Source organism: Lepisosteus oculatus, chromosome 13 (genome assembly GCF_040954835.1).
Source record: "Lepisosteus oculatus isolate fLepOcu1 chromosome 13, fLepOcu1.hap2, whole genome shotgun sequence".
NCBI classification, from domain to species: domain Eukaryota; kingdom Metazoa; phylum Chordata; class Actinopteri; order Semionotiformes; family Lepisosteidae; genus Lepisosteus; species Lepisosteus oculatus.
In genome coordinates this window covers 23,535,412-23,679,590 of record NC_090708.1, presented here as the reverse complement: position 1 = coordinate 23,679,590, position 144,179 = coordinate 23,535,412, and the positions used below count along the sequence as shown (strand labels likewise).

Sequence of the window (144,179 nt, the reverse complement as noted above, 5' to 3'; positions counted from 1 at the left end):
GTACTGAGCTATGAAGGAATACGTAACAGCTAATGTCCTTTTTTGAAAGCATTACTAATTCTAAAATGATGACAGAAAACAAATATATAAATCTTTATATTTATTTCTTGCTTGTTACTCTAAAGAAGCTTGATTAATTGTGTTGATGATGTTTTTTGTTGTTTTTGTTGTTACACAGCATTGTCTTCCGCTCCTGTCTGTTCTGACACTTTCTATTAGACTACAGATTCTGACTCACCTTTGGTTTAAATGGAGGCTCACCTGTCCATCAGGAGGAGCCAGGGCTGAGCTTAGGGTTTTTAACCAGGCACTAATGATGTAGAAGTCCACTCCAGCCTTGATCTTTGTGGTGAGTATATCCTTGTCTGTGTGCTGTAGCACACCTTGGTTTATGGTAGAGTAGATCGATATCTTGACTTTCCTATCCGTTAGTGGGAATTTTCCTGTGGAAACTGTAGTTTATTTTTGTTGGATGCTTTGTCTTTCTCTTTTGTAAACATTTTTTTTCCTTGCTCATGAGCTCCACATTAAAGGTCACTGTTCTTGCATTTTACTTTTGCATCCTGTGTGTTTTACTTGACTTCTGTGTTTTTCCCAGGTTGTATTACTACTATTACTTACTATTATTATAAATGATTTGGTCCATACTGGAGCTCTTTCCTGCCCCCTCAGGAATTACCTTTGGCGAACTGTCTGCAACCACGGGGACTCACTGTTTATTAAATAATGCTCAATAAAAATGTATTTGAGTCCTGAACTCCCATCTCCTTTTTTTCACGCAACACAACGACACAACAGATGTGATTTGAATTCTTTAATCCAACTTTCATTGCTTTTATTGTCTTCCCCACTGCTCGACTTAACACCTGCTTGGCAGTAATTTGTTTTCCTAATTTCTTCTAACAAAAAGGGCTTTCAGTGTCTTCCAGTCCCCGCTGAGACTAGCGAATCCAACACCTGCTTGTTTCTGAGCTACAGGAACTTTTTTTTTCTAAAATAGAAACCTACACAGTAGGCATGTTGGCTTCAATAAAACAGATGACCGTGTAGGTGGTCATTCGGGTATAAACTTTAATAAGTCTTCAAATTGCAAAAAAAAAAAGAGTGAGAAAAGCATCTGAATCTTGAGTCACATGGAGGTTCATTACAACTTAAGGCCCTGCATAAACACGCTATATCCTGTTTCTCAGAATGTGAGACGTTTTGGCACGAAAACCAATTTTGGATCTCCTGAATCACTGCATCAGAAATAAGTCAGATATTGTTGCAAGGTAAGTGTTTCAGTGTCTCTCCTTGTTGTTCAAGTGAGAGGTAACAGTTCCTCTCATCACCTAAAGTGACTCTGATCACACTGTTCTTGTAGACATATCAAAACATGATCACAGATAACTTGGCTGACACAGCAGTCTGTTTAGGAGCCACACTAACACATATGGCTGCATATAGAATATTCTAAATCAGATAATGCGTTCTCTGGGAGAACCTGTAATTCCATCTCATCCCATTGGCAGCATGTGCTGTTGAAATTACAGATATAGTCATCTTACAGCTTTTAAGCTAATACATTCAAAAGAGAGGTTAATCATAACATTTGTATGCGAGATATAAAATTCAAAATATTCCATTTGTCTTCTTAAGAGAAATAACAAACTATATTGTTTTTTTCCTCTTTAATGTATTTTGAGAATTTTAGAGCAGGTTATCTGATAAGGATTTTCAAACCGAATTTTAGTGGGATAAGTTCAGAATCACGTTAACATTAATTTTAACATTTAACAGTTATTAATTTTAACATACAAGTGTTCTTGTTTCTGTGTGGGTTTCGTCTGGATGTTCAAGTTTCCTCCCACAGTCCAAAGACATACTGGTTGGTTAATTGGCTTCTGGGAAAATTGGCTTTGGTGTGAGTGTATGTCAGTGTGTGCCCTGTGATGGACTTGCATCGATTGGAAGGACTTGCATTGATTTAAAACCGGAAAGCATGTGAACATCAAAATTCAATCTTCAGTTAAATGTGTTAAATGAGAGTCAATAAGAAAGACATCAGGATTTTCTGTCAGTGCATAAAAGCTGTAGTTTACAGCATGTGTTTATTTGGTCTTCTTGTAAAACAAGTTGCTAACCTACAAATTTGTGTCTAACATGTCTGGCAGCTTCTGCTCAGCAACCCTATAAACCTTAAAGTGCCAACAAAACCCCCCAAAATCTTAATATTACTTAAATTGTTCAAAGTCTTTTCTTTGGATTGAAGTGCTTCTCCTTCTGGAGAACACCTGCAAGTTCATAGACCTTAAAAATATGTTATCTGATGAAACTAGCTTCTATGGGATACATTATAAACACAAGACCAAACTTGTCCAGAAGAGTTTAACCATAATTCACAAAAGCATAAACTCAAGTTTTAGTAAGAATATAGCACCAGTTTGTGATGTGTAACACAAAGGTGAAAAATAAATCTGGAGATTTTATGCAGAGATCTTTAAGTATTAACATCCACTTATAAAGCCTGAATGAATCTTTGAATCAACAGCGCTGTGATGGGAACCAAATGGCTGTCGAATATTTTCTGACCAGTACATTTCTTAAACTTCTTTGCTAAAATCTTAATAACATTTGAATATTTTAGTAGCCTAATGTATTTTCTAACACACTGGGATACCAACTCAAGTGATACTACTAACATTTATTTTTGTGGTGCCATTCTTACAATAGTCATAATTTATGAGACTATAAAATATATATTTGTGTTCTCTTATCTACTTTTATTGTTCATTTTTATCAGAAAAGTCAAAATGAAAAAAAAATCACAAATCACAACAAACATTCTTTGACTATTTTCTGGATATCTCATTTTTCAGAATACAATGGAACACTATTTCATTGTAAACTGCAACCTGCTCGCTTTGTTACTGTGTCTCAGGAGGTACCATATGGCTAGAATGTTTTTGGGGGATTTATTTTCAGTGTAGGAACTATATTTGGACTTTAACATACTGTAGGTATTTATATGGTGTACAGATTATCCAAACAAAATCTGTAAGAAGCCGTTTAGCTAAGTGGGTAAGATGTGCGTGTTTTATTACTCATATTAATATTCTGAATTTGAATATTATATCTCCACATTTTCAAGCTTTTCATGAACAAAGTATTTTTAGTGTGCATCACATGAGAGTTTTCTCTGTATTATCCATTCCGTTTTCCTTGACAGTATTTCATTTTTTAGCCTTTGTGTTTGGGTTCTCACGCGGTGTGAATTTATCACATTTAAATGTGTGGCTTTGTCTCACCTCACCTGGCATCTGGTCCCTGTTAGTTTCAACACATGCAGGTTGTAATCAACCCAGCATGTTGCTGCATTCTTTAGAAGCAATGCCATAGATCAAAAGACGACTATCTCTGATGGAAATGTCATAAAAGAGTTTTCTTCAAAACTGTGTTAAATAAGGAACAACATAACTATCATTAGCAACTGTTTCACATTACTATTTCCCAGGTGTATTCTGCTTTGCAGGTTAAGATTCTGTTGCAGAACATATGATGAATACAAAGATGGTTTGTTTTGGAAATTATCAGAGAATATACAAATACATACTTATTTTTAGTTTGCTATACCTGTATCTCAAGTTAAAAAAATCCAAAACATTTGACTCAGAGTCCTGAAAGCTTAGGACCTGTCAATTTACTAGTTTGAAAGGGAATTGGTAGAGCTTAGAAGTTTGCCTCCCAAATGATATTTTCACTGTCCTTTTGTGAAATGAACTGTTTTTATACTCTCTCTTAACTGTACTCAATATTTTTGCTGTTTAATTCATTATATATGTGCATTTCTTGTTTCTTTTCTGGATTGGTTAATTGTAAAGTTCTGTGACATAATGGGTTGTAAAAGTTCTACTGATCGATTTCAAACATAACCTTATATATATCCCTTATATATCAACATAACCAATGTTCCCAGAGTGGACATTTTGTCATCATTAGTTAAAGATAGAATGAGACAAAAAAAGAGGATTTTAATAATGGTAGATTAAATTGTGATGTTTTATGTATTGCTTCAAGGGATGTTTTTATTTATCTTTTGTTGAGGCATGCAGTTGTTAAAAAGCTTAAAGACTGTAGCAAAAAAATGTAAAAGTTCTTAAGTCATTCTTTACATTGACTTACATTTACAGTATATCTATGCCTTGATGTAAGTCAAGAATGTTACCATTGAATAATTATTACAGCATTAACATCTGCTTTGGGTGCACTTAGATGCATGTCCAACTACATGACATGATAGAAGCTGGACTAAACTTGATATGACGCTAGGTAATGGAAAGCAGGCATCTGTTTAATCTTTTTATTGACTACATCATCCTGCAACCAGAAACACATTTATGTTTAGAGATACAGTATTGTGAAGTTTTAGAAGCATTTTAAAAACAAACAAAAACAAAAGGTATACTGTAGAATGTATAATCAAAAACTTTATACGTGTTTAGATACAATTCTGTACTAAGTATATATTCTTTCAATCCAGAATGATGCTTTACATTTTAAGTTATCTGAATCAAGTCTTTGCCATATACTTGATTTTGACAACAATGTGAGCCACTGACATTATGTTTGTACCAGATTTATCTGAATTTAGCTTAGTTAATTCAGATCAACTTACAAAAATTATTAACAGCTGTAAAACAACTGTTTGTTGCCTAGATCCTATCTCTATTTCTTTACTGAAAGCATGCCTAATGGACAGCCCTTTAACTGTCAATATTATCAACAGTTCCCTTCCTTGGGTGTGGCCCCCTATGCTTTAAAGACCGCATCAATCACTCTAATATTAAAGAAACCTGGTTTGAATTCTGGTTTGGATGATGATCTACAGACCAATTTCTAAATGACCATTTCTATCAAAGGTTTTAGAATTTGTGGTTGCACATCAATTACAGGTTCACATGATAGGTAATAATTTGTTCAAACCATTCCAGTCGGGTTTTCCCTCTAATCATAGCACTGAGACTGTCACGGTTGTGAATGATTTACTTATTATGCCTGTCTTGGAGGCTTTAAGTATTCTTATGCTCCATGATCCTAGTGCAGCTTTGATACAATAAATCGTTCAGTGTTGCTCAAACACTTGAGAAACATTCATGTCTATCAATTGTACTGATTTTAACTGGTTCCGCTCATATCAGACCAGCATGCAGTGTTTCGATTCCCTTGGTCCTCACAAATCTCCCATGATCCCAGTCAATGGTGTGCTGCAGGGTTCAGTCTTAGACCAATTGCTTTTTATTATTTGTCCTGTAGGCTTCCTCTTAGATTATACACAAACATGGTCTTCAGTTTCACTGATATGTAGATGATACTTAGATTTACTTTAAAACTTCTTCCCCCTCTGATCTCCCAACCCCCGTCACTTAACTCTTGTCTGTGTGACATCAAGCTCAGGGTGATGTCAAATTTCTTGGAGCTAAAGAGTGACAAAACAGAAATTTTACTGATTGGCAGCAAATGTCAGCTGGAAAAGCTGGAGAGCTTCACAGTAATTGTGGATGGCTTCCTCATTCACACATCAGCCATAGTCAGAAATCTTGGATCCCCTCCTGTATTTTGAGCCGCACACGAACAATTTGATTAAGACGTCTTTTTCCACTTTAGAAATACAGTATTGCCCAAATTAGGCTATTTCTATCAATATCCGATGGCGAGTGTTTGATACATGCACTTATCAAGGCTTGATGTTATGCAGATTTTTCATCTATGGGCTCCCTAAAAGTCTTCTCTGTATGATGCAATATGTCCAAAACTCTGCATCTAGAGAATTCTAACTCTCTGGCAGTGTATCTTTCCTACACTTACTTCTCTACATTGGTTGCCTTTAAAATCATATATTCAATATAAAAATGTGTTTGTGACTGTAAAGGCTGTAAATAATCTGGCTCCATCAAACATCTCTGAACTCCTTCATGTGTTAACTCCCTCCCATAGGCTCCATTCATTTGAGGCTGGTCCTTTGCTCACTTGTACCTAGGACTAAATCTTCTTTTAGTGATTGTGCTTTTTCTGTTGCCACTCCATTGTTATGGAATGGCAACTCTGACTCTTTGAGGAACAAATTCTTTAACTCTCTTAACATCTAAACTTAAAACTTGCTTTTTTAGTAGAGCCTATATCTGATTGCCTTAGAGTTTATCCTGTATGTTCTTGTTTGATTTTTTATTTTACTTTGTATTATAGTTTTTGTCTTTTTTTATTCATATGTACAGCGTCTTTGGATTTGGAAAGGCAATTTATAAATAAATGTTGTTCTGATTATTATTATATCATGCTTTTCAAACACAATACTGTGTTTGAATATGTTGACAGTATTTGCATCCCTAAATAAATTAGTTGAGTTTTAATAGGAAATAACTATTTTCTTTTGAGACATATATTTTGCAAGAGTGATAAACTTAATCTCTATCATTGTCCTCAATAAATCTGATCCTGTAAGCAGTAATTTAACAGATGCTTGTGACCTCAACCGAGACAAAAGATACACCAGTTTGTATCTTACAGTAACTTATTTGACAGTAACTTGACATGCCTTCTTACAGTAAATCTTAGTGACTTACATTAACCTGAGATAACATTTGGGTACAAACTGAGTGTGGAGATTGTGAGTATTGTAAAGTGGAGCAGAATCACGGTTTTCAGCTTGAAAGCCTGTATTCTAAATAAACTAATATTAACATAGTCATAATACAAAATTAATATTCCATAACAGGTGAAACATTTGAACCTTTTGAAGAGAAAGTTTCTTTTTATATGGAAGGTTTACCGTAAAAAAAATTCTGTCCATCTAATCTCTGTCTTCCTGCATTGTGAAAATTTATTGGACAATGTTGGCACATTCATTAACATGAATTAATTAACATTATCAACATGTTCACTATTACAACAAAATGCTTCCACGATCTGCTGAGAGTCAAAATGTTTGATTCTTAGATTGCAAGTTACCTGTAAGGATCTAGTCACAACTAATGTGTGAGTCTGTGCTATTTAATCGTGTGACTTTATGATTTGTCTTACAGACATGCAGTAAGCCGACCATATGGCTGAGTCATATTAAGAACCTGCAAGAGACTGACAGACAGTTCATCTGCAAACTTGAGATGACAACATTTAAAAGAATAGAGGGAACTTGTTTTCCATGTGAATTTGCATACAGCTCCATGAACCAGAAGATCAATATTTTCTGATCAAATAGTGGAAGGTAGTTAAAGGAACAATAAAACACAGCTGAAACTATAACGGACCACACAGAGAGACGAATGGCCTGAGCTATTTTCAGACTTCTGTAATCCTCTGTACAGCATGGAACAAGATGCATTTGGGGGGAAATATTAATTAACACCGATCTCTGCTGTGCAGAAAAAAAGGAAGGGATGAATTTCATGCTGCCAGACTTTTTGTTTCACTCACAAAAACTTCAGGGCTCCTATTCCCTGTGGTTGCTAGGGTTTCGATTCCCAAACATTAGGAAGGTTGATAAGGGAGTCCTGACAGATCCCGGCTGGGAGGAGCACCAGCCTGTGTCTTGTTACGGGGATAAGGATTAGTTTTTCAGTTTATGACATGGTTAATTCAGGAAGCCAGACAAACAAATAATAATAAAAAATGTGCTACTAGTAATCTCAGTGATTATGATTATATACATTTTCTAAACACCAGGAACTGATTCTTTGTGAAGCAGGTAAATGAGATGGAATTCAATGTATGATAGTATAGAAAAGTGAGGAATAAATCTCATGATTCTAATTAAAAAAAATTAAAAATAGCTGCTTAATTTTTCCCTAGTACAAGGTGAACTTATTTAGTTTTAACTGAACTGTAATGATAGAATGGAAGTTAAGGTATAGATCAGTGTTATGAGACAATGAAATGGTTCTTTCCGACCAAATTTCCATGTGCTACTGTAACCAGACAGTTTGTCATATAAACTTTTAATGCATAGCTAGTTTCAACCACCCACAACTTCATGTTATTAAATTAGGACAAATGTTGGATTAGAGGTAATGAGGCCATACTTGAAGTATCAAGAAAATTAAGTAACCATCATTGGAAACATTGATTCAAACGTTACTCAAGCAATAAAGGCTTCAAAAACAACTGTTCAGTTATGTTTCAAATCATTCTCACCCTCCTCTTTTCCCAGTAACGTGCAGGTCTGAGACAGGAACTCATATTTCCATGGGCCCAAGGATTAGAAACAGATGCCTTTCATTGGTTTAATTCATTACATCTAGCATTAGTCAAATCCAGCAGCCAGTAAAATGTGTAATTATTATAAAAAAGGCACAGTAGCATATACTGTACACTTATATCTACTCACATGTTTTCAGTTTCACAAAATTTGTGTCTGTCTCACTATTTCATATTCTTTCAGTGTGTTGTTCACTGAACGTTCAGAGGACCTTAATACTTAACTTTAAGTTATTGGGAGGTAAATCCACCTACTTCATTGCTAGAATTCATAGCCTACTATCACGTCCAGTTTTCTTGACTACTGTAGTCATCATTTAATGGATATTGTTTAATTGAATATGCAAGCCTCTTTGGGTTCTGTAGCAGTGGTATTTCTGTGTTGACTGGCAGTATAACTTTCAAGAACCCTTTTAAATTTAGTGCATAGGATTAATTTACCTCTTTAAAAGTTAAACACCCTAAGCTCCAGTCCAGCTGTTCTTCATGGTCAGGTGATCCTCCATTTAAACCACACACAAAATGGTGGAACAGACAGGAGCTGAAAACAAACATTGAGGATCTTGTGGAGGTACTGTACCACAAATACAATAATAAGCAATAATAGCTAATACATAAATCAGAATAACTACAGTATATGGATAACAACAACACCGAACTGAATGGAAGTGAAAAAAAATATATGAAAAAGGAAATCAAAAATAGCGGAAGATGTTGAATTAAGTCAATGTTATTGACTTCAACATCAGTACCTCATGTTTAAGAGAAGTACCAAATCGAGATTTCTTCCATACTGAAAAGCAACCTTACATCATGGAATTAAACTCCATGTGTTCCTCACTCTAACAATATAAAAGGTTAAAATAAATAAAGATTTAATTTCAGGCTTAAAACAAAAAAGGAGAAGAGAAACAGAGTCTCAAAGAGAGAATTTTTTTAAATGATGTTAGGGAAATTGTTACTACTGTATACGAAATGGATAATCCACTCAGGCATTTACAGATGAATTAACAGCCAACAGAAATGAAACCTGCCTTATGCAGGTTTTACAGTTACGACAGTACTAAACTATAAAAGGCAGAAGTGTTGCAGGTATTTAGAAGCACATACAATACAGTAAACCTCTATAGCCTGAATGTATTCAACCTGTTATACTCAAGGAAACAAATGATTTTATTTACACTATAGACCATAAACAAATTTAATTCTTGATTTGAGATTCAACACTGAATTGTGAACCCTGAGGACTTGAAACTAAGGGGAAGTACATTTAAAATGGAGAACGGGCGGCACCCTTTTATACAGAAGGTTGTGGGAGTCTGGAACAAGCTACCCAGCTATGTCCAGGAAGCTGATCTCCTGGCTTGTTCCAAAGTTGACTGGTTGAAACTCTCAGATTAGATGGCTGCTAGCAACAAGATGAACTCGATAAGATGAATGTCCGGAGCTCGTTCACAGCTTCTCATGTGTTGTGGTGAAGGACATCCATCCATTCAGATGTATCCAGCTGAAGAGGAAGCTGGACTTTACGTGGGTTTGTTAGTGTGTTACCAGGGAAATGATCATAGCCAGGACAGTTGCTGTTATTTCCCAATGTGCACTTATGGGTGTTAACTGCAGTCATATGTGGCAATTACTTCACAGTTGAAACAGCTTAGGGAGAGAAACTCAACAGCAAGGACATAAAGAGATGAATATGAAGTAAAATCTAGGTCATTCTTGATGCTGGCAATCTGCCGTTCAATACTGATGAATTGAGGAAACTGTACTGCTACACCACAGTATAATAAAGTGTTATAATTCAAAACTTCATCTTGATAGAGCACAAGAAAACAGCCTTTGATAAATTACTGACACTACGGCATACAGGAGTGGGCCTTCTAGATTGGTGATCAGTGGCAGATTTATGAATATTATCTTGGCTTCCCTGCGTGGCAAGTTCCCTATAGCAGGACAAATGTCTCACTTCTTGAAGGTTGTCAACATGAGAACGTTAAATTAATAGGGGTATCTGAAAATCTTTCCAGTCAGTCCTACCACAGCCTATTCATCACTGCCTTGAACACAGACCAAGGGCTCATTTGTAAAGCAATGCAATTTTGTTCCCGTTTGAGCACTCCTACTGTAGATATGAATCACAACTGATAAAGCATGGAACTGCAAGTTTGCTTTCTCGTTCAGACATCTTAATGTTCATTCTAAGCAGAAGAAAATGATTGGACTTTCACTCATAGACTCAAGTCTTCTTAAAAAAAACAATTTTTCAATTGCTTTTTTGCATATTTTTCTTTAGTATGAGTAGTTACACTTCAGGGTTCTATAATCTATTTTTACAATACAAGAATAATAAGATGATGAAAATGTCCATATACAGTACCTATATTATATAGTTCACTACTACTTTTAACCAAAATAGTACAAATACTGCAACAATTCATACTAAATTGATAGGTGACAGTGCAGAACTGAGTTCAGATATGAAGAGTTATCAGTTCACTTGCAAATGTTCATCAATAGGTAACCCACACAATCGTTACTGCCACAAAGCCCTTATTGTTTCAGTTTTCCGACATTTTCCAGACTCTTTGGTATTTGTATTTGTTAATTTGCAGCATATTCTAAAGGGACAGGCTTAAAGTTAGGTGATGCTGTTTAAATATTTTAGTCCTTGGAGGCTTCACTTCTGAGAAACAAAGGCAAAGGAGGTAAGTTGAAGCACACTTTGAGTCATAACATTTGAATCTGGGCTATATCCTCATCTGACAGTAAAGTGAAATTCCCAAATGGGAACTGGCTGGGCTTGTCAGCTGAAGTATCCTCAGCTTGCATGCAATGGTGACCCATGTGAGGTGGTGCTCTTTTATGTTGACTGTTCTATGGGCATCTAGTGACATGCTGAGCTTGCAGTGGAGTCAATGAGGACTGCATGACTCCTGCAATCAGTGTTAACTGTCCTGCAGGTTTCTGCCATGAAACAGGTTAGTAACAGATGCCCAGATGAAATACAATAATTTCATTTCATAAAGTAACATATTTTGAATACAGTGCTAAAGTTTCTTTTTAAAAGATTATCCCCTGAGGGTAAATAAGTGAAAGGATTTGATACTTCTCATTAAGTTAAAATAAATTGAGTTGATCAATATTACATTACTAGTGATGTGATCTTTCCACAATTGTTTCCTTTGTAGATATTTATTACATGATATAATGTTTCTACAATATTTTAGAAAATACATTGTACATTACAATTAACCAATGTAAAAAGTATCACATGATACAATGCCATTTAAAACCACATTAATGCACACAATTACTGTACATTTTATACATGATAATTGTATTGCATTTTAGTTGTAAAGCATACTATTTTTGTAAGTTGCTGTGCTGCACTGGCATAAAAGGCTATTTAGAAACAATATTTCTGTGTATAATATTGGCTTTTACCTTTAAAATTATATTATACTTTATGGCATTTTGTTGAACTCACCATGAAAATCTTTCATTTTAAGTGCCTGCAATTGTATTTTTGTATAAATTACAGCATAGTTATTGAATAATGAAGACTTTCAAATACAGTAATATTTTTGTTAAACCAGTTTTTTAAAAGAAAAATAATATACCTTATATAGACAATGCAAATCTTTCCTAAAACTACCATTTTTATACAAAAGTTTAACTTAAATATAAAAATAAAAGAGGATAATGTCCAAAAAACTGCAGAAAAAGTGATCACTTCGGAAATTCAGGAGTCACTTTCAAGGTTTTAGATGAGATATAATGTGATTTCTTTTAAATTTTCAAAGTTTCTAAGGTTTACATTAAGGTATAGCTTGGTAAACCATGATTAACAATATCCCTAGACTTCCTTATCTAAATTAACATTAGTTATTCTAGGATTGCAGATAATTTGGGTCTTTGAATCCACTAAAAAGGTATTACTTATCACATTTATTTTAGATACTCTTTGGCTATTACATGATTTCTCTCATTCTTCCTAACTTAACTGTTAGCAAATGAGGTACAGTATTATTTGCTGTGAATTATGCCATTACATGCAGACTGACACACCTCATTTGCTGGAAATTGTCTTTAAATCCTCCCTCACTAATGTCCTACATTTGCTTTTGTGACAGTAGTTCAGGAAAAGATTTGTGGTGGCCTTCTTCCAAGATACAATGCATGACGCTAAGCAAGGGCTGCAGATGCTTAGAGCATCTTACAATAACTGTAGCTGATTTTGGTGAGCTAATGGGGGATTTCTGTTTCAATCCAGATGTTTCCTCAATTAGGAAGAATATAATATAACTACGTAATGATCCCCAGCACCCCCAATTTTTTGTGAGCTTCACTGTAGACAGTGCTGGTTTTGCTTTAAGTTTGGCTTGGTACCCAGCTCAACCTATTCTCAGTCCCCTGGCGATCATCATACCTTATGGGTTTGTCATTTGGACTCCATACAGCTAATAAATAAAAAGGACAGTATCCTGCATTCAGCCATTGCAAGCAACCATTTAATATTGGCCTCATTTTCCATTATCAGGTTTATGATTTCATATTAAGTGTTTTTAGATACCGCTATTCAATCTTATGAGTGTTATTATTGTTATGTCTATTACATATTCAGCTGCTGCTGTCCAAAACATAACAGTAATGCTATGTTTGTTCATAATTGGCATTTTTTTATTTAGGCTTTTCTAGTCTGCAGCAGATACAGACTCCAACTGTCTTGACTATGACTATGAATTCTGCTGTATCTATCAAGATTTATCACTGTTTTTTAACACTACCTGTTTGTATTGTTTGTATAATCCCAAAGGGAATCATGTGGGGGCACTGATTTAGAAATTCTGGTCCAGAAGGAAGAGTACCATCTATAGGTCCACCAACACTACCTTCCAGGACTGACCTACAGTATCTTAATCTATCGTATCTCCTGAGACCCCATGATATCTGTTCCTCTCAATGAAGGCAGGACAAAATTCATACAGTAAAAAAATGTGTAACCCATACAGTTTCCAGTTCAGTTAATAGCAGTTTCTTTAACTCTGGGGTGCCTCCTACTGTATGTCTGGACAATCATTACTGATATCAATAATTTAAATTGTTCTTTGGATAGAAAAACTGATTCATGAAGGTGAAAGTGAACCCAAGTAACTGCCTATAAAGAAAATACAAAGCTTTGGATCTGGAAATGTTTAAAGGCACATTTTCACTGCGTCCTTGTCTGTTGGGCTGGTCCCTGGATCACTGCAGTCCTGCACTGGGCTAAACTGAATATAGCATTGCGCTATGGAAACTGGATGGAGGAATGTGGGGTTTTTAAAAAGACATTTTGAAGTGTGGGGACATTTCACTGTCTCAAGACCAAAGCTATGGATTTCCTCTTATTGCTCAGTTCATACAATCTTCACTTCTGGTTCGAGTGTGATGCTTGTGAAAAATTCTATGTAATAACTATGGGGAAAGACCATTCCAATTTGGCCTCTATTGTAACAGCACGATGGCTGAAAAGTGATGTAAAACTGGACCCTGTGAGGTAGCAGGGTAAATATCAAGCACGGGGTTTGAGAGAGAGCTGGGTGTACTTAGCCAAATCATAGAATCTGGAACCATAGTCAAAGGGAAGCACGGGTCAGGAAGCTTGAGATTCAAGAGTAGGGCAACAATCAAGTAGATGTGAGGATATTAACTAGGAGCTCCACTGGAATACCCAATACTGAGCACCTTGGTGATGGTGAAAAGCCCTTAAGTATTCTGAGAACCGGGATGTGTGATGGTGATCGAGGGGTGTGATTGGATAATTCGTTTCTATGCCAGCATTTGTGGGAATTGGAAGGGGCTAGTTTCTCATTACGGGGAGGCCTAACATCCATTAGAGAAACAATAATTCTTTAATAATTATTTAATGTGTATTTTACATTCTCTTTATCCAATTGTTTGATAAGAGTTATCACAAAGTCATAAATCTACAAATAATTCTAAAGATACAGGGGTGGTAGGTGGCTCTGTGACTGGAAGGTTGCCGGTTCATATCCCGTGGCTGGCAGAGGAATCCTACTCTGTTGGGCCCCTGAGCAAGGCCCTTAACCCCAGCTGCTCCAGAGGTGCCGTGTAAATGGCTGACCCTGCACTCTGACCCCAAGCTTCTCTCCCTGTCTGTATGTCTCATGAAGAGCAAGTTGGGGTATACAAAAAGACAAACTCCTAATACAAGAAATTGCATATGGCCAATAAAGTGATCTTATATGTATCAGTTGAAATGAGGTCTGCACACTGAATTCTGAATCCAAATCTAATTAATGCTCTAACTAACCCAGGGCTTTAAATGTAGCAAACGTTTGAGTTCTTGATGCAGGTATGAGCAACTTAAGACTACATGTAGAGAAACTGTTACAATGCAATGAATGTTCTCTTGTTTCCATCATCTGTGATGTTTTGTTCCAATGTCCAACTTCTCGGCAATTTTCAATAATTTCAAATTGTCCATTTTTAAAGTATAATAGAACCCCAATATTTAAAAAACAGTATTTTTTGCATTAGATCTCAGATGGTCAATAATGGCATACTTTTGAACAAGGAAAGGCCTGAGGAGGAAGTCAAGGCCTAAGAAATACATTTTAATTTAACATGAAAATACGCAGTCACAATCTGGCCCTTTGAATTCAGCCTATTGTATTTTCTGGTCATTTTCTTCAATGCAAAAGTTGAATGACATTTTCCAGACACCACAATAACGAAGAACACATCTATAAATAAATATAACTGGACTTTCCATGAAACAATTCCACATTATATTCAGAGAGCACAGTAACATTGCTCAAGATAAAACTATAAGGTGCATAACTGCAGATAAAGTCAGAATTCCCTACCGGTTCTACAGTCTTGAGCATGGTTTCCTAACATTACCTTACTTTTTAAACTTTTAAAGTGTATTTCCAATTTAACCTAAATAAAATTGATATATACTTTCCTAATGTTATATTAGGAAATATATCTTATAACTGGAGGTCCACCTACAGAAAGGATTACAACTGCATTATTGTTACAGTGGAACAAGTAATAGATTTATTCCATGCTGAAAAGAGAAGAAAGAAAACACAACGTTTCAGCCGTGGAACTTTCTTCAGGTGTCAGGTGTCGGAAGACCTGAAGAAGGCTCCACGGCGGAAACGTTGTGTTTTCTTTCTTCTCTTTTCAGCATGGAGTAAACCCATTACTTGTTCCTTTGCAGCCTACACATGCTGACGCAGCTACCCACCTGAACTACTTATTGTTACGGTATCAGTTTTATTGGATGTTCACAGTTGTTTGTGGAAATGATGCTGGTAAACACGACTAAAAAAAAAACAGGTTACAGACAAGAGGCCATACATTCAAATAGGGACCATCTATCTCACTGGTCTGGTACGAGCTTAAGTTAAGGTTCTAAGAATTTTTTCTGTTTCTTTCTTAAAGGACCCCACAGAACCTCAACATGTACTGAAGGTTGTCTCCAGACAATTCCTGAATCAAGTCTTGATGGAATATTCTGTGTTCTGGGCTAAAATGATTCAGTTCCCTTAATTTTTCTAAACCACACACAATCCTTTCAGGGCAGGAATAAATCTGGTTGCACTCTTTTGCCCTGCCACTACAATAACAATATTGTTTATGTAATATGGTGATAAAAACTGAAAACAAAATTCGAAGTGAGGTCTAGCTGGTGCATTGTATAATCTGCAGCCAACAGGCTAGTAGTTCAGTAACATAAGAATAAGATACTGTTTGTTAGTTATAAAGCTGTACTCAGAGACTTGGTGGCTGCAAATGTAATGGATTCTTACCAAGATGAAAACCACGTCTGTGGAGTCACTGAAGAAAACACTGCATAGAAAAAAGGATGTTGAGAATTTAAATCAGTAGTGTCCAATATATGCCAGTGGAATTCAGTACTGAGAGAATTAAGTTCATTTGTATAATCTCTCTTTTATTGTTGCTCTTTTGTTCAAGTTTTGTCAAGAAGCAGCATGCTTTGCATTATTTTAAATATACGTTATACAGTATTTGATCATTTCTAGCAATAGTCTCAAACAGCTCCCTGCCTTGTCGTGACTCATGACTCATCAACCTTTTTATCTTTCTAAGAGGGTAAGTTTGAGTAGAGATTACAGTTCTCCCGCACACAATAGGTGGACTAGTGGGAAATTCACATTGGGACTGCCTGGAATGGAGTGACTGTCAAGACAAGACACCGTAGTTGAAAAACCCATGTGTTTATTAACTAGGAATTAAGAGTAGGAGTATTGTAATATAAAACAGCTTAGAATTGCCCCAAGGAATGGATTTCCATGCTTATGGCACCTTTTGGGTGCACTTTAATCCAACAGATAAAATCCATTTAATATTCTTACCCACTAACTGTGAAGAAAAGCTTCACAAAAGCTCAACCAAACCATTGCTTGAATGAAAACACTGATGAAAAATATGATCCCACATCCTGGTACTGTAACAACCTCACAGGAGTCTCAGTCATTTAGGTCAATCAGTCTGTGGTTCGCCATAGGCACTTTCTGTCTTCAGTGGCCTCTTGCAGCTGTTCTCAACTAAAAGATGGTAATTTATGTCTTTATATTCCCACATCTGTGGATTTCACAGTAACTGCATGGCTCTCAAGTGTCAATTATTTATTTCAGTTTATCACACCAGGAGTATTTACTTCAGTTCGAACAGCTGGTTTTCCTGATTGTCCTGTGGGATAATAAGACTGAAGAAAATCAATTTATCAACATCAAAATTTTTGGTGTGTTGGCGATCCTGTGCCAGATAGTGACACTTTTGGGACACAGCTTCATTATTGTATATACTCTCTTTCACCCTCACTTTGAAACACTGCCACTACTGTTAGAGAGCCCATGCTTGACATCTTTATAAAAAAGTACAATATATTCAGGGCTTTATTTTTGCTTTAATTGCATATATTTCATGTTTTAAAAAATTGAAACTTTAAAGCATTTGTAACTGAGCCCTTTTGTCTTTGTTTTCTTTTTCTGGTTTCATGTCAATAATGTTTAAAACTTGTCCTGAAAACCACCTAGCACCAGGTCGCCCCACGTCCCCTACCTGAGGGCATTAGTTTCTATATGGCATTCCCTGAACAGCTGAGCCCGGGCTAAACCCTGTCTCGCCGCTACGCATAGGGTCTTTCGCTCTCCTGTCATTCCACGGTTCGTCCCTTCTGACATCTGTGACAGAATGGTGAGCCATTTTTTGACCCCGCGAGCGGCGCCTTTTTTTCCGCAGCTTTTTTCTTTTTCTCTGGGCTTCTATTCTAATTGCTGGATATCACTATGATCACCCGTGTCTGTAAGCAGGTCCTGTACCTGGCTTTTCTCGGGTAAAATCTCTCCAATATCAATGATTGAATGTTGAGCTGGCTTCTTCTTCTTTGCATTTTCCCAGTTATGTGGGGTCTGCTTGTTTGCACCAATTTTTCCACTTCGTACAGTCTGCGGCATCTTGGCCGGTGACTTTTGCGAGGCACATGTCGTCTTTCAGCCGATTCAGCCAGCGCGTAAATGGTCGTCCACGGAGCCGGCGGCCTTCCACATTCAATTCGAGGGCGGTCTTTGCCCTTGAAGTGTCATTGCTGCAGAGCACGTGTCCATACCATCGCAGGCGCGATTCCCTCATTTTCTCAGTGATCGGGGCGACTCTGAGTGTTTTTCGCACTCCTTCATTCATGACATGGTCTAGTCTTGTCAAGCTGAGGGTCCATCGCAGCATCTTCATTTCCATCGTATGAAGTGCCTGTTCATGTTTCTTTGTCGTTGGCCAGCATTCAGTTCCGTATAGGGCCACTAGTCTGACCACTGAGCGGTAGACTTTGGATTTTAGGCGTAAAGGGATCTTGTCGCACAGTACTCTAGTGACCTGCCGCCATTTCATCCAAGCGGCGCTGACTCGCGTCTTGGAGTCTTGGAGGGTAGTGCAGTCGGAGTTGACACATGAGCCTAGGTACTTGAACTGTGTCACTTTGTTCAGTTGGACCCCACCAGCTGTGATTGTGCCATCAGTTTGATCACCGCATTCCAGGTACTGTCGTGTTTCACTTGCTATCATAACATCGTCAGCATACAATATCGTCCATGGATGCCTCGTTTGGATATCTTTGGTGACTGTATCCATGCAAAGTATGAATAGCAGAGGAGACAAGGCTGAGCCTTGGTGGACGCCAACATTGTTGGGGAAGGTGTCTGAGTTTCCCGCTGCGCAACGTACTGAGCTAGTGGCCTTTTGGTACAGGAGCTTTGTCCAGCTGACATAGGCTTCGGGGACGTGGTGCTGTCGCAGCGCCAGCCAGATGAGATCGTGTGGTACCCTGTCAAATGCCTTTTCCAGGTTGAGAAATGCCATGTGGATTGTTTTCCTCTTCTCATGGTGCCTTTCCATCAGTAGGCGGGCTGTGTGTATGGCGTCTGTGGTTCCGTTTTCACAAAGCCGCATTGGTTTGGCAAGATATCGACGATGGCTCTTAGTCGTGCGTCCAGCACACGCTCGAAAATCTTCATTGTATCGCACAGCAGCTGGATTGGCCTGTAATTGGAGCGGTCATTAACATCGCCTTTACGTTTGCAAATTGGCACTGTGATGCTGGTTTGCCACGTTTCCGGGGGTGCCTTTTCCTCAGTGATCTTATTGAAGAGGTCCGCAAGCCATGCTGCTCCTTGTGTTCCAAGGAGCTTCCATACTTGGGCTGGGATGTCGTCTGGGCCACTTGCTTTGCCACTTTTCATCTTGTTGATGGCGGTGGTTACTTCTGCAATTGTGGTGGTGGGTACTGGGCCGGAGATGGCATCGGCTGCTGGTAGTGGAAGATGCGGAAATTCCTTGTTGCATATTTTCTCGAAGTAGTCCTTCCAGCGCTGGAGGATGTCTTTTGGCTTCTGCAACATCTGTCCATTTTCACCTTTGATGTTGATAACGTGTCCTAGGTCTTGTGTGGCGCGGTCGCGTGCACGGGTGAGTTGGTAGATCTTGTTTGCCCCACCAGGCGTGTCCAGTTGATCATAAAGGTCCTGGTAGTGCGCCACCTTTGCAGTCCCCATGGTTCGCTTTGCGGTGGATTTCAGTGCACGGTATCGTACAAGATCTTCTGAGCATTTTGTCTGCCGCCAGGTCTTGTAGGCGTCCTTTTTTGCCTTGGTTGCCTGCTGGACATCGTTGTTCCACCACCAGGTCTGTTTGTCAATAAAGCGCCGGTTTGGTTTTGTGGTTCCCAGGGTGGTTGCGGTGCATGTCTTGACGTGTTCAGCCAGGTCGTTCCAATCTTCGCCGACTGTTGATCTTGAATTGGGCACCAATGGTCCTAGTGTCGCCTTCACGATAGCTCGATGTTCTGGTAATTTCCACCATTTGATGCGTTCAATCTTGGTGGTTGGTCGCACCGGGGTTTGGACTAGGCGGACTTTGGCATCCAACACCAATAGCCGATGTTGTGGGGCGATGCTGTTGTACGGGATTACTTTGGTGTCAGTGACCATTTTGAAGTCTCGTCGTCTCATCATCCAGTAGTCAATCTGAGATGTTCGACCGCCGCTGTAGTAGGTGATGAGGTTGAGCTGGCTTTCCCATCATAATTGCTAGATATCAACCAGTCATCCATGTCTGTGAACGGGTCCTGTGCCTGGCTTTCCTCGGGTTGTCCACTCTGATATCAGCGTTAGTTTGGTGAGCTTTCTGCCGTTCCTCCATTCTTTTAGCTGGATATCTCTCTGGGCATCCGTGTCTGTGAGCGGACTACGGCCTGGCTTTCCTTGGGTTGTCCACTCCGATATCAGCGTTAGAATGTAAACTTGCCTATTGCCCAGTCTGTGGTATTTTCCCCCAGGTTTTTTGTTTTTTAATCTTGTTTTTGCCTGTTTTGATTTTTCTCTTCCTGGTTTCCCCTCCTCTTGGTCCCCCCTGCTCCCTGTGTCTCGGAACTTTGGGTTCCTCCCTGTTTTTTGGTTCCTATCTGTTTTTTGTGGTTTGTCTCCCTGGTCTCCCAGGTTTATGTCTGTTGTGTTTGTGCTTGTGTACTTTTTGTGTTTTAAGTCTCCCGAGCTCTATTCGACCCCCCTTCCTCTACCCAATAAAGGCTTATACCCTGGAGGAGGGGGTAGCTCTCAGCTGTGGACTCTCTGAGGTTTCCTTTCAGTTAAATGAGGTTTTTCCTCCCCCCGGTGCTGTGCAGTTCATTTATTTGTATGGGCGTCAGGAGCCGCCCATTAAGGGGGGGGGGAAGGGTACTGTCACGCCCTCTGTAGCCAGAGGGCGCTCCTTCTCTGTCCTGTCTCTCATTTCCGGTTCTTTGCTGTGCTTCCGGTGTTTCTCTCTCTCTGGGGCTATATATTTCAGTCTGCCTTCGCTCAGCATTGACGTTCGGATGTCCTGAAACCCGCCTAGCACCAGGTCGCCCCACGTCCGCTACCTGAGGGCATAGGTTTCTATACAGCATTCCCTGAACAGCTGAGCCTGGGCTAACCCCCGTCTCGTCGCTACGCATAGGGTCTTTCGCTCTCCTGTCATTTCACGGCTCGTCCCTTCTGACATCCGCGACACTTGGATTGCTTATTTTATTGATCTGTTTACTTTTGTTACTTTTTGGCTTAGATGGATCTTTTTCAAGATCAATAATTTAATAGCAGGCTTGCTTCACATAAAAGAAAAAAATCCTCTAGCATTTCGGTAGAGGACTTGTTTTGACCAAGAAGTACGTATATTGTTTCTTATAGTCTGTTGCAAATCCCTTCAAAATACAAAAATTATGAATAGCTCACTATTAGCTCGCTATTTTCCACTGTTATGTAAAACTTCATCAGCACTGGTTTTCCATGAGTTATCGACTTTCTGTATAATTTTAGAATGCCTTCTTTTCATTTTCTCTTAATTTCTATGCCTCGTTCATTCTATATTTGCTTCTTTCACAGGCTTGATTTCTTGCTGTGTTTAAAATTTTCTTTGTGTCTTGAAATACTTTTTGTTGTTTCTCTAAATTGAGATGCCCTAACCAGGACCTTGAGATGTTTCATGCATTATACAGTAAATCAAGTACATCCATTTTCTCAGAGAGGAAACCAAACCATGCCACTTGGCTTTCAGGCCAAGCATGAACTGCACTGCTCACTGTGAAAACGCTAAAGGATCAGAAACAGTCCTGCAAAACTGTTGAGCAGATGCTGTTCAGACAGTCCAGTCCCAGTGGGACTGCATATGGCTTTAAATGCTTGTCAGCTGCATTATTTTGTCATGTAAACATGTAGACCAACATGAAGGTTTCACAACAGCCTCAAAGATACCTTGTGAAAATGGGTGTGATGCTCTTCAGTGAAGTCCAGATTTGTCTGGTCTTTACAAAAGTACTTTTTGCTGTGTCAAACAGTGGTTAAGATCTAGCTCATGTGCCATTTTTTTTACTATGTCTGAAAAGTTATTTTGCCATGATGAGAGTGTTTGTTTTGGGAGTTTCTGAAATCAAATTTAAATTTAATGATTTTCTTTTTCAATCACATAATCTGTTTTATTTCCTTAAACTTACTTTGGCCATTTCTATATCAAGTGACAGCTCCAACACCCTTATTTCTAATATCTAATTAATTTTCCATAATAGCTCAGGAATCATTCCAGTATGAATAACTGTCAATCTGCTTTTAAAGTAAAGTTCCAGTACTCCTTTTTATAGCACAAGTAAAGGGCATAAAGTGTACGGATAGCAAAAGAAACAACAGTAAAAACAGAGTCAGCAACAACTTTAAAATAGTTTTTGTCTTTATTTAAAAAATATTAGCTGTTCAATATACAGTATTGTAGAAGCTCAGAAACCCCAGAGCTGTCTCTTTATTACAAGATCGACTTACCTTGTTTTTAACCTCATAAACATAGCTATACACCAAAGTCTTTTAAAGACAAATAACTTAATAAGAGGAGAAAACAAACACAAGATTTTTTAATATGCTACAGGTTAATCATTCTAAATAGGAAAGAATTTTTGAAGCTTTGTTCTTTGTTTCAAACCTTCATATTCATAATGCTTGCCTGAAAAAATGTGAAATTGAAGAAGTCAACCCGCAACTCTTATACTAATGAATAAAATCTCTAAACTTTTACTTACTTGCAGTGTTAATTTTCTGTAGATTTATAGTTACAAATTTAGATTTCACAATATAGAAATGAGAAGATCCTTCTAAAAATTGACTACTCTGATCGTAATGGTATGTTTACTTCTGTTTTCATGGCTTACATTTTCCTTATTGAAACTCATTTTAGAATATAACCTAGATTGTTGAATATTGTGCAATAGAAGATCTTAATTCAGTCCCTTAAGAAGGTTGCAATTCTTCAATCGCAAATGTTCTTTTCAATACAGTTGAACTGAGATTTACAGATTGTAACATTTATCCCATATCAGAAAGCAATTTACTCCCAGAGCTCATCCATTCATTTGATGCAAAGTGGGACTGGAGTCTGGACAGGACACCAGTCCATCTGAGGAGTCTCCAACATGAAACACAAAATGCATTTGCATTTACCATGACTTTTGACTTTGCCTGTCATTGTCAGATTTAAAAATAAGCTAAATTAAGTAATAATAAGGTTAGTAACATCATTTGAAGCTACAATAGTAACTGCAGTGTATAAAATATTGGAGTAGTCTTTTTGGCTCAACTGAACTAATATACTAGTATTTTAAAAAAATACATTTTCTCAGCATATTTACTTTATGTTTTTTTTTTCAGATTATGGTACAATACAGTACAAGGCTTTGAATCCTTTTGTGCTTTTCCTCTGATTGATTTTGTGTTTACACTGATCTTGAACCTTGTGAATATAGTTATTAAATTTCTGATAAAGCTTTTAAGGTTTCAGTATTCTCTGCACTTATCATGGCAGTTTCTCGGGCATATGTTAACAATGTACTCAAAAATCAAAACACATGTACAAATGTTGCTTTTGAATCGGTACCGATGACATTTTTTGCAGTGCACTTGTAAAACCCAGTGTCTCTGGTGGAAGGGTTCTGAATGATTAAGGAACCCTGAGGATGCAGATACTTGTTTCCAAACAGCCGCGCTTGACCAGTTGCAGTAAGACGTGTTTTATCTGGCATTTCCCACATTACCTCGGCCTTGGGAATGCCAATGGCCAAACAGTTCAATTGGATTGCAACTCCGGTTCTAGCGTATATCACTGGTGCAGGGCCACTGGTGATTCTGGGGGGATATGCTATAACGATTACTGGAACATTCAACGCTGCTGTCCCATATTCATTGACTGACCTACAAGAATATGTTCCTCGGTCATACACGGAGGTTTGCTGAACTGTGAGTGTGCCGTTTGGCCATACTGCGTAGCGACCTGTTCTTTGAGGGCTGGTTAGAATCATGCCGCTGGGAAGTGTCCAGAACAACCTGGGTTGTGGGTTCCCCTCAGACATACAGTGAAGCTGCAGATTTTCTCCATTAATGATACTCACCAAGGAACTGTGTTTGTTAGTGATGTCTGGCTTTTTCCCTATTTCTAGTACAACTATTCTTTCAACCTGTCCTGCTGGATTTCTCGCTGAGCAACGATAAGTACCCACTTCAGAGAGGGAAGGATTGCTAATATAAAGGGCTCCATCTGGTTTGTGATAGAATTTTGATAACTGTTTGCCACTAGAAAGGCGGGAACCATTGGGAAGGATCCAAGTGGTTTCTGGAGCTGGTTTGCCCTCAACAGAGCAGTTTATCCTTATCGTGTTGCCAATAGTTAGTGGCAGAGTCTCAGTTTTGGGGCTCTTCAGCTCCGGTTTCTCCAGGCTGTCAGTTACATCAAGGTGTACTGTCAGCCTAGCCTCCCCACCTTCATTGCGTGCAATACAGACCAGCTGGATTGAATCTGCTTTTTTTAGGGACCTTATGTCAAGGGTACCATTGAGATGAACCGTAATGCTGCTTCCATAGTAGGGAGCAGGAAGGACAACATTTTCTGGCAAAACCCACATCACACGAGGTACCGGGATCCCCTCAGCCTTGCAGTCTAAGAATTTGCGCTTCTCTTTGATGGCTTGTTCTTTGATTGTGTTCATCACTCCACTTACCCCATTGATGGAAGGTGGAGAGACCAGGACTTCTACTCTTGTAACCTTCTTGTCCTGCCCTACAGTGTTTATGGCAGTGCAGGTATAGTTACCATTGTCAAACCTTTGGACCTTCTGTATGAAAAGTGTACCATCATTGTGCACCTGGTACTTATCCGATGAAGATGGAATGATGCGGTTTGTTGGAGAGAGCCATGTTATGACAGGTGTTGGCTCCCCTTTTGCATCGCACTTCAATGAAACTGCATCTCCATATGGCACTTGAACAGTGGAGAAAGTTTTATTCCTAATGGCAGGAGAATCTGCCACCACCTTCACATGCACTTTCATTTCATCCTTTCCTATTTGGTTTTCTGCATAACATGTGTAATCCCCTTCCTCTTTCATCCCAACTTCATTGAAATAGAGAGTTCCATTGTTGAACACAACGTACCTTTTTGTACGTATTCCACTATCATCGGATTGCATGACACTGTTGACTGTTGTACCATCAGGTAGACCCCATTTAATTTCAGGGTTGGGAAGGCCTGATGCTATGCAGTCCACCTTCAAGTTTCCGCCATACATCACCTTGTGTTGTTGCTTTGCCTGTTGCTTGTGTTCAATCTTTGCTGGTTTCATCATCACGCTAACTTTAAGCACCACGTAATCATCTCCCATCTTGTTTCTTGCCACACACAAGTAATCTCCCTCATCCTTCTCCGTGACCTTCTGGACAACCAAGGTACCATTGCTGTGGACTTTTATTCTTGGATCAAAACTAAAACATGGAAAAACAAATTGTTAGACCAGTGAACATACAGCAGGAAGATTCCTGCTCTAATAGATTCAAATAAGATGTTAGGATATATAATTATAATTTAGAATATTAACCATGGATTGCTGCATTAAAAGTGAATTGCAAATTACAATGCATGAGTAAGATCTCAATTTATGTAGAGTTTGGGAGTCAACCACCTTACTTGGATACCTTCTCCAGATACAGTATTTACAATACTTTGTATTTTATGTTCTCTGCCTTAAATTCTTTTTTTTCTAGTTTCGAGAATGATTCCACAATATTTTTTACTCCGGAGTTTAACATATTTAACCTCGGGGCTAAATATGGGACTTAATTCACTTTTATGCAGAGAATCAAATCTCCTCTCAATCTCCTTTGCTGTAAACTGAAGACATTTGGCCTCTTGATCCAGTCCGCATATGACAATCTCCTACGACAAACATAAAATGCTTGTTGGGCAAGCATACTGGGCAAGGGGAACAAAAATAATGCTTGTTGTTCCCCTCATTCTAAGATTGTAATATCCTTTCTTTGGTGACCAGAAATAAATATTCTAAAAGGTGCTTATTCAAGGCTTTTGTTGGTCTTTTTATAGCTTTACCATATGGTATTGATGACAACATAGCAGAATCTACATAAGCACCTACAGTATATTCCTTTCATGCATAACAACATGCAGCTCTAAATTACTCATGTGGTGTAATGTATACTCTTAATTTCTGCATGGATCATGGATCACTTTTCACTTATCAATGTTCCATTTAATTTTCCAAGTCCCCGACCACTTCATGATTGTGTCTTTTTCTAATTCCCTTCTTATTGCTTCTGCTTTTGCCCCCATCTCTTAGTTTTGTATCACATTTTGACAAACGTTTTACAAATTTAATTTGCTATGCCTATCACAATCTTTGACACAGTTTAGGAAAAGCAAAGGACCTAAAACAGATGCCTGCTGCACACCATTTCTTATATTTGCCCAGTTAGATGCTATCCCCCTTATGACTAGTTGCTTCCTGTTAAACAGTTCCTGATCCATGTACATGCATTACCTTGGATTCCTGTGTCTTTTAGTTTGAGAATTAACTGTTTTTTATGTTGGTCTTCTACAAAACCTTTCTTTATATTGAAATGCATAATGTTGTATAATTTAGTTTTATCTTTCCTTTCTAAATCCATGATGACTGTCTCTTAAGTATTATTCTAGTTTGTCTCTATAGTTTCCACAGGTTTACACTTTACTGTTGTAGGACTAATTTGTCAATGTTTTTCTTCAATTTTGTCCTTACATTTGCTTCCTTCATTTCCTTACTGTAAGTACAACAGGAGAAATACCATTAGCATCCAATAATTTATTAACTTTAAGATAAAAAACAATTATTGGGCTTAAGGGATGTCCTACACTTACAATTTAAGTCTTGAACAGAGAGCAGGGATTTGATTTAAGAACTTAAACTCCTCAAAGGCATCTTCAGATTACACAAAGGACATGTTCAGAATCAATACTTCAAACCAGAAAAAAAAGCAGAAACTAAGGGAAGTGCCTTTTAGACAGATAAAAGGAAGCTCTTTACCCAAAGTTACCAAACCAAAGGAAGTTACCAAACTACATTCCTAAAGCCGATACTTTGGCTTCCTTCAAGAAGTGAGTGAAAACCTTAAATCAATCACCTACTAACACCTACTAACATCCAAACAAACTAGATGGACTAATGTCTTCTAGCATTTAATAGCTTTTATTATTCACATTCATTGCCCCGTCTGGAGGTTTTACTAGTGCCATGCACAAAAGTCTAAGCATTGACCTGAAAGATGTATGTGGCTCTCCAGTTGTAAAAAATGTTATCTTTGTAAGCCTGGAAGCAGACTAAGTGTTTAATTTGTTTTTGTTCTTGTACAGTACGTACATGCCTGAGGGGAGGGAAAAGTTTGACACCTAAAATGCTTTGCATGCTCTGTCAAAAAAGCGACACTTCTTCCAGGTGAAACTATATATCTAGGACAAAATATAATCTGTCATTGACAGGTCTGTGCAAGAACTGACTGTGAAAACATAGCCTACGAATATTCTGTATTTAGAATACAAAGAAGTTCTTAAAGATGTCTAGAAATATAAAGTATATTGAAGAATGTATCCTTTACTTTTTATGTTTTGCAATTGTGCTATTTCAGTGCACATTTTGTGGTAATATCGCCTCAATGTTTGCAATAGATTATGTACACACTTTTGAGAATTAATGAATATTAAAATAATTGATATGGACAGAATGTTGTTAATTATGCAATATAATATTCTCTGCATCATCTTTAAAATGTCTTTGCTATCTTTTCTCTATAACTTATTGTACATCAAGACAGATTCAGATTATGAGAAAATAGATATGCCTTCTGATTTATTTAACAAATGATAGGCTCTCTTTATTATTGATTGACTCAAACCAACATTACATGTAAAACTGCCCAAAATATTCTCCAGCAAATTTACAGTATTTATTGAAATGGCACAGTTAGCCTTTTATCGCATCTCTATCAGTAACTTCATGAAAAGCATTTCTGTGTGCTTTAAGTTTTCAGTAAAAATGCATCTGCAAAGAAAATAACTGTGCTCTGTGTAGGTGCACAAATTTAGCAGACATACTATTTAGGCAAGGTATAACATAGTACATATTTGTAACCGGTAACATTATAACAGGAGAATGAAGAACCACTCTTTCTATTGTGACCAGATATTACAGCCAGTTTCTAACCTCTTCTTCTAATTTAGGGGGAGCCACAGCCTATCTCAGCAAGCAGCAGGCACAAGACAGGATGCACCCTGAATGGGATGCTAGTCCATCCCAAGGCAGACAGTTGCGTACACACACTGACACCTAGGACCAATTTTCCCAGAAGCCAGTTTACCTACCAGTATAGTATGTTTTTGGACTGTGGGATGAAACCCACACAAGCAGTGGGGAGACCATACAAACTCCACACAGGTAGCTTCCCATATCTATCTGAAATTGCAATTGAACCCGGGGTCGCAGTGCCGCAAAGCAGCAATGCTAACCCCTGAGCCACCGTGACCACTTTTTCTCATAAGCAAAATGTTTCAAAGCAAAATAAAGTCAGTGAAAAACTATTTTATAATTCAAAAGTGTCTTTTTCTGATAAAAAAATGTGTACCTGTAATGCGCATCCACCAGCTTTTTAGAAGGGACTCTCCATATTATTCTTGGACCCGGGTCCCCAGAGGCAGAGCAGTCCAGGCGCAGCTGACCTCCATAGGAGACGTCTGTTCTGGTAGGAGAAGACAAGGTGATTTTGGCAGTGGAGGAGCTCTTCTTCACCACTAAGCTTATGGTTCTCCTTGATGCCCCAACGGTGTTGCTTGCCACACACTCATAATGCCCACTGTCTCTGGGCAGTAGGTTTCGTATGTAAAGGGTTCCATTGGGAAAAACAAAGAGGTTGCCATTTACGAACTGGGAGGGCCGAACCTGTGTCCCATCAAAGATGATCCAGCGAATGCTAGGCTGAGGGGCGGCTTTAGCTGTGCAGTGAATGTACACGGTCTGACCCTCCGAGACACTAATGTTCTCATGCCTGTGCTGTTGAATCATAGGCGGCAAGGCAGCAATATGAAGCCTGACGGACAGAGTTTCGGCTCCGGCAGCATTGCTTGCAATGCATTTGTAAGTTCCTCTGTCTGGGAAGTTGATGTATTTAATCCTCAGAGTTCCATTCCCTAGGAGCATTAATCGCTCCTCAGTATTGCTGGCAACACGTAGCACTGTCCTGTCCGGAAGTACCCATGATATATGAGGAGTTGGCAATCCATGTGCCTTGCAGTCCAGGTCCACACTGCTTCCAAGATAAGCAGTAACATCCTGGTGGCGGGGCTGCAGAATTCCGGGCTGCTGAGCCTGGACATTGAGTGTGACCACCATTTTATCCACACCGTGCTGGTTTTGTGCTGTGCAAAGGTACTGTCCACGGTCCTGAAGCTGGGCGTTTTTAATGACTAAAGTCCCATTCTTCAGAACTTCGAATCGCTGTATCTTTGTATTCAGTGCCATCACAGCTCCTGCAAAAATTCACACATTTTAAATGTACCTTTGCATATAATACTACAACAGGAGAAAGTGGTCTAGACCTTTACATTAATGTGCAAAACACAATGTGTCCTCTATCATCAGTGTCAGAAAAGACCATCAAATAATTTCTGTAATTTTACTCCATATTTTCTAGCAAATGATATTTAGACATTGTAAACCATTCCGTAAATCAGTGAATTAAGTCTTTGCCAAGTGCACAACACAACACTTTTATTTAATTTAACTTAATTATGCATTGTAACTTACTGTGCACATACAATAAGATGCGTAAAGATAAAAAAGCCGAAATAACATTTGGGAGAATATTATAGACATCTGTGGTTAGAAGAAACAAGAATCATGTGAAAAGTATTTCAAAATATGGTTTTAATTATTTGTTATTCTTAAGACTTTAAGTACTGTATTTGAATTTTCGACAGGAAAAATGACAGGAATTTACGACAGAACAGACTCCTTATATATATGCAGTGTATATATACCTGTATATAAAATTTACAAACTACAAATTCTAGCAGTAATATACTCAAATTTGCTTCTGCAGTTCCACTGACACATCCTGTTGTAGTGATCACTTCCTTTCACACTACAATTTCAAAATAGAAAGAGCAAAGCTCGATTTCAATGAGAGAAAGTCTGCAGCTCTATTCAGTACTTTCATAATACTTAAGGGTGCCTGGCCACAGATAGTAGTGATGTTATGGGGCTAGCCAGCAATCTCTATGAGAATTGTTTATTTAGTTCACCGCTAGGGGCTCCAATCGTTGACTTCCATGAATGTACACCAGGGGCTAAGAGGTGGGATAGATAAACATGTATGGACACTTCAGCGAAAGCAGACAGAAGTGTTAGGAAATGCCTATACTTACCAGTGGAAACTTTAGTCCAAGTAAGAAATGGTTTAGGTTCCCCAACAGTATCACAGGGCAATTCAGCATCCTTTTCAGCATGCACTGATACTGTCTGAAGATTATGTGTGGTGATTCTAGGTTTCATTTGGCGGATTTGTACTTTAGGAGGCCGTTGAGGCTTGGTGGATACTTTCTGAGTGGTACTTTCAGATTTTTGGACAAAAGGAGTGGATAGGGGCCTTTGTTTATGCCAGGCAGCAGTTGTCTGCAGTGATGTAGTTATTATTGTTGTGCTGGTAGGAGTATTGACAGTTGTTCTTCTTGGTGTTGTCTCATACATTGGCATTTCTGTCTTAGAAGCAGTAGGTTTAGAAGTAACAAGTGAGCTGGGCCTTGATTCTTTGGGAAGGGTTGCAGGGGTAGTTAGGGGTGGTTTGGTCCGAGCTGGTGTTTTTAAGGGATCTGGTCTGTGCACTATAAAAGGATATCTATTATTCCAGGAATAGGGGTACCTTTGGTTTATGCTGGGGACTCTTAAATCTTGTCCTTGTCTTTCAGGAATGTTATTTGACGCAGAGCTTCTTGAACCAGCTGCTGGCCCAGTTTGTACCCTGTTGGAATGAGCATCTGGGACACGTGCAGTCGGTTTAAGTCTTGGAGGAGCAGTGGTTGTCACGACATAAGAGACATCGTTTCTCCTTGGTGGTGGAACCGTTTTTGCTGTTAACATTGCCTCTGGCCTGCTGGTGACAGAAGTGTTATTTTTAGGGTATTGTTTAAAGCCTGGGGTGGATACATCTAGAGGCCTTGTTGTTAGTTCTATGATTCTAGTCAGAATAGATCCTTCATTGGAATTGTACCTCAGATTAGGTTTATTTGTTGGAATTTGAAGGGTTACTTTGTTCTTCTTTTCCTCTCCTTTTTCAGAAGAATTAATTTTTTTATGGATTTTTAGGGATGGGGCTTCTTGTGGTCTTCTGACCTTATTTTGGGTTTTTGTAGGGCTGTCACTTGTAGGTCGAGTTGAAGGTTGGTCTGGCAATTTTTGTGTACGTTTTCTGGTGATGGATGTTTCTCTGGAATGAGTGGATTCCTGCTTGATATTGGGCTTTATGAGATCCTTTTCCACTACCAGATCTAGCTCTATGTAAGACGTCTGTGGGAAATCTCCAGGACTGGCTGTAGTACTAATATTTTTAGCAGTATTTTTATTGCTGCTCACATCAGACATATTTACTGTTGTAAGAGCAGTGTCTATAAACTTCTGGTGATGGATCACAGTGGTAACAGTAGGAGTAGGAATTATTTCAGTAGCATCTGTTGTTTTATTTTCTTTTTCTACAACAGCTGAAAATTTTGAAACCACTGTAGATACCGATTTGGATTCTAGGGTGTCTGATGTAGTAGCTGCATGTTTTTTATTATATAATTCATGGTTTCTAGATATTGTCATTTCTGTCTGATAGTGACTGTCCATTGTTATTGGATGAACTATAAAAGGAGCAGAGGTGGTGGGTCTCTGATTGTCAACATTAGTTACTGTAGTCTTGGCCACTGCATAGATTTGTAGTTTGGGAGTTACAGTGGTGAGACCAAGAGCTGGTGAAAGGGATCTTTCAGTTGTAGGGAATAAACTGAGCCGTGTCTTTGCTGAGGGAACACGTAGAGGTGGTCCAATATTGTTGGGCCTGGTTCTTATTTTGTTGGGTCTTCTTCTGCCACCAAACCTCCTCCGTGTATATACTGGGTGTCTAGACCGTGGGTAAGTAGGAGTCGTGTGAGTTTTCACAGTAGCAGTACTGGAGGCTATTGTATAACTGATAGTTGGTGAGGCCATTGCAGCAACTGTGGTAAATGTAGTATGATGTGAGCTGACACGCTGTTGTTCATTAATATCTTCATGTTTGCTTCCATCAACTGAGTTTGTTTTAAGTTTGGATTGTTCATGAACTTTTACAGTACTATCTCTGACTTTTACAGTCGGCACTGTTGGTCCAACACTGGGTGAATTTGCTGTGTTTTGAATTGCCTCTTCACTTAGTTTTGAGCTTATGGGAGGATTGGTTTTATTATTTGTTTCAGAATAGTACATACTTGCAGAGCTTAATGGGAAATTTGAAGCGGTGTAAGCAGATTTGTTTTCCAAAGAGTCATTCTGACTTTCTTGTAAATCTATATTATATAATGTGTTTGTCCTTAAAATATTTAGATCATTCTCACTGTGGTCTTTAAAATCAGTTATAACATACTTTGTTTCCTCAGGACCAGATGTTGTCTTTAAAATATGAGTATTTGGTGTCACAACATTTAACAAGTCAGTGTTAGTGGTGGATGCAGGGATTTGGTAGATGCGATTGGTGTGGTCCTTTGTAACAGTGGGCTCTGTCCCCACAGTTTCTTGAGGATGTTTTACATGACTTTTGGGTGTAGTGATCAAAAACAAGCCTTCCTCTTGAAGATGTGTGTCATCGATAGAAGATCCTTCAGTGTTGTCTGAAGATTCAAACCGCATATTTCCAGATGCTGTTTTTCTTGTTGTTACAGTGCTGTGTACTGAGGGTGATGGTGTGGTTTTTAGAACCGTTTTTTCACGAACCTTTGCCAGAATGTCTGCCCACTGTTGTGGATCAATTTTCTTATTTGACATGGTAACTCTTCTCCGTGTTTCAAATGAAAGTTGACCTTTTTCTGCCTCGGAACCTTTTGACTGTCCTAATCTATTCTTAGTTTTTAACTTTCTTTTATAATTTATGAGCGGTTGCCCACGTATTTTGTTTTTGTGGCCTCTTCTTGTACCATGTGAATTTATACTGCTAGATTCTTTTTTAGGGAGCTCTTGAAAATTGGTATCACCAGAAGACTCTTCATCATCTCTTAATAAGGCTTTAATTTTGGTGGGACCACCAGCTGCAGGTTGTGGCCTTAATGGGAACTTTCTAAATGGCTGTGACATTTTCATTCTTGTAAGAATTACATTGGTAGCAAATGAATCAACACCATGTTTGTTTATAGCTACACACTTGTAGTGTCCATTATCTGTTAACTGGGTCTGCGGTATGAATAACGTTCCATTCTCCAACACGTATGCCCGGCTGGAATTTGATCTGATATTCAATATACTGCTGCTGGGAAGAATCCAGTTGATTTCAGCTTCTGGTATAGCGGAGGCAGCACAAGGCAAGATGATGGGCTCACCTACTGATTTAGTTACAGAGCCCTCTTCTTTTCCTAGAATTGGGCCTGGTACTTCTTCTACAGAAATGCGATAGGCCATCATATCAATGTCACCCTTCACTTGTGCAATACAATGGTAAACCCCTGAATCAGAGTGATCTACTGCTTTGATAATCAACCTTCCACTGCTAGTGACAGCAATCCTGCTGTCTCCACTGTTAAATGGTGCTGCTACTTTAGATCCGTCTGGTAGCATCCACTGTATCAGTGGATCTCCAGAACTCAGGACTTTACAATCCAGTTGGCACAAGTTCCCTTTGACAACACTCATCACAGTTCTGCTGTCATTTTTAGACTCAATCATGACCCACCTACTTTTTTGTCTTCTTATAATCTCTGTGTCTAGAGTTTGTGAAAACTGAGTGGTGAAAATTAGCTTTACATTCTTTGCAGTTGACTGCAGTCTGTTTAGCTGTATGTTGACAAATGTTTGCATTAGCCACGATGGCTGTGATAATATGCTAGCTTTCACACCTGTGAAATAATAGGCATCTTTTTGAATATCTTGCCTATACCTGTAACTTAAATTGGGTTCTTTGCTCAGCATTATCTCTTTCTGCAGATGAACAGGGACTTCACTGTAATAAGCAATTAGCTTCCATAATTTTTCATATTGTGCACGATCCATTGGGCATTCAACATCCAGTGACAGGGTCATATTGATAGCAATCTGCTGAGAATTGATATGATTCCAATTAATTTTTGTTGACTCTTGTGGCTCAGCAATGTGACATTTCAAATCTACTTTGTTTCCATGCTCATCTGTCATATTCAGTGTTATATTTCCAAAGGGCTCTTGGTGTTGTTCTATAGGAAGACCTTCAAACTCACTGTCATCCCTCCTCATGTCAATATGGTCCTTTAATGGTGAACTAATTACTGGGCTGGTGCAGAAAACATTATCCAGTTGTAATATGTCCTTTTTATTTACATTTTTTGGTGTAGAACACACAGGACACAGCTGTTCTCTGTCATATGCTTTATCTTTTTTACATTTTATGACACCTGCAAAGACACAAGTTTGAGCTATGTTAGAAAACGAAGCTGAAGAAACAGAAAAGTGAATGCATATGTATATATACAGTATGCATACAGTATATATTCATATAAGTATGTAATGGATACTTTTAAGGGTATTATAACAAATTAGGTGCTAGTGATAATGTAGCACATTGTTCACCTTTTAAAATGTTGTTTAATGCAATGTGCTGTGACTAAACCACCTGGCAGTAAGCCAGATAACTAATAAAATTATATAGGCCAGACAAAGGATAGTAAAAAGGTGTCCATTTACTGAAAGTGCTCTGTTGCAAGAAAAAAAAAATATTTACAAAAGGAAAAAGATGAAATATTCAGCAAAAATAATAAATTGCAGTTGCTATTATGCCCTTTTCTGCTTGCAGTTTTTAAAAAAAACAACCGGCCTACAATCACCCAGGCTGTGTAATGACACATAAATAAGAGTACATTTGTACACCGGAGTACACCGGAAGGCCAGGTTAAAAACCCTAAGCTGTACCCCTGGCTCCTCGTGATGGACAGGTGAGCCTATATTTATACAAGGGGTGAGCCAGGGTCTGTAACCCCCCCACACACAATGGTAGAATAAAGAAAGACAAGAGAAAAGACAACTACAGTCAATACATAGATGAAATTAACAATAGTTATTTACCATAACCAAAGTATAAATGCACAGATGTATAGAGCATTATATCCCCGTATACTGTGTATGATATAATTATATAATAAAGAATTATATAATATAGGATTAATATATAATATTATATATGTCATGTAATTTGCCAAACCGCTTTATAACATACAGTGTCACGGGAAGCCGGAGCCTACCTGACAAGCAACGAGCGCAAGGCTGTGTACACCCTGGACGCAAGTCCATCGCAGGGCAAGTGCAAGCCAATCATACATGGGGGCAATTTGGAGGCCACGGTAAATGCTGAGGGGGGGGGGAATTTGGCCCAGACACCGGGATAATACTCTACTCAGCCCTGCTTAGCTTCAGTGGGTAGACAGTTGAGAGCTGCAGGGTGATATGGCTGCTGGCTAATATTATATATATTTCATATATAATTGCCAGAGTGAAAAGATGTTTTTGATAAGCAAATAATGAGAGTCTTTGAAAAACTTGAACAGAAATCAGAGATCAAGTTAATTGAAAGCATATTATGACCATTGATTTAAAGAAAGGAAAATAAATGTTAAAACTCGGAAGAGGTTGCTACCATTCAAATAACACCATCAGAAGATATAGGAAATCAGCTAAACCTGGCAAAAATGACTTACCTTCAGACTGCTTATTCCAGTCCAGAAGCCATTTTAATTTGCAGTCACATGTCCACGGGTTTCCATGTAAATACAGGCTTTCCAGCTGGGGCATTGTTTTAAACATCCGTCTGGACAGCGAAGTGAGGCTGTTTTCAGACAAATACAGGTGCTTCAGTGTGGAGATTTTGAAATGCTGCAAGAATGAGAAAGTCACGAAGGTGCTGGGGTGGAGCTGCTGAAGGAGGTTCCCCTCAAGATGGAGCAGGCGCAGTGCCGTCAGCCCATTGAAAGCATCCGGGTGAATGAACCCAATCCTGTTGTGGTCTAAGTGCAGTCGGAGCAAACTGGACAGGCCCTGAAAGGCCTGTCCCGTAATCACATTTACTTTGTTGTAACTCATTTTCAGCACCTAAAGAAAAAGGGATAGACCACTGATATTATAAATGGAGACAGATGTAAACCTGTGACTTGGCTAGACTAGAGTCTTTTGGCTGGAGCATGATTGTGCATCAATAACTATGGATAAGAAAAGTGTGAGTGAGACTCGCCTAAGTCGTATCATGAAAGTCAACATATGTTTGATAAGACTAGATTTTTTAGCTGCACATGAGATAAACTATTCAACATGCATTGACATTTAAATTACTTTGAGGAAAATAGGCCAAATCACTAAGTAGCTGTGAGCACAGTTTATTGAAGCCTACATGATCAATTTAAAACTTTTTCACCATTTATGCCCTTAGAATATATCATTGTCTTCTCTCATTCTGGAGTGGGTGAAAGACTTTGATCTGGCCTGTAATATAGTATGGCTCTGTACCAGTCATACTACATAATGTTTCAAAATTATCATTTTACACTCATTATGCTGCTGTAAACTATAGTAAATGTAACAGAGATGAAGATACAGTAGAAGATCTTGCCTGCAGTGATATTAAGTCTCTGAAGACTCCATTGGGGATAGATTGGATGTCATTCCCATGCATCATAAGAAGTTCCAGTTTCCTTAATCCAGCCAGAGACTTTTCTGTGAGTTTATTAATGGTGTTAAACCTTCAATAAGGAAACATTTTTTACTATTAACAATATAAAATAAGGCATTTAAGTACACTAAAATAGATGCTGTAAGTACACTAATGTTCACTGTACTACAGTTTTAAAATGCATAATGTATACAGTTCTGAATGATTAAATTCAATATAGGACAAATGTTACATAAAAAAAAAACAAATCTATATGACATGCTAATGTGGATACCCTAAAATGAAACTTTAAAGAAAGTCTAAATCTCTTCAACGAGTCTAGAGGTGACTAGTGCTGTTTCCAATAAAAGATCAGATTTACCATGGCTACACCAAAGAGATTTATTACTGTAAATTTACAAGACTGTGTTCACTCTGCCACCCATCCCTTTTATAACGAAAACTTTCTGTAATACGGATAAAACATCAATTAGAAAAAGTGAGAAATTAAACTACCAACCCTAAATTGATTCGTTCCACATGCTTAGGAAGTCCAGCAGGCACAGATAATAAAGACCGGAAAGTGCAGTGCACCTCTGTGGACAGGTAGCAAGCACAGGGGTGCGGACAGGAGACACCTGTGTGTGCTTGTGCCATCACTGTGATCAGCACCAAGGACAGAGTGCCAGGACATCCCATCGTCAACAGAATGTTGAGGACACGTCTTTCTTCCAGGAGTCCTTTTCACTGCATCACAAAAAATAATTTCGTCCAGAATTTAATGACATTAAAATAGAAGCCTGACGATGATTTTTTAAAAATCAGATTAAACATACACATGAGGCCAAAATAATGTGCTGGCTGAAGATTCCCATTCTAGATTGTTTCTCTACTGAAAAATAAATACATTGCAGATATGAGTCTTTTGAAATGCTAAACATTCTTTAGTTGTAGAAACCTAAGATGTTTTATGATCGTTTAGTAACATAAGTTACTAAAATTTAATAATGTTTGATTTTTTAGGATGAATTTACGCTTCGATGTTTGACTAGTAAGGGGGAAATTTGCAGTGAGAGCACTTACAGCTAATCTCAAAACATTTTGTCTTTGTTTCCATTGGATTAATGCTTCTAATTTCAAAATAGCGATTATTGAAGGTTACCCTATAGTGATCCCGTCTTTTCTTTTCCTGGAATTGTGAAAGGTGAAGTTATCTTGATTTAAGAAATTAATCTGTACTGAATTTTGTTTTGGTGCACCTGTGGATTTTCTTCCCTATAACATTTCATTAAATATACACATAGAGCTAAACATTTAGGATCTACTTTAGGAATTCAATAAATCAAACATTTCTATTCTCTAATAGAAAATGCATCATATAACCTTTAGAACAGTTTACTGTAGATAATAATTTAAAAAATTGCAAGAATTCCTTAAAATATGAAGCACAATGAAAAAGCACAGTGTCATATTCCATAAAGGGGTGGGCAGGTGATGAAAAAGCCAACAAAAGTTTGGGTTTTGTTTTACCCCTAGAAGGGGTGATTTAATATAATTGCACTAGGCAATGAAAAGCCATGCAGAGGTCGGTCAAGTTGAGCCCATCCTTTGTAGATTAGATTTATAAAATGAAAAAAACACTAAACATATCTAGGCAGTCTTTACAATACAATAGATTGAAAATCATGCTCCATTGCTGCTGCACCAACACTACAAAATATCACTGTATTAAACATTTGTGCTGAGCTAGGTTGTTTTCATTTCTTTACTCTCAAACCCTTTATAAAACTTCTACAGATGGTTTAAGGAAGTTCAAGAACCATAACAGTTCACAGAAACTTCCTCCACTTATCAAGATCAAGGAAACTGCACGGTTAAATGGTCCCAGACAGGAAAAAAAAAATAGAGCTCCAAAGATTTGTCAGGGGGGACAGAATCACTTCTAGATTACAACAACAAGACATATGCACTTGGGAAGAAAGTTATATATACAGTACATGTACCTTCAGCATGTATTATTAAGTCTAAAAAAACTAAAACTGGTAATTTGAAACTACCATTGGTACTGACAGCATTTTATCCAAATGTAATACACACGACAGTTTAACTCTGAAGCAGGTACAGTACCTGAATGAGTGACAGTGAAAGTGAACAGAAACCACTTTAGACTCTGACACTTCAAACTGTCCTTTTTGTGTGATACCATTGCCTTTTTAATATTGTTTTTGGCCTTCTTATAGACCCAGGAAACAATTGGCTAGAGTAATAACTAGAGAATGACGCAAAAACTCTAGTTGAAAATAAGAGTTCCAAAAGATACAAGGCTGCTCTCTCAACGCGCTTAGACATATTTTATTCCTAACATGGTCTCAAGTAGGACAGAACAGTACCAAACGTGACCGTTTCCAAATGAAAAAAAAAAAACAACACATTAAATGATATTCAGTATATTGCCATTTTCTATAGTGACTAATGATGTGGTATTTTTTTATAAGCCCAATTTTCAGCGTCACCAAGTCACGAAAATAATCAAACAAAAACTGCCCCACCAGTAATGCCTAGAGCTCGCGATTCGGGATATTTCAAATGCAGTTTGAGCGACAGTGCGTCTGATGACTTAAGCAGACAAAGATCTATTGCTCTAAACTATCAACAATTGTGTCTTTATTTTTTTAATGGAATTTGCAATAAAAATGACCCACCACCAATGAAGTTTATTTGATTGTATTTTATTATAGTGCGACATACAGCTTGTGTTATTTAATAGGTCTTTTAAAAGGTGATGCATTGCAATTTGGCAATGCACGTCTGATTTACAGGATAACATTTAGCAATTTATCGATTTAAAAGTCATTATAGCTACGAAAAAAAGGTTACGATTTATTTACAGTACTCTTAAATGTATTAATACTGTCGTTTATTATTATTTTAACTATCCATTGGTATTTTCATTTAAACAACTTGTTGCTACAGTACTGTACTACAGTAACTGCTACAGTTACTTATAAACATACCCCTCTTTTAGAAGTTTTAGTTTTTTTAATGAAAAAAAATGTGAATAACTCTAGCAATTAACACCCTTCTAAAACACTAAATAAATGCACAGGATTAAATAAAACGAAAAGTTACCTTGAAATCGAGAAGCCGGAGAAAGACAGTATGAAAGTTTATCATTTTTCCTATTGCTTAAATGTCCATTTCAATCCAGTATTCCTTTTCCGAAACCACTGTGTGCAGACGAAACGTTCAGAGACATCCAATCATCAAGACCGCACCAATGTCCGAGGATACCACACGTTGTCTATTGAATAAAAATAATGCGCTCTCCAGATCATCAGAATACTATGTGCTTTGCGTGTTACTTTTTGCAAATACAGAGAATCGCATTAAGCAAAAGCATTAAAACTGTTTTAGCGTTTTGTTATATATTGAAACCAAACAGTGTAACTTCCAGTAGAATACTAATAACGACAATTCTTCCGGAAAATAATTATTAAAAAAAAATCCCACTCCACGTTCAGTGCCGCAAGAAGTTTTCTAGCTGGTCAGAAGTACAGCTGAGGTGTTGACTTTGAGGAAGGGAATGTACACTCCAGCGTTTGGGGACACGTCTGTTCTCAGCCACTGTTAGCAGGTCTAGCAAGTGAGACTGAGGTTTAGCCTCTAAGATGAGATGATTTGTCCTGGAGAGGAGGGGCCACATTAGCTGTGAAAGGCATATATCACCCCTAAGATGTGGTCAGTCAATTTTCCCCTTCATTATAGAGTACATCTTTTTCATTTTCTGTTTGAATAACTGTAAATACATGTAAAAAAAACCTGAAGCTATACCATACCTTTATATACAACTAAAGGTTGTATAAACATACAACTGAAAAGGTAATTTTTTAATACATTTTTAATAAAGCTTGTGTAAACTTTGCATCACAACTATCAATAAGAGTTTAATCACAGGCACATATTTAAATTGGAGGATTTGGTTTCTTGGGCTGCAACAGGTTGGTTAATTCATGAGTATTGCTTTTTGTAATGAAAACTGTTCAGATCATGTAATCTAATAAACATGACAGAAACTGCACACACAATTAGCTAATTGATTTGTATGAATAGCTTTGGAAAATAACACTCCTAATCTTAAATAAGGACCATGTCTCATCCAAACAATGAACATCACCTGTATACTGTGGGCATGATTGAAGGCAGCCAGTCTATGAAAGATGTTGCTTAGAAATCCTGGTTTGACTGTGTGTACTGTAGAGTAGTCCAGAGCCACCAGAACACCAGCTCTGTGAGAGACAGGCCATGTCCTGTAAAGCAAAGAGTTTCCACAATAGCGTGAGACTGTCACATTAATGCAATCCCTGTACAATGTTAAATGGCAGAGATTACAGCAAAAAGGTTATTTCAAGAAGAAATATCCTGTTCACCAAATGAATGACTGCTGCCCGTCATCAGCATGAAACTGATCAACATGCCTGGAGGATATTCAGAGAACATGAGGTAGCAGCAGAGAGTAGTCAAGTTTTAACCTCTTCTTGAACACAGATTTGCATCTGTGAGACCTTTCTAGAGGATGTGTGTGTGAAGATATCATGTTAAGCATTGGAGGTTGTTGCAAGCCAACAATCATACTGCTCAGTAATACAAACACACAGTCTAAAAGGCAGCAGGTTCATGTTCATCCAAAACAGTCTGGAAGTGTCAATTTTCTAGCACGTAAAGCGATATAGTGTAGCACTAGGATTTCAATGGCATGACTTCAGGAAACAATATCAAAGTCTTGCTGTGTCTGGCTTTCTCTACTAAATCAGTTCAAGTAACAGTGGAATATATTTGGAAATGCTATTAACAGCCGCCTGCCTTCTCCATCCAGGTGCAGTTTCACAGGAAGAGTGACAGAACATTCCTCAGCAGTCTATCCAGAGTGATTATCAGGGAGGTCTTGCTCAATGCTAACATTGTTTCAATTTGACAGCATCTTACATTTAATAGTGAAAACATTTAACAATTTCTTTATTTGTGTTTTTGTTCACATTCCTACCTTTATGGGTATTATTTTATACCTTCATTTCTTTTTACACTTCATTTTATTTTCTTTTTGTTTCAGCATTTTATGCCAGACATTTCCATTTCAGAAATTCGGAAGAGATTGTGTGTAATCGTGAAACTGTAAAACTATTTTTTTTTTACTTTTTAAAATGCTGGTACTAGGTTCTGAAGTGTTTATGCGTACACTCTAACCTGACCTCTACAAATGACTGAATTGCCAAAGAAGGCATCACAAGGGACACCTCCCTTGTTGTTGATAAGAAGGGAGGAGGTGACAGGATTTATGTCGTAAACACATGTGGGCAGGGCTTTGCTCTTGTCTTTGGTGAGTTTGGCTGACTGGCAGGCAACAGTGGGTTCTTTTTCAAGCATGCAAGGCCCTGGCAGCTTGATTCTGCAGGATTACTCAAATTGAAAAGGCAAGCTCAATAGGACACATATACCAGTAGATGTATTTCACAACCCAAACTACCCCGGTACTAGCCCGGTTTTTGCACACAACAGATTAACAATGCCAGGGTCCCCCCTAAATGGCATTAGCATTTTAAAATTTAAAATATTAAAAAATGTGCTAGATTGTATCTGAGCACCTCACATAAGAAAGAATAGATGAGATAATAACCTAGCTGCAGTTAATTTTTCCTGTAGTTTTACTGTGACCTATTCCTTTGCCTTGGAGGAAATTCTGATGTGATGGTACTGTATTTTTATTAAGATTATTTATTATATTAATATTGCAGCCTATTAATATGTATTTTTAAGGGTGGGTTGGTAGTTATTCATTAGCCTAGCAAACTCCTGCAATTTAAGTTCATGTAGCACTTTAAGATCAAGACCTGTTTTAAGCATATTATATTCTCACAAATGTATTGAGGACCAGAAACTAGTATTTAGTGTTGGCTTGATGTTACATGATTGCCAAATGTGCCAAATGGCCTCTTCTTGATTGTAACCTTTCATATGTCTCTGTGTGTCAGTGCTATGCAGGGTCAGTGTGGGCTTTTGTTTATTTGTCTGGAAGTTAATTACATCTTTAGTTCAGTGTGTCTGGTAGCTGTAGGGCTGTCTTTCAGTGTGTTGATGGGCATGTAGGGTTTGTACCTACTGATTGTATTGACAGCTTTTACAAGAAATGTCGTAAATATGATCACAGCTGTTGTTTCATTATAGGGTCTTTCCAGCTTAATGGATGTTAGCCTCATTTCCAAAGCTAATAATTTTCCAGCAAGCTGTGCCCCATTCAAAGTTCCAGGCACAAGGCAGATCAGCATCCCATGCTTCCTTACAGGTTATCACAGGGCTGACCTTTGACAAGACCTACAGCTGTGGGTAAGTGCTCAAACTGGCACAAGTACTGCTGAGCACAACAGGAGCCCATTAAACTGGAATGTTAAGTAAAGGGTATACAGTTTCAAAGAAGCTCAGAAAGTGTAAAAACCACAGTGCAGATTTGTGGCCATTTCTGTCAATTTGGTAAAGGAGACAGAAAGAGGAATGGGTGATCCTTTCTGTCCAGGCATTATGAGTTCTTGTATCATGGAAATATTAAGAATTGATCCCCTATACACCAAAATACAGATGTATCTATTAAGGATCTATGGCTTATCCATAATGAGGATTTTTAAAAAATTGACTAAGAACTGGCTTTCAGAATCTCCACATGTACTTTTCACATTCCTCCAATATATATTCAACATGTGCAGAGGTCTACAAGGCAAGATAAGAGAGATATCAGTTTGTATTGTAATACTGGAAGGGTGCAAAGACTTTCAGGTTAAGCTCTTGTCAGATTAATTTAAAATCTTAGAGAATGATTGAATGATCTAAAGCAAGCAATTTGATTGACTATAAAATTTTACTGCCTTTAACGGCAGCCAAAGGACAAACATTTGACCTACCTCTAACTATTTTTTAGAACTGTTTTAACATTTGGGTTGAGTTTTGGGGTTTTATTCTGAACTTTTCCAAGATGATAACAACTTAAGTTACGGCTTAATAATATTTTATGCTTTCAAAAATATTGACATGATTCCAACTGAGACCATATGGGATCGTCCAGATTTGGAGAAAGATAGGAGGACTCCGGAGAACTTGATGAATGTTTTATGAGATGTGTAGTATGAATGTCTTGCACGTGGACTCTAATTATACACAGCGTAAATGTACAGAAGCAAAAAATAAAAATGCAAAGTGTGGAAATCCAAAATATTAAGCCATCATAACTTATTGCACTTTATTTTAGAACATATTAACAGTTGAAAACTTCAAAACAATTATATTGTTGTAATATTTTTTCTTTAAAATGAAAAAAAGTGTTACCAGCTCTGTATTTGTTTTTCACTTATGCATATTGTAAAGGAGATATTCACTTTCAATTCATTTATATTTCCTGCCCAAAACTGTCTAATAAAGATACCACACTGCCTTTGTGGAGCTGTGTCCAGTCCATGATATGTAATCCTTAGAAAGCGAAAGAGGTCAGTGAACATCTGCAGTTCTGCTAGGCCTTCAGTCTGCCCTCTCCAAGATCCAAGAAAAAAAAATCAATGTGACAAATGGTCACCAGGTAGTAACATACCTCTGTCAGAGCACAAATCCATTATGTACATTAACAAGCAGAAATGAGGAACCATTTACTGGAGACAGCAAAGCATGATTTAGAGGCTATTGTACATGCAGAAAAAAGTAAGCAGTTAAAAGCAGTACTCTTACTTTAATTCATAAAATAACTTTCACCAATATTACTCATTTAATTATTCACGAGAAATGTAATAATTGACAAAAAACCTTGTCAAACCTGCTGTATGTAGTAGATGGATACTGCTATCTCCCAACTTATCCATTGCTGAAATCAGTACTGATGATAATTGAATCCATTGAATCCATTACATTTTTAAAAGAAAAGTTCCTAAGAGGAGATATGTGATTCTGAGCTTTATACTTGATATGTTAAAATTATTTCCCTAAAATTAAAAGATGTGCAGGAGGCTAATGTGGAGTGTGTTATTATTTTTTATTGTTGTGTTTTTTTTGTAAAATGCAATAAAATAAAAAAATACAGTAGATATACATTATGTATTTAAGTCTACAAAATCACCTACATTGTACATACATAAAAAAATGATTATTAAACACATCAGATTTTTTTTAAAAGCATGTCTGAATTAGACGATATTGAATTGTGCTGTATTTTAAGAACTGGGTTTTTTATTGCTTTCAGTACAGCATGAAGAGAGAAGCTAGGGCTGACGTCCTTTGTGAATGTGACACATTGAAACTTAATGTGATCTGAGGACAGTTCACAGAAACCTTGCATAAATGAAACTTTCGTCTTGGGAATTTTCCAGCTTGGGAGTTGTATAAGAAAAATAAAGAACATGTCAGTGCAAAGAAACTTTGCCAGATTTAAACCGAGTTCATAACAGATATTACAGTGAGGTAATTGAGAAGTTGCACTGTTTTCTGAATAAAGGAGATTTCTTTACTATTGCTCTTTTGAACCATTACACAAGGACAGACAGTCTGTAGTCCTAAATGACACTATGGAGTACTGAGACTACACTGTTTCATGTTTAGCTGTCCAGACAGGTTAACAGATTAGATACTGTGTGCATGAAGAAAAATTATACTGTATGCAGGCTTGGGCGAAGCTTTTGATACTACTTGGAAAATGACAGGAATGTAAAATCATATTACAATGTCAATGTGCTTAAAATATGTTAGGGTTACTGAAAATGAGTATCATTTTGTTATTTGTGTCATTGACACCTGCACAGTATAATGTTACTTGACATGACACATTTTTTCATTTGTTTGACAAAAAGTATATAGCTTGCTGCTGTCCCCACCTTCTCCAAGTGGAGAAAAAACAATGGGCCAAACATCATTGGAGCTGGGTGGGCTTGACTTTTTGGGCTTGGAGTACCTAGAGCTCAAGACATTATCCCCAGGGCTTGCCGGTTGCCTGTGGGCTGGCAATGTCTTGGAATGAACTTGAGATCAGTGAGAGATACATCACTCCTAAAACTGGTGTCAGCACTCGACCAGAATGTGAAATGCTGAAGAACATGATGTAACGGACACGGACTGGAATCCGTGTCAGATATTGTAGAAGACCCTATGCGATGCGGTAAGAGCTGGAGAAAACAGGAGGCGTGGTAAAAAGGAACACACAGGGGTTTAATAGTGCACAAAATAATAGTGACAGTCCGTGAGACAGTGTACGGGGAAGACAAAACGGCATCCAAATCCAAACGGGTCCAAGGGCAGGCCAAAACACAGTCCGAAAGTCCATCAACTGGAAATCCATCCTGGAACGCGACAAAGTTAAAATCCCCGGGAGAGGGGAACACACAGACGAACGAAACATGGAGGTCCAAGGGTGACGGGGCGAGATCCTCCAGACCCCGGGCTCAGGAAGCGGGAGGTGTCGGGGATGAGGCCTATGCCCTCAGGAGACGGACGTAGGGTTTCCTGGTACTAGGCGGGCCTCACGACATCTTACCCTAATGATGAGCCCCGAGGACTGGAGGAGCTGGTCTTTAAATAATAACACTAAAAGGGTACACCTGGAGAGCTAAATCACACAAACAATAATGAGAGCAGTGGAGCGCCCTCTAGGGAGGGATGTCGGGCGTGACACATGACAGCGGGCCTCTCGGGTTAAATTGCTCACAGTCCTCCTTGCAGCTGCTTGTACAGACGTCGTAGGTGCCAGCCAAGTTGGTGATTTCAATATGGGAGGGTATAAAAAATATTGGTGCCTCCCAAATACTAGAAAGCTCTATCTACAGTGTTGCCTCTAAATTGAATTGGTTACAATTTGTAACAACGTGCTACTGCTGTCCTCATACTAGCACAAGGGTATGAGGACCATCAACTATATTGTTCCCACAGAGATATCCCACGTTTTTCATTCTCTTTATCCCTTGGTCCCATGGTGCTTACAGGGGATGTAGCATTGACATTTATAATCATTTACAATCCTGAACAATCACATGTCCCAGGCAAGGGAGTAGGGTTTTTTCTGCATAAATCAGCTGAGGCTACCTTGACTTCCTCAAGCCCACTCAAATTTGCACCATCACTTGTGTGGTGTCAGCTGATTGGGAGAATATTGATCACTGTTAATACAAAGACATACTGTACAGTATCCCATGAGCCAGCTCTGTTCAACTATATGGCTGAGGCTACACTCAGACTGAACCTTCTTACTGGTTGAGTGATGTGAAAGCCAGTATATTTGTATCACATATGTTATCATCGGACTTGTTGAACCTGTTAAAGCTTGCAGCTTCTTCAGAAGGTTTTCAAGAAGATAGAGATATATGAGAGGTAACAAATAAGAGAGGCCATTCAGCCTAAATGATTATAACTTGGTCCAAGGATCTCACACAGTCTTTTCTCATACAGCAAGGGTATCAGTTTTTACAGAACAGCTGGGTCACTTTTTCCACAAACTCTTTATGTAAACAACACCTGTGAATGATTTTGAATACTTTGTAAGTGCTATATTTTTCAACCATACAATAAATGACAATGTTTTTATAGATGTTTGGATAACAGTTAATCTTTAAACCTAAAACAGTTAAACTTCCACACTAGAAATGTATCAGATCAATGAGTTCTCTAAAAGTGTTCTCTAAAAGCTGAGCTGTTCATTTGAATTGTACTGCATGCTACAAGGTAATTTAACTAAATCAACAGGCCTAAATGTATCTATTAATGATTAATAAAATCTAATTATTTCCTTCTCAGGTTTTCCTTTAATTTCCTCTTGTGTTATGCAACCAATAAGAGTTAAAAAGAGATTTGCTTGTATAGAAAAAAGTAAATTAGTTACTAAATATTTTGTTAGTGTTAGTCTATGTTTTTCTAATGTATTTGTGCTTTTGCTAAAGGGATTCAGGCCCTTTGGTTTTGTGTAGATTTCCTAGAGCTGAGCTCACTGACAGCAGTTTGTTGATTTTAAGATGCCAAAGTTATAAAATAGTGTTTTGATTCACACATGTGATTTTACTAAGTCATAATAAAACATTCAGATTAGTGAATTTCCAGTCAACCAGCCCAACAGTATTCTACTCTGGTATGCAAATGAAGCAATCTACAGTATAACATTTTATACTGTTTGTCTTTTTTAAGACTTCACACAGTTCTGGTCCAAGAAACATGTAAAACCTTTTCAAAAGATTAGGTTTGTTGAATAGAAATGAATTCTAAGCTAACTTGATCTGAGAAAATGGTCTTTTTAAAGTAATCTATTCCTTCACCAGCACAAAAAAACTTACAGTAAGACCTTTCGGAATCAGTTTTTTTATCATGACATACTGTGCGTTTCTGTGTTTTGTGTCATATGCTATGCAAAATAATAAGAAAAAACAATAGCCATCTGTTGTTTTTGTAATTAACAGCAGAGACATACGTAATCACATCTGTGGAGAAAATCAAGGACTTTTGCTCTGCTGGAATTATTTATGTACACAAAAGGTTTGCTCTCAGGGAGTAAGCTGTATAACTGCAGCACCTCATTACTAATAATATCATACAGAACAGCAGGATATTGTTGAATGAACTATAACGATATTATAGCAAGCTAAATGAAGCAGATGATAATAAATTATTATTTTAAAAAGTAAGCACACTGAGTCTCTCAACTGCAGCATTGTTTTTTAAATTGGATAGTGTGAGTCTTGACTGCTACACCACTACAACTGGTATTTTCAATCAGTTTAGGTCAATAAAATATTTCTAATGGAAATGTGTGAGAATATGCATTTGTAAGAAGGCCATTTAAATGTATAACTTACTTGCTGTGGGAGACAATCTACAGTACATAAGCACAACCAGCATTCTTTACAAACTAATTACAATAGCCTGCAAACTATGTTCTGTACCTGTCAGCCCAAAGAGACTCCTGTTCTGAGGGGCTGATTGCTTTTGAGAAGAAAATCTTCACTGTATGGTTCAGAACCTATATTTTTTGTAGCAAATTCTGAATGGTACTAAACTAGGGATGCTCGATATTAAACACGTGATCGGTTTATTACACACATTTTTGAAAATAATACTGAATTGAGAAGCCAGTGTTCTACTGTATCACTTTAGGTAATTTTTCAAATCTATGAACAATAAATAATTTTGCATCTTAAATGTTTTACAACTTGAAGTATTGGACGAAAGGCCTACCTACTGTAAACTGTTCACTAGAACTCAGCTGTATTCCAGTAACTGAAAATTTTGGAAAGAATGAGAAATGCACAAGGGATCAGTCCCCAGAGCTGAGGTCACTGGTTCCAGAGCCTCCTTGAGTGGCAGACAAGGGAGTAGCAAGTTATGAAGCTATTTTGGGCTCAAATCATTTAGAACTGGCTGCCCATTTGAATTAACACTTTCCACCTACTGTGACTCAAAAGCAGTAAACCCATGCAAGCTTTAATTTGTATGTCTTTTCTTTGGTTCTTATATACATGCAAAGTAGACTGTCTCTTCTTTCCTTTTGGCATTTCCTTTGTTTAATGTTGGGGACACATCAAGATGGAGATACAGTATTAAATCGATTTTAAACAAATGGATTTTGCAGGACTCTTAAATAAGTTACTGTCTAATCACAGACAATAATGTTGACCCATTTTCATTTATTGTCTCTTTAAATTCAAATTCTTTAGTGTCTTCTTCTTTTAGCAGTGAAACCAGGACACAGAGGACTTGAGGTTAGGTTCTGGCTAACACAGCAACACATTTTTAAGTCTGTGCACATTGGAAATCAACATAAGTTAAATTAAAAGAAACAATCCAAACACCATAATAAGATCTTTGAAAGGAAATATTTCTTGAATTTGAAAACAGTATTCACTGCTCAAAAATGTTGAAATTAACAATTTCTGGATATACATGCAGGAAATAAAAAACATAATGGAGTCCCTGCACATTGCTTTTGGCAATCTTTTCCTTAAGGAAAAATGCAATATTTTACCTTATTTCTAAATTGTCACTTTAGTTCCATTAGTTTCAACAATGTAAATGTTCCAAAATTTTACTCAATATATTATTACTAAATGTCACTAACTGTATTATTTCAACTATGCCTATTAATTTTAATACCAAACTTGGCAACAAATTAAGTGCAATCACACATGTGAAGCATCCTTGATCTTGCATCTTAGTCTTCAGGAATTTTTCATATGCTACAGTAAGAAGTGATTTTATTGAGGACTTAAAAACACTGTTTATTGGCAGTACTGTACAGGATTTATTGTTAACTTGATCTAAGCTCACTCTCAGTACAAGGCTGTCATTTACTATAGTCTGGTTATTCAAATTGCCATCTTAGAAATTCTCACAGTAATACAGGACAACTGGGAAAAATGGCGTTAAGCATACAGAGCAAGACTCCCTTTCTTATGGTTTCTTCTTGCAGCAAACCCTGGGCTTTGTATTGTACTGCAGCAACTAAAATTATTACATAGCTTAAGGTACTGTATGAAAACAGCTACATAATGTATGGTTTTCTGTTTTGTTAGAATGTATGGACAGAATGAAGCCTTCAGCAGCCACATGACAGTATATTGGGTGAAATAATTGTCAGAGTTTATCAGATCATAGAAAATCATTCAAGGGTAAGATGTTTCTCTGGGTGAATTTTTTCAACCATTGAAAGAAAAGAATAAAGTCGCAAATTTAGGAGGAGTAAATAAAGATTGTTTTAAAGGAATTCCAAAATATTTAAAAAAGTGTCTTATTGCAGAAACAAGCACATACTGTAACTGAGATCTGGAGCAGCCTTACCTTCATAATTGTTCACATACTGTAGATAAGGTATACAACATTAGATGTCTAAGGATCACTCTATGAGAATCATACCACAAATATAAGCTGTTGCAAACTGGTTTGATTCAGCTTGTTTCAATTTGGGCCTCTGAAAATCTTCAAACTGAATGTTAGAACTTTTAATTACCTGGTAGGGTATACATTATCATAAGGTTTTATGTATCACCATCATATTTTCCATAACACCCATTTGTAGACAAAAAAGGGGGTACTGATGTTACCCTCATTCAAATTTTAAAGTACATCTTTATGTACTGTGAACCACACCTTGAAATTAAACTTATATGCAATCCATTCATCAATGAATACATCATAAGTAACAGCATTTCATTTCATCTTTGGGCAAATGCTGTGCAGGCCATTGACATATTGAATTATTCTTTCGCTTGAGACGGTGTATCACATATTCTACCACCCATCTGTATGTTCTAACTGTTTCATCCAATTTTCCCAGAAGCCAATTCATGTACCAGTATAAGTGAACACTGGAGCGCCCGGAGGAAATGCATGCAAAACATAAAGAGAACATACAAACTCCACGCAGGTAGCTCCCTAGTTGTGGAACTGAACCCAGAGCTCCGGGACTGCGAAGCAACAATGTTAACTTCTTTGCCACTTTGTCACTGTCAGTATATATACATATTTACAATGCAATCATATTGTCCCATGATTTGGATTTTGAGAATTTTTTAAGTTATTTTGATGGTATATAGACCTTCTAAAGGCATTCTATACTGCAAGTATTTTGTCGATTGTACAAACAGTGAGAGCCATGCAAAGAAATGATACCCAATATTTAAGGTTACGATCCAAACAGATGCTTGACCTGAACACACTACCTGCATTTGTAACATATGTGACTTGTCCAAAAAAAAAAGTTTTGAAATGAAATTCTTCAAAGGGACATAGAACATGCAGGAGCACTTTCCCTATAATGAGGTGTCTAACTTCCCTTTCCTAGTATGATAAATTAAAAAACAGCAGAGCCAAACGATTTGAGGCCTGTGACTTCAGGGGTCCCTCTAGCAGCCCCAACCTCACCCTAGAGGCAGGAAACGGATGGGAAGAAACTGTAAAAAAGTTCTATAAATAAGCTAACAGGCTCATTATGAAGTTAACCATGACAGCAGGAGAGATCGTGTAGGCGGATATCAGGGTGAATTAAGCCAATAGAAACAAAGAGACGAGTTAAACCAAAGGGTATCCTTTATGCAGTTAGATATTTATTTCAAATCATATAGCAGAGAAAAATAATTGCATTTTAAAAGCTGGAAAATGACTCACACTTAAGAGACATGAAAAGAAGAAGTCCGTTTACATTATTCCATTTAGCATATTCAAATGCAGAGACAAATGGTCTAATTTTGAAATCGGTCAATATAATTAATGTCCCATAAATGTTTCTAATGTATTTTTTTCGGTATTGTGTTATTCATTATTGCCCCTCCAATTGCACTCTTTGTGTTTTGTTTGAACTTAGAGACAGAGGGACAGGTACTGTAGCTCAGACCACCCGTACTCTGATAAAAACAGTTTGTACAGTATGACCCTTCCACATCATTCCTGTTGCTTCTCCCCTTCTCCCTTGTGAACCTGTTGCATATATCTTGGTCACCGCATATTATTTACAACCTCTATTAAAAGTCAAATTGTGTGCTTTCTTTAAAGTGGAGCTATAAGCACTATCTCCTCTCTTTTGGAGCTTTTGGAGTTTTTTTTGTCCAAAGCAGAGCAAGGCTGTTCAGCTATAATGGCTTACAAATATTCAGGCACAAACACTCCTAGGAGCCCACAGATTTCAAACTCTATTTCATTTATAGGAGGTTAATCCTCAGGACCATGGAGAGGCAGCATGAGAGGGCCTAAAAAACATAATTTCACTAAACATGGAGGCTTTATTCCTGTCACGATTGACTAGAGCACTGGTTTCAAATTGTAAAGGTGTAACACCTGAAAGCTTAAAAAGTTCTGGAGGACAAATCTAAGGGTGAATGTATCTTTTCTGCATCCAACCATGGAAAATGGGCTGTGATTGTGAATGTTCACCAGGGAATCTGGAACAACTAAATGTTATTGTGTGGTTTTTATCAGTATTGTGAAGAATAGCTGTTGCTTAGGTTACGTCAGGTGTGGCAGCTACCTTCTTGTTACTGCTTCCTTGTTCACCTTGCTGGGGAATAAGCAACAAAATACTAATTTAAAGGTTGAAATGGAACCACAAAAATAAGTAATTTCTATTGTAGCTGAGGAATTCATATGGCTTAAATGTCTGTACAGCTTCCCAAAAGTAAACCACATTAGCATTCTACAGCCAGTTTTATACACATATTTCTATGACATGAAGAAGAATGAACTGTATAACTATTAAACAAAAACGTTAAGGTGACTGCCAGTTGTTTTTATTTTGACAGCCTCACAGACACACAGTCAAAAGATTCAGCAACTAAGGTATAAACTGATTTCACAAAAGCATATACTTATATTTACTTCATATTCTATACCTTCATTATGATAAAAGCAGGCATAGTGTATTTCAGCAGTCTAAAACAATCCCAAGATTGAACCTAAAAAAATAAACTCTTGGAATGTAGTCCTTCAGTATCCAGATGGCCCATGTACAGTATGTGTGTTACACAGTCCTATTCATCCTGGCTACGGAACTGTGCTTTAAAATGTCAGTGGGTTTAAAAGGACAACCAAATTAGAAAAAAAGAAACACTGTTATTCTTCTCTATCATCTTTTCAGAAGCACCTTAAACATGAAAATATTTTTGTCACCACTGTTAATTTTTTCTTGTGTTCCTGGAACGTTTAAAAAGACAATTAAAGAAAAGAGTCAAATCAGAAACAGACACTTCTATAAATATCTATAAAAATGGCAAAATTAGGTGTTTTTACCAATGATCTGCAGTGCAATGTTTTATATTATAAGGTAAATGAACTGTAATCAATGCATAAAAGCAGGCCTTTATAGGAGACATACTGTATAACTACATATTAGGAACAAGTAATAGGTTTATTCCATGCTGAAAAAAAGAAGAAAGAGAACACAACGTTTCGGCCGTGGAGCCTTCTTCAGGTGTGAGAGAGACAGGGCAGTAGGCAAAGGTAAAGTAGCGGGAGAACAAAGGTTGGGAGGGAGGAGGAGTGAGAGGCGGGAGCAGGGGACAGAAAGAGAGGCCAATCAAGAGGTGTGAAGTCAGAATGGGTGCAGAGAGGTGTGAAATGAAACTTCCAATGAATGGAGAAAATTTAAAAGAACAGTAATCTGTCGTTAAGGGAAGGGAGAATGTGTGATCCTAACTGCAGAATAATTTTAGTTCCTTTGCAGCCTACGCATGCTGACGCAGCTACCCACCTTAACTACATATTAGTACATATTGTAATGTCAGGCAAGTTGGAATTCATATAAAGTTACTGTAAATACCCAGAACAAAGAAAAAATACAGACAGTGATCATTTCTGTTAGCTGGCTTTCAGTTTCAGTTTCAGTCAAATCAGTTTTCTCACTTACACCCCAGGGACTGAATTCCTGATTTTTTTAAAGTGATGATTTCTCCATTTACCTCAAATATTGTTATACTGTTATTCACATTCACTCAAGAATTCACTTAACAAAAATACTGTCCAATGATTCCATAACTAACACAGTTTATTTCCATTTTTTTTTCTGATTTGGTTTGCTCTTACCATTCTGTATCTGATACCGAAGGTGGTACACAGGCTGTTGTATAATTGGTTTGCTATTCTAGCCTCTTAACTTATTTCTTCAGAAGATGTGGTAAATACCGTACACAGAACAGGCCCAGAATGAAGCTGGAGTACCTAGAGTAGAAGACTGAAAACAGTGCTTCTGTTCTGGCTGCATTGCATTGGCTCCTACTGCTTATGGCTTGGTCCATTTCCAGTTTAAGGGCCAGTATTTTAGATCTCTACATTGTCTTTGCACCAGAGTTAGGCAAATTCCTTATTGAATTAACTTTCATATTCAATATAGAAGTATTAAAGAAACAGGTGAAGATATATGGGTAATCCATTCTTTTGAGAGCATTTAACAAATAATTGTTGCTCCTTTTGTTTTACTTATTAACATACAGTATAGTTTTTAAGGTGATATCCACATGATGTCTGCACTATCTTGAATTAAGTGAAAATATTTATTGCATGCGTGATTCCATAACTTTCTTAACAAATGCCACCAATTTCTTAACAATGAGGAAAAACAACAGCATTTTTTAACCCGTGTGGTTTAGGGCTGCTAAGCATTTGCTTCTGTAATGTAGCAAATACTTTCCAAGTTCAATAAATTGAAAATATGTCTTTTCTTTTAATGAGTGACACAAACTTATCAGCTTCTTATGATATGTGTTCAGCAGACTTCTTTTCCAGACAGGGTTACTGCACAGAGTCATTGAAAAATCCAACAAGTGACATTGTTTTCGACGGCTAACAGGAGAAACCCAAAACTTGTCAGATTCTGACTTGTTCAACATATGTGATTCATTTGTATCCCATGCTAAGCACCCCAATTATCTGGCATTTTAAGAGAGCAATTAAAGGGTTACCAAAAATAAAGTCATGGTAATCATGTTTTTTGAATTAGGATTTCCTTCCACATTTAGAGTGACTGGAAGCGAATGTGTCGTGCTTCATGACTGTGTAAAAATTGAAAGAGCTCTCCGTCAGCAGTTTATGGGAGGAAATGGTTTGATTTTTTTGCCATTCTGGAAACACTAGAAAGAAAAGGAAATTATTTATCGAAACATATGAGCTTTATTTGCTGAATATTGAACCACTACAACTCTTGTTTATTGCAATTTACAAAAATATATACTGTACATTTTTACATTTGCCTAGCCAATAATGAAAGTTTCGGCAGATTGTCTTATCTTTGTGAGTCCTCTTCTTGTTTGCTTTCTATGTTATCAGCTTTAGTTTTATAAAAACCCATATCTCTTTGCTGTTAAAACCCTGAATATAAACCTTGAAACGTTAACTGTTCTCTTAACGCTTGGTAGACAAACGATGAATGTGTCCATTCATTTTAGATATAACTCTAGACTGTGACTTAGTTTCTCCTGTGCTGTGGTTTCAGCTTCAATTCTTAGTTATACAGTAGTTTCCTTCTCTGGATCCCTTTCTGGATAAATAAAAGAGACTGGGCCAATTTGACTGACAGAGGAGAAGAGTAACCTGTAGGATGTTTTTTGAAGAGCTGATAACATGTAACTTTTTATTGTTAACATGATCCACACATGCTGATTTTAATTAAACTGATGATAACTATTTGCACTAAGATTAAGAATTTGTTTTGAATTCTACTTCAGGCCCTTTTAGGACTCTTTGGAAAAAATTATATCAAGCTTGGTTCTGATAAAAATAGTGTTTTTGATTTCCACTAACCAAAGATCTTGACTTGTAGAACATCTGTACTTTTGCTGTGACCTGCTGTCCAGTTTGTCTGTTTTACAGGAAATGTACTCAAGTTTTTGGTCAGAACAACAGGGAACAACTTTTCTAAACTTATATAAGAAGCTGCTTTGTGTTTTGGACCCCCAAATTCTCTCTTCACTCCTTGAGGCACTTGGACTAAATTGATTTCTACAGTCCGCATTTCCATGGTCTTGGTTTAAGTCGTTTCTGAGCTTAAGGGGAGAAGATCTTATGATACCTCCACCAGGAATATAAAATCATGCATTTGTAAATCCTAAATGGTTCTGATGGGCTTTTCCCTCCACGTCATAGTTTCTAACTATAAAAACAAACAAGCATATACATTTTCATAGATGATGTAAAGATTGATTAAATTTTCTTCTCCTAAAGCTGAATATTGTTTTTTTTTTCTGTTGCTCTTTCAACAGGATTTCTTTTCCAGAAAATGATCTACAGCTGTGAACTTGAGCTGGCTTATTCTACCTCCCAGAAATGCACCATCTAATCTGATCTCAGCATCTGTTTTCTCATTGTAAGGTCAGGACACAGTAGAGAGGCATGAACCTGAGCTTGAAGGTTCTTGGTATGTACAGCTGATCGACTGTCAATCATAGCAGAGCGCACAGACAAGGAAGCCTTGTCCCTAATGTTTTTCTTTATCACATTATTTTAAACTTATTTTATTATTGCTAGATATTTGTAAAAGAAAATGATATTCCTGTGTATTTTTAGAATATGATCATGTACAATTTTTTTGGAAATGGAAGTATAGAATGAAATAATATCACCATTAATTAAACATTATCAGGAAGTAAACATGATCTTTATGTCACCAATGTTTTTTGTTGTGATATTTTTCAACTAAATTTTTCAGTGAAATGGTTAAATTAGCAAAATGAATGTGATCTCTTGAGGTTCAATACTAATTGGTTTCATGATTGTTTGTGATGCACAGTGGGCAAAATGCACTTTGCTCATCAGCTTGCTAATGTCTCTTATATGACAATACAGGAATATTTCTGATGAAACAGAGATTTCACACAGCTATTAAAATATGTTTGCTACTATTTGTATTACTACAGTGAGCATTTAATCACCCACAATCTAGAAGTACAAAATATTAAATATTTTTAATTAAATATATTACATATATTTAAGTGCAAATATGAACATTTTGGGCATTATGAATAGAAAAACCTTGTTTTATAAAAAGAAACAAGAAACAGAACAGGAAAAATAGATTTTTAGATTTTTTAGAATTTCCCGTTAAAATATTTTAAAACTAAATATATATAAATGTGTAGAGTGTTTGCCAAAGTATGGTGCTTGTAACATACCTCGATTGCTGATAGTTCTGAGTTGACTGTTATACCATCTAAGCTGTTATTTTACCAGAAATTGAGAATAGTTTACTTTGCACAGATTTTATCCATATGTAATGAAATGTAGGAACTTAAATAGCACCCTGGAGTTTAATTAATCATTCAAAATCATAATATCTGAATACCTAAAGATACATAAGGAACTTATTATGGTTGTCAAACCTTCAGTAAATAACCTTTTCACTTGGACCTACTAAGTCTATGGAGAATGTTAATTTGAGGCTTGGCCAGTCTATAAGGACTTATAACCTGTAAAGTGTTAGCATTATGATATCTTAGGTTATGGAAATATTCCTTAATGGGTAACTCATAGGATGAAGCATTGCCCTTGATTTCAGAAATTAAGGAGGAACAGACTGACTAAATCAGCTCTGGCCCAAGTTCTCATTGTCTGGTTAGTGTGGAAACATCTTCAGTTGAGCCATGACCTACAGTATATGGGATATAAGTCCCAATAAATTGACACACATGTAAATAACAAGAATAAGATGAACTGGATTTGTTCCCCATTGTTTGTTTGATTGCTTATTGTTATTATTATGTCAGAAGTACACATTCCCAAGAGCCCCTGTGAACTCTAAGTGTTATGAATGACAACTGACTATTTAACCTCAGACGACAGTTTTTTTATTTTTGCAAATAAAGAAAGGGCTTACAGAAGGCAATACTACCTTTAGTACTTCATACTTGAAGAATCCAAAGGAAGTTCTGGAGAAGCGATAGTTTATTTGCTGTCTGGCTGTAGGTGCTAATTTTAAACTGTCCTGCATAACATGTGTGCTGCCGGCTGTGAAATATAAATTGACAAAGATATTTGGCCCTTTGAGGATGAGTTGTGTTGAGAAGGGAATGAAAGAAGTATTCTTTCTGGTCATCAGTGCTACACACTAGATTTTATTCTTTTTCATAAAGCATCAGATACCTTTCCATTTATACTGCAGCATTTTCCTAAGGCCTTAATTCCCTTTTCTCCTTTATTGATTGGAAAACATCTAATTTCATAATAGCACAAATGTACAGTACCGTATATTGTAAGGTGTAAAATAGTTGTGTTTTTCTTATTGCATACATAACACAGATGTTAGCTGCAAATTTAACATTCTCTTTAATTGCATTCCCTTTAATAAATGGTTTAGAACTGTAATGGAAAGAATAAATGATTCAGTGAAAAATGGAAACAGTTACTGTAGTAGTACTGTACTCCTTTTTACATTAGAAAGACAAATGGGCTCTTTTCCAAAGCCATGAACTAATTTTGGAAATATAATTACTGTATGCACCACACAGCATAATGTTTAATGAAACAGTCACACATTTTTTTGTCTCACATTTGTGTGCAACAAAAATAAAACATCTGTCTTCAGTAAACCAAGTTTTACATCATTTCTTGCTGTGCTCTATATACTGTATTTTTCTCTTTACAGCTAACCATTTGATTACCTTCTTTATGTGCTCCAATAAAGAAGAGTTAACCTGCAGCTGTTCCAAGGCAAAACCTCAGGAAACATCGGATGCCATAAGGCCATATCTATTACAAAAAGAGGATGAGATGCTTTATTCTGTCAATTTGACAGGATACAGTATGCCATTCAGTCCTGTTCATATCTACCATATCCTAATACACTAGAATAGTAGTAAAGCAGGGCGGCACAATGGTTAGCATTGCTGCCTTACAGAGCTGAGGATCTGGGTCTAATTCCTGGGGGCTATCTGCATGGAGTTTGTATGTTCTTCCTGTGTTCACATGGGTTTCCTGCTAGTGCTTTTTCCTGCAGTCCAAAGACATACTTGCGTGTTGTGAGTTTGTTTGTTTGTGTCTGTCTGTGCCATTCAATGGATTGACTTACCATCCAGGGTGTATTCCATCATGTACCCTTTGCTTGCCAGGATAGGCACTGACTCCCCCGCAACCCTGAAATGGATGAAGTGGTTAGAAAACAGATGGATGTACGTAGCAAAACAAAGTTTGGAGGAAAAATGTGGCACATAAGTACAGTGAAATGTGTGATATAGTGTGGCAACTCTGTGCTGACATACTGATTTAAACTTTGTCATATTGACTTTGCCAATGTAACAACCTCTCGTGTGAGCTTGAATGTACTATATATATCCCTGCTATCCCAGCTGTTCCAGCATGCATTGGTATAATACAGTTTCCAGAAAGAAATCAATTCACAGAGGAAGATCTAAAAATTGCTGAGCTCTTTTATTGTAATAATAATGCATGGAAAGTTCAATGAAAACCTTTTGCCCAAGTTTCAACAGATAAATGATACTTGTAGACCTCATTAAAACAGAAAGAAAAGGCAACAATAATCAAAATGAAAAAAAAAAAACATTTCTCAACTGAGTAGAGTGGTAATGGAAGAAAGGGCTTCCACTGGGAGACCGTATCATTGAATAGTTTTTTTTATTGAAGGGAACTAATTCAAATGAAACACATGGCAATGAAGTAATAATGTTTAAAGATCTTGCTTTGAAGAAACTGAGCTCCTTTAGTAAGATTTATGTTCACATTTAACGATTGAACTAAATTTTGATAATCAACAAACATTTATAGGGAAATGTCTTTGTCTTTCTAAATAGCTCTCTAGCAGAAGGACTTCAATAAAAGAACTATGTTTATGCATTCTCCCTGAACGCTCATCAACAGCAGGTACTGTGACTCACTAATTATAAACACACCAGTATACTATCTGTGCAATTACAGTAAAAGCACAAAATCAAGCATTTCCCTTAGAACAAGAAAACTATGGGCACGGCTGATTAATAATGGCTCTTGAATACAGAGCTGCAAACCCTGTAAAAACCTTCCAGACACACTTGGCACCAGAATCAGTTAATTTGAACCCAATTTGAAGTACAGAATGTGTCATATGAAAGGATTTCCCCTCATCCAGTAACAACCACTTGGGATTTTTGCATTTTGTAGCTGATTATTGTAACATATTATTGCAACATTATTGTAAAATATTTAATGTATATTGAGTGTAAATATTAACAAATGATTATTAAGATCTAACAACAGCAAAATGAACAATAGTATTAAGCTGTATGTCATAGCGCTGGAAAGAGAATTCAAATATACCCTATATTCTACTGTATATCTTACAAAAACATGTTTCATGAGTTTGGTATATTTTTAAGAGTGAGCAGACACTATGATTTATGGTAAAAAGTATTTCATTTTGACCATTTCAAAAGGTAGAACCATCTAAATTGACTTCTAAATCAACTGTTGCATATATAATGTCAGTGTTGTGAATTTTGAAAGCTAATATTCCCTGACATTTATGTTTAGCCTAATATTATGAAATACAACCTAACCACCAATAACGTCTGATTTTGAGAAATATTTGTCATCAATAATTTTAAAACATGATACTGTAAACACAAGAGACAGACCTTTTCTATACAAGCAGTTGGTGTATTTTTAGGAATATTAGTAACTTTTAATATCAGAAAGGATCACTTAAGACTGATTAATTCTTCGGTTCTGGTTACTTTTTTACTACCCAGGAAACTGCTGTATCCTTAACCAAAATGGGAACTTATTTTAATTCATTAAATAATAGTAGGTTAATACTACAATAGTACCTAACAATAAAAATGGTAGAATGTCTTCAATATCATGTGGGTACCCAAGGGAAAATGAAACAATAACTTTAGCCAAATAGACAGATATCTGACACAACACAGTTTTTTTTATAACATCCTATAGATTCTGCTGTGATGATCTTTTGTATGCAGTATAAAACAACATTTATATTCTTAGTCAGTCTTAAATTTCTGCATCCCCTTGTCTGATTTACAGCTGCAATGACTTCATAGCATTGGATGTTTTGCTTAAATGGTCACTAGTCTTGTTTGGAGCAGCTGTGAACCTGTTGAAACACACAACCGGGCAGCCAGGTTTTGTCATGGTAATGTGGCAGCTACCTGGGGTAGAAAAGCCTGCAAACAGTGCCATGCTGACTCCGGCAAAACCATGCCCATTAAAGTGTAAATGCTTGTTTCCCTTCCATGGCAATAACAGTTTAATGTAGTTTGAACATTAGGCCTTTATGTCAGAAAAAGGTGGATATAAATCTACTTGCCAGGAGCTGGGTGTGAATGCATTTTATTGTCCCTGGAAAATGAAGACTTCCCCATTACTTATCCAGTTCTAAGAGTACAAAAGACATAAACCATCTTATGCTGAAAACAGTGTGCTTTTCAGGGAATACCATGAAAGGAAGGGCTTTGAGAAATATAAAAAACTAATACTTTCTAATGGTAATTGATGATAAAAAAATACCTGGAAGAGTTTGACACCATCCAGCAGTTAATGTTCTGCCTTAAGGCATGTAATTATTCTGTACAGAGCAACAGGAATCAAGAAGCAGTCACTTTGACCGTGACAAACACTCTGGATTAAGTCATTGTCCCTGTTTAGAGTTTTCATTTAATGAAGCCATCAAGGGATTGTGTAGTTTCTGTTTACAGAAAACAAAGAACTGGTATAAACTTGCTCTCACAAGACACGATTTCCCATCAGTCTTTCTGTGCCTTGACACGTGTGGCACTGAAAAAGACTAACATCCAACTAGACAGAACTTCTTTCTAGGATACCTTTACTCTCTTTTCCGCCAATTTTATATGAAATGGAATATGGAGAGAAAAGGGCACAGGAAAGGAAAAGACAGCAAAGAATTAAAACTACAAAATAACGACTTTTTTTTTCATGGTTTTAAAGTTAAAAGTTAAAAAGATTTTTTTTATTCAGTGTACTGAGTCATGTACATAAAATATAATGCGTATAAAGAGCTTTCAGCACATTTTGCACAATAGCTTTAAGATTATGCAATCCTTTTTACAAAAAAGGATTGCCTCTTTTAAAAATATATTTTTCTTTTCTGAGGTCATCCCGGCATGCTGCCATTCAATAAACATTTTTCATTTAAAAGTGTCTTAAGAGCTTCATAATTAAGGGCCTTTTGTTATGGCTGGAGGCTTTGGTGATGAGATGCAACAGGACATACACTGTATGAGACAATTTAGAGTTGAGCCACAGCACTTATCAAGATGTATTTTATTATTTACTGTCATGTCATTTACTGTCATGTGGCCGAAAAAAGACCTCCTGAGATTTCCTGATTTTTAATGTACAAGTTGATGTGCATCTGGATGCGTGCTCTTTTCTCACATGCTCTAATAGCCTACCTGTGCTGACAAGCCACAAAAACTTCCAGAAAAGATTGAATGTCCTGTTTCCTCCTACCCCAGAGAGCTCACTCGTGTCTGAAACACCTTGCTTAGAGGACTCATCACATCTAATACATTATTATTGTGTTTGGCTCACAGTTTTATTGAAATTGATGAATAACTGTACCCATTTGTACTGCAGAGCATTTGACTGCATAATTTTGAATGACATACCTTGCTCAAAGATACAACACTTGGGCTATAAACTTACAGCTGTTCAATTACGAGGCCAGAGCCCTGTGCACTATTCCACACTGTGAGGTAGGACCCAGAAACTGGCCAATGGTGAATTAAATCAAGCAGTTGATCTTGGAACAAAGTTCCATGGGCTTCCAGAAGGCAATTCCAGCCAAGTTGACTACTGTCACGCATTTTGATTTACAGCCTATAGAGCTGTTAAACACTTAAGATCCTTTAAAACCAGTCACAGCAAAAATCACCTAAAATCACAATTCACAGATTAAATGACAGTTATTAACCACGAAAGCTATTTACATGTTTTCTGAAAGATCATCCTTGACTCTAGTAAAAACATCGGCAAATTAAGTAGCACAACATTTTTCACATTTCAAGAACAAAACAATCACAAGAAGCCAATCAGTGTGTTCTATCTAGCTATGCAGTTTTTAAACAGTTTCCCCCTTACACAGAAGCAATCATTGACTTACTGCAATGCTCTTGAGCCTTAAATTCTCTTTCTTTAAGGGACAATTTTACTAGCAAAGCTGTTAATGGTATCACAGCTAGCAATTCAAAACCGCAATGAACTATTGAGATTTCTCAGTGACGTATAAGCATACATTGCATTTGTGAAGATACTATAGCTGTAATTTTTTGTTTTAATTTCAGCTCAGAGCACAGGGCAGATTAAACAAAAAACATCAACATCTGATATTATTTTCAAATACAGGAATATTGAAACACTACACTCTTTATTGGCCTATCATTACACTTAACTGAAGGGTGATTGATCATGATGGTGTTGCTTTTCATCTAAGGAATCAGCTGGGGATGTGAGTAATTCCTGCTGCAGACAAAAAGAGACGTCTGGCGCTAGTGTACCTGGTCACAGGCAACATCAAGAGGATTGGGTTGGAAGCTCTCCCTGGCCTGAAACAGCAGCAGATTGGCCATTAGATTGCAGCTTGCAAGGCAGACTCATAACTCGGGCAGTTCTCTCCATTGTACTGGTTCTGCAGTTGTGGGAGTGGTTGGGTTTTGACACTCTCCTCAGGTGTTTTCCACCACCTGACCTCCCTCAGGGTCATGAGGCTCAGCCCTACAAATTTCTAAGGTCCTCTTGTTGCTGTTGTGCAACTCCAGAATGCCAGCTGGTTTTCACAGAAGCATGTCAATGCAAAGTCTAGGCCTCCTGTGAATCTCAGAAATCCTTCCCAAAATTCAGTACGGCAGCAGATGTCAAATATCATTTTGAAACTTTTGTCGTGCTTTACAGCGTCATTAAAAGGCGGTGAACAAAACAAAAAGCTTTCAAAAGATAAGTGAAAATAAGATTACTGATTTTGAAACAGATGATCTCTCTTTCTGCTAATGCAGCATTCTTAGCAATCGATAGTCAATTTAAAAATGGTCCTGTTATAATCTTAACATTGCTGTTAAGAACAACACTGTCAAAACATTTACAGGACGACGGAACAAATAACACTTACACTGTGTAAAGTTCTTACAATTTCGAATAATTTTAATTTATTTTATAAAAGGTTTAGTTTATTAGAAATTGAAACCCACACAGTGCTGTCTACAGTTTCTGAGCAGGCTGCATTATACAAATACACTAAGCGAGATTTGAATTTGTTCTTATGCCTAATGAACTGTTGAAGCCTGTGTTGGTAGGAAATATACTTTGGAAAAATAATAAAATATAATGAGGACCATCTGTGGGAAGGCATTTTAATAAATGCATTTCATTCCTGATTTCATGAATTTAAAAGGAGTAAAAAGCTGAACCTCATTAATTACAGTTAAAATAAAAGGGAAATGATACCGTGGTTATGCATTTCTTATTTAAAAAATGTAGGTCAGAAAGCAAAGCTATGATCTATGAACAAATGACAAATGACATTTAAGAAAAAGATAAGGATTTTCATTTAGAAAAGTTCACGAACTTTGAAATGGTTAACCAGAGGATGCTGTTGAGGTAAAAATAGTGGGCTTTTCTTGGGGCAGATTAGATGCTGCCATGCACAATATATAACTCTCTCAGATATCAGTTAAAACTTCAACTTGCTTGTCTGGTAGGAAGGTGATCTGTCTAGCCACGGAATCTCAGAGATTTACTCTTCTGAATGTTTTGACACGTCTGGCTAACATAAAAATGAACTGTGAGAGAAGGTATTTTCCCCTTCTTATTTTTCTCATATTCTCATGTTTTTAATTATGTACTGAATATTTGTACTAAAATATGCAGTACCTATTTAAAGACATATCAAGTAAAATAAAATGATATTTATCGTTTTGTGTTTTTAAGAAACAGCAATGATCAATATCTTTCTTTTTACATTCAAAGTTTTGAATAATGCTAATTATGTGTTTTCATTTTTAAAGCAATGAATGGGTGAATTAATAAATATACAGACCTTTATAGCACTTTGATAGTGTTTTATACATAAGTAGGTGGTGGACACACTGTTTTATCCACCAGATGACTGCAGCATCCACCTGAGTGACGTACAGCAAAAGCCCTATTACACAGCAGATCAGCTAGAGTAGGGAGTAAAAGGAGACGTGCTATAAGATTTCTCTCTGCACAGCACAGCCTTGCTGATTGAGAATGTTTACATAAACTGCAGTACCTGACAATGGGTGCACGTTCTGGAAGTGAAACATATTTTCTGTTTACTGAACAGGCTGACATTTTCAATAACTAACTAACTAACCTTCAGGAATATAATTCTAATTATGTTAAACAAACCTGGAATACTGTATCTTGTTTTGTTTTTTTGTTGGGTGGGGTGGGCCATACAGTAGAACTTAATGGCAGCCAAAGCCCCAGATGGAGCCCATAAAAAAGATTGACACTAAACCATACCAATATCTCAAATAAGTTTAATTAAGCCATTTAGTGTTCAACTGTAAAAATAATTAAAGCCAAAATTCAACAATAATTTAATCCTTATTATTTTAATTTTCCTTCTTACACTGCGGGTTTTGAGGGCTTGACAATAACTTCAGGTCTGAGTTTTTGTTTCTAATGAGTAAGTTTCAATATGACACTCTTGTATTATGCACTCCTAGGGAAATAGAGTGACATATAGAACTATGTTTTGAGAACGTGATAGAGCAGCCTGTCTTTTTGTAATTCAGACGCCACAGAACTTTTTTTTTATTTTAGAAGACAGTTTCCTGTTCCCTTAACATATGGGTATGTATTAAAGAGTGTTTTAAGATGGCTGATTCTGCCACATTAGTAGAAACAACATGGCTGCTGACCTTAAGGTTAAAGGTTACTGAGAGGTTGTAATTAAAAGACATAGGATCTGCCATAACCTACTAATGTTTTCCAAATTAAAAATGCCTTATTTATTTTCTGAGAGCTGAGTAAACCAATATGATTCAGTATTGTTAATATATATTGGTAATGTTTCGTTGAGCTTTTTTCCCCTTTGTTGAGAAACACGAGAGACATTCCTAAGGAAGAATGACACAGCAAGAGAGGCTGTTGAAGGAACTTCTAAGACATGCTATTGTACACTATAAGACACATTATCATCTTGCTCTATTGTTTTTGTTAGTTTTTTTATCTGAAACAAATAATCTGTTTCTGCACCTTAGTTACTGGGACACTGTGCATTGTGTTAGCCTACAAAACCTCAGATCACTTGCCCTCTAAAGGATAGTCCTTTAAGAAGTGTGCAGATGTTCTTGCTGGTAGTAAACTATACTTTGCAAGATGATAAAAATTTGCAGGTAAATCCTTTGTGTTGACTGATCTTTTAGTTTGAAGACATTCAACATGCGAAGGCAGATAAGTGCTGGAGTTCCTCAATTTCTTATTCTGTTCTCATCATTCTTCTTAATTCTTCTTATTTTCCTACATTTTGAATAGTAAAATTATTACAGTGCTTTTGAAGGTTGACAGGGAGAAACAGAGAAACATAAAGAAACACAGTACTCAGATCTGTCCTTGGACAGTATACAATACAGTTATGTTCAAATAAATATTACTGATCTAAAACACAGATTCATTTTCCAAAATATAACAACAAATTGCAACGGCAATGACAAAAAAGAAGACAAAGTATTATCCCAGAATTATAGAAAGGAAATAAGGGGCAAATACTGTAAACACACTTTTTAAGATAAGATAATGTGTGAGTTGCCATGCTGTCAGTGTTTCCACACCAGAAAAATGTAGCCTTACCATTTTTCAGTGCATAAAACCACTTTCTGTGACCAAGCGAGATCTGAGGGTGTCTTAATCTCCCTCAAAATTGTTTTAGCTGCAGTTAGGACTGGTTGCAAAAGACATTGAGCCTGAAGGATGACAGGGGTCTGTTATTAATTTATTTGGCTGATGCTTTTATTCAGAATCATTTCACTGAAGCACTCTGAGCCAAGGGTCTTGCTGAGGTACAGGAGCAATGCCTCCATCCACAACCTTCCAGCTACAGGCCTAGATACCAGAGCAGGACTCTACATTGCTGCTAAACTGTTCATTTCCATTGTGGAGAAGCACGAAGGAGGCTCACCTGTCACATCTGAAGCACATTAGTCATATACTGTATTTCCAAAGGCATTCTGTTAAGGGAGATTTCAGAAAGTCAATGCCTGAGTCGACTGACTTGAACCTACACTCCTGTAAGTGTGCTTACAAGACAACGGACAACCTCATTGAGCTATCTGGACTTGCACTTGGTACTTGGTAGGTTCCAGACACGCCCACAGTGCATCTGTAATAGCAAGGACCAATAGCAAAATGTTCCTGGATGCACAGGTATGCCCAGGTACAGTACATGCGCAGGTGTATATGCAGGTATATTGTCTGCTGCTAGGGTACTTCTGCAAATAGTCTTTGTGCCTCAATTTCAGTGGATAAGTTGGTATGATAGATTTTGAAGGATGAGAAAGTATACTGTATGATAGTACATCAATAATGATGATTTTTGTGGTTCGGGATGATATACTGTGGGTTTTTTAGAGAATGCCTTAAAATCTCAGCTGGGTGTTATTCAGTATGCAAATTCATGGCTAAAGTTTTACATGCTGCATGTGCTCTTTTGAGGCAAATCCATCAATCCTGAATGGCCTTTGACACTTGCGCAAATATACACACAACACATCAGAGCCATGTCCAAAGAAACCCTTTTCTCTGATGTTTCCAGACAGGTGACATCAACAAAGAAATGTGCAGATGCACGCCTGCTCTGCTCACGGGCGGAACAGCTGCACGTGCCTCTCACTTTCAAATACGAATCACATCTGGATGGCGGTGTGTCAGAGGTGAACCAGATGGTAACATAAACTGAATTTTATTGCTTCGGTACACTCTTACAGTGACCAACATCAAAAGCCAGAATGAAACGACTATGCTGGGAGATTTTGTATGACAAAATAATAATCACGTAGAGCTACAGTACATCTACACATGGGATGTAGAATTTCCCATTTATGTACAGTATTGGAATGTGAATCTGGCAATTATTATTTAGCTTGAGTTTTCACAACAGTCTTAAACTCAATGTAGGGGAAAATAAACGCTTGGGGTTTACTGTACATTGTTAGGTCACCCATCTGTTTATAACAATGCAGATTTGGAATTTGCAAACAGTAAATCTGATATTTCAAATCTTACGGAAGACAAAAAACAGGTATCACTGATAGCAGTGATTGACAAAAGAGCCTATTTATAATAATAACCGATTATCCCAATTTTTATTGGTTGAACAAACAGGATTTGAACCTGTTTCCTTTGAGCATCGTGCATTCTGAAGAAAACCTTTGAAAAATGACTTTTTTCACTTAGTCTTAGTTTACTTATTGTAAATCAGTGCAAAAGTAGGTTGCTTCAGACAAAGGCATGACACAAATAAATTTGTAATAGTAGTAATGACAGTAATATTGGAAACTTAAACTAAAATTAAATTCCCATTATGTTTGACATAATATGTAACTTCATAGGTCGGTTGAAAGGAAAGACATAAAATAGCAATATACTTATATTTGGAGTTGTGAGAGTGTTACTTCAGCATAGACATTAAAAACCAAGTTGGAGGATAGACACTGTAATGTGGAAATCTAATAATGTTACTGTTACAGAGACTTCCAGGTCTTAAAGCAATCTGGGAAAACAGTAAAAACCTTTGTGAGCATCTGAAAAAAACACTCCACCAAATTAAATTTTCACTCGTATCAGCTTTCCTCTTCCTCCTGGAAACCACGAGAGAGCAATCTTAAAAGCTGAGGCCTTCATCCAGCAGTGGCGTCAAAAGCCAGGACAGCAGATAAATCTGAGGTAAGCAGACCGGTATGCAACTTTCCGCACTCCCACAACTGAGATGAAGGTGTTTCTCACCTCTAGTTTTTGGCAGTATTCACCTCAATTTGCGAATTCTGCTATAAAAATTCAAAAACTACAATTACATTACATTATATTACAATTCTACTGTATATACTGCTTCTGCTTCTTTTCATGTTCAATTTATATGTTTTCTCTTTGCACGTTCCAAAACATTGAGCTCACTAAGTGAGTAATCTGAGATTTTTTATTAACCTGGCCAAACAGTACTTTATCTTCGCTTGCATTTCATCAAGAACCAAAACCCAGTATGAATGTATGAAAATGGTGCAGATCTGCAAAAATCTCTTTCTAAAGATTTGTTTTTATCTTTTCTTTTTGTATGCTATTAGAAACATCAGGAAACAGAGCATGTTGGTTTTCAAGACAGTGGCTGTATTTCTTTCCCAGATAATCTGAAATTAACAGTGCAGTGCCAAATTGCCTGGCCCGTCATTGGGAACTGTATGCTGTCAAAGAAAAAAAAAAGGATTACAAAGCAGGCTCACCAATGATCTATCAGGTAACACAGGGGAACTGCAGTGTGGGATAAGCGGAGGTCTGTGAAAAGCAAATGGAAATTTAAATGCATCATTCTGTCATGAGGCAATGTCTGGTAGTTAGATCAGAGCTTCCTGTGCCCTGTAATGTTAATAGTAATGTTTCTAGATCCTGCCTGTCTAGTTTGAAGTAGAAAGCCTTCAATGTCACTGGGGGTAGTGTCAGGTATTCCATGTGTGACCTATCCATCACAAGACATCATGTGCCACTTCTCTGACTTCAAAGAAAACATTGAGATAGATGTGATATTTCTAGGGTAATTGTGCACACCACTGTAGGGTTAAAGTTCAAGACACTAATTTCTTAAACTGTCACATTTATAAAAGCCTTTAGTGTGTTTCTTCCAAGCCTATACTCAGCTGAAGAATACATCCAATTGACTTCTGTATTTACACTCATTCATTACCATAGAAATACTGTATTCGCTCCCCTCCAGGGAGTTTGATAGTCTCGCTTTTTCAAAGATGAATATCCTGAAAAGTGAAATATCTCCATCTCTCAGACAATCTAAATTTCCCAGAATATAGCCAATAGGAATGATTGGAAAGGTATAAAATGAGAGTCAGAATTATGGGGTAACCTGACTAATCTTATTAAAATTAATCACTGACCGATATAATTAACCTAAATTCAATATGTGTTTTGACACCTAATAAAACATCTCCCTTTTATTAGCATTTAAACTGACACATTTCTAATTCAAATTAAGCACTGTCAACACCAGAGCTCTGATTTTACAGCTACAATATACCTACTTTGCAGCCTTAGTTGAGCAGATTAGTCTTAGTCTGATTTAGGCACATTCTTATGTTGAATAACAAATCCTTCTCCTAACAAACGATTGTCAAGATAATATTAGATAGAATACACATTCTACCTTGCTGTACTGTATATCCTAAACACAAGCATTAAAAACACTATAATGTTTAATGTACAGTAGGTACTTTAATGAGGCAGCAAAGCAATTGGTTGTAAAATTGTTAAACTGAAACATTCTTTCCAAAACTTCCGTGTGCACAGCCATTGAAATAGTGCAGGAAGACCTTGACTGCAACATGCTGTAGAGTATATGTTGCTCTGGGAGATTATTATGACAGAATGAACAATATCAGGCAGAGAAATGACAAATGCCTTAAATATGTGCAGCTGTGAATGTCTGCAAAGGGAGTGGATTTTCATGAGAAAAGGTTGCAATAAAATTACAGTTAAATGTTTTTTGGTTTTTAGAAGGTCAATAAATTTCCACCTAAAACAGTAATTCCAATTATTTTGATTATTAAATTAGAATAAATAATGAATTCCTCAAAGATCTTACACTCATTTGCATTCCGGTTTTAAGTGCGGTTTCATTAGGCTGAGTTTTGATTGTCCGTTCCTTTGTATCGTGATTGCTCCATCTGAACTAAATACTACTAGAATTTATGATAGCTAGTATTAGAAAATCCTGTAAATAGCTATGTTGTATTATTTATGGAGTGGTGATATTGCCTGAATTTAAATGGAACAAATGTTTCCCTGAAGTTACTTTTATTGAGAACACCCTACCATTAAATGTAGTAATTGAACATTAATAAAAATCTTAAAGATCAGTTACCACAACAAGGTAATTCATCTGGACAAGACATCTGAGCTGAATCATGACCTTTGTGAAGTACAGATCTCAAAAGCAGAAAGAACAAGAACACTTGTCATCATATTAGCAGAAGTTTAAGTTGCAGTAATGTGCTGAGTGTGAAGAGTTCCTCATGGGAAAAACATACAGTAATACTTCAAGCTCAAAATGAACATGAGGGAGGTTTTCTTGTGAGATAGAATTTGAAGCCCAAAAAAGGTTTAAAAAATGAAGAAAAGATCAGATTGATCAGATGAAATCCATGATTAGAATGTTTCTCAATGTCAGTTCTATAGAGTTATAGAAAAGTTATTCAATTAATAATTTATATTGTTAGTTTCTTGTTAAAAGAGATTGTATTAACAAGAACATTCCTTATTAAATGGATGAAGAACCATTACAATAAGCATTGTAAGAACACCAAAGCCGATGCAATGATTCATAAGTTAGACAACAAGTTCAGTCTGAGGTGATGAGAACTAACACTGGGAGCACTTGTAGCCTTTGCTTTGAATGCATTCATTCAGCATTTCTCCATAATAGCTAATTTATAAAAAATATTTTATATAATTATTTTTTTCTTTTCAAAGTTAAGACAAAGGTCTGTTAAACATTTAAGAAATCTTTTTGCAACATGATTAAGATTAAATAATGTTAATTAACTTTTTAAAATCCATTTTTAACAGCTTTACAAAACTGACATACAGTATTAGTGCAAATTGTAATCAAATTGTAATCAAAGATGAAAACATGAGAAAACTGTTGTTCTAGAAATACACATCTTGTAAGGCCAAGAAGTTATAACACAGTTTTATTTCTGCATTATTAAACTCAAATTTACATTTGTAAAACGTACTGTTGGTCTTTTTTGTATTTTGCTTTCTATAGTGCAAGATACAGCTTTGTACAGTACATTTCTGCCATTATTTCTATTAAATCTCTTTTTAACGCTATAAAGCTCAAATGAAACGGAGCTACAGTACATACAGTAGATAAAGATGACCTTATTCATGCCATACTATTTGGAATATAAAAGTGATGTAGTTATAATGAGGATAATTTGGAGACAATTATTAAAGACAGTTGTGCTAGACATCTACATGCTCAATAACAGAACTTTTGGATTGAAATTAAGAAACCTCTGGGATTTACAACTGCATGCTTAATGTGTAAAATCTGAAAAGTAAAATTTCACATTCCATAAAATATAAGGTTAACCCAAATATGACCCAATGTGTTATTGATGAGCTGTTGTGTTTTGTATTTCAGAAAACTGACAACACGTTGTGATAAGAGTTTAAAGAATGGTATGGTCTTAAACATTTCAGTAGACTTGCCAAAATCATAAAGAAGCTCTGTCATATGCATTTTAAGCAATGTGATATCTGAGTTAAAAACATGATTTATAAAATCCTAGATTTTAAACTCACAAAATAACTGCAAGAATTTATATAGCATTGTAAAATGGTCAATTACCCACATCTGGAGTATATAATACAAAAATGTATAATCATAAATAAGTATAATACAGTTATTTACCGAAACCTGTCCAGGGACCTTTATTTCATAAACATCAACATTTTTGTATACTGTATTATCATAAAAACCAAACTCAACATATACATAGGAACAAGAAATAACATAGGAACAAAAAAAAAGAAGAAAGAAAACACGTTTTGGCTGTGGAGCCTTCTTCAAGTGTGAGGACATGTCAACAGGTGTCAGGTGTCAACATATACATATACTGTATTGTCAAAACAATAACATACAATATACAGTATATATCTAAGGTTTTACAGTAGATCATGTTTTAATTTAATCTGTTGAAAAAAATCAAGTGGAAATACTTTTGTTGGGAAATCACATTTTATTTGTGATAGGACATTGAATCTAAAGGATGCGACTTAATTTTTCAAACCTTTCATGGCAAGCAGTATTTTAGAATTTCTGCATTATTTTAATTGAAAAGATTTCTCTCCAATAGTTGTCAAATATACCTTAGTGAGGTATATATATTTCCTGTCGGGATCAATAAAGTCTTATCTATCTATTGAGGAAATAAACCATAGGCTTCTCATGAATTAAACGGCATCTTCTACTTTTACTAAAAACCAAGTTTGAAAGAGATATATATGATTTACAATTACCATTGTAAAACTGATATATACAGTAGCATAGCACAATGATGGGAATTGAGTTTTTCATTGTTCATTTTCTTTCTTAAACATAATTCTTTCCATTTCAGTAATTTACTAAGTAATCTTATTGTCACCTTGCAACTTACAATTTTAAAATGCAAACCAGCCAACAACAGCTAACTACATTTGCATGGTATGGCTAAGGTTGCCGGTTCAAATCCCTCAGCCAGCAGTGGAATAAGCAAGGCCCTTAACCCCAGCTGCTCCAGGGGTGCCGTATAAATGGCTGGCTAACCCTCCGCTCTGACCCCAAGCTTCTCTCTCAGTGTCTGTGTGACTGTGTGCCTCATGGAGAGCAAGCTGGGGTATGTGAAAAGACAAATTCCTAATGCAAGAAATTGTATATGGCTGATAAAGTGATCTTATCTCATCTCTTAAAGCTAAATCGAGGGGTGCTTAATGGTTAGAAAGCATCTTCTGGAAACCATTGAGGTGTCCTTTCATTTAGTGTACTGTAAATGCACTGACATACTGTAGCTTAAAATAGATGTTGAGTACAGACATAGGGATTCCACTGAAGCACCAAACAAAAGGCAACAGAGAAGAACCCTCCCATGCAAAAATACTATCCATTCTAAGACTATCCAAATGTCTAAATTCTACATACAGTAAGTCATGTTTCTCTGTGTGAAATCTGTGCACTTCCATCCATCTACCCATCCATTTTCTAACTGCTTTATCCAATTCAGAGTCACAGGGGAGCTAGGGGCTATCCCAGCAAGCAGTGGGTGCAAGGCGAGGTACACCTCGGATATGACAGTAGCCCACCACAGGGCACATGCACACACTCACATCTGTGCACTTTTAATTGCTTAAATATTTTCTAAAGCCATTTTTTTGCTGTTTATAACTGATGTTACGCTGTGCTTAATATGTACCAGAAACCGTCTTGACCAAGTTATTAAGGAGGAACATCTTCATTCCCAAAGATACACTTCCTTTAGCAAACTAATGCTTCATTTTGAACACCAACTTGAAAAGCGCAGTGTCACATGGCACACCTTGCGTATCCCTCACACAGAAATAAGAAAAGTACAGCTGTATTCCACCTGACCTTTATCCAGTACTTTGACCAGCAACCTTGAGAACATTCATGTGCCAAAAGGTAAGACTCAAGGGGGAAAATATGAAGTGGATTTGGGGAAAAAATGTAAGAACCAAAAAATTAGATTATTTTTCTCACATACATAATGCATGTTGTGATCATAAATAAAAAAATAATGAAATTTAAAACGGACATAAGAACTGGTTAATGAAAGAAACACATACATATATTAATAAATAAAATGCCCTTTTGAACAATTTATCAGGCAAGTCTATCAATTTCAATTAATTAAATTTAAAATGTTCTTTCTATTTGAACAGAAACACAACACTTCACTAATAGGTAGATTTTCCGACTACATTTAATATTAAAAGTGCAGCATGCAACCCGTCTGATTGTTAGGTAGTGGATTAACACAAATAATCCAGTTCTTACTTTGACTATACTATTGAATCACATTGTGATCCACATCACGATTCCAGTCACACACTCACCACAAACTCTACAGATTAATACAGACAGGGTTGAATGAAAAGTGTCTTGTCTTAATAATGGGATTTCTAACTTACACAAAGTCATTATTAACTGCTTTTAAGAAATTTGCATTCATTTAGGTGAAAAAGAAAAAATGTTTTTATCCCTGGATTTAACTCAAGTTTGCCTAAGCGGTTGTTCTTAGCATACACTTGGAGCATGCAAAAACATACAGTAGATGTAATGAAGTTCAAACAGGAATTCTAGGGCCTACATTAACATGTTACCTATTAAGTCCTGACATTGATATGTTCTACGAAATCTTCAGCAACCAACAGTGTATGTTGGAAATGTTAAGAAGGTTAACAATCCCTAGAATCACTGTTATTATCAGTTTCCTGGTGAAAAGGAAGAGATACAGTATGATCTCTGGCAGAAGACCCATTAAAGAGAAGCATTAGACTTTTCAAGAGCTGAATTGGGCAGTGTTTTAGCTGGTCTGAAGTTCTGAGAGGCACCCTGTTCTGACACATTCCCCTGGGGCATCTGCCTCTGGTCTGGAACAGGTTTATGCAGTCTTACACTAGGGAAATAACTCATAGGAAACTGAGACAAATTTTCCAGAGACTAAAAGACATGACATTTTCCATTAAAACCAAGGCCCAGCCGCATCCTGAAACCTCCAGGGGAGTATGTTTATTTTGTTTACCGGCCTGGAGTTACTCTTCCCCTGGTGCCATTCTATAATTCCTACAACTTTTTAACTAGAATGAAAAACAGAAACAAATATGTAAGTACGGTATATACATACGTTAATCTGAATTTAGATATAACTCTATAGGCTTAACTGTTCTGAAGTGCTCTGATGAAAGAACGATAGCATGTAATCACTGTGCTAAAATGTAAATTTTAGAGAAAATTGGTTTGGTCATGTCATCTGTATGTCAGATCCCAGGTTCCCAGAGAAGGATCTCTACTCCAGGTTATCCAAAGCACTCACACCAAAGGAGAACAGAATAAATGCTTCAGAAACATGGTGAAAGTTGAAGAAAAGCAACTTCAATATCACCCCCAGGGAGATTATGGTCGTTGATCAAACCAGACACAGGATTAAAGAATGATCTTAGCAGGAGCCTGGCATTTAAAAACCCAAAGATGTCAGAACAAGGAAGCGAAGCTACAGCACCAAACAGAGCTCACTAGGACTGGATTGTGCAGTGTCTGACCAGATCCCCCCTGACAGGCCTGATTCTGAATTGGCCTGATAAGTTGACTTTGTGTGCTTCAAAGGGTAGCCAACGACAAAATGCCATTTTCTTGACACATTGCTGGCTTCATATGAGAGCTAATGGGTAGCAGGATTCTTGTAAAATATTGCACCAAATGTATTTAAAAGTAACTGATTGTTGGAAAAAAAATATTCAATAGATGGTCTTGCTGCAGTAATTCCTCTTACTCTTATTTGCCACTCAATGTGAATTTAACAGTGGGCCAGTGTAAGGGGAGCCAGAATGCTGGAGCAATCTCACTCTTTGTCGATCATGTGTCATAATCGGAAACAGGTGGCAAGCAAACCTTTATGTGTTCAAAAGTTTTTTGCTGTGCAATAACATTTTATTTTTCTCTGAAAGCTAAATTTTCTATTTTATAGGGAACTGAATGAGAATATTGACAGGAGACAGGAAAACTGGACAGCAAAGCAATAAAGTAAAAAAAATCACAATGTTTCACCAAAGTTCAACTAAAACTAGTGTAGACTAATAATAAAACCTTGTAATATTTTTAAAATGCTAACAGTGGGAGTCATGTGTTATAATGTTGCTAAGAATACTTCCTCCAATATTAGAAGCAAACCAATAACTTTTAGCTGAAGACTTGTGCTCTCTTTGGTCCACAACAGTAATGTCACGACCACCAGCCAGCAGAGATCAACGCGTAAGCGAGCTAATCAGTACCAGCAGCGGATTACTATTAACAAGCGCCGCCGCACGAGTTAACACACCTGCAATTGCTCTACCGTGCGGCATGCCGGGTTATTTCTACCATAATACCATATACCATAGGGACCCATGTATCTTTGACTTCTGGTTATCATCCTGAGGTCAATGGTCAGGTGGAAAGGACCAACCAAAGCCTCCTGACCTTTTTGAGAGCCTTTACCTCCAGCTCACAGGATGATTGGTCATCACTACTTCCCTGGGCAGAATATGCCCACAATTCTCTTACCTCCTCCTCCACAGGTTTCTCTCCCTTCCTTTGTTCATTAGGTTATCAGCCCACTCTCATCCCTGTCACACCTCTAGACACGGCAGTGCCGTCAGTGCAACAATATATGTCCAAACTGCGAAGGACCTGGAGAATGGCGAGGACAGCTCTTATTAAGTCAACCCAGCGCCACGACAAATTTGCCAACCGACACCGCAGACCAGCCCCTCGTTTTCGGAAAGGACAGTTTGTTTGGTTATCTACACGGAACCTACCTCTACATCAGCCTTCCAAAAAGCTTGGGCCTAGGTATATCGGCCCCTTCCGGATTCTCTCCCGGATCACCCTGGTTACCTTTCCGCCTTGCTCTCCCCCCTACCCTCAGAATCCACCCCTCATTCCATGTCTCCTTCCTGAAACCCCTTTACCGCTCGCCCCTTGCGGCTCCCCAACGTAGCCTGCCACCTCCTCATTGCATTCAGGGGCGCCCGGCTTATACGGTCCACAAGATCATCGACTCCAGATGGAACCGCGGTACCCTTCAGTATCTAGTCGACTGGGAAAGTTTTGGCGCCGAGGAGAGATCTTGGGTTCCAGAGAAGGATATTTTGGACCCTATACCAATCAGCGACTTTCACAGGGACTATCCTGATCGGCCGTCTCGGGCGTTGGGAGCCGCCCGTGAAGGGGGGGGTACTGTCATGACCACCAGCTAGCAGAGATCAACGCGTAAGCGAGCTAATCAGTACCAGCAGCGGATTACTATTAACAAGCGCTGCCGTACGAGTTAACACACCTGCAATTGCTCTACCGTGTGGCACGCCGGGTTATTTATACCATTCTAATCTACTTCCCGTTGCTCGGTATTGAGTTCACTTCTTGTTGCTCTGCCTACATTTCTTACCCTTTTGCCTTCGGACTTCGGCTCTCGTCTCGCCCCTTGGATTGTTTGCTATCTGTGCCTATTTCAGATTTGACCCTGCAGCTCTCTTTTCGACCACGATTAATAAAGTAATTTTTTGGCAGTGGTTAAAATTTACTACTAACAATTACTCATATCTCAAAGCATATTAACAACAACCAGATGAGGTGTAAATCTCCTGCAGAGCACAGTACTGCATGGCAGAACACATCAGGTGGAAAATCAAGAACCTCATAACAACCAAAAAGCTTGATGGAGCCAATGGCCTCATTTACAGCCTTTCTGAAGTTTTAATATGTCTGTTATTTTTATTTTTCTCATAATAATTTTTAAAGTAATATTTGCAGATTTATGTTTTTTTAATAAAAATAAAAAAACGACCATCTTTTCATTTGAAGGCCAGTTTTTAACAGCTGTATAATATATATATCATCTTTAATGTCTGTGTTCCAGTGTATAACACAAGTTCTCATTAATTATTTAATTATAAAATAACTCTGCAATTTCTCTTTATAGATGGGTGTTCAAATACTTGTTACACTCAACAGAAAATTCCAGTAAACTGATGCAGACAATTGATGTTTCGATATATTGATATTTTTAGCTTTTAAGTAAAAGTTTTTATAAGTAAAATTATATTTGATTGAACTGTTGTCCAATGTCACAGCATTAAATGGCTTACTAAGGAAAAAAAAAATATTAATATATTTATATAACACATTTTTGGTTTATTCTGGTGACAAAAGAAATGTGTGACTTTAACAAAGAAGTTGTTTAACTTTAACTTTTAACGGAGAAGTAAAAAACTTTGATTTGGTTAAACAGTATTGGCTCTTAACTGACACAAAAATTAGTGCCTTATTAATCTTCATACATTAAACCAGGTTGTTAGGTGGAACTGTGGAAGAAGAAAACTAATGCATACAGTACATTACCTCAATAGAGTTTTGAATGCTTTTAAACACCCTTTTTTCTGTTAAATTTTATTTTGAATTAACAAAAACAAACCAATTTCAATACAAAAAGAGCCTGCACGTACAGCATACTATTACAATCATATTACTAATAAAATCAGCAAATGCATATGACTTGATATAATACTTTTAGTATTGTCCTTTACAAATCTGCCACAAAATAGACTTCTCTTTAACATTTTAAAATTTTTGTTTGGCAACTTGGATGGAGACAGTAAATCGTCGAAGGCATAATTTAATAGACTCATGTTCTGGCTCCAAAATAATGAATTCCTCTGAAGAGTATCTTCTTTGGCAGAAGTGGATTTAATGCATTTGCCCGTCTGTGATATATTTTCAAGCAACCTCAATGGTTATTAAGTATTACAAACCCTGTATTTAAAATATTGCTGAAGTGGTAGTTCTAAATGATCCACAGATTAATAATACATCTCGGTTTATATGATTTAAGTTAGAGCACCATGATGTAATAAATGGCTTGCAGTTTGCCCTCGCAATTGCTTCCAATGACCCAGTGTGCCAGTATGATTAAACTTAATCATTGGGACAGCATCTTGCCAGCAAATGGGACTAGAGTTTCTAGATCATGTGCCTGGCCCTACTTTTTTCACCAGTCCTACACCATGCCAGGTCTTAATTGCATTAACATTTTAATCCATTAGTCACTATAAGCTTACAGCATGGTGTCTGACATACTGTACTAAAAAACAAACAAACTGCTGAACCTGGAACAGTTCAAGGAAAGCACTTTCTGGACACAAACTCCAACAAACCCATACAAATTTTTAACTCGACAGCAGCAGTTGTTAAAAGCACCTTTCTGCAACACAGGAAATTAATTGTAATCACAGAATGTCTTCTGGTTTCTTATTGGGTAGCAGTTGCATCCTGTCATTTTTTGCATGAAATGCATATAAGCAAGCTGAGTTTGTTTAACTCACTGAATAGCCAAAAGAAAAGACTGCAAATACTGTAGCATGGCCACATAATCAAAGGAAAGAAATTCCTGGTGCTGCAGTCTACAGTCTAAGAGGAAAGCTTTTCAAATGATCTTTTGACAGTGAAATAACTTTTGTTGAAGAGGTAACACTGTCAAGGTTTAAATATGACTTGGCCAAGCATACAGTACTACATAAAATAACAAAGGAACCTGAACATGCTGCTGACCTTTGAAAGGTGTTTTTATAATCACATCTTGCCTATAGCATTTTGTGTGTTTTAGCAAATCTCGATACATTATTGGCCTCGGATATCTAAGAGAATTTATAAGGTTTTTGCAGAAACATGTTGGAGAGGTATCATTTTCAGCATGAACAAAATGCAGAGATTTTCATCACTCACTGTTTTAATTACTAGACATTTATATTTAGAATATAAATAACTGCATGCTCATATAATATGATTATTCAATGTCGTAAATAACTGGTTTCTCTGCATGTCCAGTAATCTAATGGAGTATAAGGAATTCACAGCTTTTTGCATTAACATCTTTTATTAGACACTAACCGTGATTAAAACTGTTATTTTAGTGAATGTGGATCTATGGCTTATGTCTTACCTCTTCCAGGCACTTTTTTACAACAAAGTGACTTGGTAAACCTGATGTTATTGCTGTTATTTTACATATTCCCAGTGAAATCCAGCTCCACAAGGTCTTGGGATGTTTCTGGATTTTCAGTCCATACTGTATGTATAATTCTGCTCACATCCTTTGTCCTGTTTCTTCAGCTGTCACTTATGTACAAAGTCATCCAGACTGTGGGTGGGATTCTGCTGGGTATTGTCATTCTCTTTAAAACTCTTGTTTTCCATAACTGGATGAAGCTGTTCTTCCCTGAAAATCACCTTTTCATACTATTTCTTAGTATGAAACAAAATGTTTTCCAGGGTTTTAACATTTTGAATTTCTTTGCATCAATTTCTGATATGCAAGACACTTGTCAGCTTGATATCAAAATCACTCTGCACAGACATCTTTTGAAACAGTACAGAGATGTGTTCAAGACACGTGTCCTTAAACATCTCGGAGAGACTCTTTGTTTTGGAGAAGAATAATTAATTGTTCATACCAGTACAGTAAGTCACATTTTGCCCTCCTATTCACGATTGGTAACTCCCTCCAGGTTCTTATTTCTGAATGGTGTATAGCTTGAGCTTAAAAAAAAAGTCTGCAGACTGTAACTATTCTTTGATATTCACTTTCTGAATTCAAGGAGGATAAAAGCTTTAAAACTAAGAATGTATTTTTAAAAATATGTTCTCAGGAAAGGTGCATTTAGTGTCTAATACCAATGGTAGAAAAGCCCTTAATGACAAATTCCCAGTCATTCAAAACTATGTGCAACATCTCAATACTGAAGACGTTTTGTACTGGTGCTGCATTTTAGTTATCTAGTTCAATATATGGTAAAGCAGTTTCATCTGTGTTATGCATGCTGTGTATTCAACACAGAGTGTAGTATAAATCAATAGGAAAACTCTAAAATATCTATTACTTTGTGGTATGGCAAGACAGGACTATCTTTAATATGATACTTGGCTGCTGTAATAGGAACTAAATGCATAAACCAACTGTTTTCTTTTTTAATCACCTTGAAGGGATATCAGTCACTAAGCTAATGTAATAAAACCTGCAAAATACAACATGCACTGAAAGGGGATAAATGGAATAAAAAGCTTTTGAATATCTTTCATCACAAAGGAAGAGCTAAAAGTCTGATATCTAAAAACTCCCAAAAGAGCTGTGGCAAATTGCTGTGGTTTCTGAGAAATCTGCTAAGATCATTTAAGGTGACAGACCATCCCTTGGGTTTCCAAAGCTATGAAAAACAAAATCTACTTCATAGTCAGGATTTCAGCTAAAAAAACAATCATTCAAGAAAAAAACATAGATGTTCAGAATCATCAATTCAGAGGTTTTATCTTAACATCTTATCTTTATGATTTGTAAAAGAAACATAATATTTCCCCGCCCAAGTATAATAAGATGCATGACAAAGCTGTTAATCTTACAAGTTTTCTTGATTAATTTTAAAATAATTACTTTTTTGTAACTACAAAAAAGGGTTGACAAAGGAATAAATGACAAAGACATTCTGTATTCAGTTTAGGAGTCCATGTTTAGTTTACATGGAGCTGTTTGATGCCAGAAAACAGAGAACAACAGTGGATGTTTAAAGGGAAATTAAGAAGTTTTAAACCTTCGTAATATTTTTCTTGTTAAATATATTCAGAACCAGAAAAATGTTATAGCAGCCAAGCCTTAATTTGGTTTTAAAGCATCACACCTATTTCTCCAGTCCCTTAGAAGATTTCTTGAAACTGTATGCAAATGTCAATTACAGCTAGCTGGCAACATGAAGGAGAACTCCATTTGTGTGGCACAATTCAGCAATCGTGCAGATTGTGCCTGAGAGAGAATTCCTGTCTGAGATCACTTTGATGAATGCTTTATTTTTGGTGGTACAAAAAGACCTAGCTAGCCCTTAGGAAATGAATATGTCATGGTGGCCTTATTAAATGTTAGGACTTTCTTGCAGATATTTTTATATCGCACACAGCTTTGAACGGTTTGTCTCTTTAAAAATTATGGGGTCGGTTCTAACAGGAACACAACAGGAATGGTACGGACAGAGACTGAGGTCAGCCATCTGCTTTCCAAGTTGTTTCAAATGAGCTAAAGATAGGTGACCAGATGACACCACATGACAAAATAGAGTATAAAATGTTCTAATAAAAAACAAAATCCTTATTTAACTGCTTACCCACATCTTCACACAATGAACTTAATATATTAGGTCAGATCTAGAAACATCTCTATCCCTAAATCAGAAGTTATTATGGGAAAGGAGGAAGCACAAATCTTCAAGGACCTCTGAGAGTTAAACGATCTCTTTATCCAAGAATTTCCTGCTCACTAGTGTTTGGCTGGACAAGAAAAACATGCACAGACATTAAGTAATAGAGTATCTGCTCAGTACAGAGATGCCATGTGGAATATATAGTTATCGGCAATAGTTTGTAAACCCTTTGAACTATATTCTGGCTTTAACCAGTTGCACTGACACAATGTACTGTAACAGGTATGAGTGGATGTTCTGTTTTTATTAGTCTTTTCAAAAACTTAATCAGAAGACTATCTTTGAAGCAGATAGTAATCACATTTTCTGACTTGAGCTCACATTTATACTGTACTGTATTTACAGTGTATCCTCAAGGTTTAGGGTCCTTCTTTTTTCCTAAATATATTGGAAGCATTATGTGACAAAAAAGTTTTAAAGTTTTAAAAAATAAGTACAAAGTTCATGTTAATTTAAAAACTAAAGAAAAACAATATGGCACCTGACTAGATCATTCTGTAATAAGGGCCATTTAGAAGAAAACTCCAGTGATAATGAAAGTTTATCGGAATCTGGAGTGTATGTATCACATAGCAAAACATCACAACCACAGTACACACACAACAATTACTTTTAACTTCATTTTAACTGTTTGAAAAGATTTTTAGATTTTGATACAGAATAATCATTGATAAAAAAGTCTAATAGCCTTTTACAGTACAACCAACCGTTAAGTTAATGCATTTCTTAATTTCACTGCAGTATGTCACTGTGATTTTTTTTTCAATAAAGAGAATTCCATTCTCCAATTAACAATGGTTCTGGACTTGCTCAGGATTAGCTGATAATTGACAGACTTTCAGAAATGTGTAAAGCCCAATCACAGCGCCACAATAAGTAGAAAGCACTGCAATATCTTGATGCCAATTGGAGAAAGCGAAACTACAAATGGAAAGGATAAGGTTAAAACACAAACATACAGGGGAGCGAGAGGACTGGGAGTAAAACTCGTGGAAAGCTGTGCTGTGCTATTTACTTGTTACTGCAGCTGACATGGAAATCATACCTGGACCTGAGCCAGCACTGATTTTTAATTGATGTACATTTGCACTAGTGGTAAAGGTAGCTGGTCTTTCTCAAATAGCCATGGCAAATTTGACAAAATATAGTTTTCTATTTCACATCCACTAGGGGAAACCAAAAAATGTTTAAGCACAGTGTAAGAGCATTTTCCTAAGATTACTAAGAATTAAAACAATTGTTAGAAAAGTCACATTTATGTAGAATCAATAGTAAAATGATAAAAATAACTTTTCATGAATGTTTTATTTTTAACAGTTGATCAAACTGCATATATAAAACAACCAGGAGTATTATTAATCATCGTTAAAATGCAAACTTAAATGAAAACCAAAATGTGGTGACAATGCATCATAAGATTGATCTTTTCAAAGATTCAGTTATGGTTGTCTGTGTTAGATATTATTCCAAGGGTGTAGCTGACAATGTATGAAAATCTATCTGTGCATAAATAAGCAAGATAGCTCTCTCAGCATGACTGAATATTATATGTTTTTTCATATGCTATCATATGCTATTTATGAGCATTGCTCCATAAATTGGTTTAGTAAGGTAACATTTTATCCTTTAATTATACTTTTGGATAAAAGCAAGAGGGGTAATTTTATACCTTGTTAACTCATTTTGCTTATGGGTCACTTGGCCACATGTTTTTCTAAGCACATAGGCTTGTGGCATTTTGTAGTAGAACATATAAGTGTGGAGGAAAAAAAAAACTTTGCTGGATTCATATCGCAAATGTATTGTAAATTAACTCAGTTGAGGAGACTGAAAAGTGCTCATGATTTCTAAGGAGAACTCTAAACTCTGACCTATCATGCCTATAACTTCGAACAAATCTTTCTTGATAGCAGCTCTGATTGTCAGAGGTCTATTATGCTAAAGGACAGCTATTAGCCTCTATTAAGTAGGGATTCGGAGACTGGCGCGTGGCTTGAAGGATTGAGTTCATCCAGAAATGCATCAAGCTGCCTGGTTAAACTGTATAGCCACAAATTATCAATCTACTGTACAGGTTTTTCATTGTTGGAAGAGCAAAGGCACAAACAACCACAAGAACATCCCTATCCTCGAAAATCTTAAGATATCAATAACTGTACACTGTTTGAGAAATGCAACCCTGCATTAGTGAGAATCAATGTATCAATATAAATGACAATACAATCAGCACAGTGGAGATAAGGGGAAACTGATTCACTGTAAAATGTGTTGGAAATATTTTATTTTACAAGACTTTTGGTGGGTTTATGCCAAGATGGAAACATCAAGGAAAATGCAGAGGCTTTCTTTTTCATAATACAAGCATTGCTAACAGTCAATCTATCAGAGAACACACTTGAAATTTGGGTGAGATAATACAGGGTACATACACATTAGTAATGATGTTGTCTGTGCCCATCTAATAAACCAATTAAATTCTACAGAGGTCAATAATACATATTATGGAGTTAACATCAAAACAAGGTAAGGTTTTTAGGAAACGTGGTTTATTGTATTTCGTGTCTACCTATGTTACTTACTAGTTTTTCTCCAGTCTGTCAAAGGTCATTTAAATTTTAACCATGCAGTTTGTTGCTGGCTTTGGTTTTAAACAGAGTGAACAGAAACATATAGACATGACTTTAAGAAGAAATCAAACCAGCACATTAGACATTTTACCCATGTTAGATAAAATGGTTGGATTTTAAACAGTACTACAAATTAACACTGTTAACTCACACTTAGAAACACTCAGACAGGTAAGAAAAGCAGTTAAATAAAATATTAATATAAAAAAATAAGGCATTGAAAAAATGGGTGTATCAAAAACATTCTCTGCCCACTTTATGATACAGAGAGTGCTATTGTAACAAAGTTTGGTGTTTGCTTAAAAAAATAACTTCAACAAATTAAGAAAATAGAAAATTGGTTTAACAGAGTAAATCAGGGTACCCAGGATCAAGTATTTAAATTTTCAGAAACTTGCACAATTACTCACATCAACAAAAAAAATAAAATAAAACTAAAATATGCAGTGTGCTGTGTTTCAAAATCAAATGATTAACCTTCACAGCCCCACACATCCTCAATTGAATTGTTTGGAAGGAGGCCCAAAGCAGTTTAAGATCACACAAATTTAAAAGCTTTTTAAATGATTACTGGAAGTCTAATAGAAATATCATTCCACTTATTTTATTAATAATAGTTGAGCTGCCTGAAGGAATTCTCTCTCCTTTTTTCATATATCAGTAACACCTGTCACTTAAAGGACCCAAATACTTATAACTGGTCCACAGCAACCATATTAAGGCCTAAGAGCACAGGATCTGGAAAAACAATTCTCATTGGCTAAATGATTACAGATTCTTTGAAACCACTAAACCGAGTACCGATATAGACTGTCCCACATCTTCATAGATTGAGAATTCCATTTTGGAATAAATAAAGGATAACATACTGATATGCATTTACCAGGGCTGACAAATTAAAATTTTAACCAAAGCAGTGTCTGAATTTATAATTAAGGTACAGAATTTCAATATATTCCCAGACTGTTATTAGTGTATCATATGTAACTTAAGCATGCAGACTGCAATCATGGATACTCCTAGAAGTCATATTTCCAAATTCTTGATTCTGTCTGAAGTGGCAAAACAACTTGATTTTTTTTTAAATAATAAGACTAATGAAGTATCTAATTCAGCCCAGAAAATTTCATCCCTCTATGACAATTGGTGAGCAATACAACTTGACACAAAATGAGGCTTTTAACAATGCATGTATCTGTAGGTTTGGGCCAGTCTAGAGAATGAAGTAAAATAAGAATTTCTGATGTTCTTGACGCTACAAACGTGATAAATAAAGAAATATTAAAAATGAGGCCTATCTTTTACTGAACACACAATTACAGCACTTTTGGATCCCTTTAGCCCAGTTAATTATGTCTACCAAAGGTCCAATACTTAATATGCATTATAATCATTGAACAATACAAAAAATCACAACCCAAGTGCTATAAAAACTAAAGATTAGCCATTCTTGTGCTTGCATACCTCCTTCTGTATCCTAACAATGTGCAGCAGCAAATTTACAACTTAAAGAGGTATTAATTTCCAACTTTCATCAAAATTAAAACCATTCATACCTAAAAAAATAAAAAATAACCTGATAAAGATGTTTGTGTCTTTGTACATTTTTACAGTTGTTCTGGTTTAAGGAGGACCTTTGATTGTTGCATATACAGTATGAGGAAGCTCAGTTGAACTGAAGAGCAGCTTCTCGAAATGGGGGGTTGTTCCCTCAGGTCAAAGACTCTTCATCTGTAAAATGAAGAGAAAGTCGTGAGATTCTACAAATAGAGCTGTCTGATTGAAATGCAGCACCACATTTGAACCAACAGTTAATGAACAGTACACTCATGCAGATTAACTAAACTATTTGGAGTTACTGCACATTTGAACAAAGTTTTAAGGGATTTGCCTTATTGCTAATTAGCGGGTTAATGTATAAACAAATATTTATCACTCATTTACAAAGTAACTTCTTTAGGGTGCTTCTGGTCTAAGCCTGGAAGAGACTGTTCATATCACATGGTTATGTAATGACTGATACTGGTGAGTTATAATTCAACATTTTCAGCCTTACTTTCTTATCCAACAGTTATCAGGTAGTAGATTTCTATTGTGTAGCAGCTCAGCACTGCATTTAATCTACACATTTTATAAAACACTAAGACATGATAAGTCTATTTCTCAATAAACTCTGGAACAACAGATCACATTGAGGAACCACCACCTGTTACAGTGGACTGACTAATTCTACTATTCTCACCACTGCTATTTAACAAGTGATAATCATTATAAAAAAATTACAAATGTTATTTGGTCTTGTATTACAAAATGCATGTTACACATGTCCTCCATAAAAGTTAAAGAAGAGAAAATCGTTTTTTGTCCGAGTGAAGTAATTTTCTATTGCAGTGCTGCTGGGAAGGGCCACATGCTGAGGAACTCTGCTACAGATGTACTTTTATCATTAAGTAAAGGAATACAATTTAAGAAATCCACAAATGAAAGCCAGTGTTCTTAACTTCACAATTTTGTAACTCTGAAAAACTGCTTTTCAATTAAACCTACTGTAAGTGTGGCCACATTCCAAATTCTCCCCCGCTGTGGGGTTACAACATAACACTTAACTCTGACTTGCAGATGTGCATGACCTAAAATACATAAACCAGACTGGCTCCAGAAACACAAGAGATTTAGGGACTGATCTAATGTTGCCTGCCAAACTCAGACACTGCAAGTACATTTTTTGACTTGTCAATACCACATGTTGATTTCCAAGCATGAATGATAGCATTTATTTTACTATTTTATTCTGAGTAAAGTGCTATTACAAGAACCATCACATACATCTCTCTGTTCTATATTTACCTGGCAGGCACTTGCCTGGTAGTTTTGATCAGAAATTCTTAAAAATTTCTAGATCCTTAGGAGGTACAGGTGGCTCTTTCTTCCACTCATCCTCTGGATAGGCTTCAAAGTTTGATGTATCACCATCATGAGATACTTTGGGCACTATTGGTGGCTGAAAAGACATAACAGATTAGCGATGGTTTTCAGCGATGGCTGAAAAGACATAACAGATTAGTGATGCTATATGTATATTAGTATTATTAGGTGTGTTTAGAAAGCTGTGTTCATGTTAACCTATTTATTACATAAAGCATTCATTTTTTCCAGTGTTAGTTTATCTAATACACAGGAACATTGAACAAGAGTCTACTGTAGTGTTATGGTAAACTTGACATTGAACTAAAAAATCATATCATTCTCAATAGTCCTCCATTAAGAATGGAACCCAAATACGAATTAAGGATTAGAAACATAACATTTGTTGTGCACTTTTAACACTAATAATCTTGGACACAGTTCTGAATATGCATGTACTGCACATTCATGTACTTCATGCAGAAGCTGTGAAAGTTGCTATACTGTTTACTGTATATTCATAAAAGTCCAGATTGAAACCATTTCGCTTTAGGTCCACAGAATCTGGAAACGTCTGGAGATTTTACGACTTGCACTTGCCAAACAAAAAGGGTCCTTTTTTTCCTAACATCAAAAATACACTGAGCAACAGTAGCGTGAATTAAAAATGAAAAACCAATGAGCCCTAATTAGTAGCAGCTCCAATGTGTTATTAATAATGTTGTTTTTTATATCTACCTCAAACTCTTCTATCAATGCACAGCCTTTATGGTCACAGTTACATTATTGTTGCAGGGGTTTCTTTCCTAGTTAACTGTCTCTCAGAGCATGAACGTTTCACAAAAAAAACATTCGTGCCAGAAAACAATTTCAGAAAAAAGAGGTCTCACCTTAAGTTTTCTTTGAGGCACAACATCCCACTCTATAGACTTAAACCATCTGTGTTTCTTCACATCATCTGCTCCATTCTAAGAAGAGAACGTTTTTTGTTAGACTGTTTCAATATACATTGCATCAAAGCCACTGCACTTTTATTGTAGGATGGTTAAGGCTATAGTGGCAAGGTTGGATCACTGGTTGCAATGCCCTGGAAAGACCTACCAAGCAATTGTGAAATTCTATGATCATATAGAATACAAATAATTTTGTTGTTTAATGCATTATGCTATTATTGCATTAAGTATTATTTAATTAAGACAAATAGATGCATTTCATACATTGATCTTGAACAACAGTAAGGAAAATCCAGCAGTACAGACAGCCTTGAAATAATATAATCAGATTGTGAATCAAAAAGCAAAGATCCTGATAGGGAAAATGTCAACCAGTTAAATCTGACCCACATTAGTGCTTTTGGCTCTTATAATGGACTCAGATGGACATCAGAGAAGATTTCTCCCCCTATATCTTAAAGTTTTATACTGAACCAATGCAAGTCAACTTCCCCCCGAAATGCTTTTGTACCAAGGTGCACTTTTAAGCTATTGTTTGGCACTATCAAAAGAACAGGTACAATTCAGCCAAGGGAAAAAGAATTCCAGTTTACTTAATCTTTTCTTTTTTTAAACAAAAAACATTTTATGCCTGGGCTTTATCAAATGTCACTTTCATTTTTGAAAACTACGGTTACACATTTATATTCCCCTTTCCTCCTGTGCCTGCTCTTCTTCATGCTGTGTCACCAAGACCTTTCAAGAGCAACACACATCACTCACCGTGAGCAGTCGTAGGCTATTTTAACTTTTATACATTAAAAAAGATTTCTAAAAACCTATTACTTTTAACGATATTTCATTTTTTATATTTGACATTTAAGATGTCAATTTCATTTTAACATACACACCAGGACATGACCTTTGTAGGAATTCTAATGCTTTCTCAGACTTCAGTCCAATTCTGCAGATGTGAATGAAAAATACTGTACATTACATTCATCACAGATCAAAACTTCTGCTACAAGAGTAAGCAGGCAGTTTAAATAAGCAGAATTGTTAAGATAAAGAGATTAATAACTGATTAATCATCTAAGGAATTGACTGGAGATTATTTTTAACAAGATTTGACTGTTTTTGGATCTCATCTCTTGATAATACAGCGTCAAGGTCAAAAGTAGGAGAAACAAGAGAGAGATTCATATCCTGTTTTCACAAAGAAGATCACGTAAATATGTGCATAGTTGCAAGAGGGTTACAAAGTGTTGAAAGCAAATCTCAGCCGTGGCTTTAAGTTTTAATTATACATTTAAATAAGACGGCCTCTAAGATCCCTAACATCGATGAAAATTAACACCAACATAAGTAATCCACATATTCCCACAGATCAAAACATTTAATATTTTAATCAAATAACTTTACTCGGATTGCAGTCAACCAACAGCTCAGCAAGACATGCTTTTGCAGGGCAGAAGAGAACACTGGGGGAGACAAGGTCAGTTTTTGTTGCAGTGAAGAAGGGTTGGTGGACCACCACATTGATGGACAGCCTATTATACTGGTGCAAGGCCCAGGGGACTACCAGCTCAGATCAGGTAAAAACAGGGATCTTGTCTCCACAAGGGGGCAGTACATGTGACTTTTGGTTGCATGGGAGCTGTCAGTGTGGAGTTCCTGTGTTGCAACAATTATTGAGAGCTGAAATATTGACTTAACTTGTTTTCTTTTCTTCTCACGCACCCTGGCAGGTGCACCTCACCTTTTTTCTGTTTAGACAGAAACATCTTCTCTGAAGGTTGTTAAAAACGCAAGAATGATTACAAACAAGAGGAGCAATTTGGCCCATCTAGCCCATTTGGTAGATCTGATTGTAGTTTATTCTAAATTTACAAATACATTTAGAAGTAGTGTTAGAGGGGGATACTGATAGGGGATATAAAGGAAAAAAAGAACAAGCAATTTCTTTTCATCTCGGTATCACACAGACCAAAGCGATTGCTTTCCAGAGTGCCTCGTTCTCCGTTAATGTCCTTGAGTCTGCCACTTAACAAGAAACAGGCGGTCTTTCCTGAAACCTTAGTGTGCTATAGGTTTCACACAACACAACTGTGCAAAAAGACTCTTTTATACACAGCCCACTTAGTTTGAGCAACTGTGAGTCACAATACTGTGCTGTGATATGTCTGCTAAATGAATGACTACTTATTTTTGAGGCATCTTTAATTGCCAAACAACAAAGCTGCCAATAGTCGTCACACTGAATGAGACAGTTACCAGAAAATATATAGACAACTCAATTTGTTTACCAATCCAAAGCAACTAGGGAACTGGTAGAGGTGTCACCTGCTTACTGTCAGCTACAGGGGGTGATTGAGATGAAAAGCCCTAAAACCTTTTCTACTATTTCAGCACTGATCAGAAAAATGGATGCTGGCCATTCTGAATTTAGCATGGACATTTTGTGATTTGTTTTGACACTGACTAGCAGTGGTGGTTGTCTCACAAAACAATTTATTTTCTGAGGCCAAAAAAAAAAAAGCAAGACCACGCAAGTAAAAAAAAATGCTCTCTAACACATATTCCTGCTGTTGCTCATAGCTTTCACACAAGAGGTGCTGACTGCAGTTATAGATTATTTTGTGTAAGACAGAAGTAGGATATCACCTTCAAGTAAATTAATACTATCATTCATTTTCAGTAATAAAGATAATAATATAACCCATCTCTTTTTATGACTATCCCATTGTCTGGATTTGTGCCACAGGGGTATGATACATATAAACATATAAATACACCTTAATAGGTTCCAATACTGTTCTCCCCAGTGTAAACAGGGCTCCAGTTTTTCCTTCATTTTTAGCCAAAACATCTACATTCTATTCAAGTGAAAAATCTCATCCCCTCTGCAAATGTCCCATACTGTTCAACCTTTGAACTTTTTGTATTAAAACATTCCAACTTTATTTTTTGGGAACTGTTTTCTACATTAGAATTTTAAACAACAACATGAAGCTACAAAGATAACATTTTGAGTATGTTTATGAATTCCCCTCTTACACATGACTGAACAGCAGGTGAAATGGCTTATAATGAAGGTCAACGGTGACTCAAAATGGCTGTCATAATATTTATAAGTATGACCTGGCTAACTCCTAATTGCATGCCTTAGTACTTAAAGTGGAGGAGAGCTCTGCATCTAATTATGTGCTTTATATTGCAGTCTTATCACTACATAAAATTAACTAAATTGTTTTCATTGTACAAACTCGATATTTTCTCATTTCAAGACCCTTTAATACAGAATTCCAAATTTATATATATATAATCAGAATATAATTTAAGGTGAAAATGGTTCAAGAAGATATCAAGGAACATCTGGATGATTGCATGCGACATGCACACCTGGGGCTAACTTATGAGTGAATCAGAATACGTTTTTTTAATTAGTTGTAAGCAAGTAATCTGTGCAAATGAGTAGCATGTGTTACTTATAGGCTTAATCATAATTGCACTGTGCTTTAAGAGTGAGCACTTAAACAAAGCTAGATGTAGAAATGACTATAGTGCAAAATGTCCTCCCTTGTTTTTGGAAAACGGGTGAAAAAATAAAGTCCTGCATAATATCTTCAGCTCATACTGCTATCTTTGCAGTTGTGAGATTCTTCCTACTTGAAGAAGGTGCACAATTTTCTTTATGGTCCTTCTCCATATGACCTCCACACAGCACTGTTATTCCATTACGGAATATGTACAGGCACTGTCTATTTCTTTCTACATACATTTTTTAAAGTTGTAAATTGTGAAGAACCTGCAATTATATCAATTATATAATAGTCATAAACAGCAATCAGAATTAGACACTTAAAAGCTCAAGTTCAAAGGTTGATGGGTGGTTGTCACAGTTTTGTACTCCCAAAAGTATGGGGTGGAAACTTTGCCTTTTTTGTAATTAGCAAGGAATAGTTTTTGAAACACTACTGCATCTAACCATACATAAACCATCCAAACCATAAATCATACATCAGTAAAGCATCAAACATTTAATTATAATGTAAAGGTACTAAAAACTAGTCCTTTAATAACTACATCTACAACTTCATATTGGTGAAAAAATAGGAAGCCATTTGTTCCAGTAGAAACTAGACACTGTTTTCTAAAGTCAGAACTGGTATGTCTGTGGTATTAACTAGTTTCAACTACTCAACAGTTAGCTATTGGGAATGTAATAACTACCAGCAGAATGTAAATTGACTCTGTGACAAACATCAAACAAGTGGTGCTGCAATAAACTGGTTCCCGGTTTGGAAAAGTTCTAAACTAAAAGGTGCCTGTCACTATTAATACCAAATTAATCTTTTCTATTTGCACTTACACTTATTTTTGCAAATTTGTTTAATAAAGAATGATTTTTAAACAACTACTACAACAGGAATCTAGCTGCTAAAAGGCAGTCCTTTACAGGCTTAGAAGTAAGTGCTTCAGAATGGTTTTCTATATTAATCAATTAAAAGTATTAAAGCTATTCCATTAAATCAATAAAAACAACTTTTTACAACTATAAAACAATAAAAAACAGCATTGATTACTGTTTAATGGAGAATAAATTACTGGTCAGTTGAAAACAAATTCCTTCATCAGGATGTACTGCATTAATTTATTTGAATGTGGTAAAATCTGGATGATTGTGAAAGAAAGATACAGTTCATGTACACATGGTGAACTACAGTATACTTAAACTGTATGTATTAATGCGATATATCAATACATGCATTAATGGGAATAATTGAACACTGAAAAGATAATCTATATGATTATTTAAATAATCACAGGGAATGAATTATCCAACCTCTGCTCTGCACCCTCAACTTACATTAAAGTAAGACCTTGTTCCGTCTATTAATCTCTTAGTGCTCTCTTAAAACTGTAAGAGGTTAACTGTACTTGAACCTTCTGGTTTTATTTCAGAAGTCGGACTCATTAGTGGTCATATAAGAAGGGACAGGACACTGCTTGTGGGCTTGTAACTGCAGGATTTGACTCATTAAAGTAATAATGACTTTGGCTCAGTTACAATTGCCACGGGTAACAATTTTCTCAGAGACTTAATTTAGCAGATATATTGTGAATTTCTAGTTTGAGGAAGCAAAACAAAGTACAAAAAATGAACCTAAATGTAGAAAAGTAAAAAACAACACTTAAATTATTTATAAAGTAGATGGAAGAATGGCAACAATGAATCCTATTAATCCATTCTATGATTACTATAGGCACGGTTTATGAAACGGCTGAAATTTAAAATGCATTTTTTTATCATTTTAAAAGGCTGTTGTAATATACTGTATCTTAAAGAGACCCAGGACCCATATTGTTTAGTACTTGATTTAAGCATCCCATTCAGCCCCACACTAAAGATGGGTATATCAGTTCTAGGAATAAGAGGTCACATATTTCAGTGGAGTGCACTGATTCATCTGTCAGTGACATCGCTTCATTAACATAAATCCAGCAGACATACAGTACATTCCAGTTCTATACAAATTTGAAATACGAGAGGCAATAGTTTAACTGTCCCATAAGCAATCCTTTCTTTATTGATACATTTCGAAAGTTGTTGACAGCAATTACTCCATTCACCTTGTTATTTTCAAAAGGCGGTCAACATTCTTCCACCACTGAAAATTGATTTGCTTTTTTTCACTGACTTAATTTTTCCCTTGTCGATTCTCATTTCATACTGTATTTTCTATTAAGAAACAGAAAGACGTCTTTGTATTCAATTTTCTGTTACGCCACCAAGAAACAACAAGAAAGCCAAGGGTTTTAACAGTGTCAAACACGGCCTTCGGCCTTTCCTTTTTCAGAGGCTTACGAATCATTTCTCACAGTTAACATGTATGAAAAAGTACTTTTATATTTAGTCTTTCATTATCCAGATACACCAACAGAGGAAAAAATATTCTCCTTTACAATGTTGACCTGGCCAAGAGGATTACACCTATGATACAGAGAAAACAAAACAAATTACTTAGAAAGAAACTGACCTTCATATTTCCCAGCCTTCTTGTTCTGTCAGTGACAAGGAGCTTCTTAATGAGGTCCCTGAAAAGACATGCAAAGACATTTTAAATGTTTGGTGCACTCAATATCAGAGGTGTTGTCAATGCAGACAGTATTATGCAGTATGATAGGTGACTAATACAAAACCCCACATCATCTATTACTTTATGTTTTCACCAGGTCTTTATCTGGGAACTAACGTACTGTACAAGATTTCTACTAGTCTTTAACTTTCCATCCCGGTAAATACAAAAACTATAAAAAGGCAGGCATGTCTCTGAGTCTCAGCAATACAATTGATACCTCACCATACAGTAAAAAGTATTACAGATTAACAGACTAACAAGGGGGAAAGGGTGCCCATTATTGCTGAATGTCCATTAAGTCACGCATAATGATGTTCAGCCCAAAATACTACTATATGAAAAATAAATGATCTATACTGTCTACTATATATAAATGACTTCTGGATCTTTAAACATATATTTTAATAATTGCAATCAACACAGTCAGTGGAAATTGCCCAGCATATTTTTAATAAAAAAAAAAAGATATGTATTTCAAGCTTCATAAATTCATAAAATTGTCTAAACATACTAAACACAAACACCACCCACTGTAAGCTACTGACCTAGCCTGGAGCACCATTAATATTTTAATCTTTTGTTGTATTTAATTTTACCTTGTTTTATTATTATATATTTCCCCATTATTGCAGGGAAAATCCAGTATTTCAGATTTCATAGATAAAATGTATGTTTAGCAGATGTTTTATGTTGCTGCTGGTTTTCAATTTCACATTTTCTAGTGTTCAATATGAAAAATACAGAGTTCTCAGGAAAGCAACTAAAGAGTCTGTAAGGCATGTTACTGATATATTAAAGGTGCTGTCAGGAGATGTGTTAAACTATTCACTATGCTTATGTCATTGTAATTGCTGGGACAATAATTGCTGAAACCTCAGATGAAAAGCCCCTTTCAGATGTGTCACAAAAACACTGTACAGGCTTTTCTTTCCCTGTTCACTCATTTTTTTTGCCAATTAAAATATTAGCTGAAGTTCTGACACTTCAAAAATCCCTCCGAGAACTATGCTGCGATAAAAGTGTATATGAACAGTATGCACAGGGATTGTAAAGGCAGATCGCTACTGGCTTAGTGTGAACTGAATAGTGTAGACTCTATAATGTCGTCAAATTCCACAGTTCATTTTAACAGCTGCTGAAGGAGCCTACAATGATTTAAGGACAAGGACAACACAGCTGAATTTGCCATTAGAGTTTACATGTGTGCAGAGGACAGGCAAATGATTTTCCCTTCTATCGCCTTCGCAAGCTCTTTTACAGAATGGTTAGGTGAAAACATTTCACACAAAGTCTGAAATAAATTTAGCAGACTTGTTCGCCATCCACACAGGCCACCTCGAAGAAGTAATGGTGACATACTCAGAGATCTTACATGGGCTCCTTATTGTGCTCAACAGAGTAAAAACCTGAGACTTACGGCGATAGCAAGAGACATAGAAGCATACTGTACGTGTTGCTTTCACAGAACACTGGGCAGGTTTTTACTATGTAAAGCACAATGTGTTGTTGCTCAGTTTTAAAATGGGAGTACAATATAGGACCTAGCCACAATGAGTAAAACCAAATCTGTTTAGTTTCAGTCTGTTTTCACAATTTTTTCCAGCATCATTTTTTAAATATTTATACGTACACGGACCTAATTCGTGATAAGAGGAAAGGGTACATGATTGTTAAACCAATAAATTGCTTGGAATTGGAAAAGAAATCCTGATATTAGCTTTATGACTATATAGTCTCTCTAACCACATGTTACACACATGCTGTGAACCTGATTAACTTATGCTTTCACAAACCCACCATAAAGAGTAACCAATTCTGCAACTTCAAGATATAAAGGTTACAAAGGAGAGGAGGCCATTTGGCCTATTTAGCTCATTTGGTTATTAGTAACTAACTAAGCAGAGAATCTCATCCAGCTGTTTCTTGAAAACAGCCAGGATATCAGCTCTGACAACATGGCAGGGCAGCTTGTTTTAGACTGCCACAAAAAATTGTATAAAATAGTGTTTCCTGTTCTCAGTTTTAAATGCATTTCCTTGTAGTTTCCAATTTTATCACTTGGTTTATGTTTGGTTTTGACTTAGAAGACATCCCTTTGGTTGACTTTTTTGATGCCTTTGAGGATCTTAAATTACTTGAATTCGGTTCCCTAGAACCAGTCTGATTCTTTGTGTCAGTCTGGGAATTCATCTAGTTGTGCTCTGGACTGATTTTACATCAGCATTATCTTTTATATAATTGTGATGATTTTCATTAAGATCTCAAGTTTGTCTTTTATTTTCTGTTTTTTGCTCTCAGGCTCTTTTCTCCTGTTTTTTCTTTCTTTCAGGGAGACACAGATCTAAGGTACACACCCCTGACCCCCGTTCCACCCCTAAGTACAGCTGTTTTTCTTGTGTATGTCCTGACACAAGCCCTGCCCATCCCTGTGACATAAACACGTTCTAACAATCTAATTTTTCCATCTCAAAAACAACTTGGAGACTGTAGCACATTTCTATAACTATCCATGACAGGGACTAAAGAGAGGCAAAATTTTCCTGGTGTATTGGTTTTCATAATTTGTTTTAAAACCATTAAAATATGGATGTGAATCATTAAGCTGTGAATCATTAAGTTTCTAAAATACTTTCTGAGATGAGTTGTGAATGATCAGTCTCCCAGCAAATACACACATGCCTGTTTCTTCCCCGATTATCCATCAAAATGTGAGAAAGTAGCATAAATCTCTTTAAATATTTGGTGTTTAAGTGAAATGTCTTTTTTATAGAAAAGGCCAGTTGGCAACAGAATGTGGCCTCTCTTCCCTCAGTAAATATCAAGGTTCTTGCCAACAAAGTGCAGAAATCATTTGCCGTTTTTGATCATAGAAAAGCAAGACATTTCTCTTGCGAAACACAGTGTAACATACAGTGGTCACAGGAATTTAGCATTAAGTTCTCAGTGTAATATTGGAAATAGATGCTAACTCAGGAGGTTTCACAGACAAATGCTCTCCTGTTATCGCAGGGACTGTGAAAATAAAAGATGATATAACATTTAATGAAAAAACGAGCACCTAGGATACACAAGACGTTAACCTAGCTCCAAGTATTAAATCACTTCATCAGAGTAAGAACACAAGATATTTTAAATTAAAGACTGGTTTGTACTTCCAAGATAACTTCGAAAAAAAAACGAATGAGTTATTGTAATTTGATTAAAATGTATGTTTTTTTCTTAAAGTTCTTCTAAAATTACAGCTTTTATTTCTGTGATGTTATGTTAATTTTCAGTTTAACCTTACTTTACATAAAAATCCAGATGCCGTGGGAAATCCAGTTTGCCAGCGAGTATCTTCTGGTAAATGCCAAAGGGATTGTCATCAAAGAAAGGAGGATACCTAAAAAAAATAGAGACAGTCCGATTGACTGATGTCAGTGTATCATTACATCACGCATTTCTAATATGGTGTCAGCGGCAAGTTAATAAATCCTATTCATCATATTAGTGAGCAACTGAAAATAAGTTCTGAAAGCACAATGCCACATGAAATAATCATAAAAACACTGAGCCAAAATAGCCTCTGCTATCTACAGGGAATAACTTGGAATTAAAACTGAAGAAAAAAAGTACTGCAGGACTCAAATCAAAATTTTAGCAAAACTATTAACCCCGTCTTTAAATAAGGCAATTCAAGCAACTATTGATGCCTAATGGACAACCAGCTACTTAACAACTCTACGGTGAATAACATATTCAAGCTTGCCTTTATACAGTTTTATTTCTAAGGCAGTGTAACACAATCTTCACCTCCTTTTTGTCCAAGGTTCTCCTCTTTCCCCCTGTGAATTCTTCCCGGACTCTAGCTTACAAAACTGTAACAATGTTGCTGAGATCATTCTGATAATTCATCTCCAACCTGAAGTCAATGAAGAAATTGGTGCCAAGCTAATTTCCATAGCAGATTTGTACCTGCTGAGGAATTACCTAAAAGGTCATAATCCATGTACTTATTAATGTGTTTACTGACTGATTAAATTGAGCAGATTCAGGCCCCTAGAGGAAAACGGGTCTGAGAAGCTTGGATGTGAACAGTTCATATCTTGCATAGGAATGCAAATTTTTGGGCTAAACCTTTTCCAACCAGGATGGTGTTTTTTTTTTTAGTAAATACAGTCATGCTTGAAAGTTTGTGAACTCTTCAAGGTGGTCATTATTTTAGATATTATATAAACCTAAACTCTTAATGAATATATAGAATCAATATCCTAAATAAAGACTTCCCACACATAAAAAGGGATTTGAACTCATAGATTACTAGACTGTGATATTTAACAAATCACCAGATATTTTTGTGTGCAAAGGTAAATGATTTTAGTCAATAACTTGTGGCACCTCCATTAGCAGCAATAACTTCACACAGTCGCCTCCTATAACCAATTATCAGTCTCTGACATCTTGCTAGAGGGATTTTTTCCCACTCCTCTTAACAAAACTCCGCCAGCTCTGTGAGGTTTGAAGGATCTCTTGCATGAACAGCCCACTTCAGGTCCTGCCATAGCATTTCAACAGGATTCAGGTCAGGGCTTTGGCTTGGCCATTCCAGGACACGGAACCTCTTCTTCCTAAGTCATTCTTTAGTGGACTTACTTGAATGTTTAGGATTGTTGTCTTAGTGAAACATCCACTTTGTGCCCAGCTTGAGTTTTTGAACTGATGGCCTGACATTCTTCTCAATAATTCCTTGATACTTCTCAGAATTCATGATTCCCTCAATGATGTCAATGTGCCCAGGGCCAGAGTAAGAAAGACAGCCCCATACAAGGACACTCCCACCACCATGCTTGACAGCAGGGATAAGTCTGAATCTTTTTGAAATGGCTTTATAACCTTGTCCAGATTTATGAGCATTCACTACATTTTTCCTCAGTTCTGCTGATATTTCCTTTGTTCAAGGTATAGTGCTAGACTCATAGGAAGAGTAACTAACCTACTTTCGTGCAATTATTTATGTTTGCTCCTCCATAACACATCATTTCAGATCCTCAATTTCATTGGTTATCTCGGTTAATTGGTTAACACTCTGTCATTGGCCCACCTGATCCTGCTTTACCTTGGTGTAAGTCATAGAACAAAGGTTCACTTATTTTTTCACCTGCACAATTTCTGTATACTGTGTGTATTATTTTTCTGTATGGACATTTTCTTTCAAAACAATCAAATTGGTGAATGATTATCCTTTATTTCAATTAGGAAGTGACAAATTCTGATTAAATATGCATTTTGTGGTTAAAAAAACTAAAACTCTCAAATTACGCAATGGTTTCACAAACTTTCAAGCATGACTGTGCATGCGCATCTTCACACAGTGCCTTTCTGATGAAGGACTGATGTTGCAGGGTGAGAGTAAACATTACATACAGTACTCTTATTTTAATCCCTTTAACTCCTCCAGAAAAATGTATATACAGCATACAACAAAGCTTAGAAGAATGTGTGTTGAGGATATGTTTATAGATTCCAACACAACACAACTAAACCACAATTTATTGTATGACCTGCAGATTGAAGCAAATCATATGAATGTGTCACAGCACTAAAGATGAAAAATGCAAGTCTCTGAAAATAGAAATGATGATGAGCTATAACACAAAGCACAGACTGCCTGTCAAGTGTGGCAAAATCCAATCAGACCTGGTAAAATCCAATCAGACCAAGACCCATTAACACTGTCTGGACTGTTCTCGAGAAATGGATTACTAATTCATCTTTCAATGCAACAGCAAATATAGGGGAACCTTTCCCTAGGAAAAGTGAAGCCACTGATCAAGACCATGACGGATGAGTTAACAGCACTCAGTTGTTTACGTAGCTTCGGAATTATGCAACACCTCAAAGACAGCTGAGACTCCAGCTAATTATCCAACAAGGAAAGCTACAAAAGTCCAAAATGGCAACTGTGCATGTTAAAGGTAAGGCGTACCACAACTAAACTAAAACCCACAGACTTTGTTTCAAAAACTGTTATGGATATGATTAATCCATCAATACTGTTAGTGGATAAACAATAAGATTTCTGTGCAAATAATGAAAGTCAAGATTTGTTTCTAACAATAACAGTAATAATGTGGTCCTCAATACATATGAAAAAAGGATATTCAGTAATCAGTAAGTGCTCACAATATCATTTACAGTGCATAACCATTTTTTCGACAAACACAACTCTGATATCCTTCAACAGCCAATATGGATAGCTAATAATAAATAATACAAGGAGGTAGCTGCGTCAGCATGCATAGGCTACAAAGGAACAAGTAAAGGTTTATTCCATGCTGAAAAGAGAAGAAAAGAAAGAAAGAAAGCCTAAACGTTGCATTGCTTTTCTTCCCTTTCCAGCATGGAATAAACCTTTACTTGCTCCTTTGCAATCAAAAATAATGTCGAGTGTTAAAACAAAGTGTAAACAATAACAAAAGAAAATATTGCGAACATCATCAACCAAAACAATCAGTAATTTAAACCTCAGTAATAGAAATAAGACACAGCAGCAAATCAGAGTTTAAAACAGTGCAAGCCACAGCTTGGATTAAAACAGAAACACTGATTTACAGATGCGGGAAAATCTTCACTAGGAGGCCATGCAGTATATAGAAACTCAAGAGGCCGTCAACAAACTAAGCAAAGGACCGTAAAGATCTTATGGCCTTAAAACTCAAGAGAACATTTGTCTTGGCTCATGAATGTTTCTTTAACTGTCCAAAACCACAGGGGCAAAGGACATACACTATAAGAGCGGACACTTCAAAGGTTCTCAGTGATTGAGTGCAGTCGCAAAGGGTTGTATTTTTTTTTTTAAAGGGCAGTTAGTAACTTCTAAATATCTATATCTGAACCCTCTGGAGGTCACGCTGGGAAGGCTCATGACAAAGTCACAGGATTCTCGGGTTATGCACAAGGAAACCACAATCTCCAGTATTAAGTTTAAGCTTGGGGTTTGCATAAAATCCATAAATGTCTTCCTTTAAAATGCTTAGCTATCTAGCTCTCCTATCCTGATGCTGTGGAAATATCTGCTGAATATGGTGAGGTGCAATGTGCTGAACTTCACTTGTAACTCATAGGCTTGGCTCGGTCACCAATTTTATTATTATTTTTTAGTGCTGCCCAAGATTGTCCTGCATAAGAAAGCCCATGCCCATGACAGGCCTTCTTATGTAAACCAGGGGAAGGTGTATCTATGGCAACATGAGCTTCCTTCAGACTAGGCCTTTTGTCCAAATGTAATACAAGCTATTCACAATCGCAAATGGTGTCAGTGGAAAGAAAGTGCCATCTGGAGAATGTCTGGTAGAAAAGAGCACAGAATAATCCCTGACAAGCACTGTGAGCAGAACATGAACACTCTTCGGCCAAGATTAATACGTTTAAGGACAGAAAAACCTGTGACACCTGGTTTCCAGAAGTCTTTGTGCAGAAAGTACGACGAGATGAGGAAATCTGAGTATTAAAAACAGTAACAGAAGGGAAATCCATGCTAGTCCAAACACACAATAAATTATATGACTAAGTACAGTGCAAAGACCTGCTATACTATTTCTATACCAGGCAAATTCATTTACTGGAATAATCTTTTTATTCCTTCCAGTGCAATTACATTTTATGTGAATGTTTCTTGATTCTTTTTTACAGTAATAAACCATTTCAATGTGGGCTTTAAGGGAGACAAAAATGAGAAGAACAAAAAGAAAAAGATACAGTACATAGAGACACAATATTCAGACACACCTCGTGAAAGGTAACTGGCGAAGAATATATTTATGCTTTCTTCATAGCTTTAAGATATAAAACACTTCTGATATAATCCCCTGATCATTTAGTTAAGGGATCAGCTTTCACCATGGATGGAAAGAAATGCCATTTAAAATGAGAGGTCAAGATCTCCCCTAGACTGCTAACTACACTATACTTCCTTTGACTACAGTGCTTTATATTGAATCATCTAATTGCAGAGGCCCAGTTAAGATTAGGTTTGTTCTCTTTCCTCCTGTTTCTGATAGCAATATGACATTAAGATGATGAATGTTTACCCAGTAGAATTACTCATTGTGTGTATTTATTTTAAGAGGTGCCTTTTTAAACTGCTCCTTTAAATAATTGAAACATTTGAGGATGTGTCGGAGTGTAAATTCATAATAATAATATAAGCAGATCTGCATGTGTGGCCAACAGCAAAGCCCCCATTATCAATTAATTAGCAGAAAAATAAAATTAATACTCCATTAAAAGGTCAGACCTAATCAATACGGCCCTCCAATGGCAATAATTTGACTCAGTCATTATTCCATTATGCTTTATTGAATGTATTCAAATGTGGTTTAAGGAACACAGCACACAGAATTGCTGGGTTTGGAGGTAGGGAAGCATTATCTTCCACACAGATCCATAATGTGGGCTTAAGCACAAATTAGAGTACAAATAGCTATATCTAAACCTTAAAACTCTCTCCCCAGTGGGACTGCTAGTTATGCAAAAAACAAATGAAATGTAGGAAATGAAAAATAGGTTTTATACCCATAACAAGTCTTTATCCCTGAACAATAAAATACAGTCCCAAAACAATTACCTCTGGCTCTATGTTATGATTAGGATGTGTTTTTCCCAAAACATCCGTAACCAATTTTGTTTTGTGCGTGTGGTACAGTATGAGGAGGGAGGCTCTTTTATGCTTTTTCTGGCATGACATTCATATATATTCATATATCAGTATTCATACTTTAAATGATCAAAACTGAAAACTAACCTGAAATCCATCATTTCTACACAAGATTTCTATTCATGATAGAAATATGCGTAATCTTCTATTCATTCCTCACATTACAGATAATACTCCAGTCGGTTCCAGTGAATGACTTTTATAGAAATTAACATAGTATGTGTGCCAAGGGGGGGCACTCAGGAGGTGGAAATGCATAGAAATTTGTTGTTTTTTTGTAGAAAACAGAATCCTATACTATATTTTAAAGAAAAAAAAGTTTAGGGAATTTTATTCTGTATTCTTAGAAAGACATGAATTTTTAAACAAACCAATGAAACAATGCCAAATTTAGAAGGATTATACAGCTGTTTAGTAAATTAGAGTGCCAGTAGCGAAAATTAGGTTACTCTTTTGAGGCAAAAGTTACAAATAAGTTCAAAGGACCCTAGTGATCAAGCTTAGGTTTACAATAAGCAAATCTGCCCTCTAGTGGTCACCCAATTTCCCCTCCATCTTAAATGAATATTTTTGATTGTTTTGGAAACAATTGTTAAGTCTGTGTTAAGCTTTTCAGTGAATTAACAGCATTTGGTATCAGAAAGATAAGAATGAACCAATTATACAATTTTATTGCCTTACACACACTGAATATTGTGTGTCTGAATATTGTGTCTCTATGTACTGTATCTTTTTCTTTTTGTTCTTCTCATTTTTGTCTCCCTTAAAGCCCACATTGAAATGGTTTATTACTGTAAAAAAGAATTTAACAGAAATGAAAAAAATAACGTTCTGCCTTCCATTTATTCTTCAATGCAGTTGAGTTTTTAAAGCAGTGTAGATTATATTAAGCATGGTTTTGTATCTGAAGTGACCACTTTTCAAATAAATCACCTATATGTTAAAGGCTTTTCACATAAACAATTTAAAGCTTTGTATTCTGGTTTATAACATTAAAAAAGAACAGTTTGTTTTCTATAAAGAACTTTCGAGGAAAATGAATCAAAAAGGAAGCATCTCAACCACACCTGCTTGAAGCGAACAGAGATACACACCTCTGGCATCCCTTGTGTACAAATCAGAAAAAACAATGCCTTTAATAATAAAATAATGCAGTTCTAGGAGCTAAAATGAATAATAATAATTCCTTAAACTTATATAGTGCTTTTCCAGACACTCAAAGCACTTTACAGGTAATGAGGACTGTAATGAGGTGTAGCCCCACCTGGATGCCATCTGCTATCAGTGGAGAGGAGAACACAGTAATGAAGCCAATTCATAGATGGGATTATTTGGAGGCCATTATTGGTAAAGGCTGGGGAGAAATTGGGCCAGGACACTGGGGTTACACCATTACTCTTTTCGAGAAAAGCCCTAGGATTTCTAATGACCACAGAGAGTCAGGACCTCAGTTCTATATCTCATCCAACGGATGGTACCTTTTTCTTTTACAGTATATTGTCCCCACCACTATACTGGGGCATTAGGACCCACACAGACTGCAGGGTGAGCGCCCCCTACTGGCCCCTCTAATACCACTTCCACCAGCAATGGAATTGACCTGGCTCACACCTGCTTATCTTCTATGGATTGACAGTTACGAGTTGCAGAGTGATATAGATGCTGTTATAAGTACACTTTAAAGTTTTAATAATTTTAAATGCCATCGATGGGATTTTCTCCTTTATTCAGTCAACAGGATCAATTTGACAAGAAACCTCAACATATTAGTTTTACGTTTTTGAAATGAATTATTCTCATTGATATTTCTTTTTCAAGACTGTTAACCCTTAATTAACGCAAGGTGTGTATCAAGGAGCTCAGGCCCTTGTCTAATTACAAGTATGTCGGTTGAATGTTTACTCCTTCTCAGTGCTATTATTTTTCAGGGCTCAGACACAGTAAGGGAGCTCTCTGAGAGTTTCACCTTGCATCAAAAAAGAGATCAGAAGAAGAACAATAATTTTTCATGCTCCACATAATTTATTAAAAAGGTCATTTAAAAGGGTGGAAATAATAATATGTATGATTATTATTACCACTCAGTGAACAGACCTATCTTTTCATTATTTAAAATGTAAATAACTTCATGTCCCCAATGAGCTATTGATATAAAACTAATAATATTTGTTTATCTAAATAAACTTGCATTTAAATCTGATTACTGGGGACAAAAGCCTGAAAAACAGATGGAAAACAATAAGCAGAACATGGGTTCAGACTGGTAATATAAACTGGGCCGGTTTAGTATTGCACCACAGGATTGTGTGAACAGCAAGTCTGTACAAACGCATATTATATAACGGCCTTCAATAACTATTAATAAATGCTGTTACTTTTTAAACTGTGAACAAAGAGTTTTGGAACCACAAAACACCAAGCTCAAGAGGATTACCATGCCCAACCTCAGTAGTGAAGATTTCTCTATCAGCAAAATTGAAAGTGCCCCATCTGTGAGAGCAACTCCCCAAGGCATGAGATGCTGTCTGCTTAAGCAGACAGTAGCCTAGTCTGGAGACACTAGAAAACTGACTCTATAATGGACACCACGCCTGCCCAGGACTGGGCAACAATGTTTGCAGGCTGTTTAGAGGTAAAGTTGAAAGCAGATACATAAAATATTTTTTTTCTCCGAGAACGAGAAGCGGGGTAGCAGCAGAAACAACTGTAGAGCCTCTACCCCATCTGTACATGCTGATTTGACCTTGGCCATTGAATTGGTTCCCACCATCCAGTATGGAGGTTGAAGTGTCATGATGAACAGACTTTAAGCCAAAAAAATGACTGTGTTAACATAATATAACACTGAGTGTAACATTACTGCACTGAAAACACTACTTTTTATGTGTAGTTTCTGTTCCCATTTACTGCTATTTTGTTTGAGATTTATGGTTAAAATATTTGATTAAACCCAACAGGAATGGGCATTTCATCGGTGCAAGAGTATGTACAAGCAACACTGGGAAAACAGTTTCGTTCTAATGCTTAGTTATGTCATAGCAGAGGTTGCTGGAGGCACAATTAAATCCAAGAACACCTACAGACAGGCTCCTCACAATGCAAGACTGTGATCAATGTGCATTAGGCTAAATGTGCTTTCCTGTTCTGAACTAAGATATTGGCATTTCTATGACATCAATGGTCAGTATTGTGCACTTCAAAGGCAACCTCAGCCTACTAGAACAGGATCATCAGAGCATGAAATACCATTCAAGTTGAGATCCAACTTATCTCAGTCAGTAATGTAAATTGATCATTGCTGATTGGGGCAATTCTGGTAGTGAAACAGTGCCTTCTTTGATCTAAGCTGTGCAAATGGTTCTATTACAGTGAAATTTACATTCTTATTTGAAATAATTTACATATGAAATTACAAATTATTCATGAACCAGTCATTAATTAAATATGAGAATGTATCTATATCATGACTTTGCTTTCTTCTGGTGAAAAGTTCCGAATGTTGGAATCAATAACGTCTGTATGTTGATATTGTATGTTAAATGTTGTGTTAAACAGAAATCTTCAAAAAACATTTACAGAACGACAAACAACTGGAATTCTGAAAATGCAGCAATTTACAGTTCTATAAAAGTATATCATATCCCTCACAACATGACGCATGTCTCACTGTGATGTCTCAGAGTGCTGTTAATCCTAAATGCTATCCTTAGACATCACCAGATGCCTGCTGAATGTTGTTGTGTGAGCTGTGCTGCTAGTGGATAGTCTTCCTTTGCCGGACACCCTGCCAGCATGCAATGTGTTTATAAGCCCAGTCTGGATGGTTTCCTGCCATCTCAACATCATCTGGGACTCCTGTACTGCGCTCCAGCCATAAATGAATACAGCACATTGCAAGGCATTTTGCTCGGGATGTTGAAGGGGGATCTGCAAAATTCATTTATAATTCTTCTTACATTTCCAAAATGGAATCTTTACTGCTCTGCAGCACTGAGGCCAACAGTAGAAAGACCAATTGTTAAAAATAAAAAAAGCTCAGCCACACACTGCAGGCTCTGTAAAAATGCACTTTTTTTGGTATTTGCTTAATTTTAGTGTCCCCGCCAATGAACTTTTCTGTTCAAAACCATGGCTCTGGCCGGCAGGGTAACTGCACAAACGGACTAGAACTTACCCGGAGAGCATCTCAAAAATCAGCACTCCTAAAGCCCACCAGTCCACTGCTCTGCCGTGACCTTTACTCTGAATCACCTCTGGAGCCAGGTATTCTGGAGTCCCACAGAGGGTCCAGGTCCTGCAAAAACAACGAAAAGGGTCCCCGTCAGAAAAGGACTAATAATGCTATCGGTTCAGGGGAGGGGTCATGGCAAAACCTTGCAGACAACCCCAAAAAACACATTACATTTCTTTACCCAAAGGGTTACAAGGGGATGGAACAAGTTAACCAGCCAGGTTGTTGAAGCCGATACCCTGGCTCCTTTCAACACATGGCTGATAGAGAACTTCAGATCAATAAACTACTATCAGAAGAGCTAGATGGGCTGAATGGCTCTTGTTTATATGTTCTTAGATGAGCTGGAAGGTTACAGCACCTGTTCTTTGAGGACTGATGACAATTTTCTTATACTGTAAATGCAGAAAAAAAGCACAAAATTTATTGTTGCTTAAATGCAGGCTACCAAGATCCCACTCAAAGCTGATAAAGATGTAGAAGGGATTCTGAATCCTAGTTATAAAAAACCTGAAGGCTGCCTAAGGTGACAAAAACACATGAACTTCTGGCCATCCCTTAAAATTAATGTCATGCAGTTTGCTCAATTTTCGTACAGCCTCTACTATTAAAGCCATTAAGTTGAACGTCTTACATGTTTTACGAAGCTCTGCACCTCTCAGTAGCTGACTGAACAATAAATCTCACTGTGCTGCCATCATTAAGATCTAAATGTTAAAAACCTGCTGCTTTCAGAGCTGTGTTAATTACTGTACTTGGTCTATCATGACTGTTACCATGGTGAGTGCACTGTCCTGTGAGTGATGATGGAGGAACAGCTGGCAGGAGCTGCTGCTTCAGGACTCTTTGAGAACTTTTTGGCAAAAGTCCTTTTTGAAACGATAAAAATCAGCTTCAACAGGTTGTCTGCCAAAGCCATTTGAGCACTGTTGAGAGACGTGAGTTTCCAGTCTTTGTGTAACAGGAGACTTTAAAGACCATCCTTTAATATGTTCTCATATTGTGGAAGTGAAATTTGAAGCAGAACCTCACAGCCAGAAAAGTCCACCACTTTAATGTGCTTTTTTAAAGTGAATCCATCAAGGCCTCAATACATATGGTCTGAGTTAATGCAAAGATCTTTAGTACACTCCCTGTAATCAATGTGCTTCACTTTCTGTATGTTCTCTAACATTACAGAAGGAGGCTTCCTCCTGTTCTTGAGTGAAGTCCTGCTGTTTTCATGGCCTCTAACTCTGAGGGGATCATTAAGAGCCACCAGAGGTCTTACTTTAGAACTTTTATGCTCATCAGTCAGTAAGGGCAAAGGGAACACACAGCATGCGTTTGTCAATCTGAGCCACACTTTACCCTCTTATTTTAAACACCAGCTACAGATTCTCCTCACACAGCCTCTTTCCCGTCTTTCTCTTCGCAATCTTTGTCTGACACTGTGACGGAGATAATCTATACTGCGAGCGGGGGAGTTGGTCACAGGAGTTAAACATGCAGCATAAATACCAGACATGACTTGATTTCACATTAGTGTCAGTACTCATCCTCTTTTAGCACATCATCTCCCCCCTCTTTGCCTTCTCTGACTGTGATTGGTAAAACGCCAAATGGAAGTTTAGTAATGATCTTTAACTCATGAGATACAGCTCTGTCGATAGATACTGCTATAAAACTTAAGCTGTCTGTGTTCATGTTTTTTTATTTTATTCATCCTTTAGTTTCCTGTATTGTCCTCTAGGATGTTAACTAACACTAACCCCCTTTACTTGTTTTTTTTTTCTTTAAAAATTCTATCTGAAGATGTTATCTAATTAATATGTGGTCTGATGTTCAGGTCTTTGCAAGGATATTACGTGAGGGAAAGCTTTTATGTTATTGTAAGCAGGTTCTCCCCTCTTTGGAACGTCTACTAGATTAGGGATCTTACAGAGGCGCTTCAATTGCAAAAAAATGAAATTCAGAGTCAGATCTTACTCCATTTATCAGCCTCACATATCCCATCGTGAGCCTCAGCTATACCTGTCTCTCCTGGTCTTCTGAGTGTATGGCGGTATGTGCTTCTCTTGTGTACTGTACTTTTAAAAACCTAAACATCAAGAAAAATATTCCACGAAAACAGGAGTGCAATCTCAACAGGAGGCAGAGTGCTTCATAAAACACCACATACGCAATGACATATGTTAGGAGATTTCTTTGCTCACCAAATATACAGCACAGATGCTGCAAATTTTACTAAATACTGATACTAAAAGAAAAAAAAAAGGTAATTTAGGTACAGTATATTAAATACAACCTTAAATTATACCTTTTTACAGTCTTTTAACATGGAACTACTGTATATTTACATGGTAATATATTACAACCCATGGTTACCTGCATACCTAGCTGGAAAACTGAATAGATGCAATACATCTTTCTCGACAGTTCCAGAGAAATAAGAGAATCTCAGCTGAGTGCTGGATTCTAATTTGAGTTCATTTCTCTGTCTCAAAGCAAGCTGACAACAAAACACATTATTCAAACAACAGGAAAAGAGCACAAGCCTCACCGCCTGCTGTGAGATACAAGGAGGGAATTAAGCAAAGAGGAGATGACTGTGGTCACTAAAGGTCCCTGTGTCATTTAATGAATTCATGTCTCCCTACAGTCCATTTTATCTGTGTTTTATGTGATGTCATATCATTTTCTTCAGTGTTGCATATTAGCTTTTATTGCAGAATAAGGAGGTTGTGGCACAAAATGCGTGTACAGTGCATTCAAAACTCTCTACAGATATCCACTAGATGGCGGTGTGAACACACATGTAATAAAAGGACACCATCATAAAGAAAACCAGGGGCTATTAAATGTTGTAGAGTTGCTTTCTGACTATGGTTACGCGTTTTATTGCCTTTCAATGATGTAAATAGTTTTCACTAATGTATGTACTGAGAAATGACATGATTGAAGATGTTAGAATGGCTGCTGACTCACCAACCTCCATTTAGATACAGTACAAACAATCCCTTGAACACTACTACAGCAATTTTAAAACGAATTCAAAGAGAAAGCAACACATAAATACCATCACCATTTGAGCTGTTAAAAAGTTTAGATGTAATAATACATACATAGTGATTTAAAGAAATTTTGCATAAATCCTCTTTTGCTTTGACATGCATATAATGCCAAAAATAATGATTCTGCTGAAATGTGAGTACGAGTTAGTTCTTATATCAACAATTAAAAAATAACGGAGGATTTTTTTCTGTTTTCACCTCAGCCACAGGGTATAAAGGAAAGATTGATTTCTGTTCATCTTTTGAATTATATTCCTGGACACAATGGTTGTTACTGTCACACTACCACCCCAGGAGCTAGACACTTAACAGGCAAATATGTGATGGTGTTTTACCAAGCGTGTGGAACAAAAAAAGGTATGGCTACTATGGCCTGAACAATCTAGTTCCCAGAAATGGCAACTTACTGCAGTAACTGCTTGATCATTAAAGTCTTTTTTTTAAAGATGTACAGTATATGTAGGTGTCTGAGGTGGATGTGCTATATTATATTGCTTCACACATAACAGGAAATCAAAACACTGAAAGAGCAGGAGGAAAGATTCACAAGAAAAATCAGGCTCAAGGTTTTGTTTTGCATTATAATATCCTATAAAGTCGACAGTCTTTTTAATACTGTAACGATTAAAATGCTTAAATGGGATATACCCATTACAAAACCATAATATAGCTATACTTATTGTATATATAATATGTCAGGTGGGTAGCTGAGTCAGCATGTGTAGGCTGCAAAGGAAGTAATAGGTTTATTCCATGCTGAAATGAGAAGAAAGAAAACACTCTGTGGTTTCTTCTCTTTTCAGCATGGTATAAACCTATTACTTGTTCCTGTATACAGTACATAATATGCTTGATATACTTGTACATACCTGTCAACAAGCTTTTTAGCAAATCCAAAGTCTGTGAGTTTCATATGGCCTTCTCTGTCCAGCAATATATTTTCAGGTTTCAAGTCTCTGTAAACTATCTCCTTGGAGTGCAGGTACTCTATTGCACAAATTATTTCTGCAGAATAAAACAGTCCTGTGCTGTTGTTGAATCGGCCCATATTGCGCAAATAGCTGAAGAGTTCACCTCCAGGCACATAGTCCATTAACATGTACAGAAATCGGTCATCATGATGAGTCCAGAATCTGTGAAATCAACAACAAAGCATTGATGAAAAAGATGTATATTAGATGCCAAAATGCCAGATTGGGATTGAAAGTTCGTTGACTTCATAAAAGAAATCAAATGCTAAAAGTCTAAACAATTTTCCACAGCTAAAAGTTTTTTGGAAATAGTTTTAGTTTAGAATGCAACAGATACCTTTGCTTTTCATTCACATAGAAAGTGATTTTGCTTTATCCTAATTGGAAGTACAGGAGATGTTGTCTGTTGTAGGCGGAAGTTATGATTTTTAATAAATCATAACTCCTGTCCAGAATTCTATGATAAAATATAATTATACAAAATAAAATTCTTCTTTATTCTTAAAAAAGCTCACGGTTACTAAAGCCAAAATTGCAACTGTGCCTTTATTGCCCTTACTGACAAAATTGGCCCTGGGACTTTATACTAGTTTTTTGGTGCATAATAATATAGAATGCATGCAAAGTGTAACATTTTGAATAAGCTAGTGACATACTAATGACATACTGCAGAGAACAGGTTCTCAGAATCTGTAGACACCAGGAAAAGAGAACATTATCATTAACTATTGCATAATTTAACAAACATTTTATAATTTGAAATTACAGTTTGAGCCCAAAATGTTATTTTCTTTTAAGCATATTTCTGACTGCCAGTCTGCTGAGCAGGCCACACAGCTTTATTTCCCCCTATTCACGGTCAGTGTCTTGTGTAGGATTATGGGATGTCAACTTCCTACCATACAATAGAGGGGCCACAAGCTGTTTTTGTTTAATGTCTGCTTCCATGTGTCACCATTAAAAATGAAAAAACCACCTCCACGATAATAATGAATTTTTATACTAGAAATACACAAGCAATTTCCCCAATTCCATCAGAATCAAGAAACACAAAGGGGCATACAGTAGGACACAAGCAGAAGCTATGACGAAGTGCACTAAGAACTGTGAACGGGAGGCATATTTTACACAGAGTGGTGGGAGTGTGGAACATGCTACACAGCCATATTGTTGGAGCTGATGCGCTGGCTTTCTTCAAGAAACAGCGGGATGAGATCTTTGGATCACTTAGAAAAGATTTGTTTCTTTGTTCATCAGGGGTCTTGAGCGTTTCATCCAGTCTAACACTCAGACTTAAAATAAAATCTAAGTCCTACAAGAAGAAAAACCTGAAGTATGCTTAGTGGAGAAATGAGACAGATTACGGTGCAACTCCTGTACGAAAGAGAAAAATTATCAACCTCCATCATTACCTCATTTTCAAAATGAGAAACAAATCAAAACATTCAGAACTATATCAAACAGGGAGTGAAGTATTCTTTTCACATTTATGCCATAGCCTTGTTTTCAGATCCCAAAGCCTCTTCACTCCATGCGTGATAAAGCAAGCAGGCCTCAGTCACCACGCTCGACACTTACAGCCTGATAAGGAAAGGATGATTAACCTCAGCGAGCACTGCCTTCTCATTGTGCACATGCTGCTCCTGCTTCAGCCGGATGACGTCGGGGATCTTCATCGCTTTCAGTGCAAAGTACCCCCTAGTGATTTTGTCTTTCACTAGAAAAACACGGCCAAAGGTTCCAGTGCCTGGTGAAAAAAAAAACAGCAATAGATTCTGTATGCGTTTACTGTAATAGCATGGGCTGCAATCACACACATTATCAGTTATTTAATGAAACTGGTCAAGAGAAAACTGCTGCAACAGCGATAACTGAAAGACGTGAAAGGTAATGTGATTTAAAACCTGTACCGCTGATAGCACTTTAAAAGTCAATGTACTTGTTTAGCAACAACCTGTGAGGGGTAAAAATAAAAAAAAATCAGTGTGTTCAACTGTATTACACCCATTAGATGATCTAGGTTACAGATGTGAACGTTTCAGATGCCCATAGAATGTTCTGCAGCAGGTGGAGCTTGTGGCAGCATTTTTGTCTTCATTCGTATAAAGGTATTCAATTGCAACGTCTTAATCGTGTGTTCTTATTGACTTTTGTGATGATTACGCAGCTCATCGTAATCATCGGGTAACACCAGAAATAAGAAAAAATGACTGCTGGGTTGCTAAGATCCCATGACTGCCGGGCTGTGAGCCACACAGCAGTGTTGCCACACCAGTGTGAATAAGACTGCATGGGAGCACTGGCCTGGATGTATAAACCCTTTCACATAGACAGGTTATGACAGCTCCGAACCATCAGAAGGGCAGTAGCCAAGAGACACCGCAGAACTGTCACAGCTGCCTGAGTAATGTAGTGTGCCAGTTTCAATGCAGTATAGTGTATGGCTACTGTACACCTTATGCAATTGTACACAAGATTACTAGAGAATAGGGGTATACCTTTACTTCGAATGAGTCTTCATTATTCTTTCCCTAAGTTAACATGGCTACTGAGCGAAGGCTGTATTCTGTTCCTTTTTCCCCCAATCACAGCAGTCTGAAGCGTGCCATACACATGCAGCTCACATACAGATGCACAGGCTACAATTGCTTTCACTGTGCTATGATGTTTCTTGAACAATGAGTTGCCTTGTCTTACAAAGATTAGGTGTTCTTCACATTTCAATGTGAGGTCTGCTTCTCCCCTGAAGCTACTGCATGTTGTTAGTCTGCTGTGTACAAAACATTTTGGAAAAAAAACTGTCTTGTTGGGGGTCTTTAGTCAAGGACAATGGGATTTCGTTGCTTGCAGAGCCCTGTCATACCTCCGTGTGTTAGGGAAGTGACTGGTCAGTGTGGGCCTGTACTGTATGTGCTGTGTGAATGTCATGTTTTTGGGAGGGGTTTCTAAGACATCTTAGGCCATCACTGCCTCTGAGGAGAAGGAATCAAAAGAGGTGAGGATGTTTGAGACACACTTCCTTGTGTCTTTACAGAAAGGATTAATTATCAATCTCCCACATATTTTGAAACACTGTATAATACATACATTTCCCACATGCTAGTGTTTCCGCAGTACCTGAAGCATAAAAACGTCTCAGTGCTTCCCTGGCAGGCCAGATTAAATTAACTTACTGTACTCTTGAAACAAACTTGAACAAAGAAAGAAATGAGCACAATAACTGAAGTCATTCATTTCAACACTTATCTGATCTGATGAGTAAGGCTGTCCTATAAGACTTGTAATGTAACAAAGAGGTATCGCACATATTCTGGATTCATTTACCTTTGTGAAAGAAGAACACTCATACAGTGTATGATGTAAGTACAGTTTCATCATAATCAAACAAACCAATATAGCAGACATAAATAAAAGTATAGCAGCAACAGACATTGGGCTTGTTCTTACTCATTTCAGGAAACTGACGCAGATTCTAATCATGTTTGAAACGTAACGTATTTGTAGATTACCACACTACCATAGCAACACAGCTATCGGTAAAGAAAAAGACAACACCCAGGTTTAGGCAACAATTCTGAAGTACCCAGTATCATTAACACAAACACTTCCTATTGGGTCTTGGGTTTTTTTAAGTATAAGAAAAAGACAGAACACTGATGTGGGCTCAATGGGTAGTAAAATAAACTCCAGTCAATACAGCCGTGTGCTTTAAAATTCCAAGAGTGTTTGTAATTAGTAAAGTCCTTTGCAAATGAAAGCCGTGTTGTTTTACAGGTGCTCCACCATGAAGCCAAGTTTCCATGGTATTCAAAAACAGAAAACAAAGGAAGGTTTAGTAAGAATATTAAATTAAACTAAAAGGCTCATCCTGCAAGAAGACACTAAAATAGATGCTGGTGTACAGTATATTTATATGAATAAATTTAAATTTCTATACAGATATATCAAATGCACTCCAGAGCACACAGTTAAACTTAACTTAACTCAGTTATAGTTTTGAGTCTAATACATTGCCTAGTAAGAGAGTAATAAATTATAAACCAATTCACCTACCACAAAAAGTTCTTAGAACCTATTAAAATGTATTTAGGTTAAGCATTTTCTTTCAGTACTTAGAATTGCTTATGTGTGTGCTAAAGCAATAGTTTTCTGAAGGTATATCCACATACATTTTAAACAGGTCAGTTTTTGAGAAGCATTATTTACCTCAAACGAAACTGATATTAATTTTTAATTGGAATGCTTACACAGAAAAACAAAATCTAACAAATCTGGAATTGCTATGGACCTGGACAATTCAAATTTACCATGTTTAAAGTACAAAACATTACTTTTTATAATCATGAAATCTTTTGGTCTTGCTGTACTACTCCAGATAACACGTTTGTACTGGGTTCTTCAAATTATTGATATACCAAAACCTTACGGGAATATTAAGATACTGTATATCAAGTCAGGGTATTAAGAATATTAAGTCAGGATACCCTTCAGTCTACAAAGACATGTTTTAAGGATTTTGTTCAAACAAAAAGCCTAAATGTATACAAATGGTTAAAAGAATTTATATAGAAAACAAATGCTTATGCATGGCCAGCAAATCTATTGTTGTCAAAAACTGCTCACGTATAAACTGTGTATTAATGTATGTGGTCGGCATACTCGATTTAACAATCACACAGGCTACGGAATGACAACCGGATAATCTGCAAGTCTATTGCCACAAACGCAGGAGTTGCAGACATATTCAATATTTTCCTATCCAGATTAATCCCTTTGTTAACTTCCATGTTAATATCCAGGCCATGGGCAGCTCACAATAGTATAATATAATCATTTGCATGGCTTAGTAAAAGCAGGTGGCACTTATCGTATTAAACAGCACGTTTGTGTAGGAAGCATCCTTAAAGGATTCTCCATTTATATTCTACATATTAAATCAAAGCGACGTTCCAATAACTGCTTGTTAATGTGATGTATAAGACAATAAAACACAGATATTATGCAAGTATCTACAGGCACCCCCTTAAAAACAAGACCTACTGCATGAGGTTTAGTTCAAGCTTACTGTGTGATTTTACAAGCCACAAGATGTATGTTAGAAAAACAAAAGAGTACTTTATTTGCCTTGACATCTCAGGAGATTTAAACCTTTGACTAGTCACATGCCGCAGTGCAGGAACACGATCACGGTGAGAGGAGCTCTCTCCTGTGTGCACAATGTGAAGGTCACCCTGTGAAAAATACCGCAGAACAGTCCTTTCGCCAGGAAGAAAACTTCTTTCACTTCACTTTTTCTTTGCACAGCATACTGTATATCCCAGGGAACGCAAGGGACAAACATACAGCCCCTGGCAGCTACTGTATTTGCCCTAAAGTATCTTAAATAAATTATGTTACACCTGATACAAGTACTCAATAATCTCAAAGGCATTTACAAAGTCAACCCTGTGGACCTCTTCCAATTGAAGAGTAAAATATGAACCACAGGAAATAAGTGGAAACTACATGGAAGGCACTTCTTTAGCCCAGGGGTTGTAGGAGTGTGGAACAAGCTATTCAGCCATGCTGTTGCTCTTTCAAGCAAACAGCTGGATGAGATCCTGGGGTCAATTAACTGCTAACGCCCAAACGGACTAGATGAGTAATAAGCTTTCCTCTCATTTGTAACCCCTTCTACAATTACATTTCTGTCATTTTCAGACACCATTTCTGCATGAAAAACAGACACAAAGCATTATGAAATCTATCAGCCGTCCAGATGAAGAGACAAAAAACAGTGGTATCCTGTGCATCACTTATCGCCATACGGTAAAGAATATAAAAGAAATAACGCATCAAAACACCCTGCTATTCCCAAGAGAAACAATTTAAAACGATTCATTGGAGGCAACACGGTACAGCTGTTTTGCTCTTGGCCATCTCTTTTAAGACGGAAAAAGTTTTTTTTGTGGTGAAACGTAAAGCAGTTCTCCCTGCTTTGTACGTTTTAGAGAAAAGTAATTTGTCTCACACTGTAGAGTCGCATTAGTCATGTCGCACAGCTCTGCTGCATAGTGCATGATTCCTCTTTTCTTTCAATACATGCTTCAGAAGACAGCGCTATTCTGTGGTTTTCTGTTCCTGCACCATCCCTTATATCCTTTTACGAGCTCTATGTACTCAATTAATCTTGTTGATATACAATGAAGATATCTTATCATCTGCTTTCTCCTTTACCACCTTGTATGATTCATTAGCTCCTACTACAGAGCACATTTTGCAGAGTACTTTTCATATTTGAAAAGATATAGTCATATATTAATTACCACCTGAATTATTTGATTAGCACTTCTTAACAAAATACCTCATTTTTGGATGTATTTTTTAATCGAAAGCTTCTATATAAACCTGCATGAGATTACAGCAACCTACTGCTAGGGAGAGCATAGGGCGGAAGGGTGGCACTGTGGCTAAAGATCTGTGCCTGTGGCTGGAAGGTTGCTGGTTCAAATCCTGCATCCAGCAGAGGAATTCTACACAGTTGTGCCCCTGAGCAAGGCCCTTAACCCCAACTGCTCCAGGGGTGCCGTATAAATGACTGACCCTGCGCTCTGACCCCAAGCTTCTCTCCCTGTCTGTGTGCCTGTGTGTCTCATGGAGAGCAAGTTGGGGTATGCAAAAAGACAAATTCCCAATGCAAGAAATTGTATATGGCCAATAAAGTGATCTTATCTTATTAGGATTTTTGGAACTACAGTTCAAGAATACAAACATCCAGTATTTCACCAACAATTAAGGAATTTACATTAGAGATCATACTAGCATGACATTATTGAAAAGCTTTGCAAAATACAGGTAAACAAAATTGTCTTAAAGGACACCTGTGTTATTTTCGTTGGGTTTTTTTCCCAATTCTCCTCAGACAGAGGTTTTACTTTTTTTCCCCACAATGTGAGGTGTGGAGGGAGATGTTGAGGAGGTAATTGGGAATTAAATGTAAAAGAAAATAAATTGGTGATTTAATGGTTTCAAACAAAGTCTACACAATAGAAAAAAACCTACAGTTTAGTTCATCCATCCATTTGTAAAACTACAGTTTATCATAATCAAGATATTACCTAATACCTATGTATTTAACACAAGTTTATATATACAAAGAAACCATATGACTTTTAAAATTCAAATTCAACATACAGTAACAGACTATACTAACTAGCTTGCCATCTATTAAACTAACGAAGAACTGATCAAGTGTTTGCTAGCACAAGCCATAGATGGAATTTATATATTTTCCTCAGCAGATAATACATTTTATTAAACCATTCCAATTTTTCAGACATTCCCACACTATTTACATTTTAAAGCAATTGATTACTTTAGTGCAGTGGCCAGGTGAGCAACACCAGAGCACTCTGGGTCATTAAGTTTTTTGTGAATCCCTCAAGCTGAGTGAGGGTTTCCTAGTTACAGTAATAAACACTTGTAAGGGTCCAACAGAGTTCTGTCAGTCTGACTATACCTCAGTGTAACACAATACTACAATCGTTCTCTACTTGGTATCCCACTGGGAAGAGAGAGGAGAGAATTATTTATGAAGCTTGTTACTTAATACACAGAGAAACGTTAGCAAACCTACAGTAGGTAAGCGTTTCAGAATTGCTGTACTATACACCGGTACCGTGATACCAGGACAATTCAATGGAGTAACAGGGCATCACACTTGACCAATACACACTACGGGGAACAGGGAAAACTTGGGATAATTAGTTTCTAAAAAAAGGAAATATTATTGATTTCTATCATTAACTTTTGAACTTAGCTAGCTTGTAATTAATTATTTTTAGGTTTGTGCTCTTACAAAACAACTCTTGGCCTCCTCCTGCAATTTCCTATACTGGAAGGAAACCTATATTTACAGTACCCTGCTATACTGTACTTTCAGACAAAATATGCAATGTTCAGGTCTGACTGCCATGAGTGGAGCAGCAGTGTTCTGTGTTTCTAAGGCCTTAAAACAAGCACAGCAAATATGTTAACACCATCAACACTTTAAAACCCTGCTGCATATCAGGAGCAGCAAAAAGACCCTGACTAACCAGTTTTAAATTGTACAAGATGTACTAGAAGTGGTACAATTTCCAGTATTTGTTGAAACAAAGGTTTTTTTTTAGGTTTCAGATGAAAACAGAAACTATGGAAACAGGTGACAGGCAAATCCTATCACTTGCTGAAACACTGCAAAACAGCACAACATTCATTCCATGAAGGAATAAAAACATTAACCACAAAAAACAACAGCCTCACCAGGATATAGAAAAGCAAGTAACTGTCAAGAAGTCTTTATTGCATGAAACAGCAGCTATACAGCATGTTTGAAGAGGACAGGCTGTAGGTGTTGCACCTGAAGTCCTGGAACTGTGGAAAATTCATGTATTTATCCCTTGGCAACAGAACGATCCAAGGTCAATACAAAAATACCTGCAGTACTGGTAACTCCTGCATTGTTCTGACTGGAACAATTTCCTTTGTTACAATAACTTCACCTCATATAAGGTCCTCTGTCACACAAAAGTGTATCCTTAGTCATTTATACAGTGCTTTCAGACTCTAACAACTGAGCAGCAGTATCTTAAAACTACAAGAAATATGAGTAATTTGTCAGGCAATAACTAAAAACAACGTATTAACCCAGATTATGATGCAAAAACATGACATTGCAGTTTCAATGGTACAGTACTGGGTGATTATAAATGTATGTGTTTAATTAAAATAGAACTGCAATCTCTGAGGTTTTCAGCATCACATTCTGCAGGCCTTACACTGTATTGACAAATTAGCTCCACAAATGTCTTCAGCTTCTGCTGTACAACACAACAGGTTCTTCTCTGCAAAGTGGATCAATCTTTGCTAGTTTTCATTTCAATTTAATTTTACAGTGCACCCTGTTCCATAGGTACAGTTTCAGTGATTCATCACATTGTGCTTGAAACAACTACATAGGTCAATGAAATCTAATTCACGATAAAGTCAATTGAGACCAGAGAAGGGGAACGTATAACTCAGCAATTTTCTTTAAAGGATTTCTGTGCTCAGTTCTTTATATTCTAATTGGGCCCCATACTCAGAAGGTGCTCAGTACAGCATCATCAGTAAAACACATCTGAACACCCTTGCAAATACAGACTGTGCCACCTTTTACAGTATTTGCTTGATATTCAAATGTAAAGATTCATGAAATGCAACTGTCCAAGCTCAGTTTTGCTCAAACTGCCTTTACACTGAACAAAACAACAAAATTCAAAGAAACCTAATGTAGTTCCATTCTAAATAAATATAAAATCCATTCCAACAGCAATGATTAATGCACCAGTATAAGGGCACAAACTGTTATGTAGAAATTAACCATGCATATGACAATACTAATTATAACATCTCTTAAGAACGTGTACAGAACGTGCCAGGAGAATCATACAGGTCATATGTTGCTGACTATGAATTGAAGTACGGTTTCCAAGAAGCACAACAAAGCAAGTGTTAGAGACACCAAGATCTGTCCAGCTATACCCAGCCCTACAGGTGATGAAGAGTCACTAGTCATCACAAGTGACATAGTGTAATTACAGTAAGTCAGGCAGTGGAATGAAGAGTCAGCCTCCTGGGGAGCCAAAGCAGTATGAGGCTGGGGATGTATAATTCAGGTCCATGTGAGGCTCACTACCTCACACAAAGCAAAGATGTGTCTCAGCCAATAATATACTACACATCAAAGGGCTGACGAGCAGCAACAAAACACGCTTTTAAATATCAGAAAGATGTTTGATTAAAGCATCAACAGATATTTTAACATTTTGCGGGTCTTCTGAAAACTATGACTAGAAGGACACAGACTTATGGCCATATCCAATTGTGAGTGTTTTCCCTTAAGGTTCTGGTCAAGCAACAAAGGTTTCTTTAAAAGCCACAATTTAGTAGCTGGATAGTGGTATAACCCCCCACAATAAAACAAACAGCTCATTTACACAACTGGTTTTACTGACTGAATGCGGCTGAAAGGAAGGACTGATTCCTCCTCTTTTAACAAAGCTGCTGCTGCTGAAAGAAAACTATGCAGTGTTCTTTTCTTCTAATTACATCCACAGTTCATTGTATTCATGGCTCTTAGAAAAGATGAGCACCAGTTCAGCCACTTATGATGGGGCACAGAAGTGTTATTTATTACCAATCCAAAAGTGCCAAGGACTGCAGCAAAGCCTTTTGATAGGCTTTCCCCTACCATAACAGGGTAATGCCCCAGTTTTGGGTGATAAAAAAAATCACAATGGTTCTATGAAGTCTGTGCACAACTCATATTATACTTGTGGCGTTAGAAAAAAGATTTTGCTAAGCCAATGGCAGTCACAGTACTTAATACATGTTGAAGAAACGTACTGTAGCCCTATAGCCACAATGAGCAGAGTGAATGGGTTTGTGAGCACAAGTGCTAAGTTTCAGAAAATAAAACATTTGATCAGGGCTATTTAATAAATGCACTTCTCAACAACATACAGCAATTCTCACTGCAGAAGACAGAGCTTTATGTTGTCAAGCAGTGCATTTATAATTTTTGGTAACCAAATTTTTATGAGGCACACACAGGAAAGCAGAGCACTTCCTACAGATCCATTAGCTTAAAGACACTGTGCCTCTGAAAGGCAATCCTGGCTATACACACCACATTAAAGCAGCAAGGCAAAAGTACAGAGATTTTTCCAAATAAATATTTAAAATGGCTTTGACTACCCTTGGAATGATGGCTTTTAGGTTTTTGATCACATTATTTTTGCTTCATCTGTGACTCTTGGGACTTACAGTAAAATAAAGTTCCATCAGACAACAGAGAATCAAGAAGCTGTAAAGCTTAAGGAAATGAGTTCTTTCCTTATCATTTTTAAGTGACAATTAAAAGAATAAAAGCATCCAGATAAGAGCTTAACTGATTTGTAATGGGCAGTAAATCTCTTATGAGCCTACAAAAGATTGAGCAAATTAGATTTCCTTGCAAGCCTTATTAGGGATCATTTTCTGAACCGTGACATGGCATGAAATGTAATTTTCCACGGGAAGAAGCGTCTTTTTAAGTGGATGCAAGAAACCCAAGACCAAGACCAAGGACTGAAAGCAGTGTTTTATTTGGAAATTTGCATACATTACAGGACTAGGACAGAAATGGCAGAGATGCCCAGTTAATAAGAGGAAAAGTCCATACTGACTGAAAGCAGAATCTGCAGGGTAACAATCTAAGGAATGACAAAAAAATTGAATTTAGTTGTTTTTTTTTAACAAAAAAAGCAATACTTTGTAATAAGCTCAAAAAAACAACATCAAGCCTCAAATGTTTAAATATTGGTTATAGGTTGTAGGATCTATAGGCTTGCAGATATCTCTGGAAATACAGAATACTCATCCACAGTCATGCTGCAGTCTTGATGAAAACATAATTTTAAAGAAAAATACTTCAAAAGACTGATTCAAAAATAGCGAGACTAAGGTCAAAGATTTGTTTGAAAATGTTTAGAAAAGCAAGCAAATTACAGAAAAGGGCTCTAGAATTTCACTAGAAATTCATACCGTACACAGGGAGCTTAAAGAGGCAAATGCAAAAACATTGCTGGATTTTAACTTATTCTGAAAATGAAAACTACATGGGAATTGTTTGTATACTTCCCTGCCACAAAGTGGAATTAAATTCTGCATACTGATGACATTCTAAAGTAATATTGCTGCAATGCACATGAAGAAACACAGGTTGCAGTCTGAACTGCAGCCATACAGTGCTTTGTTCCGCAGGGCTTTGAGAAACGGAAACAAGTATAACCTGAATATAACCTGAAAGAACAGCAAAGAAGCCACTCTTATTTTGAACCGCGAGTACAGTAACAGGTTTAATCTAATGCGCTGAAGAAATGCAAGATGTTTTTTCTCCCCGCATATCTGAAAAAAAAATCTCTGTCCAGACATTATGACAGAGAGAGGAACAGATGGGTCTTCAGTGAGCATCTCCCAAGTGGTTACAATGTAATCGAAACACCATTATTACACTCTCTGGAACCATTGCTGCAAGCTGTTTGAGGAAGACATAACAAAGAAAGAATAACCAACAACCTTTAAATCTAAAGAACCTACATGCTTTTGCATATTGTATGTAAAACACATATCATTCTATCAGCATTACATGACTGCCACTTTTTTCTTCTTGTGTGGTTGAGAGCTATGATAATCCATCACTGCTTTTACTCTCCCTGTATCTATTCATTGTGTCCCTATGAAGAAGATCATCTATGTCAATTAGATACAATGGCATGCAGTTACACACTTAGCAGCACAATATACAATAGGTTAAACATAAAATTCATATGTTGGATATGAGAGTTCTGCTAACATCAAACTGAAAGCAGATACACTACATATACAACAGGTTGCTTAGGGTCCTACACTGCAGTTTAAAAATGTATGGCATTTACAATGCAAATAGGGAGTGTGCTACCTTTAAAGTCACAGGGTCAGATCATTTACATTCCACCTCTGATCTTAGCACTCACTGAATTATATGGATGCAAAATCAAATTATTTTTGTAAATTGTAAAACATTTGGATTAAAAAAAATCTGTACTAACTGCAGGATTCCAATCCTCAAAGACAGGGTATGGCTTCCTTGTTCCAACTAAATTATGTTTTCACATTTTCCTAATTCAGAAGTCTAACATTTATCTCATCAAGAAAAACATCAGGAGAATAGCTCTTGTATATACAGTTCCTTGAGGGAAAAACGCAGATAATGATTATAGCACTTTATCTTTGGGGTATTCATTAGTTATTCTTTTCCACCGCAAACATCAGGAAAATGGGAAAAAAAATCAAAACCAATCCCGTCCACTCGTCTGTCTTGGTTAGATGGGAATATTTTTCCTTGGCACAGGAGAGGTAGATGGAATTGCTGCAAAGGATTGCTCTGTTCCTTTTAACAGAGCCACAAATAGCCCACTGCACTCATAAACTTCAGTCAAGCACGTCATGCTTTTAAGAACAGGCTCAATGTGGAGCTAGTCAACTACAGTGGATCCTTCGCATTAAAAAAAAAACTCAGTCTTTTTCTTTACCCATAATCACTGACACAAAAGGCACACACACAGACCACAGTCATAGAAATGCTACCAAAGTCATAAAATATTTACCAGAACTCAGGCTGTGTTCAACAATTCCAAAGAAGCACTGATTGATGTTTACCTATCACAACAGGCTAGAACTGGAGGTCTATTCAATTTCACAGCATGACAAGCAGAAAAGTGCATAACGACCTCTTACAATACAGAACATGATTTGTATAGAATTCTTTAGGAAGACAGAAATGCCATATTACAGCAATATAATAACGTCAACAAAATAAACACTGCTTTGCTTCTCAAAGACCACCATACTGCTCGTCAGTGTGCCTAAGAACGACTCCAAAAATGTGGACATACAGTATGTGCTTTATGGTTCATAATGGAGAGTATAATGTAATGACTGAAACAGCTCCTAAAATTCTACAACATTTCCCTACAGCTCATCAACTGCATATTGAGCTTCAAAAGAAAATCAGAATTATGTATGTACAGGGGATGGGGAAAGAAAACGATTTTGGAAGATGACCATACATGACTGTGTTACACTCAAGTGTACTCAATTGTTGCATAGGCACTAAATCACATAGCAAGAAAGTGGCCTGGTGTGAATGTGGTAAAACACAGTAAGGAACCAGTATGCCCTGCGTGTTAAAAGAACAAAGCCTTTGTGTTATTATTATGTTGGAGTCTCCACAAAGCTGCTTGGTGTCCTAGTCAGCAATCTCTAAGCCAGCAAGATATAATAGACAAACAAGGTAAATACAGTCCTTTGATGACAGGCTATGATCTGAGAGACCATGACTCTTGACATCTTGCAAAGGCCCAAGTGAGAAAGCCAGGCCAGTAGTGCCTAGGTGCTACATAACACCACTTGTAGAGATCGATGGTGGCCTGACTACACGGTGCTACACTGATTGAGTCCTGGTGTCTCACTTTCCATCCTTCCTGTCGACTCATCTGGGTGTAACGACACATGTCCTCATGCGACTCATGTTTTTTTTTGCGAGATGAGAATGTGGTACTTATGTCCAGACTTGAAAAACAACTGAACATCAGTGAGGTGAGCTGGAAGGATGCGTGGCGCTGGAGACCAGCAAACAGGCTTGTTCCAGATCTATAACCGGAATGGGGCAGAATCTCATAACGCAGCACATACAACCTGGCGCAAAGCACGTGTCACATACTGGATTTACTACTCACATTGCTTTCAACAGTGGCAGCACACACTACTACCCTGTGACTTTCATCTGTACAGTGACTTCACCTACAGAAGGTCATGTCTGTTCTATAAAATGTCAGTGCACTTGACACGAAAATGTCATTACCCTGGGCAGGGATTCCTGGAAACAATTGACTATAAATATAGTAAGTGATGCTTCTTTTCACGCCGCTCAATATACAGAATGTAAAGTTTGCACAAACTCCAAGTCATCCTGCATAACTGAATCTGTTAAATAAATAATATTGTCTAGACCCACTTTAAAAGGCTTCTCTGTCCATATACTTTAATAAACCCCTATCACGCAATGTAATCTTTTTTCCTTACCATGCAAGAAATGTGAACTATAACTTTAGGAAACTGTTAAGACTTAGCATCATATTATTTCAGATCAGAAGGCAAATTATTTTTTGACTCAAGTATTAGTCGCAACTTCAGGCCCCCAGAAATGTCTAATCATAATTCTGCATATGGAACATCAATGGCAGTTTACTACTCATAACACATTAAAGTGAACTGAAATAAGGAGAGATATGGATAATACAATATCAAATCAACTAAATACAGCTGCCTTTGTAACAGGTAGAGCCTAGCTTCGGGGTTATGTAGGACAGTGTTTCTCAGCCCTGGTCCTGGAAAACACTGCCTGTAGGTTTTCATTCTAGCTGAGCTCTGCGTCTCCAGTAATAATTGATGACTTAACTGATCTGCTTCCTGGTTTAGAGTTGTATTTAACTTGTTTCTTCAGTCAGTCTTGAGCTGCATACATACTCTACTTCAAGAGTACTATTTCCAATGACAGAGCTGTATGTAGCCTCTCCTCAGCAATTAGAACAACTGGGTACAGGTTTAATAGCAATTACAAATCCCATTTGACTTTTTAAGAACTAACAGCAAATTCACAAGTATTCACCATGCACAAAACTCACAAACCAGAAGAGGCAGTTCTCCTTATGGATCAGAGTTGGAAAAACAGTGATGCAGGGCAGGGGCTCCCTGTCACGATCGCAAACCCCTTCTCTTAAGGACGCTCCAGCCCGTTAGTCTTTATCCCCTGCACCTGCCTCCGGTTCCTGATCCCGTCCTATAAAAGCCAGACGTTCCTGCCAATCTGTGCACAGCTTTGGAAGGTGGACGCCCGGAAGCCCGCTTACCCACAAGTCCAGGAGCGACTCGACGGCATAGGCTTCACAACGGTGTCCTGACCATCTGGGTCCTGGACTGGGAGCATCTGGCCCCCTTACCCCCCTTTTATTTCCCCCGACCCTTCGCCGCTCTGGCTTTTAACTTTGTTTATCTGTGTCAGGATGGATCACCTGGCTTTGGACATTAGTTTCCCTTGGACTTGTTCGCCCTGGACACACCCCCCAAGCACCAGCGCACCTTGGACATGCCCCATGTTATTCTTCCAGTCCCTATCCTAGTCTTTTTCCCCCCGTGTTTTCTCACTCCCTTCCGGATTGTGCTGTCTGCATATGTGACCGTCGTGTTTCCGTGCCCTCCGCCACCCGTTCCGTCCCGCAGCACCTGGGGCGCGAACCCGGTTCTCCGGCGTAACGCAACAGGGAACCAGCCGCATGAGCTCAAGGAGACCTCCCTCAGCCCAGGCAGCTGAGGTCCCTGCTACACACAGTGAGGACGATGACGTCACCGTATCTGAACTAGCTCCGCTACACATAGGGTCCTGGAAGACACTTTGTGACACTCCCAAACCCAGTCCCGCAGTCCCTCATACTTGCAGGTTTTCTTTCCATTACGGCTTAATTTCTTAATCAAAGCCTTAAATGAACTAATAAGTAACTTGATTGGAATATTTACAAGTTTTGTTTTCCACTCAATGGTGTAATGATACAGAGGAAATTAAATTGTTAAAAGGCCACCTCCGACATGTTTAAGAGTTGCGTTCAAACAGTTTCAATTAATCGTATTATTACGGCAATAAAGAGTTCAGTTGTGTAACTGAGAACTCGGCTGGAGAAAAAAGCATTTCCCTCCAGGACCAGGGCTGGGAACCACTCATTTAGGACACACCCCTACATCACTCAGATGTCTAATACAAGAAGCATCTCTGTACCACATTCTGTGTTGCAGAAGTGCTACAGATAGTGAAGGGACAGTGAACTGTGGGGTAAATCAGTGTGTCCAAGCATAGAATTATGACTGCTACTTGGTACGTAATTTAGACCTTCTGTGCCACAGCAAAACCATATTTTTAGGCGCAATGGCAATGCTTACTTAAATGAAGCATGTGTCATCACTGCTTATCTTATGCAGCATGCAGTGCAGAGAACTGACTGACCTAAGTGACCTCATGTCTGGAGCCCTATTGGCCATGCTTGGCACAGGCTGCAAAAAGTGACGAATGCTCATCCAGTTCAATTCAGGACTGCAGTTCCAGGATGCCCTTATCCAAGAATGTGCTCAACAAATGATAAGTGGGATTTACTGGCACTGTAAATGTGCCATTGTGTTTCTTTTCAGATATATGCAGTAACAATCCATCACAAAGGAATATAATTTTATTAGCGTAACCTGTGGATCACTATACCTAATATTTAAAGTTAAAAGAAACATTAATATCATCCTTGCAAGAAATATTGATGCCCTGAAAAACACTGAGGAAATTAATAACATTTGTATTTAATAAAGTCTGTCATCTGTATTACCTGTTTGTTCTAACCTTTACCCTATTCATTTAAACTGGCTAATTTCCTTCAGACTGAAGGGTTTTCTTCCATAGTCAAAGAAATGACGGCAAAAATTCACAATAATAAATTATGAAAATTGGCTATATCTGCAAATGCTAAAAATAAAAAAGTGTGATCTTGAACTCCAGACTATGTTGCCCTCCATTGTGATTAATAAAAGCTAAAAATGATAAAAACAAAGCAAGATACACTCAGATTAATGTGACAACTGGAGTCGCTCAAGGTGCATCAAAGCTTGATTCATTTTTATTCTATTTCTGTTTCTAATGAGAAAGAACAAGTTTGTATCACTTTGACTAGTACTGGAATTTGAAGGAATTTACAATGAATGAATCTGATCATAGCAACCTTCCATGGGTTGCTATACTGCAAGATGTGGAAAGCACCTTTGAAGCTCAAGACAGAATTATGCTAAATTAAACAACAAAGTCTTGGCACGTCTGAATTCACAGGTGCTCTCTGTCAATAAGGCGTTGTTGAATATAAACGTTACTCCATTCCCACATTTTAAGTGAACAGTATCTGTCCAGTGCTAGAGAGTACAATCAAAAGTTGCTGTACAATGTACACTATTTTCTTTTTCATTTTAATAGGATTGTTTTTTTTAAACCTAAATCCTTTTAAACGAAAGAAATGTAAATGTAATTCTGGTGTCCCAGTTAATATTTTTTTTACCCTAAAAGTATTCTTTTATATTTGAAAGTGTGAAAAATCTACCTATTTTTAATGCTGCATACTGCTGGCATTCTTATGCTGGTTTTAAATGCATGTCCGCTATGTTTTATCTAATTGAAGAAGAACATTGATCTTATAATAGCCTTATTTCTTTTTTCATCACAGGAACATCGGAAGGGTTCCAAACACTGTATAATGAGCTATTGTCTAGCCTATATTGCCTTTTCAATATCCACAGTTCACAGTGTTCCATACACCAACGATTCTTTGTGTAAAGAAGTGCCTCCGGATGTTAGTCCGACATGCACTTACTGTTAATGTCTATACTGTAGGTAACAATATTAATGTGAAACTTCATGGTCTTGTCCACTTGACATGCTTGGATTTGTTAGGATGTACACAGTGGGTGTTCTGGGAATAAAATACATTATCACAAAGTACTTGGGAAAAGATTCTGACAGAAATGTTGATCCTGTAAATTGATTTTAACATGTCAACTCCAAACCTCAAAGCACCGTGCTTTATCATCTTCACATCCAATGATGTGAGATTGGCAGAAAAAGTTTTTAGCCCCTAGAACATATTTTTACTTTTCACATACTGTAGCTGTCAACAACAGTCAATACATACGGTACTCAAAAAAAGCCAAAATGTGTTATTATCACGTAAGTTATTCGTGTTTTAAAGCAAAGCATGCAATGACCACAGCAAACATCTTGGCATTATTGCCAATAAAAATTACTAAAACAAAGATTATGGTTTTCCTAATAAATTCTAACCTTGTTAGATCTACAGCATGTGACAGATGAGGAACAAAACAGTATAGCGTGAATTTAAACGTATCTGCAATGGTAAATAAATCCCGGCTTCCAAACTTCTCCTTTTAGGTACAGTACTTACCAACTGTAGCCACAGTGTCAAAATCCTCCAGCCGGTAAGTCCTGTTGGTCAGTGATGCTGCGCCTATCTGCGCAGTGCCAGTAGAGCTACTACTGCTGGCGGCAGCGCTGTTGGCACTCTCCCTCAATGAGGCACATTCATTGTTCACTCCAGACTTGCCTTTCGGTGTTGCCATCTTTCATCAGGGTGCGGAAACCCGATATGCCACTTCACCCTATTACCCTCAGCACCTCTGATATTATCACAAAACGAAAAGTTCCTCTCCCTTTTCCGAAAGCACTTTCAATTTCTCCCACATTTAATTCTGCACGGTGGTCACCCCCATTGTCTCCAGCCCCGGCGCAACGATCATTTCTTCTTCAGAGGGTTCTCTTTGACAAAAACTCACATTCTCATTGCATTTAAAACATTTACCATATGGTTGCCAGGCGTCACAGAAAACAGGAGCAGGGACCACTTCAGGTCCCTTGTCCAAAAAAACAACAACCGACAAAAAGACTACTTAAACTTCCTCATTTGATGAATCCGCTGAGTATTTCCAGGGTCCTTTTGACTGAACATTGGATGCGGCGTTTCGTGTTCTTAGCTGAAATGGTGCCTGTCGCTCTCCGCAATTTGGAATATTTAAATTATTTACTTCTCCCGCAGTCCCCCAAACGAAACCTGAACCCGTTCCCCTTCAGTTACAATTTCAAACTGCTGTAGTTGTGGACAAGGAAGGCGCAGGCAAAGTTCAGTGGTAAATGGCAGCGTGGTGAGCGAATGGAGAAAGGGCTCTGAAACCGTCGGCCAATTAGTTTATTCCAGAGGTGGAGCAGGGCCAGACTGGCAGCTGACAGGACTCGCTTTTCCTGTTTGTGCCTTGCACATGGAAAGCCTGAATGAGCCCGGTTCATCGCTGTCCTCTGCCAGTTATAAAAGCGGAAGAAACTGAAAAGGCTACAGATCAAGCCGAAAGCTTGGAGATGGGGCACTCTTGTCGATGCGCACAGCCCTCACTGAACTACTGTACATAACTAGTTGTTGTGCTTGGCCGACGCCGAGGTGAACAACAATTCTTTGTACTTTTTAATAAAGCTAAGGGGGAACTTTACTGCTTTATTGCAGCAAACAGCTAAATAAAAAGTTAAATCAGTCTCTTTTGGTGAACAGTCTACAGTACGTACAGTATGTACTGTATGATTAACATGCATGTCCTCACGCATGTACTGTACGAAAGCAGAGAAGACGTACTGTACATTTGGACAATATCATGTGATATTAATTTTTACACGAAGTTCTCTAATGCTTCTTAATGTTCCAAACATCCATTTTAAACATTAAGTAAAGTTTATTAAAAAAACATCATACAGTATTTCATATCATATTTAAAACTCTGAATAATAAAGTAAAACCAGAGAATTATTCGATACACCTTAGTTTAAAAAGGCAAATCGATTTAAACAGATCCCAGTTTTAAAATACAATTCCCGTATGTACAATGAACAATGTTAAACAGAGTATCTCTTCTAAACTTTGTTTTGTTATTTCTTTAGGAAAATTGCAGATGTGAATCTGAAATGTCTGCTCATTAGAAAAGGAAACCCTACCCACCAGCCTTAAGACTTCTCCCAAAATACTAAATCCCACCAGCTGTTGCTGATCTTCAAATGAGAAGCTGCTACTTGAGAGCCCTATCTCTTGCCTCAGACTCACCCATTCACTGCGAAAGAAGACCCTTTTAAAAGTTGAGAAGTGTTGAGAACATTGTCTCTCCCCAAATCCAAAGCTTAATATGTAGCTTCTCTTTAGTCTGCTGATTTAAGTTTTATTAATAAGAACCACTGTGACAGGTGTATGTGTTCTGGTCACAATTTTGTGATCTTAGTCGCTATTCATAATTTCATCAGCTAAGGGAAGTCTAAGCGCTGCACATAGTTTCTCTGCTGGCTGATAATATAACTAGCCCATCAAATGTCACATTGTCATCTTTTGTTACTAAAGAGTTTTTATCTAGAAAGGCAGACAAGCAGTGCATGAGGTGTTGGAGTTTAAGGCTGTACATGCTCCACACAGTGTTCAGAGCAACAGTTCAGTGTCTAAATAATCTCCATTTCATCATTTAACAGTGCCGCAGTACGTGTGCAAGATATCTGAACTGAATGTTCAGCTACTGTACCGTAAGATCAAATTTTCATTTCAAATGCAACCTAGAGCTCCATCTATATAGCAGAGCATTTTGACTGGAACAATGTGAGTATGGTACCTGGCTCAGGGGAACAACAAAAGCAGATTCCCACTTTGAGTTTGAACACATTACCTTTAATCCCGAGTCCATTGATTTACTGGTGGTGATTTACTTGCATCTTAGATATTCCCAGGAACTATTCACAGATCTGGAGTGCCACTCACTTCTGTGAGGGTGGGCCATTGAACTTTTTCACACTAAAGTACAGTTGCTTTATTCTTTCATTTTGGGATCCAATATACCAGTTTTACCAAAACTGGCCTGGGTGTGGCTGTGTAAGTGTCTGTGTCTATGTGTGCCTTGCAAAGATATCCCATCCAGGGTGTACCATGTCTTGCGCCTGTTGCATGCTGGTAAAGGCTCTTGCTCCCCTGTGACCTTGAATTGGATATAGCAGTTATCTGATAGCTTAGTTGAATATTGGGAAAAATCGGCCCTGGTGTGAGTGTGTGCATACAGCATTTGTGTCTGTGTGCATGCCCTGCGATGGACTGGTGTCTTGTACAGGGTGTAGCCCATCGAAGCGGCAAGAAAATGGATGGACAGATATACCAATCAGCAGTTCATTCTTTGAATCCTTTATCCTGGGAATTTGAACCAGGGGATACTGTACACGTGGAGAGTATGTGGAAGTGCATTTACAACTGAAAATAGGAGGTAAGTCTGTACACAAAGTACTGTGGAAATGTGGAGTGAGTAACACAGATATACTGTACTGTATTATAAACTGATACCCTAGGTTTAATCAAGAAATGACTGGATGGCTTCTTTGGGCAGCTGCTAACCACCAAATGAACAAGATGATGGGCCAAATGGCCTCCCCTTGTTTGTAATATTTCTTATGTCTCATCGATTTGAAATAAAACGTATCAGTACAACTTCAGTTTTACAGTGTACTACTGAAACTTCAAAACATCCACAAATAACTAAGTTTAGTCTTGACACCCTTCGCCATGAAAAAAAATCACTGGAAAATAGATGATAATACCCATCCTTTAATAAAGATTACACTATTTTTCAGTGGTAGATTTGTTTTTTATAAAATGTGCATTTACTGTTTTATAGATGTTTACCCTGCTAAGCTGAACAAAAAAGGCATTCGGTTTTAAAGTCTGGGGGAAAATATCAAGGCCCATTAGTGAAAAAATTTCACTTTTACAACAACTTCCTAATACTGTACAACTATATAAACATAACTGTTTACAAATGCTAGTTTACAAGGAAGCTACAATTTTACAGTATATCTTTAAAACAGATGGCTTGAGTATGTAATTATGCCTTAAATCCCTCACACCTTATGCTGTCAAATAATTTGTAAACAACATTTCGCCTTTCACTTTGTTTACACATATTGTAGGCAGTTCGTATTAAGAAGTGGAATACAGATCACTCAGCATGCTGGTGGATTTAACCTAAATATCAGACAAGGGAATGCACCATAACAGTACATAAAGATGTAAATGTGTTTTTAAAGTCATTACGTAAGTCCATTTTCTTTTTTTCCCAAGTAATTAAGTTACTAATATGGTTTTAAAAAAATATCCCTGCTGTGAGTGTGTGCTCTTTGATGGATTGGCATCCCGTCTGAGATGTATCCCACCTTGTTTCCATTGCTTACCACTGTCAGCATACAGTAGGCTCCTACAACCCCATGATCCACTATTGGATAAAGCGGTTAGAAAATGGATAGATGGATAATTAATAATTCATAATTAATTCCAAAATATAGGGAGAAAACAATACAGTATAATCAGAGCCAGAAAGCCAGAGCCACACTACAAATTAATGAAATGACCAAAATGATGAAGAACAAAAAGAACACAGAAGATTGACCCTAATTATTTGTCAATGGACTGAATTAATACAAGTGAAGTCCCTTTACAAATGCAGAAATCCTGGGATCTCTGTCCAAAATACTTCCTATTTTTAATTTGTTTTTCTCACAGGCTAATCATTAAAATATTGGTAAAGCAGTAGCAGACAGACTGTGCTAAGTAAAGATATGCCACGGGAAAGAAGGCTTATATACAGCCCTCACAAAAGGCATGAGTCCCATTGCCCATGCTTTCAGGTCTTTGCAAAAGGCAGCAGCAAAACACATTACACCATCAGCGATTTACAGATATCGGTTGGAGGGTTGGGTGACACGGTGATTAGAACTGCAGCCTCGCAATGGCTTCTGTAAAAACTGGCCCTGGTGTGAATATATAGTAAGTGTGAGTGTGTGTGTTTGTGTCAGTGTGTGTCCTGCAATTAACTGGTTTCCCATCCAGGGTGTATCCTGCTTTGCTCCCATTGCTTGCCAGGATAGGTTCCGTGTCCCCCCACTGCCATGTACTGGATTAGCCGATGGGAAAATGTCTGCATACAGTATGGGAAGGCTTTACAAATTAACAGGCTGCAAAACTCAGGCTTCAAGAAGTTACTGGTTTGCTACCCATAATACATGCAGAAGTGTGTAAACTGCTAATGGCTTAGTGGTCCCACAGACATCTGCAAACATAGTGTAAAATTGATTCATCATAGGGAGAAGGTCTATCTACTGGTCTACAAATACCACTTCCACCCACAATGTAATTTTTCCTTAATTGTTCCCACCCTTACAAGAAAGGAGGAAAACACAGACAAATATTGTTAAACAGTATCCATAAAAGATGTTCAAAAGCAAAACAATTACATGTTACGAAGAAGCATAAAAATACAAGAAACTTGAAAACAAGAGGTGGCCATTTGGCCTACTGTATCTAGAACTTTTTGTTTCTAGTAACTAATTGATCACAGATCTGATCCATTCTTTCTTGAAAGAATGGTGTTGGCTTCAATAATATGGCCGAATGGCTTGTGCTAGGCTCCCACTACCAGTTAAAAAAAAAACATTTTCCTGTATTTTGTTTTTTGTCATCTGGCTTGTTTTTGACTGTTGATTTTGATCTGTATGGTTTACGTGGTCAAGATTTTAAATACCTGAATCAGCCCTCTTTGTTTGAGATTCTCGATTCACCCAGGATAGGTTCTTCTGCCTGAATGGCTGACTGATGTATAAATGTACACTTCATCATCCTTGTTCTTTCTTGTCACAGTTATGTTATGTATCCTCTAATGCTGGACTTGTCACCACAACTCTTTTTAGCATGTTTCAATTACTTCTGTTGCATCAGAATTGCATGGCAATAGGACTGCTTCTATTTTAGCATTTTTCCCCTATACTCTTGATATGCACATATCCATCTAATCTCTTAATAACTTCCATCTTAATGATGTAATGGGAAAAAATGTCCTTTGTTTGATATGCTGTCACAATACTCAAAGTTGGGAGTGATAGAACTTTTTACAGCACATTTTAGTTTAACTAACTTGACCTACCCATCTAGCTGTCTAATCTATCAGCTAAAATGTTGAACCAAGCATGAACAGGAGTTGATGTTTCAATGAACGACAAAGGATAAAAATAAGTGATATATTTTTAAGCATAACACCTATTCACAGTAGGCCACAGACTGAAATGTTATACATTGTGGGACTCTTAGTGTTTCAACTAATAAGATGCAGAGTGTATAGTCTATGCTGTATGCCTGTACGGCCTATAGCTTTCTATTTGTGAAAGCTATCTCAAAAACAGGCTTGCTACTGTACATTGAAATGGGAAGTTAATATTCAACACCAGTGAAACTTGAAAAAATAAAAGGAATGTACATTTTCTGGAAATGTTTTGGAGTGCAACTGTCTATATTGTGGCAACATATGTGGACTCCCTCAGTTTATCACATGTGCTGTACTGGAACTGTGCATGCAAAAGGAAGCCGTCCCAATTAAGACACGTTCCCAGTCTGGAATGCGCCAGCACTCTTGGTATTTGGCTGCACATTTGATATTGTTATAACTTGTCTCCTCGGAGGAACACGCCTGTTTCACACTGTAGTTTGCTCCGTTTAGCTCTGATGAGCACACCAATCCTAGCCACAGTGAAAAAAAAGTCTCTTCTCTCAGTGGCGCCTTGTTCATTCAGTGGGAAAAGGGAAAGAAAGAAGCACAAACTCTTCTTCTGCCTCAGGATGGAGAGCCTCCTATGGATGGTGTTTTACTTTTAGCAAGTTCAAGCATTACTAACAGCCTAGTTCACAAACAAAATGCTTTTATTCTTCAGGTTCTCTTTAGTAGACAGTCTTTGAATCATTCAGTAGCTATAGTTTTATAAATATTTTATACATTCGTGACTATTTTTAAAATATATTGTCTAATGTTATCTACAGTAACATGATTCTGATAGAGAACATCACCTATTAAGGAGGCAAGCTGGTGAAATCTACTTATGACATTCTCTGAATAATATTTCCTTTTTTGACAGGGAACGTACAGTATAAAAAGAAATATATAGAGGGATTGGAAAATTCACAATATTTTGAATTAATATTGTTGTGGCAAACCCTTTCTAACTACCCTGCATGTACCTTGTTTTCTTTTTTAAATTCCTGCACGTAGTCATGGCATTCCTAGTTATAATATTAATTTGCTGAAACTGCTATTTTGTAAAATATCAATGAGCTATGATTTGCTAATGCCCTCCCTTTCCTCATATTTGTCTATAAGCTCCCAGTTCTGTATGCATTTGTCTTTGTTTGTTGGGTTTTATGTGGAAAATAAAAAGTATTCAAAAATTGGATAGTTCAGAATTGCCGTTTCAGAAGGAATTTGTAAGTTTACATCCTCTCCAAAGTGAATGTGCTACAATTTGAACATTATTGAAATAGTATGGGCTAGAAAAAGAAGTAGTTAACATGCATATGCAGTGAATAAATTCCAAAAGGAAGTAGAACCAGAGGTTAAATATTACATTTAAATGACAAAATACTATTTTTTTCTCCACCCAGGAATTTGCCTCTGGACTAGTTTTCTAAGTAAGGTCTCAAAGGCTGAATCATCGAGGTCATTCAAGAACAATTAGATCATTCCCCTGGGGAAAAGATTTTGAAATAAAGTCACATACAGACAAATACTATATTTTCATTCTGTGCTTTATTTTTCAAAATCATCAAAATCATCTTTTTTTTTAAGTGATTCCATTTAGTCACTAAGAGGGGTGTTAGAGCAGCTCTCAGGATAAATCTTCTTTGTATATTGGTGCTGGACTAACCACTTTGCACCCTCAGCTAACACTGGGAGCTGATTAAATGAAGGAATGTGGAGAAAAATGTTAGCCAATATTTCCCCTTTATTTGATCTAAAGAGTCCCAGGGCATTCCACATTTCTATTCCAATATTCATACTTGTTTGAAACTGGTTCATGAAGGTAGATATTTAGTTAGTCTTGCACTAATTTGAGTCATCAAGACCAATGTTCAGATTCCAGCTCTGTAAAATTCTTAACTTCTGCTTTTGTATCAGGGTCTTTCCTTTACCCTTGCAATTAGTCGGACGATCTCTGCTCTTGATTTTATATGACAAATAACAAAGTTCATTGCTCTATTGTGTGCCTAACACAGCCATGTTCAAAGCCCTTGGGTATGACAGCTTTTAAGAACAACTCCCAAAATAGATTGTGCATGTACTAGACACAAGTTGCATCATGTGACTGAGCTGAGGGGCGTTGTATTCAGTTAAGAGAGTTGACCATAAAGTAGATTTAATCTAGAGAGGCTGAAGGCTGGAAACTTCTCCCACTTATAGATCTGACAGCTGACCAACATGAATGACATTTGGGATTTTTACCAGAGAAAGAGTGGAAGATTTGCTAGTTGGTTGGCGCAAATACATAATTTGTCATTCATTTTTGATAATGACCTTGTTGACAAAACACTGAAACACAACGGAATAGTGTACTACCTCCTTCACTCAGTTAAGAAGGCTAAAGTGAACAGTCCCCAGGGCATGAATGTGTTGGTGACAGTACCTGAGCAGGAAATGACTTGATTGAGAGCTGAACAGGTTGAAGGAATAACACTTAGCTGTCCAAGATTTAGCTTGAAATGAGATTGATATGAATGTTCTGAATAACAGGAATAATATGATATAAAGTATGTGTAATTTCAGAGAAATTCCATGCATCCATTTGATTATGTTAAAAAAAAAACATACTGTACAGTACTTTGTGTTCAACCCTTGCCATGGACCCCAACTGATCATAAGCACTGGGACACATTCACTTTATGTACATTTTAGAGCATAAAAGACTGTTTTTGAATGCATATCTTGAGGCAATAATTGTGTGAAGTCTGCAACCTGTTGGGCTCACTAAAGTCTTTGCGTAATAATTTTACAAGTTTTACCAAGCCTTTGCTTCAGCTACTGTAGTTTGACCTCTTTCCTATTCCTGGAGTGTTCATGCTTATTTTTGGTCTGCACATTGCAAAATACTTGCTCAATTGAATGCAAATCTGATGATCATCTTTCCTTTCAGTTTCAAAATGGTTTATTTTGTTTTGACAGAAAGTTCTTTTCATTCTGACCTTTGACTACAGACTCCAAAAACTGAAGGTAAAGTGAAACAGCTTGATAGGATGTTCACAGCTCTCACATGATGATCAAAACTACCAGTTTGTTTAATTAGCCCAAGAGAGTAGGAATTAATTGATTTTAAATAAATTAAAAATAATGTATTCAAGTAGTTATGTGAATACTTACATTATGCTTTTTTCAGCCGTAATGGTTATTATTAGAGTTAATAGTAAAACTCCTGCAATAGTTTAAGATTTCACTGTCCCAAAACTTTGTAAGGGTACCATATGTACAATAGTCCAAAACAAACATTTTAATAGAGATGTCAAGTTAAACCTCTATCAGGGTGTTTCAGGGATTACTGAGTAACTGTGTTTATTATTGAAAGCTTTGTAGGTCTGAGGAATGCTGAGGTACACCTATCTCTAAAGACTAAATCTCCATGGATTGTGAGAACGCAAAGGCAGCCTTGTCTAAGTGTGTTGGGGTTAAGAACTGTAATTGAGGATGACAAAGATTGGAGAAGTGCCTGGGAACCTAAGCTTTTGTCTATTCTTGTACCTTTAAAGAGCACCTCAGAGCTCTTAGGTCAATTAATCTGACACACTGCATTTTAAACACATTGTTTAGCAATGATTTGAAAAGCTATACTTACAGTGTAACTGTAGAAAAAAGACTCCAGCATATTTACTCTTAATGTTTCTTTCTCTCAATATCATCCTTAGGATAGTGAATTTATTTTCTCTGTGAATTGGGAATGACCAATACATTCCATTTGAGTTGCAGTTTCTGTATAACAGCTTAACTAATGTTTTATATTGGTTTTTGAATATTCTGATCACTGTGAATTAAAGATGACTAAAATGATAACTGTCTCACCCAAATAAGTATCAACCACAGTCAACATTCGTAAAATAGTCAGAAACAAGAGGGGACTTGGGGAAATTTGATGATTCTAAAGACACACATACAGTATATTGTAACTGTTGATTGTCTAAGACTTGCAAATCTGTGTAAACATTTATACATGTTAAAAAAAACCACTGCACACAAATAAACATAAAACAGCATACATAAACAAATATGTCTTTAGTGAGACCAAGGAGAACACAATCAATATTTAAAAATAAAATTGAACAAAGTTATTTTTTCAACAGTTACTCACTTATTTTTTTTCTGTTGTACTGTTGTTGGAAAACTAAGCAATACTTGTTTGGGTTCATAATCAAATCACAGTTCACTCACTGAGTGCTTGATTTTTACCTGCTATCCACAGCATGAAATTAAACTCATTCTATCATGGATGCCAAAAATATGTATTATAAAGCAATATATTTCAGCGGCAATCACTGACATTGCCTGAAGTATTTATGAGATAAGGAGAGGTAGTATTAAATGAGGAAATCTGTGTTTATAACAAGACATGACCTCAAAAGAGGTACAAGTATATATCATAAGCAATGCTTTGAAACTGTTACTAAAAACCTTGATCTAGTGGAATAACTATTCCCATGAAAAAAACAACTTTGCTTTTAACTTGTTTTTACTGCACAGTCCTATTTCTTTTGTCACCAGATTTCAGAATTCAGATCCATCAGTGTTTCAAGAATCTGCCTCCAGACAGAATTTTGGCTTTTTCATGAAGACGACATTGCAGCTTTTCTTCTGATCCCATTCCTGGCATTAGTGATAGCAGGATAAGCAAAGCTTTGTTATTACTGGTACAGAGAGCACTGGATGCTTGATATACAGAGCACTTTGGTGAAGTCTTTGGGCTATGTTCTCTCTTGCTACAGATCTTACATTAATCGACCAGTGAGAGTAGCTCTATGGAATCGGGAAGTTAGAGCAAGATAGTCAATATAGAAAGATAATAGACTGTTTTGAGACGTTGCTTTAAGATGGTTTGAACACAGTTCCAGACAGTATTTCATGTCTTGTCATATTGTCTCCGGATATGCTACCGACCGCATTTGTTGAAACATTTAGCCTTTTTGCCAATTACCAGTACTTCATATTGCTCTCAATCTTTGTCATGCACACATTGACATCTTGACATTTTTAACAGTAAATAGGTAGATACTTTATTGATCCCGTGAGGGAAATTGCAGATTTTTGCGTATAATTGGCACAAGTGTACAGTATCTAATTAGTCTGCAAGCTATTTTTCTGTAATTGTCTGTATTGTCTTATACTGTAGGTTCCAACATATGCATCCTGTAGAAATCCTTAATGACATGTTTTGTCAAATGGGTGAATCCTGTTAAATTACTAAATTGATATGCAGTGTAGTGCAGTACTAAATTGTTGTCCATACATCTAGTATCCTTATTGATTTATCACTGTATGTATGATATATGTATTATTTATGTCCAAGTAGGTAGCTGTGTCAGCATGCGTAGGCAACAAAGGAACAAGTAAAGGTTTATTCCATACTGAAAAGAGAAGAAAAGAACACAGCTGAAGAAGGCTCTACAGCCGAAACGTTGTGTTTCTTTTCTTCTCGTTTAAGCATGGAATATACCTTTACTTGATCCTATGTACTATTTATCTTTCTTCATGCTGTAGAAAGCCCTACCATTGGATTTACAACTGTAGTGGGGGAATAAACGTCACTGCCATAGTTCTTTTATCATTCAAAGCACGTCATAGTCTGTTAATGAGGTACCAGTGAGCTAAATTTAAAAGCCTCGCTATTTCTTGTTATCAATATTCTAAGTAATAAACAATCCCCTGATAATTTATTTTCCTTTGGGTTGTTAACTGGCTTTTGCAAGTGTGGTCTCAATTTTCAACTCCAGTTCAACTCCAGTGAAAAGCAATTACATATACAGTATACTGAAATAGTAATGAAATGTTTCTGAAATGGATCCAACTACAAACTTTGTGTGTTGACTTGAAAAAAAACAAAAAATCTTTTAATGCTGATATCTGTTGGTTAAGAGAATTCAAGCCTGTCACAGAAAACACATACAGTATTTGTCTGGTCACATGTCTATGTGAGTTGTGTTTTATCTTATCACAGAACTGAATCCTGAGAAGAAAATGAAGCAATGACTGATTATTTCCTCTTCATGTTAACTCATAGAGGAATCTTTTATTTTCCATGCTCACAAATATGCTTCAGTAGCACTGTCTTTGATGTGTGCTCTGATCATCAAAACTCAGTTAAAATATGCAGCAGTGCTTTTCTGTTACAGTTTTCTGAGTTTTACTGTGGCATGGTTATAAACATACTTCAGCACATACCAGTGACTTGTTATGACTGACTATCCTTAACTTAGCTTTGTTAGGATTTCACTATGTTATATAGTGTGGTATAATTTTAGAAATTAGTTGTTATGTGAGAAATAATCTAATTTAAGAAATAATCAAATCTGTTGTAACTGTTTCATGATGATCTTAACAATAAATGCAATATCTTTTTTCTTCATCCCTAGACCATTTTAGAAACTCCCATCCCTAGAGCTTTTTAGAAACACTTTCAATATAAGAAATGTGAAGCTTGACTTCTCACTATTCTTTATCATGGTTTGAAGAGCCTAACACCAAACATCATCGAATGTTAAGATCACTGCAGTCATGTGCCACACAAGCACGAAGTGGGACTGGTATTCCCACTACTGGAGTAGCTAAGGTGCTGGGGATTTGTTACAGAAATAAGCTGTGCTCGACTCTACTTGGCTGAACTCCTATCAGAATGAAAGCCACTTTTACATCATAGCTTCAGGGGGTATTTATAGAAATCATTTTCTTGGCTTGGGGAGTCTTAGTTGTAACTTTAATGGAATGCTGTTGCTATACTGTACCTCCATGTTTGCCTCTATTTGAGTTGTAGTATTCCTACAACAAGAAACACACACATTCTAAATCATTCTAAGTTGAATTGAATTGTATTTGCTTCTTCAGTAGTGTCTGTTAATTCTCATGGTTTTATATCATTTGTGAGTTTGACATGCTGAATAAGTACTGTATATTATAATGTACTGTAAATAATTCTAAAGTTGTGAGAAAATGTTTGGAATTACTGTGTCTAGATTTCTGCATGAATGGCTCCTAAAATGTGATCGGATCTTCATCTAAGTGATAATAATAAATAAAGACAGTCTTATTTAACAAACAACACACACAACATTTTACATTGTCATATCTTTATTAAACAAATGGTTTAAACAATCAAGGTCATTGATGGAAAACGTATGTGAACCCCTAGGATAATGACATCTTAAAAAGAGGGTCATTGGAGTCAGGTATTCCAATCAATGAGTCAGGCTTTCCAATCAATTCAGGTGTGGGTTTGACCTGCCCTGACGTATATAAAAATCACACAATGATCTTCACAACAGAATTCTGCTGAAGTACAATATGGCCCAATTCAAAACAAATTCAGAAGACCTCAGAAGAAGAGTTGTAGAAGCTCATAAAACTAGACAGGGTTAAGAAAGGATTTCTAAAGACTTGGGCCTCCATCAGTCCATAGTTCATAGTCAGGTAGATACTGTAGTTTACAAATGG

At 37.0% G+C, this 144,179-nt stretch overlaps 2 protein-coding genes across 4 annotated transcripts; both read right to left on the bottom strand.

Moving 5' to 3' along the window:
- Positions 1-22,014: 22,014 nt before the first annotated feature.
- On the bottom strand, positions 22,015-40,152 carry mxra5a (matrix-remodelling associated 5a). Its single transcript, XM_015361472.2, has 7 exons — positions 39,657-40,152; positions 37,048-37,274; positions 36,489-36,618; positions 35,584-35,974; positions 30,067-34,287; positions 28,269-29,169; positions 22,015-25,085 (listed from the first exon to the last, which is right to left on the bottom strand). Exons 2-7 carry the CDS (start codon positions 37,224-37,226, stop codon positions 23,171-23,173), a joined length of 7,737 nt encoding a protein of 2,578 aa, XP_015216958.2. The 5' UTR covers positions 37,227-37,274; positions 39,657-40,152; the 3' UTR covers positions 22,015-23,170.
- Positions 40,153-85,087: 44,935 nt separating this feature from the next.
- On the bottom strand, positions 85,088-131,922 carry prkx (protein kinase X-linked). Of its 3 annotated transcripts, none has more exons than XM_006637918.3 (9): positions 131,006-131,918; positions 113,961-114,129; positions 112,281-112,544; positions 108,302-108,421; positions 98,719-98,814; positions 95,331-95,388; positions 89,248-89,325; positions 88,316-88,454; positions 85,088-87,184 (listed from the first exon to the last, which is right to left on the bottom strand). In XM_006637918.3, exons 1-8 carry the CDS (start codon positions 131,178-131,180, stop codon positions 88,329-88,331), a joined length of 1,086 nt encoding a protein of 361 aa, XP_006637981.1. In that variant the 5' UTR covers positions 131,181-131,918; the 3' UTR covers positions 85,088-87,184; positions 88,316-88,328. The 3 variants fall into 3 exon arrangements, with proteins under 3 accessions (XP_006637981.1, XP_015217266.1, XP_069053593.1); XM_015361780.2 differs by having other exon boundaries at positions 88,301-88,454; positions 131,006-131,916; XM_069197492.1 differs by lacking the exon at positions 98,719-98,814 and having other exon boundaries at positions 88,301-88,454; positions 131,006-131,922.
- Positions 131,923-144,179: the final 12,257 nt, after the last annotated feature.

Excerpts from the sequence above, each read along its gene's own strand:
- mxra5a (XM_015361472.2), bottom strand. The coding sequence starts at position 37,226 with ATGGGATGTCCTGGCACTCTGTCCTTGGTGCTGATCACAGTGATGGCA. Across the intron at positions 34,288-35,583 it reads CTGGAATAAGCAGTCTGAAG|GTGTCATAAAATGTAAAAAA; the intron begins GTAAGTCATTTT and ends GTGTCTTTGCAG. Across the intron at positions 29,170-30,066 it reads TTGGACTAAAGTTTCCACTG|GAGCTGTGATGGCACTGAAT; the intron begins GTAAGTATAGGC and ends GAATTTTTGCAG.
- prkx (XM_006637918.3), bottom strand. The coding sequence starts at position 131,180 with ATGGCAACACCGAAAGGCAAGTCTGGAGTGAACAATGAATGTGCCTCA. Across the intron at positions 89,326-95,330 it reads GAAGGCTGGGAAATATGAAG|AATGGAGCAGATGATGTGAA; the intron begins GTCAGTTTCTTT and ends TTCTCTTCTTAG. Across the intron at positions 88,455-89,247 it reads TGCCTCAAAGAAAACTTAAG|CCACCAATAGTGCCCAAAGT; the intron begins GTGAGACCTCTT and ends ATGTCTTTTCAG.